General features: G+C 36.4%; 5 protein-coding genes across 6 annotated transcripts; 2 read left to right on the top strand and 3 right to left on the bottom strand.

The window, feature by feature from the left end:
- Positions 1–1,829: 1,829 nt before the first annotated feature.
- On the bottom strand, positions 1,830–5,049 carry LOC129241755 (transcriptional repressor CTCF). The gene is made up of 6 exons (XM_054878254.1): positions 4,969–5,049; positions 4,342–4,850; positions 3,348–4,287; positions 2,590–3,284; positions 2,462–2,508; positions 1,830–2,389 (listed from the first exon to the last, which is right to left on the bottom strand). The coding sequence occupies exons 2-6, from the start codon at positions 4,640–4,642 to the stop codon at positions 2,327–2,329; spliced, it is 2,046 nt and encodes a 681-aa protein (XP_054734229.1). The 5' UTR covers positions 4,643–4,850; positions 4,969–5,049; the 3' UTR covers positions 1,830–2,326.
- Positions 5,050–7,040: 1,991 nt separating this feature from the next.
- LOC129240073 (regulator of chromosome condensation) lies at positions 7,041–9,444 on the top strand. Of its 2 annotated transcripts, none has more exons than XM_054875544.1 (3): positions 7,041–7,323; positions 7,437–8,197; positions 8,265–9,444. In XM_054875544.1, exons 2-3 carry the CDS (start codon positions 7,510–7,512, stop codon positions 9,122–9,124), a joined length of 1,548 nt encoding a protein of 515 aa, XP_054731519.1. In that variant the 5' UTR covers positions 7,041–7,323; positions 7,437–7,509; the 3' UTR covers positions 9,125–9,444. The 2 variants fall into 2 exon arrangements, with proteins under 2 accessions (XP_054731519.1, XP_054731518.1); XM_054875543.1 differs by having other exon boundaries at positions 7,432–8,197.
- A 688-nt stretch (positions 9,445–10,132) lies between these two features.
- Positions 10,133–10,613, bottom strand: LOC129240072 (uncharacterized). Its single transcript, XM_054875542.1, has one exon. It carries the CDS (start codon positions 10,606–10,608, stop codon positions 10,327–10,329), a length of 282 nt encoding a protein of 93 aa, XP_054731517.1. The 5' UTR covers positions 10,609–10,613; the 3' UTR covers positions 10,133–10,326.
- A 127-nt stretch (positions 10,614–10,740) lies between these two features.
- LOC129240071 (motile sperm domain-containing protein 2-like) lies at positions 10,741–59,933 on the bottom strand. The gene is made up of 7 exons (XM_054875541.1): positions 59,661–59,933; positions 34,703–35,191; positions 34,377–34,627; positions 18,283–18,367; positions 15,323–15,432; positions 14,861–15,235; positions 10,741–10,941 (listed from the first exon to the last, which is right to left on the bottom strand). The coding sequence occupies exons 1-7, from the start codon at positions 59,749–59,751 to the stop codon at positions 10,741–10,743; spliced, it is 1,602 nt and encodes a 533-aa protein (XP_054731516.1). The 5' UTR covers positions 59,752–59,933.
- Positions 59,934–67,627: 7,694 nt separating this feature from the next.
- Positions 67,628–90,368, top strand: LOC129242840 (xenotropic and polytropic retrovirus receptor 1). The gene is made up of 6 exons (XM_054879707.1): positions 67,628–67,868; positions 68,420–69,608; positions 69,678–69,872; positions 89,195–89,364; positions 89,593–89,835; positions 89,974–90,368. The coding sequence occupies exons 1-6, from the start codon at positions 67,800–67,802 to the stop codon at positions 90,109–90,111; spliced, it is 2,004 nt and encodes a 667-aa protein (XP_054735682.1). The 5' UTR covers positions 67,628–67,799; the 3' UTR covers positions 90,112–90,368.
- The last annotated feature ends 17,282 nt before the right edge of the window (positions 90,369–107,650 follow it).

The following is a 107,650-nucleotide window of genomic DNA, read 5'->3' as shown; positions in this document are numbered from 1 at the left end:
TAGATAATTTTTTCTCAGCTGATACAGCAAATCAAAATAAAAGAAAAATCGATTGTGTTGAGATTCTTTGCCAACAACATTTTTAAAAGTTAAAAAAAGTATTTTTTGTGAAAATGAGTACAACGGAGTTGTGGTTCGACGATTTATCGGACGATGAAAGATTAGCGGAACTAGCTAGAAGTAGAAAACAGTTGAGGGGCGCATCCAACCCCCTAGAAATGGCTTCCACTGAGTACGTTTAGAATTTTCAAAATGTGTTGACGTACTTAATATTACAGAAATTTCCTTACAGATTTTTAAAGAACTTTAGATGATCTAAAGAGGCGTTTATGAACCTTCTGTCCAGTACAGAAAACCAGTTGCAGCAGTGCACCCGAGCCAAATCCATTCAAAATATTTTAAAGCTAGCCACAGTTCTGCGATTTTATGATCAGGGATCGTACCAATTGAGTATTGGTAATGAAGGTATGCTAGGACTTGCTGATCTACAACAAAGAAAAGCACATTTTTATAGCAAATACAGCATAAGAGATGAAATCTCTTGAACATTATAGAAAAATCTAAAAAGTATTAAGAAGAAACCTTTACGCCACAGTTTCTGTTTTATTTTTGTTATAAATTTTCTTTATTCAATTATTCGTCATTCGAAAAAAATATGTATTTCAGTACCTCTACGTATTTCAGCCCATACCTGCCAAGGGAAAATAAAAATGTATTTCTATAAACATCACAAAAAAAACCATTATTAACCTTAATCCATTTTGCTGTCGTTCTAACTGGTGGTCCCAAGCAATTCAGCTCCGTTGTAAATTCCTCCCATTTTTTTGCTGCATGAACTTTGGTGCAAATCCCTTTTGCGAATTGTGGATTCTCTTCCATTAATGAAACTAGCCTTTCTAATTGCTGTTTGGTGCTCACGACTTTCGACCTGCATAAAATTAACAAAATTAGTATATATTTATTATTTTGTTACTATAAAACCATAAATAATCGAAAACAACTTACATTTTAACAAATTTACCCACAATACGCAACACAATCGAAAGCAAAATTGCATTCGACTCTAAATTCGGTATTCAACGAAAATTTCGACAGGGCTGCACCGCTCATAATACCAAATTGACATTCGATTTTCGATCTTCGACAACCAACGAATATCGAAGATCGAATCTAACTCATAATAGGGGCCCAAGGTGGATTTATTACAGGTGACAGCATTCACCCAGCTGAATTTTTCACCGTAGGTATGGCCTACGTCAAAATGATATGCTTTGTTTGTATGTATTGATATGTTTACATTCGTATGTTTACATTTGCTTGCTGATTTTGACGTGATGCTTGGACCAAACGCAACAACAAATACATGTAGGGTTTTACTTATATGTGTTTGCTGTCACCTGTAATAAATTCGCCTTGTAGGGGCCTAAATTTTGTGAAACACAAAACGAATGACGTAGAATCTAAAGTTCCCATCAAACATTTTTTTCACCATACCCAACGAGCAATCGGATTGTTGTTGTTCCCCGACAGTCGGTTCTACGTTACCGGCACGACTCGGATTTATTATATATCCGGCTAAGGACTGCCACTCCAGCAGCACTCCCCGTACATGTATGTATGGGGAATGTTTTTGTTGCTACAACAATAACAGCAAACCTGGTATCTATCATCCTTGAGTATAATCCCACCAAAGGCAAATCCATTGATTCACCTTGATGACACAAGCACATACATCACAGTCACATGTTAGTGTGGCGCACAAGCCCATAACTTACAACTGCAAGAACACCTACACATTCATGAACCAATTAAACAAATGCTTGTAAATCAATTTTGCTGTGCGGAATATTTATTTGTCGTTGCATAGTCGTACGCATGCTTTTGCGGTTTAGTACAAGAAAGAATTTATATTATATATTATTACAATAATTAATGTAGATACATACAGGTATGTACATATATTTTTAAACATAAAAAATAGTAATAGAATGCAAGAAAAATAATACATACATATATTTGTACATGTATTATACTTATATTTATTTATATAGATCTACAATGGCGCACACCTCATTTGCTAGGTTTTGGCCCGAGCTTCTCTAAAAAAGATGTGCGCCTTGATACTGCTCCACAGGTTCTATAGTTTTATGTCGTCTCCAAATGGTAGCTGATTGGATATAAGCTTTTTTTTTTCAAAAATACACACAGAACCTCGCCGAGGGCTACCATTATTAGAGAAACTTTCTCTAATTACAATTAAGCACAAACCCATTTTGCTGAGGCGGATCATAAACTTATACTTTGAAGCAATTAGAAATCAAGGATATTAGTTATCCTCGACGATATCGAGCAAAACTGTCCTTTCGTCAGCATCATTACCATCTTCCATCTAATTTTATATATAAAAAGAAAAAAGATTATATTAATATGTATTTGTATGCAGTACCCATTAATTACTTACTTTAAAACCAAAACAGTTGTCCAGATCCACTTTAAGCTCACTGTTATCTGTCGATACAAAAAAATAAAAACACGATATATTTTGAGCTTATTACTTATTCTCGCATATTCTGAAGCTGCATATCTTACCTATTGCCCTCACATTGTCAAAATTTGTTAAAATAACACAATCGTCGCCCTCCTCCTCCAACTCATCGTCACTTTGCAGAACTTTTACTACCATATACTCAGGCAAATCGGTCTCGTCGTCCTCAACTATTGACTCATACACATTTTCCATTTTAATTCCATACTTATTCTCTTTTCTTATTGTTTTTGTCATTTCCGGCTGTACCTTTAAACTATTTCTAACGCTGCGTGCTTTACTACTGGTTGGCTCAACTTGTTCTATGGTTAAGTTTTCCTCAGTTTCATCCGCTTCCTCAATTACCTCGTATTCTTCAAAATGTTCCGCACTAACGGATTCATCGTCGATCATATATGGATCCTCGAAATCGAATAGTGTATCCGAGTCCGTTTTCTCATCATCAATTTTCAAATCTTTCCCATTGCCCACAGCAGCATCGTGTAATTGCATGTGCCGCACCATATTACCCTTATGAGCAAATGTCCGAGTACAATACGGACATTTATGTGTTCTTTCTAGCTTCGGAGGTGGTACATAATTATCATTGTGATATAAGTTTGTATGGCGCCCAAGCAGCTGCTTCTGCCGAAAACTTTGACCACATTTATCACACCCAAATGGTTTTTCATCGCTGTGAATTTGTTTATGAATATCCAGATTACGAATAGAAATCGATTTGTAATTACACTGGTCGCAGCTATTGGGCATCGAAAACAAATTACATTATTACAATAAAGTTGTGAAAGTTATAACTACCCACCTGTAGCAGCGTTCGCCTTCGTGAGTTTTTGCATGTATTTTATAGCTGTACCGATCGGGCAATTCCTTACCGCACCTTCTACAGGGAATCGGCTTTTCGGAATAGTGAAGTTTTTGCACATGTATACGCAAGTCAGATTTACGACTGCAAGTCGTTGGACATAACGCACATTGGAATACGGGTTTATCATCCACACTGTGTATAAGTTTATGAGATTTAAGCGAGTTTGATTGCGTAAAACGAGACTGACAGATGTCACATTCGTATGGTTTTTCGCCAGTATGTATGCGCAAATGTCGCTTCAATTTGAAGCTATCCGGTGAAGCGTAGGTGCAATGAGGACACTGATAGGGGCGTTCGCCAGTATGGGCACGCATATGACGGCGTAACTTACTCATTTCTACGGTGGCATAGTCACACTCCGTACACTTGTGTCGCTTTTCGTGGGTGTGCTTATACCGAACGTGTCTGGCCAAGTCACCAGCTGTAGTAAAACGGCTTTCACAAGATAAGCAACCATGGGGCTTCCTTCCGAGATGCACATTAACATGGTTTTGTAAAGAATGATTTGTCTTGAAGCCCCGATCGCACACTGAGCAAATGTACGGGCGATCGTCCGAATGGGTTTTCATATGACGGGATAACATATATCGCTTATTTGTTAGATAATTACAATGTGGACAAGAATGCAACAATGCACCAGAAGAATCCGTATTGTTCGACGGCCTCACTTTCAATAACGACATTTGTTCACCTTCAACCGGTGTTCCACTCTGCTCTTCCAACTCATCGAACTCGTAGATTTCTTCGTTCATTTCAATGGGAGCTGGATCATCGACATTTTGTTCCACTTCGGATTTAACTTTTGAAGAATTAATGTAAATCATATAGTTTTCTTCTCCAGAATTTACAGAAATTTTACCAGATCTAGAGTTTTTAGCTGCAAGCAGATGAAATTAGGTTACCAGTTTAGTAGCAGTATAAAACAACTCACCCTTTTGTTTTTCTTGGCTCTCTAAGACAGGCTTTATTGTTTTCCGACTGCTCCCAGTTTTTTCTGGTTTTTCTGAACTCAAGGTTAGATATAAGTTCCCACCTTCATCCAAGTAATATTGTCTATCTTCATTTTCTGTGTTACTAATATCTTCATCTTCTATAAGTTTTGTAGACCCTTCATCATCGCAATCTAAATCATCAGTTAGGCAAAGTGTCACTTCCTCAATTTCTTTGTTTATCGAGTGTATAATGGTATCCAAATCCCGAGCTTCAGAATCGCCCTCAATTTGCGCAGACATTCTGGCCCTTTAAACTTATGCGATCTTACTTGTTTTCGAATTACTTTTTCACAGAGGTCGCCAATAATTTGGCGCAACGTTAATTGGTAGCCGGGCTTTGAGCCGATTTTTTTGGCGACACACAGCGGCTAGCAGCACAGGTACACACAGCGACTCTAGACGACGAATGGTAGACGGGTACAGTGTAAAATGTACCAAATATTGATTACTGTTGAAAGCATAATTTGTTAGTGAAATGTTAAAGATAACTCAAATTTGTTTATGAAAAATTGTACTCTCATTATTATTAAGCATTTGTATAAAACCTAAGTTAATTCAATACACACCTTGGATTTTTGCCGTCAGAGGAGAAATGAGTATTCAATTGCTGTTGACAGCTGTTGTAGGATTTCATTGAAAGATGGCGTATGAATAGCGCAGGGTTGCACATACAAATTACTTTCCTTGCAGAGATTTTACATCACATAATTAAATTTACCCCAACTACATTTGTAAAATAAGTATTACATATGTGCCAAATGTAGGAGGGCTGGAGTTATATTTTGAAATTTTTAGGTGCGACCAACGTGTATTAAATAAGGGGTGATTGACAACGCAGTGCGGCTTTCCAAGGCATTATATATATATATACTATATATTATTATATATTTATATCATACATATATAATTGGCGCGTACACCCTTTTTGGGTGTTTGGCCGAGCTCCTCCTCCAATTTGTAGTGTACGTCTTGATGTTGCTCTACAAATGGAGGGACCTACAGTTTCAAGCCGACTCCAAACGGCAGATATTTTTATGAGGAGAGAAATACACTCGGAAGTTTGCCATTGACAGCCGAGGGGCGACCGCTATTAGAAAAATGTTTTTCTTAAATTTGGTGTTTCACCAAGATTCGAACCAACGTTCGCTCTGTGAATTCCGAATGGTAATCACGCACCAACCCATTCGGCTACGGCGGCCGCCAAGGCATTACAATGTTAAAATATCGAATTAAATGAATTAAACACTTTTTTTCAGTTTGTCATTAAGGTAAGTTTGTTAAATATGTTTTGGTCGCGAAAACATGTGAAAAAGTGAAAAATCCAATCAAGACAAATCCAAACAAAGTGATTAGGGTATAGGAACTGTTTTTTTCACGATTTAGTGATTTGAATGTCAAAATGTCGTGCTTCTTTGTTATAATGCGTTCACATGTAAGTAGATGATTTCCTTTTTCCTAATCCGTAATTAAAAAGCGAGATTTCCCGTACAAAATATCTCTCCCAAAATCTGAAATTTTACAATAATCTTAGATAATAACCACACTTTTTGTCATACAACCCTGTGTTTTCTGTGTAATAGATCATTATTTTTACGAGTGTAAAAAACACGTCAAAGGAAAAACTAAATAAAATGGATGCCGACAAAAAAATAGGTTTGAAGACATAATTCTAATAAAATGTTTGTTAAGTATTATTAACTATGCATTCATATAACAGGAAAACAGCGTGTCTCCATAAACGTGTGTTCTCAGTAAACGTCGTTTGCGGATCTCCTCCAACTGTTTATTATTAACAGCCAAATGCGATATTAAATTAGCTATTTCTTCTGCTTGTCTTTTCTTTATATCGTTAGTAATAAATAAACAAACCAAAAACACCAAAATAATATCTATGAAGAAAAACCTGTCACAACAGTACTGACAGGTGATTATCAACTTTGCAGGTAATCTGCCATATGCGAACGGGTAGATCAATTTTGTGGATTTATCGGTAATTAATGTATATGTGAACGTATTTTTACCTTATTTTGTAGACTCATTATTAATTCATAGTTTTCATTGAAACTTTGACATTCAAAACCTAAACGGTATACAGAATTTTATTTATCGCTAATCTATTTTTCGCTATTTTGAAAGCCGGCGACGTAATCATTTTAAATTACTTTAAGCTGAAGGCCGTAGGAGCCATAGCTTTTGTTTTTTTTGTTTGTAAATATTCAGTGACAGGCTTGATAATATTGTCATTATAAGTTTTGTGGTTTTTAAATTAAAGAAATTAATAAGAATTAAGTTCCGTGTGTTAAATAGTGAGAAGACGAATTATAAAAATACCCAAAACACAGTTTTTGTTTTGCCAGTGACGCCATGACAAGAAATTGCATGTGTGTGTGTTCAATTTCTTGTATTTGGCAGTTTCCATTGGTTTGTTTCATTTAAAAATGGCAAATCTTACAATCACAGTATTATCAAGCCATTCACTGAATATTTTATTCTTTTTCTTTATTTATTTAAAGTGATCCCATCAGCCAGTAGTCAAAATCGCGAAAGTAACGGTTTTCGGAAAACGGCACCTTTAGTTTTCTGTTAGCGGTGATGGCAACCCTGATTCGCAATGGCAACCGATGGCAATATCTGCCAATGAAAAACAAAAGCAGTCGGCGAGGCAAATTTTTTGCAACACCGGGCCATTATCGTTTTCGTTTTCCATTTTTCCCGCGCGTGCAGACATAACGTTGAAATTTTAGAATAGCTCAGTGTGGTTTACTAGAATTGCCGGGAGAAGCTGTTTTTAATCAGGATACTTAAGAAAGAAAGGCAAAAGACTCGAATATTAACATCACGGAGCAAAAATAATATATTAATTGAACCGAATTCACTAGCGGTTCACCGGAGTCAAATTTATAAGAAAGGCGAAGAGAAAAGTAAGTGGTTGAGTCTTATCGAGGCTATATTTCACAAGGTGGTTTATATGTCGCCGGTGAGGATTCTGTGATCGTGTCTAACCTTTAATGTCAATATCTCTGTTTTAGTAAAGTTTACACCGTACACAATCCACGAACATTGCGAGCACTTAAAAACGTATCGTCCTTTAAAAATTGAAAGTAGATATGCCGCGAATGGCCGTGCGCAGAAAGGCGTCAACACCTTCAAACAATACCAATAATAACAATGAAGAAGTCGATGCACCGAAACGGAAATTGCTGCGCGTGGCCTTCCAACTGCCATTGCCGGAGCGGCCAAACGTGGTGGGGCGTGCTTTAGTGTGTGGGCAAGGAGATATGGGCCAATTGGGCCTTGGTGACGATGAGTCGAAATTTGAACGCAAAAGACCCGCTCTGGTGGATTCTATAGAGAATGTAGTTGATGTGCGCGCTGGTGGTATGCACAATCTTGTATTGACGCATGAAGGCATTGTTTACTCCTTTGGGTGTAATGATGAAGGTGCTTTGGGACGTGATAGCAGCGAAGATGGCTCAGAATTTGAACCACACCCAGTAGAGCTTCCTGGAAAAGTGCTAAAGATTTCCGCAGGCGACTCTCATTCGGCTAGTTTGCTGGAAGATGGTCGCGTTTTTGCATGGGGATCCTTCCGCGATTCGCATGGAAATATGGGTTTGACATTAGAGGGAAATAAGCGACTTCCAATCGATGTTCTGCCGGACACTAAATGCTGTGACATTGCTTCCGGTGCCGACCACTTAGTCATACTTACATGCGGTGGAAAAGTATACACCGTGGGGTGTGGTGAACAAGGGCAATTGGGACGTGTATCATTGCGGTCAGCAACTGGTGAAAGTAAGTACTGAAATATTGAATTTCTCGTATCATCAAACTAAATTCTAACGTTTTGCATATTCTACAGGTCGACGTGGTAAGACCGAGTTGCTTCGTCCGGGAGAAGTCGCCATCAAACGTGGCAAACCAGTTGATGCTATTTGGGCCACTAACTACTGCACTTTTCTGCGGGAGTCTCAAACGGGCAAAATTTGGGCGTTCGGGCTAAACAATTACAAACAGTTAGCATACGCCAAGGAGCTAGCAACAATTATTAACCCAGTCGACACGAAATTCCAAAACGTTAAACAAATTGCTGGCGGACAGCATCATACATTAGTACTTAAGAATGATGGATCTTGTTATTCCATTGGACGCAGTGACTATGGACGACTTGGACTAGGAACTGTGAATGGCGATGTCAAGGAGCTGCAGTCTATAAAAGGATTGAAAGGACTATTCGTCGTAGGTGTGTCATGTGGTGAAGCACAATCATTTGCATTAACCGATGATGGTAAATTATACTCGTGGGGCATGGGCTCAAATTACCAACTAGGTACTGGATCAGATGACGATGCACTGGAGCCCATTCAAATTATCAGCAAACAAACCGAGGGCAAACGAATCATACGAGTATCTAGCGGAGGACAACACAGTATATTCCTGGTACAAAGTGAAGTGCAGCCAAAACCGCAATCTAAAACAGAACTAGGAAAATCAGCGCAAGTAAAAAAAGCATCGGTGACAGCTGTCAAAGAAAAGGAAACAAAACCAAAACCCATAGATGAGAAGCAGAAATCCACGGAGGCTAAGGATACGCCAAAGACGAATGGCGATTCTAATCTAGAGGAAATGGACGATGATGATTCTAAAAAACTGGAAAAGCAACCTGCCGAAAACAATGAGACTGGGAAAGACGCTGCTAAACGTGGACGCAAAAAGAAATAAGAATAGATATACCCAGTACAAAAATTGTTCAATTTGTTTTTTTTTTTTTTTGTATACTTTTTGTTTAAAAATTCCGTCTGTTGACTGTTAATAAAATAGAACGTAAATTACTTAGTTACTGACTAGAGCTCACACACAAGATAGAGTTGGTGTGTTGCTCTCTACATTATTGTTTTTAATCAATTTGTAAATTGATTGCTTATTACAATTATGCAATTTGAACATAACAAACAGGTATGTATGCAGAACAAGAAATACTTTTTGTACTAGTCGTACATTTCATATGTAATTCATTCTTAATAAAGTATAAAATAAATGAATGACTAACGCATTTTTTTTTTTAAACTTTCTCATTTGTAAAATGTTTCTGAACAGTTACGTGTAGTTTTTTGTTGTAACAACAAAAATGTTTGCCATAAATATTTGGGGAATACTGCTGAAGTGACAGTCCTTGGCTGGATATAAATCCGGTTTGCGCCGGTAAGTTAGAGCTCACTATCGTTAAAACGATGCACATTTTAGTTGTTGTTGTAACAACATGTATGGCGGCTGTACATTTTAGTTCACTAGACAGGGCTAATTACATTTTAGACTTATCCCCCTGTTATTTACTGTGTGTTTTTGGCCTCAACTGCAAGATTAACTTAGCTGGGGAGTTTTTCGGCGTACACTTCTTGTGGTAGGAATGCAACACATGGCACGACCAGATCGTTTTTATGCAAAATAGTCATTTGTATTTTTTAATTTGTAAGTATGTATATTTTGGCTTCATGTATGTATGTACAATGTTTTGTTTCGATATCGAGTAGCGCATAAGTTAAATGACTCTTGGGGTTTTTGTATTAAATTAGGCAAATATTTGTTTCTTTTGTTATTTGATTCGTAATTGCAAGTCTATACATACGTTTTGAAATGTAAATGCGCTCAGGGACACCTTAAGCATACAAATATATAAATGTAATCTTAACGATTTTACAAACTTTAATGTTGTATAATTGTTCATAAATGTAATTTTGTGCATGGTTTGCTCCAGTTTACTGTATTAATATGCAATTGGCTTGACCGTTAATTTATTTGTATAAATTATTTAGGCGTACGTAGATGTTTTCTATATATAATTTTTAATGCCGTGTTCGATTTTTTATAGTTAGTGCATACATATTAAAACATAGTATTATATATTATTCTAAATTAGAAACTCATCAATTTGATGGCCAACTTCTGTGTGTCTGCGCATGCGTCCGCAAATGCACCTCAATAGATGTTGGCGGAGGTGTAATTGGTGGCGCCAGAGCGGTAATTGTTGCTCTCGGTTCGGAACAACAGTAGAACGAGATAAATATTATACAAAAGAGCATCGAAATCGTTATTATAATGCGTGCGAATTTACGTGCAAATGCGATTAGACCAAGCAGATAACCACCTCCTGCTACGCCGCCCTTATCAAGAGTAGATTCGTCATAATCGAAGCCATCTCCATCCATTGCATCTTCATCGAGTCCCGCAATAAAATCAATACAGTCAACGTCGTTGTCATGACCTCGTCTACGCAGCCTATCAGAGGCGGGGGGTACCGGTAGGTGCTGTTTGGTCAAATTGCATTTTGCAAGTAAATATTATAGATTCCGCCCAGGGCAATTGCTTCCAAGCGCAGCGCTGCATTCCTCTTCACCGCCACAAACGGGTAAGCGATTTAATTGCGTCTTCAGAAGATATACAACGGCTACAGAGAGTGCCAATAAAAAGACGAGGGTGACACATTGGAGAATTTGTGTAAACCGCAACTGACTTTCCAGGAGTTTGGCGTGCGATGACAGCTGAGTAGGAAAGAAATAAAAACAAAAATTTATGAGTAATGCATGAAAAGTCGGAAAACAATATATTTTAATGGCGAAATATTCATTTTAGGATATACAATTTTCAATTAAAACCTAATTTGAACTGAGTTACGTAAATGCCACAAAAGCAATTCTTATTTTGCGATAAAAATAATAATAAATTTTAAATAAAATTTCGGTAAAGTTCGTTAAGGGGGTCCGGTCCTCTAGTTTCTTGGGTCGAAAATATTGAATTTTTTTTTTTTCATAAATCACATTTACAACATGTGTTAAAAGTATGTGCTGAAGGATTTTTCGATATTCGAAGTGGCTCACAAGTTACGGCGGAGCAGGTATACTTAGCGCGCTCAACGCTGCGCGAACTTTGAAACGCGTTTTTCTCGAAACACTATTTTTCAAAATAGTGACCACGATATTTCAAAAACTACTGAACCGATCTTGTTCAAATATATACCTCATCTTTAATATATTATAAGCCAGCGATTGAACTAGGATTATCATGATTGCTTCGATAGTTTTTTTCCTATGAGCGAAAAAATTAAGAAAAAATAAGTAAAAAATAGAATTTAATTTTCAAAAGTGTATACAAAAATTAATTTTTGTAATTAAGAATTCGTTCTAGTTCAATCGCTAGTCTTAAATATGAAGATTAAAATGTCGTTTGGTTTTTCGATTTCAGATAAGCCAAACAGCCGCAATCTTGGTCACCGTCAAGCACCTCTTTTACTTTATGTCTTCTTGTCGGAAACTATAACTTTTATTCTATTATATATTTTGTGTTCAAAACAATTGTAAAGCTCATTTAAATGTTACTAAAGATTATGTGAACACAATGAGATTTATTATTTTGATCGTTTGCCCGTTAAAAATTATTGAAAAACCCGAAAAAAACAGACGAGAAACTAGAGGACGCCCTTAAGGTTTTATATACAGATAGAATTAAAAAAAAAATCGATTTTTTTTTTCTCAATTTACATATATTTAATAATACCCAAATTAAGGGGTTATACGCAGTTATGAAGCAAATAAAAGACGGGTTGTCAAGGATTTATCCTGAAGAAACTTCAGAATATTTTAATTTGAAAATTTTTTTCGGTTATAAAAGCATCCTTCAAGAACGTAACAAAATTTTTTATTTATGAAAATGTTGATTATAGAGCGCGCTGCAGGCGATTTCTGGAACCTCCTTTAAAAAAAGACGATTTACGGTGTACATCGTAACTCAGGATTGGATTATCTGAAATCAAAAAACCAAACAAATTTTGTTAATATATTAGATTATCTAGTAATTAATCGTTCGGCTAATCAAAATAGTGAATTTTCACAAAATGGCAGCTTTTAAAAGAAATGATTTCGATTTTTACGTTAAAATTTGGCCGTAAATTGATTATAAAATGGAAAATAAGTATCAGATTTACAAAAGGAACGATTAATTACTAGAAAATGTATCTTTAAAGATTGAGTTAAAACGGTTGACCGATCAAACAAGCCGTTTTCGAGATATCGTGTACACCGACTTGAAAAATGCCGTTTTGAAAAAAACACGTTTAAAGTTTCAATACCTACCTTAAAACGTGCCGAGGCATCTCTACATATTTAGGTATAACTCCGAAAGTATTGCTTAGATCTACTTCAAATTTCGTGCGTATACTTTTGAATATATGGACATTACAAAAATGCAATACAAAAAAAATCGATTTTTTTGAAAGTCATAATTGCGTATAACCCCTTAAATATCGTTCCGATGAATATTTTCGAAGTTGCACGCAAATTTGAAAAGGCCTTTGCTTGAAAGTACAAGGCCGGAGCGGCAGTGCAGTGCTTTTCAAACTTTAAACGCGTTTTTCTCAAAATGGTGCTTTCAAACTCGGTGACTAACATTACTCGCAAACGGCTAAACCGATTAGTCTCAAATTTAACACGAGCTTCTGAAATATATTTTTTAGTAATTAATCGAAGATTTTTTCTAACCGATAAATATTTTTTTTTTCTATAAACAATTTAAGACCGAAATTTTGGTTAAAAATCGATTTTGTTTTTTGAGAAACCGCCATTTTGTCAAAAACAAAAAAAAAAATATTTTACTTATTCCTTCGATTATTTACTAGATTTAACATTACTTTAACGAAATCTGTTTGGTTTTTTTTAATTTCAGAGGATCCAGTTCAGAGATATAGTGGTCACCGCAAAACGCCTTTTTTGAGAGGAGATCAGCTGTAGCTCCTTTCAAAATAAATACTTTTACTGATAGTCTTAAAATACAGTTAAAAGATAACATAATATGTGTACAAATTTTTAGATTAATAAATTTAAAAAAGTTTTCTCAGAAAAAAATCTGGAAAATTCGCTTTTTTCGGCCTTCTAACTATATATAACCCCTTAAAGCCAATGTATTTTTTATATACTTGACCGGTAAGACTTAACAATTTCTATTTTGTGTCATTAGTTTATTACATAAAATATAAAGAATTGGTGCGCCCACTTATGTTAGGTGTTTGCCCGAGCTCCTCGTTATATTTGGCGCTTACGTCTTGGTGTTGTTTGTTCCACAAATGGAATGATCTACAGTTTTAAGCCGATTCCGAACGGCAGATATTTTTTATGAGAAGCTCTCTCATGGCAGAAATACACTCGGAGATTTCCCATTGCCTGCCAGGGGCGGCCACTATTAGAGAAACACTTTTTCTATAATTTTGTTGTTGCATGCACGGAGGGTCGAACCTAGACACCACTCCTGAATGGTATCCACACACCAACTCATTCGGCTACGGTGGCCGACATAACATTTACTGTATAACATTTTAAAATGCTGAGACCAAGCTTTTTTTGCTTCAATACGAAGAAAAAAGAGCACAATTTATTATAATGCGGAATTTAATGTAAATATGTACCCCAAACAAGCAGGAATGAAAATTAAGCTCGGATCGTTCCCACGACAGTCGGTTCTACGTTACCGGATTTATATCCGGCCAAGGACTGTCACTTCAGCAGCATTTCCCAACAACAACATTAAGCTCGGGTTACGTTCTGGATATTGTAGCAGGTTAAACTCGTACTTAACCAGAATTGACCCGTCATACCAAACTTATGTCCGGCATGTGAAGGCACCGCGCATGACACTAACCACCTTTTCACATGCGCTTTAAAACCCACTCATCTAACACCCCTCTCCCTCTGGACCCAACTTGTCGAAACAGCATGTTTCCTGGGCCTATCTTTAGATGAGCCAGACGAAGATGACCGGTGATATACAGTACACTGACGGGGATGTTGTTGTTGTTGTTGTTGTTGTAGCAGCATAAACATTCCCCATACTTACATACGGGGAACGCTGCTGGAGTGGCAGTCCTTGGCCGGATATAAATCCGGGTCGTTTCGGTAACGTGGATCCGATTGTCGTGGAAAGGTCGGGGATATATGAATCTACCCAAAATTTCATTAAAATTGTATAGAAATTCTATACTTAGCAATGGGCGCCATTGTTTTTTTTTTTTTTGTTCTTTTTTTCAGAAAATCATCTCCCTGGTATATGCAAATTTCGCTTATACTTTTAATTCATACGAGTACAGTGGGGTTTTGAAAGTAGCATGCCCCAACTATGGCCAGAATTTCTAGACTTTGGACGTGCATTCAACATATTTCTATTATAGCTAATGACTTGAGTTTCCAGTTAGCTTCCGAAAATTTAATTTTCTCTCGAATTATGGATATAAGCTTTTAAAAAGGATCGGTAAAAAGGACAAAAAAAAAAAAATGCCAGAACCGTGTGCCCAACCGCAGGTTTGCTATCCGACGATGGGTTAATTTTCAACTTCACTAAGCTCAACATGGATTTAAGAATTTCTAAACCTGATTTAAATATGAAAATGGTATGCATTCGATTCGCATTGCTACTCACATCCGAAACAGTATTGACACTCTTCGCCGAAGCAATCCCTTCGTCCGGGCCACCACTACGCGCTCCACCCTGCCCACAGACGCAGTGACCGGGTGTACTCGCACCACTTGCGTTGCCTCTGTAATTACAGGTGAGACGATGTTGTTCCACATCACTGCCATTTGGAGGCTTTAGCTTCCACGTCTCACTCATGCTCTGTTGTGATGGATCAATACCCGCGGGAGCTGTCATGCACATAACGAGAAATTTATCTTTCGGCGATTCACCCAAATGATAGTCCTGTTTCAACATAAGGCTCACTGACACCGTCTCGGATGGCGCCAAATAGCCGCAACGTGGACGCACTCTAAATTTTTCCGGCGCTGTAGTTTGAATCTGTAAGAGAGATATTAAGTTAATGGGAACCATTTCCATAGGTGCATACATTTAATTCTACGTTAATTTTCTTTATAAAGGACTTACTTTGTAGATGATTGCCTCTTTTCCGATGCAAGTGAGTTCAATTATGCTCTCGCTGTTCTCGCCTCGATTGAAGTAAATGTTATCGTTTGGTGAAATCCGCAACATTGTGCCTAATTGTGGAGAATTTGTGTTTAATTTTAATTAGCAGTGAAATTTTAAATTTTTTGTATTCAATTTTGACAAAATTTTTATAAGTTTTGATTGAAGTTCTAAGCAGGAGTAACTTTTTTTTTAAAGAAATTTTTTTCTTAAAATATTTATATATAACAAGCGGCTTCTTGTACAAATATTTGTGTATATTTTAGTGTTCTTCTCAAATCAAATAGAGCTACAAACTTTTCTAAACTTTCATTTTGAGATTTTTTGTAAGAAGAATTTATACAAATACATACAGTGAACCAAAAAGAAACTTGTGCGCACCAAAAGGTTTTGTCTTTGGCTTGTATTTTCCCTAAATCCATGTAAACTTTACTTTGAAAAATTAATTGTGTTACCTAAAATTTCATTAAACAAAAACAGCTTTTTTTCGAGCACAAAAGAAAACTGCTGGCCAAATTCTGAAGTTTAACGAAATAATTTTTTCATAACTTTTATTAGATGAGAAACGTTTTTTTCCATTGCCGATAAGAATAATTTCGCCATGTTTATTTTTTTAGCTGGTAACTAATTTGGCAGGTTGAAGTGGTTGCTGACCAATTTTACCCATTTTCAACACCAAACTAGATACCTTGCTCGAGTTATCGCGTGCACGGACGGACAGACATGGCTTAATCAACTGCGCTTATTATCCTCAAAATTGAGGTATGTACGTGTGCGTGAATATGTAAAACTGACGAGCATATGGTAAGTGATTTTTTTTAAATAGGTATATGCAATGCTTTACGAGTTAAATTTTTTTATTTTTTTATACTGTTCATACCAATACAGTAAAGAATAAAGCATGCTGCGGGAGCTGCCGCGCGCGGCTACTAGGCCGAGTCATGCAGTGTAAAATTCAAAAATTTATTTCTCGAGAACAAAAAAAAAACCCATCTCTATAATTTGCAGTATCTTTTAAGAAGGGTTCAAACTTTGATAAAATTTTTTTTTTATAAAATTCCACAGTGTACTTCGAGTAAAAAAACAACAACAAAAAATTATTGTTTAAACAAATTAGCTAAAAATTATTTTTTTTATTTTTTAAAAAATATATTATGAAAATTCAACTTTTTCCCTATAATTTTTATAAACAACTTTTTTTTGTGTCACTAATATATTTCAAGATAAAAATTATCGAAAAAAATTTAGCATAAAAATTCAATAAACTATAACTTGCAAAATAATTGAAATTTTGCAAAACCCTTTGGCATGCTTCCAAAGAGTCACAAACACAACAAAATTCCAAAGTATAAAGAAAATTGAAGGACCAACTGGTACTACTTTCATGGAATGCCCCAGCTGTCAAAAAGACCATCTACGAAAAAAGTAGTGCCAACTTGAAAACCTAACCTCTAAAAAAAACACCCTTTAGAAATTTAGAAAACATCAACACATTATTATTTATATTTTAAACTTTTCCATCTGAATTTTTAGAAAATTTTTGGGTATCTAGTAAATGGCTCATGAAATTTTAGTAAAATAACTGCATGCTTAAGCGGCTGCAAGTCGCGATAATTTTTAATTTTTTGCTGACTTAGGCGATTTTGTTCTATACCAATTTTTATGCAATTTATAAAAACCAGTGTTGCTTTTTTTTATTTCTTTTGCAAAGCTGTATTGAGCATTTCCTTTCACAAGAAATTCACATTTGCATTGAGAACTGCTTCGAGGATTGGAAATAAACGATGCACAAGGGTATTATAACTGAGGGGACTACTTTGAAGGAGGTAAATTAGAAATTGATGAACAAATAAATATTTTTCGAGAAAAATGAAAATTCACATTATTCTTTGAACACATCTCTTATGTCAAGAAAATTCAATTTTTCGACTTCAATAGCAAAAAATAGTACCCTCCTATGTACAATATCTTTGCCTTCTTTTTTGCACTAATTAATGATTACTGTAATTCACAGCTTTTAGAGGGAATTAATAAAAAAAACTGCAAATTCTTCGGAAAAACAACAACTAAAGCAACAAAAACAAATAACACTACATTGATACGGTCAATAAATTGTTTTTATAAACTTTAAAACAGGCTTTTGTATTAAATACTTAATGTGAATACGTAATTTTTGGATTAATTTAATATTTTGTATGATAACCGTTGACTTCAATAACATTTTGCAAGCGCTTTTTCACGGAATAGACCAATTTGTTTGCGTCGTATACGTTCGGTATTCGGCCATTCGTTCGTTATTGCAATTTTTAATGCGGCTGAGTTCTTTGGATGTATTTTAGCGACTTTTTTTCTTCAAAACTCATTCTAGACATATTGTATGTATATAGTCCATTAAATTTTGGTACAATATTGTGACACCTTAAAGTGGCTCAAAATAGGGCATTTTAATAAATTTTTTGTTAAGGATTGTTCCAAATTTCTCTTATATAGGGAAGATGCACAAGACCGCCAACAAAAAAAAGTTGTCAAATTTTCAAAAATCAAAGCAATTTTTGAGCTACTTCAAACTTGCACTTTATTATATAAAAATTGTTATGGTTTTCTAATTAAAAGGTTTAATATTTTGATCAAAAATTGTTGAACTTGTTTTTTTTTTAATTTGTGCATAGTTTGAAAACAAAATGGTGCGGAAGCGCTTGTTGGATTCTGGATGAATCATCACTCTAACCAACATAGTTTGATACCTTAAATCTGGTTTTCGTTCTAGTATACAAAAAATAAATAAAAAGAATCAAAACTTCGCAATATGTATGTATATAGTCTTGTTATTATTGTGAACACCAGTATATCCACGTAAATATGCTGCTGTTAAAACCTTCCGGAATGTGTTGTGCGCTGAGTTGGTTAAAATTGCTACTTACTCGTTGGGTCCAGGGTTTGATAACCGCGCTCGCATTCTGGCATTTCGGATCCCGCGTACATTCGGTTATTGTTGGCAAAATGCACCTGAAAATAGGTATAAAATTACAAAAAAAAAGAAACTGTTATTAGAATTAGTTGCGACCAAATCTACAAATGTATTTTAAAACAAATGTGTTCTCCTGTTAATTGATCGGAGGCTGATTGAGTATCTGAATTACTCTGCAATTACCCACCACGGCTGCTGTCGAACTAAGAATGCTAACATATTGCATTTGGAACATTTAAGAGAATAATTACGTACTGTGCGCGTAAATATGTGGAAGCCATTCAAGGATTAAAGCGGCTGAGGGACATGAAAGTATTAAGCTTTTATGTTTTTATCTATAATTTTATGCCTTTCCTTCAGTTTTTCTTATTTGATGCTTACTAGTCTTTTTAGTTCAATTATGAACAATGAACTCTTCTCGTTCTGCCTTAAGAGCTCTCGAGTATTTCGATTAAACGCTCACATTATCTATTTTTGCTTTAGGTAGGTACTAACATACATACATATAGTGCTTTGCGGCCGTCGTAGCCGAATGTGTTTAAGCATTAGCACAATTTGGAAGGGCTCGAATTCGAAACTCACTGTAGCAGTCAAATATCAAATAACAGAAAAGGTGTAATAGTGGTCCCCCTTCGGCAGGCAGGCAGTGGCATGTGCCATGAAAAGGCTACTCCGTCATTCGAAGGTTGTTTAAAATTATAGGTCCTCCCATTTATTGAATATGAAGAAGCACCCACATCTTGGATGAGGAGGTCGGCCAAACACCTAACAAAGGGTGTACGTGTCAATTACATATATATATATATATATGTACAGGGTTGGCCATATTAAACTGACCCATTGAGTAATCCTATAACTTTTTACTGTAATTTTAGATCAGCTAATGACATACCGCGTTGGAAGAGTCAGTCGAAGGAGATTTATACCATGAAACAGTACACCCCAATAGAACGCGCTGAAATTGTTCAGCTGTACATTCAAAATTCCTTCTCGATTGTAAAAACGCAACGTGCGTGGAGAAAAAAAAAAATAAAGTGAAAAGTGCGCCGTCAAAGAACGCAATCAAGCAAATGCACAAAAGATTTTTGTCTTCCGGCACTGTGGCTAATACCCGACGTCCAAATAAAAAGCGGCCAAGACGATCTAACGAAAATATCGCGGCCGTACGAGCCAGTATCGAGTCATCGCCGCGAACGTCAGGTAATCGTCGTTCTGCTCAGTTGGACATCCCTCGGACCACTCTACGACGTATCATTCGTTTGGATTTGGGGATATTCCCGTACAAAATACAACTAAATCAACAACTGTTGCCGGCCGATAAGCCTCGTCGCTTGGAATATGCCAATTTTGTCGTCCGAATGGCCCAAACTGATGAGGATTTTTGGCATCAAATCATTATGAGTGATGAGGCCCATTTCTCCTTGAACGGAACCGTAAATAAGCAAAATTGCCGTTTCTACGCCACTGAAAACCCTCAAATTATTGAAGAGGTACCTCTCCACGACCAAAAAGTTACAGTCTGGTGTGGCATTTGCGCTGATATGGTCATTGGGCCGTTCTTCTTTGAAAATGGTCAACACCAACCATTGACCGTCAATCAAGAGCGTTATCGGGCCATGATAACCGATTTTGTGATGCCGATTGTTCGTGAAAATGGTATGGAGCACTTCTGGTTTCAGCAAGATGGCGCACCACCACACACAGCACGAGCCACCGTCAACTTATTGAAGACTTTGTTCCCTGGCCGTTTGATATCAAAAAGCGGCGATTTTGACTGGCCGCCACGATCACCGGATTTGACACCACCGGACTTTTTTCTTTGGGGCTATTTGAAATCTAAGGTTTACGTCAACAAGCCAAAGACACTAGGCGCACTTAAGGCCAATATCCGACGGGAAATAGCCGCCATATCGGCCGAGACGCTGGCCAAAACTATGGAAAACGCCGAAAAACGGGCACATTACGCTATACGAGCTAAGGGCGACCACTTGCGCGATATCATATTCAAAAAGTGATGTAAACGAATCTCCTTGAACTAAATTAAATGTTTTTCACAATGAAACACAAAAAAATGTTTCTTTTTCCATATTTTTTTAATAATCACATAGGTCAGTTTAATATGGCCAACCCTGTATATATATTTATATATACTTATATAAATAGGTATAGTGCATTTGTTATTTTTGTTAAGTTAGAAGCACTTGTATGAACAAATACACTTTCGTATATACCATATGATGTATGAGCATATACACCGCTGCCGAGAAAACATTAGCTATGCTTAGTTCTCTATTTAGAAGCGGGATAAAGGGTGTCACGTTTTGAAAATCAAGTTATTCTAAAATTTTATGGCAGAAATTAATGTTTAAGAAAAAGTTACGATTTACTGGTTTTTTTGAATTTTTTCCTGATTTAAATCAGCGCAACTATGTTGCAGAACTGATCAGGTAAATTCTGAATTGAATCTGTCGGGCGACTTTCTTGGCTCCGTTAACGTATCGATCCGAAAATTCCCCCAAAAATGTACGAGCAATGTTTTATGTACACTATTTCTATGAATAGCATACAGTAAGTCAGTCAGCCAACAATCGAGTGCAAAATACCAATGTACCTATGTAAAAACTTTTATTGGCACGCATATAGAAATTTGCGCCTTTGAACTATCCGCCTATTAAAAATTCATCCGTTAATCATAATTTTTGGCATATCTGATGGAATACACATACGAGGTGATGGACGTCACCGCCAATTTGCATGAGATTTTTTAGTTTTATTGAATTAATAACTTGGTACCGTTAAAGGTGGTGGCACTAGGCCAACAACAATACTTTGCACGTTTGATTGTCAAAGAAAAGAATGGGCAAAGTAAAAAAAAACAAAAATTAATTCGTCTTGTTTCACTCTGGGCTGACAGCCACATGGACACGACGAAAGAAAAAAAATACCGATACCACCTTTAATAGATTCGCCTTGGTACCGTTGCCATTCATTCACTACCAATTATCCAACAAGGGTCACAATGGTTTGATTCTATGATATATTTTTATATTTCTTTTCCTTATTTTTGCTATTAGTTAAATTTAAATTTGAAATATCACAGCGCGTAATTTCCAAACGTTTAAGGGAAATCATTATTCTAATAGCTGACTTTAGCTCTCGTAACTTATTAATTTTGTTTTTTAATTTCCTGTGCTTATTAAATTTTGATTTTGCGTGGTGCGCTAAATGCTGTATTATTTATTTCATTTTAGTAAATTTTACAAAAAAAAAATTGAAATTTTCGGAAACTGCTGAATGCTCTACAATAAGGAAGTATCATATTTAAACGTCTTTTCAATGGCAATGTTCAGTTAGTTAATAGCCAAGGAGTTGTGTTTACTTTTAAATTCACTGACACATCTGCATATGGTCACCTCATTAAATTTTCGGCGAGCCTTGCTCTAATTTATTTTCCAACAATTATACAAACTAACATATTTAAAGCCGAAATTACACACAAATATATGCATTATAATGGTTTTAAGCATTAATTTAATTGCTTCAAATTTGCATAGTTAAAAAATACAGCAATAATAAATTTACCGTTCTTTAGTAAATCCTCTGGACAAGACTTTGAAATCAGCAACGCAAACGCAACTAAATGCAATTTGTTTCTTAACCTTTGCTTTTCTTAACTTGGTGAAAGATTTTGATTGTCGTGAGCTTATTTTAACTTTTTATTACAAACAATTTGGCATAGAATAATTTTGGTCAACAAATTGCAAAAATATACTAAAAGCTACATACAAATCCTTGCAGAAAAAAAAGATTCACTTTAATAGTTTTCATCTTAATGGTCGGTGGTGGATAAGTACCAGCTGTTCGCACTTCGAAACCGCAGTGTAATGCCAGATGTTTGAAATTCAGTGCCAAGGGAAAATGCAATTGAATTAATTCATTTTGGTTTTTAAGAACTGTTGGTTAAAATTCAGCGCACTCAATCAAGTTTTTTTGATAAAATTTGCGCTATTATTAAAACAAATTACGGGTTGGCTTTGCATTGTTACCATGAAATGTTTTCTTATAATGTCTAAGAAAGTTACTTACAAACATTTATGCCAATGTTTATAATGTTTTAGTTACCATGTAAAAAGTTAAGAATAATTTTTTAATTTAAAATAATACACTTTTTAAGTAATAATCAAAAATGTGTTTATCTAATGCAAACTTCATTGAAATCCATATGTGTGCATACAATACTTAGTTTTAATAATGAATAACAGAATTTATTTAAATCATGTGCCTATATCTCTACCTGCAAATATATTTCCGCATAAATAAGTCTTAATAAACACGAGTGTAGGTATGGTTTCATGATAAAATGTATTTATGTGTATGGATGTACATACAAAGAATTTTGCCTGCACATTCAAGGTCAGCAATTGTAAATTAAAGCCTTACTTATTAATATTCTAAAGATTTTTGCTTTGGAGCAAAGCCATGATCACATACCCTGGGCATCTTGTGTAGAATATTAATGCTTTAAATGATGCTTCGCTCTCCACGCTCTTGTATTCTAGTCAGCGATTCAGTGTATTTGGCTTTTTCGCACAACAGTTGGTTGAATGCAAGAATTACTTGTGCTCCCAGAAAGGTATATCTTTGTTTTTGTATTTATACGGAGAAAACATATGTGTATGTACGTACATACACACATATAAATGTTGATGAACACTTTGTTTATAACTTAATCAAAAAAATTACGATTAAAGGGGAGCTTTTCATCAATTGAAAATAAATCGTCGACCGCGTTACGAAGGAGCTATTGATTCATATGTTCTTTTGTTCTCTTATTGAAAATATTTTTTATATCATTTTCTGTAAGCATTCACTGATGAGCCCATTTGTTAAACACACTACTATTTTAATTGATAAACACAAAAATTAGTCCGAAATGATTTATACAAGTAAATTAAAAAAAATGTTCCCTATTTATCAACATATGCATGTAGATATGTACGAGTAAATCACAAACAACTAATGGAACAACGCGGCAACCGAAAATCAACTGAAAACGACAATCGACAATCGACATTCAAAGCGGCGGCAGTGAAGTCGCCAGTGGCCAACAAAGTGAGCACCTAATACGAGTACACATATACATACATACAAAATGTATACAATGACTACACACAGCGTCGAAAGAAATAAAACAAGAGACAAGAAGCTACAAATGCCAAAACAACAATAACAATAGCTCAGGCAGCACTAGTAACACCAACACTGCAACACTTTAGTGGAATTATTGCAACAACAATAGTGATAGAAATTTCATATATCAATATATACATATGTATGCACGCACAGAAGCAGCATAACCCAACAGAGAAACTAGTGACTCGGATTATGAGTAGTTCGTATTGTTACTGTTAAATTTATTTCAATATTTCGGCCGCCTTAGCCGATTGGGTTGATGCGTGACTACCATTCGGAATTCGCAGAGAGAACGTAGGTTCGAATCTCGGTGAAACACCAAAATTAAGAAAAACATTTTTCGAATAGCGGTCGCCCCTTGGCAGGCAATGGCAAACCTCCGAGTGTATTTCTGCCATGAAAAAGCTCCTCATAAAAATATCTGTCGTTCGGAGTCGGCTTGAAACTGTAGGTCCCTCCATTTGTGGAACAACATCAAGACGCACACCACAAATAGGAGGAGGAGCTCGGCCAAACACCCAAAAAAGGGTGTTCGCGCCAATTATATGTATATATCTATATTAGGCCGGGTCGATTTGTGGGGAGGCAAAAAAATCGCCCATTGCTCTGTGAAAATCATATTCTAGGGATCAAAATAAGAAACTTTGCCGAAGGAACCATACCTCTAAAACGAATTCTGATGTCCCCCAATTTGGGTCGAACTTTTTAGTTTCTTTTCTATAACTCACTCAAATTAATTTTTTCATTTACATATGTTCTGACTAAATAAATTTCTTAAGAGAAAAAATAGATATTATTATAAATAAATAATAAATATTATTATAAATAAATAAAAATAAAGAAAAAACATAGCAATTTAGCTGATTTTTTCATGTAAAGGCCAAAAATGGTGATATTTTGAAATTGGGGGACATCAGAATTCGTTTTAGAGGTATGGTTCCTTCGGCAAAGTTTCTTATTTCGATCCCTAGAATACGATTTTCACAGAGCAATGAGCGATTTTTAAATCGACACGCCCTAATCTATATATGTAATATATATACTTCTATGTATGCACAAATGTGTATATTGTTCTTTGTAGAACAGTTTTGACAGTTGACGTGAAAATCTATTATTTACATATCGTCCCCTTAGTATAACAATAGCCTATGTGCTCATAGGCTATTATTTTTTTTTTTGAATTTTTGGATTCTCCATCGTCGATTTTATATGTGGTAAAAATTTTGTCAAATTCTAGTTCCACAAAGTGGGTCAAAACGTCAGTCAAAAAATAATAAATATTTACAGACATAACGAGATTTGAGTGAGAGCTACTTTCGACAAAAAGTTTGAAATTCATTTTCTCAAAACATCAAAAAATGTATAGGTTATTTTAATACTAAGGGGACGATATATTCTTGTTAAAAATTGCCAATTAACAAAATTTTGTCACAAAAAAGTGCAAAAAATTCTTTTACGAGTCATTCAAATTTATGCAATTACAAGCATTTTGAAAGAACCAAATTTGTGGTAATAACCTCGCTTTATTCTATATGACATGCAGAGGCGCAGTTAACAGCGTTCATTAAACATTCAAGGGGTAAACTGTTATTCTAGAATTTTCGGAAAATCTGTAAGAGCTCGAATTTAACAGAGCACGGCCCGTTATATTACTTTATATATGATAAGAGCCACAAGATCGACTTGCAAGGTGCACAGATCCTTGCTCGATGCCGCGGAAGAGTTGAGATATTATCTATTCCAGTTGTTACATATAACTATTTTGCATATTAAAGGTATGTCGAGTTAATCTATATTTTTTTCAGCACTTAAAAATATATTTTATCTCAAAACCAGACATTTTAAGATGGGGAAAAATACCATTCAAGCGAAGCAATGGCTGGAAAAGTGTTATGGGAACTCCGCTCCATCAGAAACAACAGTAAAACGATGGTAGAAAACCGTAGAAACACCGATGATACACAACGCAGTAGACGTCCAAATGAGAAAACATCAAAAAATCCACAAAATGGGAGTTAGCTGACATCGTAAAGATATCAAAATAACGTTTTGGCTTTATATTGTAGAAGCATTTAACTATGCGAAAGCTCTGCTCAAAGTGGGTGCCGCGTTTGCTCACTTTTAAGACAACGCACCGTATTCAAGCCAATCAAAACAATGGCAAAACTACATTAATTGTACCTCGAATTCCTCCCACATCCATCGTATTCGCCAGATGTGGCTCCCAGCGACTACTGGCTGTTAGCAGATCTAAAAAATGCTCGCTGGTAAGAAATTCCGCTCGAATGAAAAGGTTATCCGTGAACCTATTTTGAACTATTTTGTGGCAAAAGATAAATAGTTCTACAAAAGTGGTATTGAAATGTTAGAGCGGTGCTGGAACGATTGCGTTGTTCTTGATGGAAACTACGTTGATGAACAAAGCTAATTGCGAACATAAAAAAACGGGACTTTTCAGCCCATGTGTTAGTTAGAGAGAGAGCGCGTTACTTTATATGAGTTATGTATAGTCACTTACCGATTGCGACTTCAAAATGATTTCGTATAGTTTTGCGCTTGGCTTGCACAGCATAATTTACGGCTGGGTATACACATATACATATAAGCCACAAAACCAGAAATTCAACGCAATTTAACACAAACGGCGATCAAAAGATATAAAAACAAAATATTAAAGACTCGCATAGAGTGAAAAGCTCAGAAAATTCCTTACATAAATAAGTAAGCAAGCACAGAAAAAGGCATACGCACTGGCATACATGCCGTTCCATCGTTTCCAATAAACTTAAGAGGGCCAGAAATTGGCGCGCTATACACTTGGATGTGTTCACTACATACAGTGCGACTCGGGCAGTGCATATATGTGTGTATGTATGTATGTATGTATGTATGCATGTGTGTACATATGAATGGTTTCCAGCTGTTTAGTTTACATTTTGCAACAGTTAGTGGACGGGATAATAGGTGATAAAGTTGTGTACAAAACAGAGAATGAGTAAAATAGCTACGTACATGCATTCAAGTGGAGCGCTGAATTACTTATGTACATACATATGTTTAATTTTATTAACAGGCGTATTATCTGCTGTTTGTCAACTGCTAGGCGACTCGACTTCAACACAATTGATTCGAATGGAAGTTAGAACTGGATAATGTTTATGGCGAGTATCAAATATGATATGTATGCATGTGTACATATGTTTATGACATGCATATAAATGGGTTTGCATATCATTTACATGCTTGACCGTGTAACACATACACATACATGGGCACATATGTATGTACATACATAAGCACAATTTTATGAAATTTCGAAATTAATTTCCTCTTATTTATTTCTGCATGCAATGATTCAAAATAATCATATTCATTGACGCATGTGCACATATGTACGTACATATATATGCATGTAAGTGCATATATAGAGAAACTGCAAGTATACATAATTAGTGCTACACCAATAGTTGTGACATGAAACAAAGCCTTGCCCCTAAACAAATCTTGGCATGATTACAATGAATTAACGTTTTGACGTGATAACGTCTTATAATTCGATTTAACAGGCTGCACGCACGAAAAAATGTGTCGTTACCTTGCTCATTAGTGTTACCTTGCTCATTTGTCGTTACCTTGCTCATTAGTGTTACCTTGCTCATTTGTCGTTACCTTGCTCATTGCGGTTACCTTGAATGAACTGCAAGCGAAAGCGCGGAACGAACAAAGCAAACGAACGGCAACGTTCGACATCTTGCTCTCTCCTACTTAAGTGAGCGTATATTATATATTATATGTATGTATATGCGCATATGTATATTACATATATAAATTCACGTATTTGTATTTGCATATGCCTTCTTATGGATTATTATTAATTTGATTTACTTGAAGAATTTAAAATAAAACCAATTTTGTTAATAATACCTGTTGTTTTAATGTTATTATTATTTTTTGACGTGATAACGTCTTATAATTCTATGTAGCCGGCTGCACGCACCAAAAAATGCGTCGTTATCTTGCTCATGCGTCGTTACCTTGCTTGAACAGCATGTTATGTTATGTTATGATATGTTATGTTATGTTATGTTATGTTATCTTCTGTTCTGTTATGTTATGTTATGTTATTTTATGTTATGTTATGTTATGTTATGTTATGTTATGTTATGTTATGTTACGTTATGTTATGTTATGTTATGTTATGTTATGTTATGTTATGTTATGTTATGTTATGTTATGTTATGTTATGTTATGTTATGTTATGTTATGTTATGTTATGTTATGTTATGTTATGTTATGTTATGTTATGTTATGTTATGTTATGTTATGTTATGTTATGTTATGTTATGTTATGTTATGTTATGTTATGTTATGTTATGTTATGTTATGTTATGTTATGTTATGTTATGTTATGTTATGTTATGTTATGTTATGTTATGTTATGTTATGTTATGTTATGTTATGTTATGTTATGTTATGTTATGTTATGTTATGTTATGTTATGTTATGTTATGTTATGTTATGTTATGTTATGTTATGTTATGTTATGTTATGTTATGTTATGTTATGTTATGTTATGTTATGTTATGTTATGTTATGTTATGTTATGTTATGTTATGTTATGTTATGTTATGTTATGTTATGTTATGTTATGTTATGTTATGTTATGTTATGTTATGTTATGTTATATTATGTTATGTTATGTTATGTTATGTTATGTTATATTATGTTATGTTATGTTATGTTATGTTATGTTATGTTATGTTATGTTATGTTATGTTATGTTATGTTATGTTATGTTATGTTATGTTATGTTATGTTATGTTATGTTATGTTATGTTATGTTATGTTAAAGTATATTATGTTATGTTAATGTTACCTCATTCTCTATATCCATACAAAATATCTATCAAACAAATAAAATTAAAATTTTCTTTTGAAAAATGCAACCATTCAATCAGTATTTTCTTATGACGTTATCACGTTAAACTATCGTCAGTAAACCGACTTTACGGACAACCTCTTTTTTAAGTAATGAAGTAAATAACCCAGAAGAGGTTAGGTTAGGTTGCTTGTGTAAGACAAGACACTCCATTGTGATACCTGCATTTGATTTCCATCCCCTAACTAACTTGCTTAAACCACTTAGATCTTCTTAAGAAGGTAACTATTCCCTTCAGTGAGACGTTTTGCAAATTTCCCAGGTCCGCAAAGAAATAATCGCCAAGATTTTTGGCACGGCTTCTTTGAAGTGCAGGACATTCACAGAGGAAGTGTTGTACCGACTCAATTTCTTCTTAATTTCCACAGCTCCTCCAGAAGTCATGGTGAGGCACACCCATTCCACTAGCTAGGGTGCCAATAGTGCAGTGACCCCTTATAACACTTGTGAGGACGCTGGTAGTTGATCTGTTGAATCCAGGCATACATTTTTAAGATTTAGTTTTGGCCAGAGCGCTTTGGAGACCCTGCAGTTGGTAGTCAGAGACCACCTCCTATTGGTTTCAGCGTTTACGCTCAAGTCAATGGCAGTGAACAGATCGTTTAGAGGAATGTTTATGTCCTCTACCACTCGCTGAAGGTCAAGTTCAGAAGCTTTCCTTGCACACTCATCCGCTCTTAACAAAAATTTTGAAAAAAAGAAAATTAAAATCGGTTCGTTAGTTTTCGAGAAATCGTTGCCACCGTATCAAAAAAAGTCGTTTCGAGAAAAACGCGTTTGAAATAAAGCATCGTATCGTAAGCGCTACGGGGCCGAACCGACGGGCGTTCACTTAAGTGCACATAGAATTGGGAATAAAGCGAATCTCGTTTTAAAATTTTTACCACATTTTCTTGACTAGTTATACTAACAATTTATGCAGAAAAAAAAAAGATTTTTTTGAATTTTCACAGTGGCGTTCCCCTTTGACACAAGTCCCGATTTAGAGAAGTGGCGTATAGAGAGGCCTATCAAAAAAGAATTTCCAGTACCTCCCTGCCAGATATCTCTGTGTGTAAATCGGGTATAAGGTGAGGTTACTAGAGCAACTGATTTTTTTTTTTTTTCTTTTCTTTTGATTTCCTTTTTTTCTCCTTTTTCCTTCTGGTGGATTTTTTCTTCTTTCTGATGGAAGTTCCTGGAATTTGTGCATTGCATGGAAGTAATCATTGAAACCATCAAACCATCAACTACATACTCACTGTGACGATGGAGCTCAGTACCTGCTACCTGTATGCCTGGCACACGCACATTAGGTCAGTTACGTTTCTTAATTTTTACCTCAACTTAATTCTATTAAATGTTGTATACTCGTATTTCAATGATAAAAATCCATTTGAAAAGGACTCCATCGTTCGTGTTAAAAACAGTTAAACTAATGCGCCAACAATAAAAACAATAATAGAGAATTTAGTTTATGCTGCCTTTAATAGCTAAGCAGCGTGTGTAAGTTAAGCGTGTCTGGTTGCTGATGTCATTCGCTTTATCCATCCTCTTCGAAATGGTTATTTTGAAGTTAATAGCTTAGTAACCGATCATCTATTTATATTCATTCACCTTTGCGCTCCATACGGGGGCTAAACCAACAACAAGCAATAGCACACGCTTATTTGACGTTGAAACGAGCATTCCAATATACACACACGCGCACACACACCCATAAAAAATATTTATGTAGTTTTCCTTTCTTGTTTTGTAAATGTGAGTTGTAGTTCGGGCGAAGTGTTTTTTGTTTATTGTCAATACGTCGCACATTTCAGTAGTTTCCCTTTAACGCTTTGCGTTGATAGCTTTTAGGCGCGACCGGTGTAAGCGAATAAATATCCACGTAGGAAAAGTCAAGAAACAACGATGGCTCAGAGTAGTCCAGTGTCATGAATATGAAACAACAAATTATAGATAATGTTTTTTTCTAATAGTGGCCGTCCCTCGGCGGCAATGACAAATCGCAGAGCACAATTCTGCCATGAAAAAGCTTCTTATATTCAATTTGTATGCCTATGCATACATATATGAGGTATGTTCAGAATATTGGACCAGCTGGCTGAAATTGAAATATACATATATAAATTGCAGCACTTTTTCAATCCTAATCCATTTACCTGTTTTCTCAATACGTTGTTTTTTGAATACATTCGCTTTAAGTGAAAGTCTCTTAAAATGAACAATTTTCTCGGCCCCTCGGAGTACGGTTTAATGTGAAAGTACCGTATTTTGTTCTGAGTTTTTTTTTTTTTAGAAAATAATCGAATTAGCCTTTTTCAACTCTTAAATAAACGTCAATTATATAAGGGTTTTCCAATAACAGGTGTTACACGTGAATGGATTGTGCTATCGGGAGATGATTAACGATTTTTTATGGCCGGAATTGGATGGTATTGATCTGGACAACGTTTATTTTCAACAAGGCGGCGCTACGTGCCACACAAGCAACGAAACCATTGATCTTTTACGAGAAAAGTTTCCGGCGCATGTTATCTCTCGAAGAGGTGACCACAATTGGCCACCGAGATCTTGTGATTTAACACTTTGTGACTTTTTTATTTGGGGCCACGTGAAAGAAAAGGTCTACACCAACAGCCCAGAGTCGATTCAAGACCTCAAAGATGGAATTCGTGAGGCTATCGAGGACATAGGCAGCCACTTTGCAATTCGGTTATGGAAAATTTCATGAAAAGAATATTGTACTGTAATCGCGGTCGTGGTGGTCATTTGCCTGATGTTATTTTCCTCTATTAACGGCATACCTTCCTCTTTATAATGAAATAAACATCCGATCATTTAAATTAAAAAAATAGCATTTTTCTTTGAATATCAAATTAACACCTCTGCTTGGAAAACCCTATATATGTATATTTTGTTTTGAAGAGAGACGCGTAGGATGCAACTGGCTACGACTCATTTCTCTATTTGCCACTTTTGAAATCGAGAAGCACGATTACTCAAAGAATATTAAAGACATCTTTTTGGGAAAATCATTAAAGTCGATATGTTTCTAAAGAATTTTTTAAAATATAAAATTGTTTTAAATTTTGTCTAGCTGCCATTATATTTTAAATCCTTCGGTTATACGACGATCCAGTTCATAGTAATATTGGTTACCGAAAATTCCATTTTTTTTACATCTCAGCACTATTATTACAAAACTTTAAATATAATATATTTTAATAAAAGTTCGCCAAATTATATTCAGCCTCATGATTTCACACGGTTAAGATTCACACAATTCGACCCCAAATTTTTAAATATCATTGAAGTGCTATCGCAACAGAGGCTCGTACGTTGAGCTTCCCCCATGGATTTCTATCCGATAGTGTACGGTTAAGAACCATACCATTCCCAGCACTCGCTTAGCTGTCTGGAGCACTGCTATGTCCCTATGCCCTTATACCAAACCTATTTGAAACCGGGGGAAATGAGACCTTTTCCGACTAACTATCACGTACTATATCAGTGAGCGTAGAATTTTTATTTCCGAAAGAATATCAGGTATAATTGTTTTCCCTTTGAAGTGTGTTACACTTTTCAGAAGCCCATTAACTGTTTATTTGAAGAAGGCTCCTCCACCTACTTATGAACCACGCCTTTTAAAAAAATCGCAGCAAGACAGTGTAAACTTTACTGCAATGTGTTCAGGTACAACATTTATAGCATTGTGTTAAGCGGTAAAGTAGGGATGGTGGGAAGAGTAACTGGTTTTATTCTCTTCAGCTGATTAATCCGCGAATTCTTTTCTAGCGAATTTCACCAGACATGGGCTTCAAACAAGAATGCGCCCATCAGAGAGGTCACGCACTCTTTCACATTGGCCGAATTGTGCAGTGTTGCCAACCATTTGCTCTTCGCGATAAATTTAGTTTAAAGCGACCGAAACTAGAAGTTAAAAAAAAAATATTATTGTATTAAGCAAAATAATGTTAAAAAAGGTCACTCTGAGAAGATTTTAGTGTTAATGAAAATTTGTTGTTGTATAAAATTTGATATTTTGAAAGTGTAAATATAATTTTTTGCTCCTTTTAAGGTTATGCAAAAATATTGAATCTTCTTCTCTCAACTCTTCTTAACATTGAAAAATTTTTTACACATTTTAAAAAGCGTTTGAATTTACTGAATGCGAATTAAAACTATAGTGGTTTAATGGTTTCTTCTGGTCCTCAATCCTTAGTGGGACATAGGGCATCAAGAGGTGTATTTATAGTAAAAATAAGCAATAAAATACCAGAAAATACTGACGAAACCAGAACCACGTTTTTACAAAAAGAGTACTTTATCTAGTTACATAACCTCAAATTTAGCAAATAAGTCGTTCTATTAACTAAGAACTCATAAATTGAATTGTACATAACCCTAACACATTTATTTAAAAAAACGCACATTTTAAAGAGAATTTGTCACGCATACAAAGTTCTTTAAGTTATTCGATAAAAATTTGGTGTTTTACTTTCTTTAAATGGGCATTTTAGTGCTTTTTTATATCCAAAACTGGGCAGTAGCGAGAGAGAGATTTGACTGCTGAAAGCAGAAGAACACCAACAACAACTGCAATCGCGGGCAATGCGATCAGATGTTAAAAAAAAGTAAGGCTTAATAAAACTGAGTGAATTATTGAACTAATTTAAAAAAATATATACATATTTTACAGAATTATAAACATTGCATTTTAATTAGAGCAGACTAGAAAAATGTTATGAAGAAAGAACTAAAACTCCGAAACTAAGTAACAAAAAAAAAAAGTTAAATCAAGTTACGAAAATGGTAATCTGGTCATACTGATGCTAATAGGACGTAAATCATTGTCAAATTCGCTGAGAGCAAAGTAACGGTACCACGATAGGCGCCATATTATTAGCATTTCCATCATGGGCTTCACACATAATATAAGGCCTATTCCCTTCGCCATTTCTCTGCTCGCTATCTCACTGTTCGGCTCACTCGACGCAAAATTTGCATGCCAAAGCAACAACAAAGTTATCGAGCAAGATTCGCCGCTAGCGATGACAGTTAGTATACCTCATAAAACTGCTATAACTCACTATTTTACAAACAAATGTAATTTTAAGCAGTTCTATTCCAGCCCTGCCAAGATATATTTATTTATAGCAGTCACTTGCTAACGCTTGGCGAAAAGAAGAGGCCTATTATTGACCTTATAGCTTTTTAATTTTACAGTCATAGTCGGGTCATGCCGTCCGAATGTATTCAAACGCTCCGGCTCTGAAAGTATTCGATGCGGTACCACCTGGTGGTAGTAGAGGAAGAGGAAGGCCTCCTCTACGTTGGAAAGATCAGGTGGAGAAGGACTTGGCTTCACTTGGTGTGTCCAATTGGCGCCGGCTAGCACGAGACTGAAACGACTGGCGCTCTGTGTTGAACTCGGCCTAAATCGCGTAAGCGGCTATCGCCCCAATCAAGAATAAGAAGAGAAGGAAGAAAATTAAAAATTATAAATTTTGCACAAGTCTTTTCTACACTCAACCGTATTTCCAATAGCGGGAAGATGAAGTAAGTATGTACATCGCTTCTATCGTTAGTTTTTAGGTTATAAAAAAATAGGTATGCATTTCTTTTCCTACAGGTTGTTCAATAATTCATTTGCCGGTTCACACCTGCCGTAAAAGCAAGCCAGCAAAGAAGTAAACTACGAAATATTTAGTTCCTAAAAGTATGCCTCCTTTTTCTACACTGCTCGCTTTATTATATACCTACATAAATAAAAATATATTTATATACATACATACGTACATGACCACGAATGAAAGTGCCTAATGGGCCCTGCATGTAGCTATATTAATTTTATTGGCTTGGTCCCATTTACAATCGTATTTTCATACATACATACGTACATAAATATTATTAATTAAAAACCCTCCACTCACCTTCTTTTCATTTCCGTTCTGTGTGTCTGGTGAACTTGGTGCTGCTGACGCGCCTCCATTAACTATCACAGTCAGTGTAGTCGGTCTTTGCAATTTTTCCGGCACAAACTGGAATTCGTATAGGTCATTGCCACCCCAGCTGGCGAGAGAATTATTTTTATCGATGTACTGATTAATATCTTTCTTCGATATCATTTTGAGTATTTCCAATGCCTTGGCTGGTAGAAAACCCTTTATCATTTTAAATGCAGCTGGAAGAATAAGATTCATATAACACTGTCGTTTAAAATGAAAGGGATAAAGGGATAATAAATATATGTACTCACCGTTCAGCATCCAGGCCATTTCGAAAATGAGTATATAATTCAGCGCATTGGGATAGTAAAGTTTGAATGTCTCTATAATTCGTTTCACAAAGTCTACATCCATGCCGGCCACACCTGTGCCAGCCATATCGAAAAAAATCGTCATTTGATCCATATTCGTTTCGCGATGTATGCGCTCGATCCAATAGACCACCACGCGAATCACTTCATCCATATTCTTTGCGCCCTTAACATGCAGCTTTGTTCGAAAGATAAGCAACGTTTTTCCATCCAAATCTTTGTTGCGCGCAAATACGACGCCATCGTGTAGGTATTCCTTGACCAAATTATTTTCGTTCAAATCATTCGTTCCATACTCCTGCCGCCATATACAAGTGTCCCAGAGTTTGCCTAAGGAGATTTGCATATCCAAATCGGACACTTCGAGAAAGCGCGTACACCAAATATCTGATTTGCGAATTCGGTCGAGATCGACCGGATGAAAAGGCACTGAAACGAAGAAAAAGTGATTTCAACATTTTGTTTTTGATGTAAAAAATTAAAAATTAGATGTATGAAAACTCGTCACCATAGCCAAATGGGTTGCCCGGTAGTACTCGGGTTCGAAACTTCGGGCATGAAACACCAAGAAATACAAAGTTTTTCTATTAGCGATCGCCCCTCGACAGCCCATGACAAATCTTCCAGTGTATTTCTGCCATGAAAAAATTTCTCATAAAAAACCATTTGCCGTTCGGAGTGGGCGTGAAGAACTGTAGGTACTTTAATTTGTGGCAAAATCTCAAGACGCACACCACAAATTGGAGGAGGGGCTCGCCCAGACACCAAATGTATACTTACTAGGGCGGGTCGATTTAAAAATCGCTCATTGCTCTGTGAAAATCGTATTCTACGGAACAAAATAAGAAACTTTGCCGAAGGAACCATACCTCTAAAACGAATTCTGATGTCCCCCAATTTGGGTCGAACGAAAAATCCCACTTTGATCCATTTAGAGCGCTCCAATCGAGTCCAAATGTATGACCGACCCCCACTAACTTTGGACGGCCGATCCACCCATGCCAGTGGCACACCCCCTGGAACTCCCCGGGAGGGTTCCCCATACAATCATTTCAAAATATCACCATTTTTGGCCTTTACATGAGAAAAGAAACTAAAAAGTTCGACCCAAATTGGGGGACATCAGAATTCGTTTTAGAGGTATGGTTCCTTTGGCAAAGTTTCTTATTTTGATCCCTAGAATATGATTTTCACAGAGCAATGGGCGATTTTTTTGCCTCCCCACAAATCGGCCCGGCCTAATACTTACATATGTATGAAAATACATGCAGAAGCTCGGGGTTAAAAACGACTTATGCAGGCGCCATTCGTTTTCGCTGAAGGCCGTGTGTTTTTTTTAAACAAGCTGAACCAAAAAGCAGAGAACACTTTTCCAAAGGTTTTTGATGAACTAATTTGAAACTGAACTCGGCATCGCTCCATCATGACAGGCTTTCGAAATATTCCGGTTTAAATGTGCAACATTACTGTTTATGGGTAAAATTTCAGATTATAGAGATAGCATCATGAGATATTTTTGGAATGGGCTCCCTTCTAAGCCCTCTTTGATATTTTGAAAATCTAGGTTTGTCTCTGAGATTCGTATAAAGTGGCCCACAAAAAACCCAAGTAACAGTAAATAAGTCAATTAAGTACATCGGCCTGCAACACGACTTTTCACCCGTTCTCACAGCAATCAGCTCTACGTTACCGGAATGATCAAGTCATGTGTAGAACTAATGACAAAAAACTGACTCAATTCGTACTTACGCTCTCGCAAAAGGACTGCAGATCATAGGTATGCTAAAAGGTCATAATCTATTGGCTGCACATGCGTACAAGATAGGGATTGCTAACACGGACATATGCAGGAAATGCAGAGAGGATGTTGAGGAAACTTTAGAACACCTTCTGTGCGTTTGTCCGGCATTATTAAAAACGCGTTTAAAATGCCTGAGAGCCCCATTGTTTGAGGGTCTGGAGGACGTCTCAAAAGCGGATCTCCCAGCTCTGTTTAGATTCGCCAAAAGCGCTGATATCCTACATGATGTTTACTTTCGGTATTCATAGAGGTCTGTCTCCATCTGGTATCGCTAGGGACCAAAAGGTCTATGCGTGGCTTATTGCCAACCAGGCTAACCTAACCTAACCTACCGGAATGATCCGGACTTATATTCGACCAAGGACTGTCATTCATTCGCTCCCGCCCTATCTTCCTACTAGCGATGATGTTTTTCTTAAATAGTTTTTTATTTTCAATTGAGAATGTCATCCATATATAATTTATATAATTTATCTTCATCTTTACTTGCAAATTCTTAATACAGAATGTAAGCGATCACAGTAATAAATTGTTCATTACTTTTAATACAAATGTGATAAATAATTCTGTCTTCTTTTTTACATTGAACAAAACTATAAAATTTCATATATAATATTATGATTGTTGTTGTTGCAGCAGCATAAATATTCCCCGTGCATATACGAGGAATGCTGTTGAAGTGACAGTCCTTGGTCGGATATAAATCTGGGTCGTTCCGGTTACGTAGAACCGACTGTCGTGGGAACGTCATAGTAATTGTCTCTGCTTCGGGCTGCTTCAACCAACTGCCCAATAGTCCTTAATCCTGTCCACTCTCTTATGTTACGTAGCCAAGACATTTGCTTCTTCCAATTCCAGTCGGGATTTGGCAACCCTGGTGTTGCAATCTGGCAACTGACAGCTGGATCGCAAAGTTAGATATTTTTTGGCTTTTACGTACTCAGAACGTTTTGAAATACCAGCGCTATTTGTGTTGTTTACAGTAACTTAAAAGATTCATCTCGGTCCAAAAATGGAATTAATATAAATCGTGAACATTTTCCTGCGATTATTTTTTACAACTTTCGACGTGGATTAACTCAGCAACATTGCATGGATGAACTTAATTCATTTTTTGGCGATGAAGCTCCATCAAGGACCAATGTTTATCGATGGTATGGTGAATTCAATCGTGGTCGTAGTTCACTCCAAGACGAATTTCGTGAAGGTCGTCCAAAATCAGTTGTTGTTCCGGAAACCATTGATGCTGTGCGCGAACTGATATTGCAAGATCGTCATGTGACCTATCGTGAGATTGAGACAATCTTAGGCATTAGTGGGACCAGCATACATTCAATATTGCATAAACATTTGACTGCCAAAAAAATTTGTTCGCGTTGGATCCCACACAATTTGTCAATCGCTCAAAAAAGGCTCGTGTCGATTGGTCGAAGGAAATGCTCAAAAAATACGATCGCGGGGCTTCGAAACACGTCTATGACATCGTGACAGGTGATGAATCATGGATTTACGCGTATGAGCCCGAAAGTAAACAGCAGTCGACTGTATGGGTGTTTCAAGATGAGCCAAATCCAACAAAAGTTGTTCGCGCACGAAGCACTTCCAAGCAAATGGTCACCTGTTTTTTCGGAAAAACTGGACATGTCGCAACCGTACCACTAGAACAACGCAGAACAGTAAATTCTGAGTGGTATACAACCATTTGTTTGCCAGTTGTCTTCCAAGAAATTAGGAAAACCAATCGCCAAAGGCGGATCACTCTTCACCAGGACAATGCGAGCTCTCACACATCGGCTCAAACAACTGCATTCTTGAGCACCCAAAACATCGAATTAATGGGTCATCCGCCGTATAGTCCTGACTTGGCACCGAATGACTTCTTTTTATTCCCGTACGTAAAAAACAAACTGAGAGGTCAACGTTTTTCGACACCTGAAGAAGCGGTTGCGGCATTCAGAATGCATGTTTTGGAGGTACCTCATTCAGAGTGGCAAAAGTGCTTCGACAATTGGTTCAAACGCATGCAAAAGTGTATAGATCTTCATGGAAAATATTTTGAGAAACAATAAAGTGATTTTGGATGATTAAAATTTGTTTTTGTTCTCTAATCCCGACATATAAAAGGCACCCCTCGTATCTATGCCTCCAAACCGTACAACAAAACATACAAAACGTAACATTTAAGGTACCGAAGACGTAATTTCAAGTACAAGCTTTTATTGAAAAGAACTTTCCTGCAATTGAAGAAAGCTTCCCTCGCTGCAAATTTCTATGTCATTTGTCATGTTTCGCTAGCCAACATCCTAGGTACTTAAATCGGGATACTCTTTGGATCGGATTGTCATATACATACATATATGTTTGAATTGGTGATTTGTTAGCAGTTTTTTGAAAAAACCATGAATTTGGTTTTATGGGTGTTAATACTTAGGCAGTATTGCAGACTTTTTCCGCTGACTTCTTTAAGGGGACAGATATCTGTAAGCGGCCACATTTTCCCTGATTTTCATTAAAATTATTTAAAATGAAGAAGTCAATATATTTTTTTCAAAATTGGCATACTGTTTATTTATACATTAAGGGGGGAAACCAGTTTAGACTTATCAAAAAATCGACTTTATTGTTATTGCATAAATTGTTAGTATAACTACTCAAGAATATGTGGTAAAAATTTTAAAGCGAAATTCGCATTATTCCCGATTCTATGAGCACTTAAGTGACTGCCCGTCGATTCCGCACCGTAACGCGCGTTAGTTAGAACGACGTTTTTCTCGAAACTACTTTTTTTCAACTGGTGGGCACTCTAGCTCAAAAAGTTATCGACCAATCGTTATAAATTTTTCGGAGTATTCTTTATTCAATCCTAATTCATATGAACCTAATTCTGGGATTATATTACCTTTAAAAATATTTTTTTTAAGCAAAATAGGTGAAAAAATATAGTATGAAAAAATTGCATTGTGTTCAAGCGCCACAAAGATATGCAATTTTAATATTATTTTATCACTATTAGGTTCATATTCTTAGGAAGCATGTTGTTAACGAAAAAAAAAATTGTTGATTACGGAGAAAAATGGCCACTTCAAGAATGCCCACCAGCAAGGTCCTCGGATGGCGATCGTCCATGGACAAGACGCTCTAATGCCACTATTTCCGGGGGAAATGGCTTGAAAATAGCCTCCAAGTTTAAACAATTTCTGATTATTCCTTTCTTGTTCAAAAAATTCACGAAGTACACCAAAATTTCGCCCTCCTAAACCGGGTTTCCCCCTTAAAATAATATAATTTTTTTTTTATTTTAATCATTTAAAATGGCGGATGTACACTCAATTCTTCCAGGAAGGTAGCAGCGGGGCTTCTCAATCGGCGGACATTGTAGCATCGGCGTCAGTGACCTCAATACAAAAAACCAAAAAAATGGAAAAAAATTCGCGGAATAAAATGTTAAAAAAAAAATTAATTTTGGGGCAAATTTTCCTACTATTTTTGCTTCGAAAAAAATATTTTTTCGAAAAATTTTCGAAAACTTAATGTCACATAGAAAGTAATATCATAAAAAAATGTGCGCGAAATTTCAGGGAGATCGGTCAATAACTTTTTGAGTTATCGTGTACGCCAATTCGAAAAATATAGTTTTGAAAAGAGCGCGTCTAAAGTCGGTAACGTAACTATACCTCTCCCAGCGCTCGAACGCAAAGAATAGAGTCGTCGCGGTTGACGATCTATAATATAAAAAATACTTAAATTTACATTTTAAATTTTTTTGGACATATTCTTAAAGGATTATATTAACATTTTATGAAAAAAAAAATTTTTTTCGAAAATTTACAGGTATCTGCCCCCTTAAGGAGGTATTTCTGACTGCCATTGTTAGAAAATTCTCTTCTCTTCTTCTTTGCGGAGTCTTTCTTGGTTTTGTACCTTTGTCACTTTCAATTCCATGTGCGTCACGTGCCCTGCCCTTTGGGACTTAATGCATTTCACTTTGCTCTTTTCTGATATTTGAACATTAATTCCGTTATTGGCTCTTACTCTTCACTCGCCTTTTTTCTTCACGGGCCCATGTATTTTGCTTAAAATTTTCCTCTACAGTCTTCTCAGTGCTTTCTCTTTTCATTTGTCGTCTTGTACATGTTTCCGCGCCGTAGCATAAAACTGGTAACACCGCTGGTTGGTATATTGTCGTTTTGTATTTTTTGTTGATTAGCTGTGATTTGAATGATTTTATTAATAGAATATAAAATAATATGCCTTGTTTGTCTCCGTAGTCTTTTTCCCATAGTCGGTTGCATTACATTGCTTTTGCACCGTAAGTAAGTAAACCTTATAAATTCAAAAGGTTTTTTAGGAATAAAAATAAGCTTGAAGGGTGCACTTTGAGATTTTCCTGAGATGACCTTACAAATAAAAAAAAACACAATATCTCATGATTTTGCATAACTTCATAAATATAGCCAAAAATCATGTTTTTTGCACTTTTAAGCCGAAAGTTTTTGAAAGTGTGACGGGTTCAGAGAGGTAGAACTTCAAGAACCTTAAAAAATTCTGAAATCTAAAAGTTAATATAATATATAACTCAATTAAACATTTACAAATTTTACCACAAAGGCTTTCTCTCGGAATAAACCTGTTAAAATAGGCGCCGTTTCCCAGTATGCCTCTCTTTGTCTAATGGCAAGTGTCTAGTGTGCAAAATTACACAAAAATCAAGAATCATTATAAGGCTTTCATTTTATAGACTCTCTCTTTCTAATACTCGCTATAATATTTTTATTTTATTTGATTTATGCAGCACAGTCTAACAGATTTTCATAACAGGCACTTAAGAGGTTAATTCATAACTGCAATACAAGTGCCTAAGAATATAAAATCTTGGCATATGAAATTAATATAGCAAACTTTTTCGAATTAGTTTGATTTGTTACCGGCCCTCGGCGCCACGAAGAGATCAGGACAGCAATAAGTAAATTTAATTTGTTACACAGAAAATAATTTTTTAATTGCATTTGAACTGTTTGATCCCAGAAAGGTACAAATCCAAAAAGTTTGAAAGATAATTAAGTCAGACAACGTTCTAACGAGTGACGCGTGAGCCAACGCGAAATATCGATAAACGTCGAAAATTTCGACAAGGAACATTAAACTGTATTGCTTCTAGAAGAGCTGGGCAATCAATTTTGCTATTAACGAGCTCAAAGATAACTGATACAGCCTGAGGAGTACCACCACTGTCACTTAATGGGAAAAGACTAATCAATCTACAGCGAGATTTATATGATAGATTCGGGTTTGAGAAATTGAGTGAATTTAGTGCAAAACGCACAAAAATAATATGACTACATAGATTACATTAGGTTAAAGCGGTTGTCCTGTGGACACATTCATACTTTTAAAATTTTTTAGAAGGTCAATGATTTGCGCATAACTGAGATATTCCAAATCATAAAAAGGGGAACTTGTCCTTATCTCTCCTAAAACCAGTATGTACTTTTAAAATTTTTTAGAAGATCAATGATTTGCGCAGAACTGAGGTTTCCAAATCATTAAAAAATTGTCTATCTAAAAGGGTCAATCTACGTTTGGATAGAGCAGGACAATGGCACAGAAGGTGCGAGATCGTCTCTTTCTTATCCTCATCTAGACAGCTTTTGCAGAAGTCATGTGTTTTCACACCCATTCTCTGGGTGTGCCTGTTATATGAATAAGTCTCCCGTAATAATTGGAATCAGTGTGCTAAAACTGTGTTTATTTTGGTCTACCAGAGATTCCGTGCGTTCAGTATTGAGAGTTGGCCACAATTGTCGAACGATTCTGCAGGTGGTTTTCTTACGCCAGCTTCCATTCCATGTCCTCACGATTTCCCTAAAGATAAGTAGCTTAAATGTTTGTAAGGGTATGCCTATGTCATTGTCTGTGTTCTAATTGGTCAATTTGGTGCCGAGTCTAGCTAATTCATTGGCTCTACAGTTACCCTCAATGTTACAATGTCCAGGAACTCATGTTGTTTTTAGGCGAAATGACTCAGCCATCTCGTTAAGAGATGTGAGGCATTTCATGGCTACCTTGGAGGTTGTTAACTGCTTTGCGAGGGATTTATCGCCACCTAGCTATCATTGAAAATGTAGACACTACAGTAGTAGGGGAGTCGAAAACTGAAAATACATACATTGCGCAAATCCCTAACTAAAAGCGCTCTCAGCTGATTGTCAAAACATGCCTACAGCTGAGATCACTTGATTCCGAAACTCTCTTTTATGTAAAATGCATAAGAAATGATTGAATTTTATAGAGAATTGTATAAAAAAATCTAAAATATTTCGTACAAATTTAGCGCTGTTAGTTCTGCCTTTTGCAAACTGGACAAAATGAACAAACAAACAGTCGGCGTACTCCCGTATCGGCACCCACGTCACTGTTGACAGTTATGATTTCGAGGTTGTAAGAGACGTCGTTTATTTAGGAACCAACATTAACACCAATAATAGTGTCAACCTTGAATTCCAACGTAGAATCTCTGTTGCGAACAAGTGCTTCTTTGAACGAAATAGGTAATTGGGTACTAAAGGCCTCTCTCGACGAACAAAACTATAACCCTATAAGGCTCTCATCATGCACGTCCCAACGTATGGTGTAGAAGCGTGGCACCGTCCACAATATCCGATGAGGTGTACCTTGGAGTGCGAGAAAGATTCTGCGTAAGGATTTTGGACCTTTGCACGTTAGCGACGGCGAGTATCGCAGGTAATAGAACAATGAGCTGTATACGCTTTACGACGACATAGACATAGTGCAGTGAATAAAGATTCAGCGGCTACGTTAGCTGGGTCATGTCGTCCGAACGGATACAAGAACCCCGGCTCTGAAGGACTTGGCTTCACTTGGTTAGGACGAGAAAGCAACGACTGGCGCCACGCTTTGTTAAACTCGGTCATAATGCGTAAGCGGTTATCGCGCCAATCAAGAAGAAGAAGCATTTAGATACTTCTCAATAAAAAAGCTTTATTACATCATAGTTAAGAAATATATTGAAAATATTTGTTATTGTAAATTTTCCAAGCTAAAGATATTATTTTGGTTTTTTTTGTCGACATATTTTTTTTTATGTTACCATAAAAACTCTAATTTGGCACAAATAAAGAGTTTTTAATAGATTACCTTTAGAGCCGTATTTTATAAAACAAGGCCATAGCTTTCGTTTAATTACTGAAGTAAATTTATTGTTTTAGAAATTTACTTGGCAACCCTAGATTGATATCTTACCAATGTAATCTATAAACTTGAATACGTATATGTGTATATATGTATGTATGAATAAGAAAGCTCTGTATTACCGAAAAAATGACTTTATTGTTAGTAACAAATCTCAATTCACGCATTGTGAAGACTTTAATAAAGGTTGCCCACTTATGTTTTTCTTTCACAGCTATAGAAATTTTTTGTAAGAAAATGCAAACAAATTTTTTAAATGATTAGAGAACGACGAACTTCGGCCACAAAATTTCAGTTAGGTTTCGGTTTGGCTTCTGATTAAAAAGAGCCAAACTTCGGCCGAACATTTCTTTTTTGTTAAGCAATTTTATCAACTTTTTGCAAAATTTTTTGAATACCGGTACCAAAGCCCACATTTTTTTACATTTTCTTAATACGATATCTACCTGCACTTCCGTAGAGTGTGGCTGGTGAGCAAATTTTCAGTGCTGGAAGTCAGCTCTATAGCAGTGGGACGGTGCCGCTAAGGAGGTGAAAATGCCGATAAGCTAATGTTTTTGCATTGCGATAAAAAATGATTGAACTGTAAGTAATAAACAATTACAAATGTGAAAGTCTTCTTTCATTTCTCATGGAAAACACTCAATGAAATTCACTACTAATCAAAATTAAATTTTATTCATTTCATACATAGAGCACGGGTAGCTATTATGATTAAAAATTAATTAATTAAAATTAATGTAGTACTAGTAATCACCCGAATCCAACAAAACCAAATATAATTACTTTACTCATCGCAAGTTAATCATAATTTTCATATAAATTAAAATTAACCGATGCCCTAAGGGTGTGGCACCTTGCATGCATATAAAAACTTATTTCTGCTAATCAGTGAATTCACACACAAACACATTGAATACACGCCTATAAATATGTACATATATTTTCTTGAAAATGCCATTAAGGTAAAATGTTAGAGATCATAGAAACGTTTATAGGGTCAGTTGACTTGCAAGCAAATTAATAGCGATTTACTCATTAGGGAGGCGCTGAATGTAACGAGTATGCGTTCAATACTGGAGTATCTGACATAGAGGTGGGTTAATTAAATTATTGAAAAAATGAAAATGCTTATAAATTAACTTTGGTTTTATTGGCTTCATAATCTTTGGTACTTTGGTCGGCTGGCCTATCATGAGTCCAAAAATTCAGTTGGCGATTGCTCTTTAATTTAGCGGCGATATGCGCTTTTACTGTGTATGTGTGTATGTGTACTTGACCGGAGCATGGTTAGGGCTATCTGTACTTCTATACTTGTATAGATAAAGAGGGGCCCGGTGGGTTTTAACTTTTTGATAACATAGAAAATGCTGGTATTTGGGAAAGCTTCTTTTCAGAAATACATTTAAATAGGGTTGCCAGCTATCTAAAAAACCACCAATTCAGGAAAAATATTGCATTATGGTATCGAGCGAAGGGAGTTTGAGACAGTTTAAATTGAGGAATATATTTGCATAGGGTTGCCACCTATACAAAAATGAATGTTGATTAAATAAATAAAGTAAAGTGTTGTAATCTTGGTATAAAATGAAAGGTATTTGAGAACGTACCATATTTTTTTGAGACTGTTTAAATTTAGGAAAATATTTTACTAGGATTGCCAACAATCCAAAAAAAATATTGATCAAATAAATAAAGTAGAGTGTTGCAATATTGGTATGAAATGAAAGGGACTTGAGAAATATTTAAGTCAGAAGTATTTTAAAACAGGGTCTCCACCTTACTCAATAATTAAAATTGGTTAAAAAAAATAAAGTAAAATATTGCAGTATTGGGATTAAGTGAAGGAAGTTTAAAATAGCGTAAAGCTAGAAATATTCTTGCAAACGGCTGTTGCAATTGTAAATTGATTCTTTCTTCTTGAAAGCGTTGTTTCAGAAATAAATTTAAATAGGGCTGCCAGCTATCTAAAAAACTAAAAATTGAAGAAAAATATTGCATTATGGTATCGAGCGAAGGGAATTTGAGACAGTTTAAATTTAGGAATATATTTGCATAGGGTCACCACCTATTCAAATAAGTATTACACTTTTTTTTATTAACGGATCAATTATTAATTCATTGGGGGCGCAAATAGTTGATTTCATGTACAATAATATTATAATTGAAATAAACAAAAAAAATAGACGATTGTGGATAATCCGGGCGACCCTAGTAAAAAGCTACAAGCAAACGAAATTAAATTAACACACCGCAAGTATTAACTGCTTAAATTACACTCTGCTAGCTACAGCCGCACTGTGGTGACAAAAGTCTCTGTGGAAAAAATCCTATATTTAATGAGTCGTGAGTAGTTAGAAGTAATTTCTAAGCAAATAAGAAAAAAATCAAAAAGTGCAATAATAATTCGATTATATCGGATAGGTAGCTTCTTTATTCAAAGTTGCTCTGAGGAAATAGCCCTTCCTCTTGTATCCTCCGCTTGTACTATCTATTATTTATTTGATGTGTCACACGAAAGTGACTGATGAAATTAAGAAAATCCATAATTCCCTATTTGAGTTTATATAGTCCAACGTAAAAGTGTATTTCGACATGGAACTGTACTTGTCTGTACCGTTACTACGTTAGCTACTATACTTATTTGTCTTTTTGTTGTTATTTTTTACATTGAGTTAAATTATTTTTATTTCAAATCTCTCTCTCTCTCTCTTAGCTTCATCAACAATCCTCCTCCAATTCAGTCTCTCTCTTGCCTCATTTCTGAAATTACGAACGTTCATCGCTTTTAAGTCTGCTTCTACGTCATCAAGCCATCTCTTTCTAGGTCGGCCTCTCTTTCTTCCTCCAATTGGACGCAAAGTAAACACCGTTTTTTGGATTCTTTCGTTGGGCATTCTAATGATGTGGCCAATTCATCTTATCCACTGCGCTTTAATAAAATGAATTACATTTTCACCACCAATAAGGTTTTCAATTTCGTTGTTATAACGGATGCGATATATGCCGTTTTCAAGCCGAATAGGACCGTAAATTTTTTTCTTGTTATGGTTCTTTCAAATCGCAAATATAAACCAGATATATCATTAGCTTTCAGTGTCCAGATTTCAAATCACTGGTTTGATATTTATTTCAAATCACTGGTTTGATATTTCTTTTAGTGCATTTCGTTTTCATTGATTAATTGAAATTTCTTTTGCCTTTTCAGGTTATTTTATCTTGTCTGAGCACGGCTTGGAAATTAATAAATTTCGACAAATATTTTCTTTTATTATTTTTTTGTTATTAATTAGGCTTTCTTTAGGCATGATTTGGATTTTAAGTTGAATATTCAATATATGCTTATATATATTTGGCGAATTTTTTTAATACATTTCAGTTTCTAAAAATACTGGGTGTACCACAAAAATACATAAATTCGATCAATATGACTCGTATACACTCAAAATCTAAAGTAATAATAAATGGCGAAATATCGAAAATCGAAATATCTAAAGTAATGATGAATGACGAATCCGAAATGAAATCCGGCGCGAAGCAGGGTGACTCACTGTCGCTTCACGCTTTTGTTTAATTTAACACTGCATTCAGAAATAAGCGAAATATGTAGATTAAGCTGGCACAATATTTTATAAACCGACACAAATATGCGCATACGCTGACGACATTGTGATTCTTGCGAGAAATACCTGTAGGGGGGCTCTTCAGAACGTTTTCATGCGGCTAGTGCAAGCTACAAGACCAGCGGGTCTCAAGATAAATAAAGAAAAGACGAAATACATGGCACGATATTTTCATGATTGTCACATCAAAATTGGAAGCTATATTTTCGAGCTCATGCAAGAGTTTACATACTTAGGCGTAGTACGCAGCATAAATAAGGATCCGTCCCTACCAATACAACACCGTATTCAGGCAGGTAACAGAGAATACTTTGGCCATATCAAACTTATGAAGACTTTATTGACGTCAAAGGAACAAAAGAGACAAATGTACACTACGAGGGGTGCCTTTTATATGTCGGGATTAGTGAACAAAAACAAATTTTAATCATCAAAAATCACTTTATTGTTTTTCAAAATATTCTTCATGAAGATCTATACACTTTTGCATGCGTTTGAACCAATTGTCGAGGCACTTTTGCCCCTCTGAATGAGGTACCTCCAAAACATGCATTCTGAATGCCGCAACCGCTTCTTCAGGTGTCGAAAAACGTTGACCTCTCAGTTTGTTTTTGTACGTAGGGGAATAAAAAGAAGTCATTTGGTGCCAAGTCAGGACTATACGGCGGATGACCCATTAATTCGATGTTTTGGGTGCTCAAAACTGCAGTTGTTTGAGCCGATATGTGAGAGCTCGTATTGTCCTGGTGAAGAGTGATCCGTCTTTGGCGATTGGTTTTCCTAATTTCTTGGAAGACAACTGGCAGACAACTGGCAAACAAATGGTTGTGTACCACTCAGAATTTACTGTTCTGCGTTGTTCTAGTGGTACAGTTGTGACATGTCCAGATTTTCCGAAAAAACAGGCGACCATTTGCTTGGAAGTGCTTCGTGCGCGAACAACTTTTGTTGGATTTGGCTCATCTTGAAACACCCATACAGTCACTGCTGTTTACTTTCGGGCTCATACGCGTAAATCCATGATTCATCACCTGTCACGATGTCATAGACGTGTTTCGAAACCCCGCGATCGTATTTTTTAAGCATTTCCTTCGACCAATCGGCACGAGCTTTTTTTGAGCGATTGACAAATTGTGTGGGATCCAACGCGAATAAATTTTTTTGACAGTCAAATGTTTATGCAATATTGAATGTATGCTGGTCCCACTAATGCCTAAGATCGTCTCAATCTCACGATAGGTCACACGACGATCTTGCAATATCAGTTCGCGCACAGCATCAATGGTTTTCAGAACAACAACTGATTTTAGACGACCTTCACGAAATTCGTCTTGGAGTGAACTACAACCACCATTGAATTCACCATACCATCGATAAACACTGGTCCTTGATGGAGCTTCATCGCCAAAAAATGAATTAATTTCATCCATGCAATGTTGCTGAGTGAATCCACGTCGAAAGTTGTAAAAAATAATCGCACGAAAATGCTCACGATTTAATTCCATTTTTGGACCGAGATGAATCTTTTAAGTTACTGTAAACAACACAAATAGCGCTGGTATTTCAAAACGTTCTGAGTACGTAAAAGCCAAAAAATGTCAAACTTTGCGATACAGCTGTCAGTTGCCAGATTCCAACACCAGGGTTGCCAAATCCCGAAATATAAAAGGCACCACTCGTATACTATAATAAGACCGATTCTCACCTACGGCTGTCAAACATGGGTCCTCAAAGTTAATAATGTGAGTTTACCAATGCAATTTGATAAACAAAAATTTCAGAAAAATATTCGGCCCTCTACGATTAGAAGACGGTACTTACCGTATACGGTAGAACAACGAGCTCAGTGTTTTAATCGCGGGACGAAATGTAATGCGACTTATAGGGTCGCAAAGATTACTGCGGCTTGCGCACGTCCTAAGAATGAGCAGCGAAAGAGTGACCAAACAAGTTTTTGAAGCAAATACTAAAGAAGCAAGAAAGGGATGTCGGCCCCCTGAGGTTGGTTGCAAAATGTAGAAGCCGACACACGTAAGATGCGAATCCCACAACATAGATTAAAAGTGGTCTGTAGAGAAGAATAGAGACGTATTGTAGAGGAGGCAATGGTCCACCTCCAATTGTAATGCCAATATGATGATGATTTTTCGTTTGACATTTGATTTGTCAATGCGATCTTCTTATCGAGAAGCCATTTTGCGCACGCGTAACTGAATTTTTGTTTCCGCAAATTAATCAGCTAAATATCGACGACATCTGTGGCCAACAAGACGACTCAACCACTTGCCATAGAGCGCGCTGAAAATCGATTTTTTGCAATATTCAAGCCACCATTAAATAGTAAAAAATTGGACTGCTCCAATGAACCATGTAACTCGTTGCCGCGGCGGACATATGCCAGATATCATAATGCCATGACATTACTACCAGACGGACCCATTCCGTGGTCTAAGTGGCATCGTTGTCTCTATGTGCGATGCGGCTGCCAAACCTACCTACTACCAGATTATAATAATCAAAATCATTCCAACAAAATTTCTGTTTTGTATTATCATTTTAATTTATCAAGCTCTTAAAAATCACCCGATACACTCATGCACACATTTAGTTTTAAACTATGGAATTTCACAAGGTTTTTCTCAGCACCAAATCACTGTGCAGTTAAACAATTTGCTGCTCTGTGGATACGAGCATTTTTTTCTACTATTAGTTTATTGTGTATTTGTATTACAAAGTTCAATATATAAGTGCTTATACATATGTATATGTACATACATGCATACATACATAGTAGGCAATTAGAGGCGGTAAATATTTTGTCAAAGGCCATAAACAAGTAATTTTGTAGAAATAAATGCACTTGAACTTCGTTTCGATTGGATAAGAAATTTTGCAATTTGTTTCGAAGGTAAAATAATGTAAAAATAATTTCCGGAAGGCTTTAGTGTAAAGCCTAAAGCCTATGTTTTGAAAGTATGTAGTAAATTAGATTGATTATGTTATTGTGTTTATAATAATGCTTTTTTCTATATTCTTTTCACACGCAAAATATGCGGATTATTTGCTAAACAAAAAAAAAAATTATTAAATATACTATAAATGTTTTTCAAATAACGAAAACTAAAACCCAGAAAGAAATTGATTAAAGCAATCGATTGCAAAGCTACATCGTCATCAACTTCTAAAGTTCCAGGTTGGAGCATAGAGCAGAGCAATATGGGTTTACTCCTGTTCCTTGATCTGCTGCTTTGCTTTTACAGTGAACAGTTTACAGTGAATATTTCAGCATTTGAATTTTCGAAATTCAGAATTAGTCATAATAAGAAACTGACGTATGTATGTATATATGAATGAGCAATTGCATTTAGAAATAACGAATTAATATTCATTAGCGAAGTGATTATTGAAGTTCATGGAAAGCTAAGTTGTTGAAAATAATTTAAATAAATTATCAACGAAAGGGAAGCGGCTTAATTTTATTACATAGAGTGGTTAAGTTTCAAGGGCCGGTGTTGATTTTGAATAAAATACAATTTTTTTACGAAATTATTATCATTTCTCTTTATTATGATAATATTTGTATGGCTCAATTACGCATGGAATAGAATATCGGTCAAATAGCCGCCGCGGCCTTGGCGGCACACCTCCAAAGACCACCAATTGCAAATAGTTCCTTATCTAAAGGGGGGTTAAGTTTCAAGGGCCAGTGTTGATTTGGAATATAATACAATTTTTTTAAGAAATTATTATCATTTCTCTTTATTATGATAATATCGGTATGGTTCAATTACGTATAAAACAAAATATTGGCCAAATGGCCGCCGCGGCCTCGGTGGCATACCTCCGATGGTCCAAATTTTCGATGACGCTGAGGCATAATTGAGGTTATATGCCGTAAATGTGCCGAATTATCTCATCCTTTAGCTCTTGAATTGTTGCTTGCTTATCGACGTAGACCTTTTCTTTCAAATAACCCCAAAGAAAGAAGTCCAACGGTGTCGTTGACGTTTAGGTGTAGTTCACATTCAACATTGGCCCTTGAAATTTAACCACCCTTTACATCAGTGTGAACAGTTTTTACCCAAGCTCCTTTTTGCAACTCGCAAGGAAGTAGGTTTTTTGTGAGAAGCTTTTTAATTGAGGAAATACGCTCGGAGGTTTTTCATTGTCTGCTAAGCGTGACCTACGACCAACTATCGAGACAACTACTATGGCAACGTTCCCCCGACAGTCAATTCTACCCAACCGGAACGAGCTGGATTTATATCCGGTCAGGGACTGTCACTTCAGCAGCATTCCCCGTATACAGGGTCCGGCACTCGAAGTATAATCAAATAAAAAGGTCATAAATTTAATGTGGAAATTTACTTTTATTCAATACAAAGTAAAAACTGTGTGAAAATAATACAAAATTAAGAATTAATTTACTTTTGCTCGATATGACTACCTTTTGCTTGGCTATGGCCTTGAGATGGTCCAGAATGAATCGCAAGCTGCCCGAATGTAATTTGCAGGTATTTTGGCCCACTCGCGGACAATGGCTTTTTTCAGCGCCTCAAGACTGGTGAATCTTTTAGTTCGGTGCTTGCTCTCCAAAATGGCCCAAAGAGAATAATCCCTCGGACTCGCGTCTGGGGAATTTGAGAGCTATTTTGTGGGCGTTATGAAGTTCGGAAGGTTGTTTTTAAGCCATTCTTGCTTCACGCGAGCTTTGTGGCAGTGTGCCGAGTCCTTTTGAAACGTCCATGGTCTGCCACCGAAATGTTTGTGTGCACGCGGATTCAAAACAACTTCCAGAACACTTTCCCGATAATATTTCGCATTTACCTTGACGCCAAGCTCGAGGCAAACGATTGGAGAGCGCCCATCTCCTGTTGCAGCGGCCCAAACCATTACCTGTGGTGGGTGGAGCCTCCTGGTGGCCAATCGATGACTCAAATTCTCGTATGAACAGTCGATCAAATAAACGCTATCGTTTTGGGAGTTACCGTATTGCTCAATTTGAAATATTTTCTCGTCAGAAAACACAATGTTCGGAAATTGACCGCTTTCGTCCAAGCGAAGCAACTCCTGCGTTCTCTCCAGTCTGACTTGTTGCTGCTTTGGTGTGAGATCATGCGCCTTTTGAATCTTTTGGATCCTGTAAGGCTTGTTTTTAAGATAATTTTTTAGTATGCGGCGGATGCTATGGTCAGATATTTTCAGTTCTTTCGCAATTTGATTGGCACTTTGTCGGGGATTTCGCTCAAGTCGCTTCTTCACTTTTCAAACCATTTGACGTGACGTCTTTTCAAACCATCTGACGTAACTTTATTTACTTTAATGTGCTCGAGCTCATGAACCATCGCTGGTTGTGATTTACCAGCCAAATAGAATGCAATCACACGATTACGTTTGAAATCCATTATTGATTTTCTTTTTTCGCCTTTGCTCTCGGCAAAATGCTTCCGCGCGCTTATAAACATTTTTCTGGACTGTAATTTAGCCAACTAACAGACAGCTGATATCCGTGCATCAGCTGCGTGAGCGGTCTGAATTTAGTTACAGTTCGAGTGCCGGACCCTGTATGTATGGGGAATGTTTATGCTGTTGCAATACATCTCACTCGAACTCTCAGCTATGGCGGATGCGATATGCGTAAAATTTTTAATAAATGTAATAAATTATTTAATTTTCATAATTTAATTTAAAATTTAATTCAATAAATTAATTTCCAACAAAAAAACCCTGATGTTTATTTTACAATCTCTTTCTTGCGATAGTTTTACGAGCGTTGCTATTTATATTTCTGGTCTTGGGCCTCTCAGGCGCCATCTGACATTTGTATTGGAAAGTTTGACAAATTTTATCACAAACGCAATTAAAATTAATTAAAAAACCTTAAAAATGTATCTCCTTAAAAAAATTAATTTAAGCCGTGAATATTTTTGTCAGATTATTTTCGACAATTTCGACATTTCTCGTGGCCACTGTTCGCTCACCGCTGAATCCCAGGAACGTCGTCCAAGCACATTTCCTGTGCCGATGCTGTGGGCGAAATGATTGAGCAGAACCGTGAAATTCAGGCTGCCTTGCGCTTTAGTATGACAAGAATCGATAAGATTTTGTTGACCCTCTTGTGGTAAAAAAGGTATATTCGTTAAAATTTCATCTCTTAAAAAAAATTGGAGTCAAATAGTGAATATTTTTTTTTCGTTACTGAAGATTTTCAATAAGAGGTGTTATTTTGATATTCAAAGAAAAATGTTATTTTTTAATATAAATGATCGGATGTTTATTTTATTATAAAGAGGAAGGTATGCCGTTAATAGTGGAAAATAACATCAGGCAAATGACCACCAACATCACGCTTACAGGACAATATTCTTTTTATGAAATTTTCCATAACCGACTTGCAAAGAGACTGCCCTATGTCCTCGATAGCCTCACGAATTCCATCTTTGAGGCCTTGAATCGACCTTTTCTTTCTCGTCGCCCCAAAAAAAATAGTCACAAGGTGTTAAACCACAAGATCTCGGTGGACAATTGTGATCACCTCTTCGAGAGATAACACGGTCCGGAAATTTTTTCCCGTAAAAGATCAATAATTTCGTTGCTTGTGTGGCACGTAGCGCCGTTTTGTTGAAAATAAACGTTGTCCAGATTAATACCATCCAATTCCGGTCATAAAAAATTGTTAATCATCTCTCCTGTTTAACACCTAACACCTGTTATTGGAAAGCCCTTTTAGTTTTCACAACTTGGGTTTTAGTATGATGAGCATCGATAAGATGTTGCATGATCATCTTGTGGTGAAAAGGGTGTAAACGCCTTGGAAACGCAATTGGTTAAAGTGTTTCAAAAGTCGCAAATGGAAAACAATAAAACCGTTTTCAAGCACCAATGTCCATTTTTGCATTGTTAAACCACAAATTTCAACTGCAACGCTCGTACATTTGAAACACACAATTAAAATAAAGCTATTGTTAATATGCATAAATAAGCATTGAGTCTATCGTAAAATTGCAATTTCCTGGGTACTAAAGTTTACCTTTTCAATTTATACAGTCTCTTGAAACGTACAGACATACATATGTACAATTCCGTCATCTATCATAAATCCAATAAATAAATACAGGGTGCATACGGTAGTTGGGTACATGCATATGTGTGGCTACAACTTCCCGAAACCTTTATTCTTCTTTTTGCATTCTTTATCTTTTCGCACTATTTTTCTTTTTCAGAAAAGCCATAGAGGACTACAACTTAACTCAAGAAATGAAGAGACATGCCGTTATCGTGGCTATATAAGCAAATCTCTCCAATTTAGAAACCTCTAATTTTCTTAAGTGTGCCGGTTCATTCGTTCATAAGGTGCGCCGTTAATTGGAAGCGTCAGGCGGCGATGCAGAATCTATTGCAAAACGCAAAAAGCGTGCGGAATGTTCTGACACTGTCCGATCTGCAGAATTTATTCAACGATTGCAAACGACGATTGACGAGGATCATTCAAAATCAATGAGGTTCCTGTTGTCATACAAGATTTCCAGCCACTGTTATGGTGTAAGGGAACAATAAAGGACATGCCATACCATCACACTTATTTACTTATACTCAAAGACTTCGAGTAAGTGCTGCTGCATATACCGAGGTTCTAGAACCTGTAGTGAAACCCTGGATTGATAGTTTGCACAGTGACATCCCATACATCTTTTAGCAAGACTCTGCTCCTTCACACAAAGCCATGGCTACACAAGATTGGATGGCTGAAAATTTCCATGATCACATAACACTGACCTTATGGCCCTCCAATTCCCCAGACCCATTTGTTGGCGTCCATTGTTAACACCCTGAACACAACTGAATGGAATAAACAAAGAACAACAAATGAATGACAACGAGCATAAACTTTAAATTGTTTGATCGACATTTTACGATCGATTTTTATCGATCACTACAACCCTCGACCGAGAAAATAATGGATTTCTTTTTTCCCAAACTAATATTTGATTTGCTTCATGGCATAAGTGGCTTCTTATTTCGAGGAGGGAATTATTGCAGCTAATGGAAATTTTATTGAATGATTTTATGTACATATATTCGAATAATAAGTTAATGATGTGTAAAAACTGCGTCAAGTTTCATTAACTTTTGTTCAAAATAAAAGCTTATTAGTTTTACTCACAAGTTGTCCTCAAATACCGTGGGCACCCTGTATATATGTGAACAGTATTAGGAGGTTGAATTAGTTTTAAAGGTGACACACAGAGGGCGCTATTTATCACTTTATCGCGTTGGCAATACTAAATATATATTCATGACAAAGCCTCATCCCTAGGCTTTATTTATCAGTATCTGTCATTTCGCTGAAGTATAAACAACGCAGTGTTTTCGTGCTCCGAGTATGTCAACTTTCGTGCCGTCGAAACGCAATTTGCGGGAAGCTTTGCTTTTCTGCTTCAATTTGAAAAAAAATGCAGCCCAAGCCCGTGAATTGCTGCAGGAGGCCTATCCAGACCATACTCCGTCGATTTCAACATGTGAGTACTGGTTTCGACGATTCAAAAGTGGTGATTTTCACACCGAAGACAAGGAGCGTCTTGGCCAGCCCAAAAAGTTCGAGGACGCGGAATTGGGGGAATTGGTAAACGAGGACTCGTGCCAAACCCAAGAAGAGCTTGCTGAATCATTGGGCGTTGATAAATCAACCGTTTGCAAGCGTCTAAAAGCGATGGGAATGATCCAATGCGCGACGTCGAACGGCGATTTTTTACGTGCGAATTGCTGATCGAGCGACAAAATCGGAAGGGTTTTTTGCATCGGGTGGTGACTGGCGACGAAAAATGGATCCACTACGATAACCCAAAACGCAAAAAATCATGGGGTTTGGTGGGAGGTCGGCGTCGTATATTTTGAGCTGCTCCAACCGGGCGAAACAATCACGGGGGATCGTTACCGACTGCAATTGATGCGTTTAAGCCGGGCATTGAAAGAAAAACGGCCGGAAACGGTAAAAAGGCACGACAGGGTTATTTTGCAACATGACAACGCTCGGCCGCATGTTGCTCAACCTGTCAAAAAATACCTTAAAACGCTTGGCTGGGAAGTGTTACCCCACCCGCCGTATAGTCCAGACATAGCTCCCTCCGATAATCATTTGTTCCGGCATATGAGTCTCGATTTGGCGGACCAGCGGTTCTCCTCGTACGAGGCTACCAAAATATGGGTTGAGTCATGGATAGCCAAGCAGCGGCCAGAATTTTGGAGAAACGGCATCCGGAAATTGCCCGAAAGATGGGCGAAAGTTGTAGCTAGCGATGGCCAATACTTCGAATAAAATATTTTGTACCGTTTTTTCACAATAAAGCCCCAAATCTTCGAAAAAAACCTTTAAAACTAATTCAACCTCCCAATAGTATTTAACAAGGTGTAACAAAAGAAGGTGTTGCCAGTAGAGCGGTGTTTATTGCCATTTCGATGCCTATTTAAAATGATGCCTATTGTAATTATTCTCCTACGAGTGATTGTTACATAGTGTATGTCTTTTATAGCCCTCGCATGAAAAATTCACACTACCATAGTCAATTTCCAGAAAATCACCTTTGTTATTCTCGTAAACATTCTTTAAAACCAACTTCATTTAACACATGGGCTGAAGAGTCCAGAGCCCAATACATAGATGGCAGTAGATTTATTACATTCACCTTTTTTTCAGTTAGTACTAATCTTAAAATACAGCTGTTCAAGTTTCATGATATTCTATTGATTAGTTCGTGGGTTATTGTGATACTTTTGTTATTTTTAAAACAACGAATTAAAAAAGAATCAAAAAGAATTTCATCTTTTAATTTTACACTGGTTATTTCCCTCCTAATCAATCGATTTACGCAACAGATTTCAACAACTTAATTCCTTCGTCTACCCACCCTGTTGCGAAATTCGTTCATAATTTTGCATTCACGCTTGTTGCGAAATTCATTCATTTAAAAATTTACATTCACGCTTGTTGCGAAAAGTGCGATGGCAACCCATCGCACTCATCTGTTTGTCATTTCCAAATGTCAAATTCATTCTTTTTGATTTCTACATTGTTCGAGCGCACAGGCGCCGCAAGCGAACAAAATGTAAGTTTTTATATATTTTTTTTATAATTAAACTTGAACTAATTGTAAAAATAAAGATTTCAGCCTACAACTACCAGGACTCGAATATTGTTTAATTTGCGGGCCGCCAATTGACCGAACAACACACCCCTTTATTGTAACTGGTGATTTTAATGCTTGGAGGCCTCTCTGGGGGTCCGTTCCCTTCAACTCAAAAGGTCGAACAGTTGAAGATGGATCTCCCACCCACTTTTCCACTCATTCATCCTTTAAACATATTGACCTTACCCTTTGTTCTGCATCCCTCTCTTCCATAGTATCATGGGTCTGCATTGACGATCTTCATGGTAGTAATCATTTGCCTATCTTCTCCAAAATCCTATTATACCGCCCCCAAACCCTTTTCAAACCCAGAATCTATTTCAAAACTAACCGAACGGACTGGTTCAAACTTGAGTCTGCTTGCGAAACTCTCTCTTGTTCTTTCCCTATATCATCTAAAATCAACCAAGAAACTTCTAACATCCAAAAAATAATCCATTCCTCAGCAAATCAATCCATCTCACTTTCCACAACAAAGCCGATCAAGCCTGCTCCTTTGTGGTGGAACAGCGATCTTTCAACATTAAGAACTAAGAAGCAGAACGCCTGGCATGATTTCAAGCGCAGTCGGGTACAATCAAATATTTTCTTGTACAAAAAATGCAATGCACTTTTTAGGCGCCGGGCCTAAAAGTCTAAAATCCGCTGCTTCCAAAAACTTACCAGAAGTATTTCTTCTTCATCCGACTCAAAAAGGATTTGGGCTGACATAAAAAAAATCGTTTGAAATGATCGAAAAGGGAAGTTGCGTGAGTTAGCTGACATTGAAAAAGTATCAAAAGAATGAGTTGGGTTTACATTGCACGGGCATTTGACTATGAGAAAGCTCTGTTTAAAGTGGATGCCGTATTTGCATACTGTTAATCAAGCACAAGAACGTGTTGATGGTTCTGAGCAGTGATTGGTCGTGTTTGACGTAATAAAATGGAATTTTTCCATGGAATTTTTCCGTCGATATGTGACAATGGATGAAACATGAATCCATCATTTCATCCCGGAATCAAAACAATCGTCATCTGAGTGGACCACAACTGGTGAACCACGTCCAAAGCGCCCGAAAGCTCAATAATGGGCAGTTATGGTGGGAAAAGTTATGGTATTTTGGGATGTGATTGGCATAAATGTCATCGACTATCTTGAGAAGGAAAATACCATCAACAGTGAATATTATTATGTAGCGTTATTGGAACCTTTGAAGGTCGAAATTGCAAAGACACGTCCGTAAATGGTAAAGAAACAATGTTTTTTCATTAAGACAACGACCTGGTTCACAAGTCAAGCAAAAAAAAGAAAACCGTGTTTTCTTTGTTAGGCTCGGGACTTTTCAGCCCATGTGTTATGCATATAGAATTATTTTTCCACTTTGACTTTCCAAACACAATAATAAGCGAAATATCGGCATATTCTAGGGCAATGTAAAGCCTGGTAACACTTTTTTAACTTAAATCAGGTGAAAAACAAACACTCCGAATTGCAAACTATTACACAGGCCTGCGAAATTTAACTTTTTTCAATTTCTAGAATGGCTGTACTTGTTTCTTGTAGTTGTAGTACGCTGAAAACGAATCTGACCTTCAAAATGCTCCATCACGTCAGGATTTTTGGTAAATGAAGCCTAAAAGGTAAAAAAATGGCCATTTTAGCCATTTTTGATAATTTTTTTTGGGATAGAAATTTTTTTTTAATTATCGACGAAAAGGTCGCATAGTACAACTCTTTAGCTTTAAAACCCATTTTTTTAAATTATTGTACGATTTTTAAAAAAAAAGTTATGACATTTTGAAATTAACAGTTTCAGTTACGTATACGTTGGGTATAACGTCTCATTTACCAAAAATCCTGACGTGATGGAGCATTTTGAAGGTCAGATTCGTTTTCAGCGCATAAAACTACAAGAAACAAGTACAGCCATTCTAGAAACTCACCCTCGCAGGACTGTGTTATTGATACAACTTTTTAATACCTTTAAACGCATGACCTGCAAAGACCTGCCGCAAAAGTAAGGTTAAGTTATCGATATCACCTTATTATCGTTACACCTTGCCAGTATTTAAAATACCTACATTTTTGTAGTTGCTTACCATTTGGTGGGTTTTGTTCATACTTCTCGTTGAATAAAGTTCGTAGCTCGTCAACTTGCGCTTGTGTGGGTGATGGCACTTTGATTGGCATTTTTAAATATTTCGTGTCTAATTATCGTTTAATTACAAATAAAAAAAAACTGAAAAACAAAAATCACTTTGGTTTTCTAGGTTACCGGCCGAATCAGGTAGTTTAGCGAAAACACTGAAACACTAGAAAAATCTTCACTGCACTTCCGTTGGCGGTATCCGTAACGTTTCAACGCCAAAAATATACTGTGGACTCGGAGCAAAACATTTGTCACAACTCAATTGTATTCTCAATTCTTTTCAATTGTATAAAATGTTTACAGTGAAAATGTCTCATATGCCTTATTTGTACAACAACGTAAATGAATTCATACAACCGAAACCATTGCGATTCACTCAAATGTTCGACTTTAGGTGACGGAAAGTGTTCGCTTATCAAAGCGCGGCGATAGCGTTGAAATCTAATCTAATAAAAAATTGCTCAGCAGAACTTCGATGCATGCTTGTATATTCCATATATTAATAATTATAATTTGTCATTCTAATTCAAAAACGAAACCGCTTTTCGATAAGACCACGCGTCTGATTGAGCGTTAAATACAATGGCAGGCGATCGCGAGCTCGATTCACTCGATTTTAATTAATGCAATGCAAATATGTATGTATTGTAGATTTGATTGAATGAAATCAATAAAATGTATGTAGGTAAATATGTCCATGCATGCATACGAATTATCCGCACAAAAACAAAAACAGAAGCCAAAGCCAAAATCAAATTCAATTCCGAGGTCGCCGACATCGGCAGACGCGCCACAATACAATACACGCAATCAATAGTCAGAAGCCAAAAATATTAAAAAAAAAAATAAAAAACGAAAACAAATTCTGTAAAGGCAGTTGCATAAAAAAAATACCAAAAAAAAATAAATGGTAAAACAATGCACATCGATCGACGACCTACAAAAAAATCTATGCTAAGTGTGTTCATACATACCTACATATGTAGGCACCGACGACTATTCGAAAATAGATCAAACGGCAAAATGAGTAAAACATGTTTTGAATTTTCAATTAGAATCGGTACACCGACCCGCTTCCGAGCGATGAGCACACTTTACGGTTTTCTGTGTGTAAGTGAGTACGTGTACAAGTAATCCGCTCACACTGAGACGGGTTGAGCATTTGAAGGTGCTCAATGATGTTTGCTCTCCGAATCACTTGTTCGCCTTCGCTGTTGCTGTCGTCATTTGCCGAGTTCGTAGGAGATTTCGATGTTGCAGCAGTAAATTTTGGAGCGCCGCGTTCGATAACAGATATTTTTTTTTGGTGTTACAAAAAAAAAAACGGCCCATTTTACTAAGGGGCGGTCATAGAAGCACTGCAGCCGATTGACGTTCAGTGAGCGCCCACCCGTTGCAGTTATGAATACACTTATTTGCGGTGCTCGCTTTGCTGATTGTGTGTCTCATTAGTCACAGAACGCGTTCATAATATAATAACTACAATAATAACATGCCTATGGCGGAGTGAAGTTCGTTGCGAAGGTTTTTTTGTATGTATTTGTTATGTTTGTTTATATTTTTAATGATATGCAATCAAAGCGATAAATTATTGAGTCTCATTTACATGTTGAGTGACTCGAAATGGATGATGTGATTACCATAATTAAATGTTGATACGAGTAAATGATGACGAAAGTCAAGGTCAACCTTTCAAAGATGTTATGCTAATGCATTAGGCATTCATTGCTTTTCATGCATTGTCGTATACAGGTAAAATTGCCGTTGTAAAGAGGCACTGATTTAGGAAAAATATTTGTTAAGTCTTGCACATACGAGGTGTGGCTATTGAGTAACGATACTGCCACTGTAAAAATTTTTATTTTAATTTATTAAGTGTAGCCTACATTCGAACACCCACTCCTAGCATAAAGAGAAGCAAAAAAATTATGCTTAAAGAAAGAAAGAAGTAGGGGAGTCGCCTTTTGGTCTTTCGAAATTAGCTTCTCGCTGACAGTGATACCTAGATATTGACCTTATATGCCAATCTGTATTAAATGTATTTTATAGGGATATTGCTACTAATATTAAGAAGTAAAACTGTCGCATCTTGGGATAGAAAAGCTCACACATGATCGTCGCGAAGCCAAGGGATCCTCAAAGAATGATAGATTGATATTGATTTACTGTTGGAAACATCATTGCAGTCAATGGTGATGTTTTCCAGAGGCATAATAAATGATTTTTTCTCGCCGGGAATGGAGCACATCAGCTCGGACGATCGATTTTTTTGCATAACAAGTTCGATTGACGAGCTATCTGCCGTCTCGGCGATGCCGATTAGCTCCCTTGGAGATTCATTAACGATATAGGCTACTGTTACGTCAGTAAATCAGCAGATTCTTTCAAAATCGCTGAGAGCCCGACGTTGGCCACACCTGTTGAAGTCTCTTCACTGTGATATCTATACTAACATATTTACAGTAGAGAGAGGCACTGCATTCACGCTAAACAACGAGTGATACTTTTTCTACAAGATTGCGCCGTCCCAGGTCATGACGTCAATACTGAATCAAAACAAACGAACAGAGAAGAAGAAAACTCATTCTAACTATCACAAATCAACATGTCGTTGCTTCAGTTTTTATTATTTTCTTTAATTTAAAAATCAAACTATGCCCTAATGATGATGATGAAGTTAAATATTTATCTAGGAGTAATCTTGGATAAGAAGCTGACTAGGGAGACACACGTTTCACTGAAGGTGAATCGCGCATTAAGGATTTTTCAGCAATGCCGCAGAGCCTTTGGTAACAGCTGGGGTCTGAAACCTGCTGTGGGCCCTATGGATATACTCGTACACAGCACTTATCAGACCAATCATCACTTACGCCTTACCACAATCTAGTGGCATGTGGAGCATGGCTAAGTCCACAATCCGGGAACTATACAGGCTGCAAAGAAACGTAAATGCTATGCTTGATTTGCTCCCCTTGGATCTTAAGATACAACAGGAAGCAATAAAAGCAATGTGTAGACTCCATTAATATGGTTTCTGGCAGACGGAACTTCGGGACACAGAGAAATCTTTGAGTTGTTATCTGCGCAGTATCCACTGTTTTGGCACCTAAAGACGACCTTATACTCTTAGTTTCATTTGGCAGGAAATTTGATGTCAGATGTGCGTGAGTAATGGAACAATCCAGAATACATTGAGGGAGGTTTGATGGATAGTTTCTTTACCGATGAATCCAAGAATGATATAGGGTCTGGAGCCGGATGGTACTTAAACAATAGTAAAAAGTATCACTGTGCTATGGGGAAATAGCAACTGTCTTCCAAATGGAAATAATTGCCATCTTGAAAGTAGCCGAATGGATAATCGAAAGGAGATGGACCAGGAAACAGATTGGAGTTTTCAGTGACAGTCAGGCTGCACTGAGGACCCTGAATAACGTGAATTAAACCTCAAAGATTGTTCGAGAATGTAAGAAGAAGCCTAATTCTGTCGCAAGACAGAACAGGCTTGTACTTATATGGGCTATAGGACACTCCGGAGTTTAAGGAAACGAAATTGCCGATGAATTGGCCAACCGTGGATCAGCGGTTCCCCCATAAGGAACAGAGCCAATAATCGGAATCAGTTCCGCAGGAATCATGAATTGGATCAGCGATTATTCATGCAATTTACATAAAGAGGGATGGTCCAGTCTAGAACGTTGCAGAACTGCAAAGTGTTTTGTGACAAGCTCGCACAATAAACTGTCGGGCTTTTTACTATGATAAAACTTGGAAGGAAAGACGTTCGGTTGATGGTCGGTATTGTTACAGGACACAACCTATGGGGTCAGCAAATTACCATCATAGGAATCATTGAGGAACCAATGAGCCTGTCTTGTTTGGAGCTCTAAATACAATGGGCTTTTTAGCCTGAGTGTTTAAGGAACCACCAAATTTCCTGGTGCTCCTTGGCTCGACCTTTTCATGCGCTAATTAATTCACAAATAGGTAACTTACATTCAAAGGGTTGTTTATTTTCTGTGAGGAGGTCACTTCTTCTGTCAAATTTGCCACAAAAAAAATAGCAAATAACAAATTTATGGTACAATATTCTGTGTTCAAAATTTATGAAATTATGTAGTTCAAAATTTTTTAAAATAATGTACGAATAATGAAAAGAAGTGCACTCAGAAGTATATGTGTATGTATTAAGACAGTATTATTAAAATAACTACTGATAAGTTCAAAAACGGTTCAAATCACTAAATATTGAATTGTATATTAATTTTTTTTGCATCTTAAGTCATATATCTTTATTATGAGAAATATTAGTTGTGTTCGATAAGCTGGAAATTCGAGCGTAGGTGAAAATTCTTTCCCAAAAAGCAGAAAAAGTTAACGGACGGAAAATTTACCATCACTTGCAAAAACTGGTAGAAGAAGGCATATCACCTGCGATTGTTTAAACTTTTTTGTGTAGTCCAACTAAAAGTCGATACTAAAGCTTTTTGTTGCTAAATTTTTAATTTTATCGTATCTGACTATGAACAGCAAATTTCAAATCGGTGCAAGAGACAGAAAGACAAAAAAAAAAATTAATTAAAAAATAATTTGTTTCTTTATAAAAACTTTGTAATTTTGCTAGCTAACATTTCTCGTGCACAAAATGAGCGGCACTCATGCATCAAACAATCACTTTGATTTCTCAATTTTTGAGTGATGAATAAACTTTTGGCGTTAATGAACGGCTACTTGCAAAAATTAGGGATAGCTATGTATTACAAATTTGTATGTCGTCGAACACGATTATTTACATATCGTTGTATTATTGTTTAACCAATTATTTCACTTTTTTCAGTTTTTAATTTTTATTGGTACTATATTTTTTTTATTTCTTTACAGTATTTTACAAAATACAGAACTATGACTCAAAATCTGTATACCGAAATTTAATAGCCACAATATTAATTTAATATTTTATTTATTTATGATGTTTTTACAGAATTATGACCCAAGGCTGACATACGTAACCGGATATCGAAAGCTCGCGTAGTGTTTGGCATGCTTGATAAAGTTTGGAGAGCAACGCATATAACGAGGCGCACGAAACTGAGAATCTTCGAGTCCAATGTGAAATCTGTCCTCTTGTATGCATGCGAAACGTGGAACGCGTCAACACGTGACATACAAGCAATGCAAGTATTCATCAACCGCAGCCTTCGCAAGATCACGCGCATTTTTTGGCCTAACGTCATATCAAACTCCGATCTGTGGACTATAACGAAACAGATACCAGTCTATCTCGAAATTCGACGCCGCAAATGGAAATGGATCGGTCACACACTTCGAAAGCCATATGGTGATATCACTAGAGCAGCCCTGGATTGGAACCCCCAAGGCAGCCGCAGACCTGGCAGACCATCTAACACGTGGAGGCGACTAGTAGAAACAGAAGTGCAACAAGCAGGCCGCTCCTGGCGGCAAATAAAATTCCTAGCTTCTAATAGATTTAACTTTAACTTGTTCATTGAGGCCCTTTGTTCCACCTAGGAACCACGGGAAAATATATATATATATGACCCAATGGACTGTTTGGAATTTGTTTTACATTTTTTCCACAATTTTTACGCAAAGAATATAGCAATCCCTTCTTTACATATAGCAGTATTAATCTCTTTACATACATCTCCATACATAACAGTGAATGAAATAGATTCTTGGCAGTGAACGGTATGAAGTTTACAACACATACACATAGTGCAGAGAAGAGAAATCAACGGGTTCCGCTGTAAAGTCATGTCGTACGCATGGATGCAAACATACACAAACCCATTGTGAAAGCGTACGTATCATGCGGTATATGCTGGTGATAGCAGAGGAGAGAGGAGACCTTCTTTATGCTAGGAAGACAAAGAGGAGACTTGACTTCACTTGGCGTCAAATTGTCTGTGAAAGAAAAAACGGCTGAGCCAATTTTTTAAAGTTGCCAAAATTGCCAAAATCGCTGAAATGGTAAAGCAGCATTCGACATAGAGAATAATGCGTATTTATTTATGTTGAGCCTTTCAACTACATTAAAGTGATGGTGAGCAAATTATTTCAGTGATAAAATTTCGTTAGTCACATTTCTAGTTCGAGCCTTAAAGCTCGGAAAAACTTTGCTTAAGCTCATTTATAAGCCGGAACTCTTCTGAAACTTTATATGAGGATATTCGCTGCATAATGAATGGGAGCTTTCACATGATTCAAGAGGCATGATAACATACATACCTTCGCAACGTAGAAGCATTTTGTTTTTAAGTAATGTTAACAAGGAAAGGAGTGTCTATGTAGGGTCGGGCGAAACTGAACATCATATCGCCGGTTCCTGTTTTGCAAAGTTTTGAAATAACTTTGTGCAGTTTTTCCTTTTTGGTTAGTGAAATTTAACATAATAATGGCCGTTACTTACATTACATGTCCCACGGATGCATTGGGTGTGCTCCTGAACATACCACCGCTTCCAATTCTAATTGAAAGGGAAGCTCGCTCGAGTGCCTAACTCTATCACTTTCAAACCTGGCTCCCAGCTATGGTTTACTGATGGGTCCGAATTGGAAAATGGTAGAACAGGGGCAGGAATCAATGGGCCCAAATTCAAAAAATCGATTCCGATGGGATCCTACCCAACAATATTCCAGGCAGAAATACATGCCATTGAAATATGTGTGAGAGAATGTCTTAGAAGGAAAATGAGAGGTACTCACATCTACATACTTTCAGATAGCCAAGCGGCTCTAAAAGCCCTTCTATCAACAACTATCACCTCTAAATTGGTAAATGATTGCCTAAACCTTCTAAACACGTTAGGAAACCTCAACATAGTAACACTATGCTGGATTCCGGGACATGAAGGACATGAGGGAAATGAAATGGCTGATGACCTTGCAAAACAAGGAGCAAATATGCAACTTACTGGTCCTGAGCCTTTCTGTGGACTGACAAAAGGCCACATTAAAGAATTCCTTAGCAAATGGGAAGAAAGAAAACTTGCCGCACAATGGCTAAATTGTGCCGGTCAGCGTCAAGCGAAACTATTCCTAAGTCCCAACAAAGGAATATCTGACAAACTTCTCTCACTAAACAGAGTAGATCTGCGCCTTTTAACAGGATACCTTACAGGTCATTGCAGGCTGAGCTACCATCTAAATAATATTGGTCTATCCGAGACCAATGTCTGCCGCTTTTGCGAAACGGACATAGAAAGCTCAGAACATGTGTTTTGTGAATGTCCTGCGTTGGGCAGACAGAGACTTCACCACCTTGGTGGTATCGTAGTATCTCCATGCAATATTTGGAACAACAAACCCAAAACTGTGCTAAAATTTTTAAAAGGCCTAAAACTCTAGGGTTACAAAATAGGCCTTTCACAATAGATAAGCTCTGGTCGCAGTGCGTAATGGCCTTCTAATAATAATAATAAATACATTACATATGTAACATATGTAAATTTAACATAGTAATGGTCGTTACTTACATATGTATGTATGTATGTATGTAAGTAGGGGAGTCACTTAACAGCCCAGCTCATGTTAGGGCTTAAATTTGTGCCAAAGTTCTTTAAGGTATTTCACTTACATTTTGCGAATGGATATTCCAAACAATACATTCACAACTTCTAGTAAATTTAAAATTATTTCTGGCCTATTCAACTATTTTTCTCAATTGATTACCGTAACGGCCATTTTCTCTCACTTGATCGTATTCACTAAGCAAAAAGTTCATAAGATACAAACATTTTAGTTAAATTTACATTCATGCGGCTTTAATTGTCCTTAATATGTATGCAAATACTTGACGTTCACATTTAGAAGTAAAATTAAATTTGGCCCAAAAGCTCTACAGAACTGAAAAGCTTTACAAGTTTCTCATGCGAAGCACAAAAGCTGCCTCCGACCATATGGTTCCCAACAAAATTTCACTTTTCATCCATATATGTAAGTATACTCGTGTATGTGTGTGTCAGTGCGCATCGGTATTGACTGTGCCCGTGAAAATGATGCGAGTGAAACGAGTGCTGTCCAATTATTTTATTAAAATTGTAGTGAATTAGTATATTTTGATTGTTAAAATGAAATTTGCCGAACACTTAGGCGCGCATATAACACCGGAATGGCGAAAACAGTATATAAACTACGAGGTATGAACCGCATTTGAGACGTGTCTTATTTACGTTTTCGGATGTTGGCCAGTGAAAAGTGAAAATATTGTAGATACTGGTGCAGCGGGTGGGTGATCAATGGCAGCAACTGTCATTGGGCGGCATGACGTCATAAAAGCTTAGAGGCAGCTGTCAAAGTGCAGAGCTTTTATTTTAGCGGAAAAATGTGTTTGAAGTGCGCATGGCCGAAAATAGACACCTGTTGCTGAGTGTTTAGAATATTGTGATGTAAACAAAATGAAAATTTCATTTTTTAGGGCATTTGTTTACAAACAATTCATGTAAACAAAACGAGCTTTCAAGTTTTAGGAGGTTAAAGTGCTGAGTTTAGTAACACCCATGCGGCGAGAGTGTACCTATGTACGTACGCATATTTGTATGTATACTCGTATATGTAGATGCTAAGCTTTATGGGCTTGTAAACGAGTTTATGCTACAAAAAACACTACAGTCCTGTGCAAAATATAAGCACCATTCTTTATCTATGATATTTATTGCTTATTTAATCTTATTTTTCACTACGACACCAGGAAATGAAGGCAATGCTGTATGCGGCCGTAGAGCAGGCGCCCTCTGCAGAGCTCGTCGATCCGGAGGTGCTGTCACGCTACTTTGCCAAATTCGATGAGCAATTCTTCCATTACTGTGACAAAGAGTTGGCCAAAATTAATACCTTCTACTCCGAAAAGATGGCTGAGGCTACACGCAAATATGGCAATCTTCGTAGTGAACTCAGCGAAACGCTGGAGATGGGCGCGGTGAAGAAGCAACCCGCTTGGAAGTACAAGACACCATTGGGCAAGAAGAATGTACCTGCGCGCAAGATACAGGATCTCAAATTAGCATTTAGCGAGTTTTACTTAGGTTTGATTTTGCTACAAAACTACCAGAATCTGAATTTTACGGGTTTTCGCAAGATACTCAAGAAACACGACAAGCTCTTGAATGTGTGCGATGGTGTCAAGTGGCGTGAGGAGTACGTGGAAGCCGCGCATTTCTATGTTAACAAGGATATCGATCGACTCATTCAGGAAACGGAACGCGCCTTCACCAATGACATCGAGGGCGGCGACCGCCAGAAGGCAATGAAACGTTTGCGCGTGCCACCGTTAGGTGAACAGCAAAGCCCGTGGACCACCTTTAAAGTGGGTCTCTTCTCGGGCGCTTTTGTGGTGCTCTTCCTCACAGTCATATTGTCGGCTATATTTCATGGCTTCGGCGAAGATTGGCGCGTAGGTTTGCGCATGTTTCGCGGTCCCTTGCTAATCATTGAGTTTCTCTTTCTATGGGGCGTCAACGTGTATGGTTGGCGTTCATCGGGCGTAAACCATGTACTCATCTTTGAGCTGGATCCACGCAATCATCTCTCCGAACAGAATATTATGGAAGTGGCCTCGGTTTTCGGTGTGATTTGGGCAATTTGTGTGCTGTGCTATATTTATTGTGATTCGCTTGCGATACCACAATATTCGGCAGCAATTTTTCTTTACACAACAATGTTTGCATTTCTACTCAACCCAACGAAGACGTTTCATCATGAGGCGCGTTACTGGGCAGTGCGCGTGCTGAGTCGCGTTGTAATGGCGCCATTTTTCTTTGTAACCTTCGCCGATTTTTGGCTCGCCGACCAGCTGAACAGCATTGTACCCGCCTTTCTGGATATACCCTTCATTATTTGTTTCTTTGGTGAATATTCCAGCTGGCACACAACGGGCTATGGTAAGTGACCTTTTCGCTAATTATAATTTAATTGTTATTCCATTTAGGCTCACAACTCAAATATTGTAGATGGTAGCAGATGTGTCCAAGACATCTCAATCGTGCGTCCGGTTGTGGCCATTTTGCCGGCTTATTGGCGATTCGCTCAGTGTATTCGGCGCTATCGTGACACGCGTGAAGCTTTTCCGCATCTGGTGAATGCTGCCAAGTACGCGACATCCTTTTTTGTTGTAATATTCTCATACAAATTCCAAACAACTGAAGGTGAGTGAACAAGCATCGTTTAATGGCTGATGTTATCAGGCATCTAAAGCCGGAGAATCAAGGTGGTGGCCCAACGGAGGATTGCTTTACTGGCTTTGCTCGCTTTGAACTGCTTTGCTTAACATTGAAAATTTCTATGGACAAATGGTAGCTTTGAGTGATTTCAAAGAAATACGAAAATAAAATGAAATGCCAAGGACCAAAAAAGTGCTGTCAAATAAAAAATTGCGCTATTTGAAATTTCAAAGCACTTCAAGCGCTTGAGGCAAAATTGCTTTTTGGCCAACTTTCATAAATTACGGTATTTTTCTGTTCTTTTTTGACAGTTTTTCGTAGCCAACCAGCCGTGCGTTGGGTCAGCATCTTTAGCTATTAGTAACGAATTTATTAAGGGGACATTTACCTGTAAAATTTCGAGAATTTTTTTTTTTGTTTCTCATAAAATGTTAATATAATCCTTTAAGAATATGTCAAAAAATTTTTAAAACGTAAATTTAAGACTTTTTTATCAACCGTGACGACTCTATTCTTTGCGTTCGAGCACTGGCGTGCACGATAACTCGAAATGTTATTGACCGATCTTCCTAAAATTTTGCACACATCTTTTTTATGAGATTACTTTCTATGTGAATTTACAATTTTTCGAAAATTTATCGAAAAATAATTTTTTCAAAGCAAAAATAGTAGGAAAATTCGAGAAGCCCCGCTGCGACCTTCCAGGAAGAATTGAGTGTACATCCGCTATTTTAAATGATTAAAAAAAAATTTATATTATTGTATTTTATTGTATAAATAAACTGTGTGCCAATTTTGAAAAATTTCTTCGTTTTAAATAATTTTAATGAAAATCAGGGAAAATATGGCCGTTTACTGATATCTGTCCCCTTAAATGCGTATCTATTTTTCTGCTTATATTTATTTATTTTTAAATTATTTACTGCAATATATCTCAATTTATCTTTATACTAAAATACTTAAAGTGGTATTTTCATATGTTAGCTATTCATATTATTATTTTTTTTTTCTTCAAAATAAATTTCCGGTAGCCACACTTGAAACTTTTCCACTCAAAAGTACAGAAAAGCCTACAAGGCAGACATAAAACGTTCATATTCAGGCACATAATTACGTAGGCATATACATATACTAGGTTGTTCAATAAGTTTTGCGACTCGATAAGAAAAAAACAATTTTATGGTTCGAAATTCACTTTATTATTCAGTACTATGAGCCGTAAGCCCTGGCAGCTAGTGCTCCTTTTTATTGTAAAATAATAATTTATTGTTATTTTCCATATATTAAATAAATAAATAAAATATTCAGTACTAGCTTTAACCCGCGACCCCGCTCGCGTAGGAGTAGTTTTGAGGGATTTAGGATATGTATATAAAAGAATTACAAACAATAATTTCATAGAAAATAATTTTTTATTAATAACCACAATATTATAATACAATACCCGGCATCCGGTGCTATGCCTCGTTGAATAAAATCAAAACAACCAATCAGAAAAATATCAAGCAAAATTATTTTTATTAATTTTCTATCTCAAACCGTTTTTGAACTTTGCATTTGGCTCATAGTTGAACAGCTTATGCGGATTATGAAGTGTAGAGTGTGCTATAAATAGTGGGAAATAGGAAAAACTAAGATTTTTTAGATTAAATTTAAGCAAATATTCGATTATTAGTGACGAATGAGAGTGGTGGCGCGGCCGGGGGGCTGTGGGAAGGGAGTTCCATCATAAAAACATGCCTATAACCATCATTGGTTGAAAATATGAATGTATAAAAAATTTTATGTCATTTGGTGTTGTCGTTTCGTAGTGATGCGCGGACAACGCACAGACCTTCACCATTCACCTTTATAGTACGAGTATAGATAGTTTCCCTCAACATCTATACACTTGTTCCAACGGGAAACCAATTTATAAGTTTTATCCTTGAAGTGGGAATCTGCAAGGGCTGCAAAATACACGTCCACAGCTGTTATGATCTCATCATTTGATGAAAAACGCTTTCCACGCACACATTTTTGTAGGTCTGGAAACTGATAGAAATCGCTAAGGGCCAAATCTGGTGAATACAGTGGAATCTCCAACAATTCGAACTTTAATTCATGGATTTTAGCCATTGTCAAAATGCTCTTGTGACAAAGAATTTTTTTTTTCATACTGGTTCTTTTTCCACGAATTTTTTCTTTAAGTTGGTCTAAAAGGTTACAATAATATTCAGAATTTATTCTTCTCCTAGTTTGCAAGTAATCCACACACAAAATTCCTTTCGCATCCCAAAAAAACTGATGCTATCACCTTTTTGGCCGATTTCTGGACACGAACTCAATTCGCAGCCGAAGAGCCAGGTCCAAACCACTCTTTAACTTCTTATTTTGATCTGGGATCATACTGATAAGCCCAAGTGGCATCCATAGCGATGAGTCGACGCACAAACTCAACTTTATCTTTTCAAAAACGCTCTAAATTTCGCTAGGAAAGTCGCATTCGATTGTGGTTTTGTTCCATTGTTTGCAAATGCGACACCCAATGCGCACACAGCTTTCTGAAGCCCAATACTTCACTCAAAATATTGCTCACACTGCCCAATAAGATGCCTAGGGTCTCTACTAAATCTCTTGAAGTCACTCGATGGTTTTCCAATACGATTTCCTTTATTTTTTCTACGATTTCTGGTGTTCTTGCTGCTTTTAGACGTCCTTGACTTGGATCTCTTCAAGGCTTGTACGATCACGTTTAGATTTAGAAACCCATCTTTTTACTGTACTAATAGATGGCGAAAAGTTCTTCTACACTTTCAACATTCGTTCATAAATTTCCTCTGCTTTAAAACTTCCAAAAATAAAAGCTCAAGCACTGCACGATACTTTATTTTTTTCATTGTGAAAATACTGTGACAATTCGATACTAAATGGATTTTAAACAAAGAATGCATTGACAAATTGAAATTTAACTTCTCATACATACGTTTATATATACTCTTCATAACGAAAAACAGGAACATAACGAAAAACAAAAAAAAAAAAAATAAATAAATAAAAAGTAGGCTAGTAGCAACGCCTTCTCTTATCAAACCGCAAAGCTTATTGAACAACCTAGTATGTACTTTTATGCAATAGATATATGTAGTATGTATATGCTTCCAACAAGCTTTTTATCCAACTAACGATACTGAAAATTTATACGAACATCAGTTTTTTGTTCTATGTTCGTATGTGTGCGTATTTCATCAATACAGCAGTAGCTATGTACGTCCCTGTAGGGGATTTGGCTCACTTTACATTAACATTAAGTAGAGTTGCTATGCCTCAATTTACAAATAGAAGACAACAATCGAAAAAGCCCGAATATTTTGGTGAAAAGTTAGGGCTCAAGACTTACAATAAACCATTTTAACCATTTTAAATGCATTTTATTGTCAATAAAATCTTACTCTAATGAATTAAATTACATCGCAAATACATTTTGTGAGTACATAGGTACATACAGGGTGGCTGATGAAAGCCGCTAAAAAAAAAGAATTGAATAACTTTTTTTCTTTTTAAGTTATCTGTTCCATTTTTGTTTTAATTTGCAGATTGATCTTTAAAATTTATTAAAATGGATAACTGGGACACGCAAACAAGAATTTGGATAGTCCGCCGCTATCACGCACTGGAGTCCGTAGTTTTGGTACAGAGAGAGTACAGGCGGATGTTTGGCGGCGATCCCCCAAGCAGATGGACCATAATGAGACTGGTGAATAATTTTGCTGAGCAAGGAACAGTCGCAAGAAGGCCTTATCATCGAAACCCATCAGTTCGGACGGAGGAAACGATCGCTGCTGTAGCTGCAGCTATACAAAGCAATCCAAGGATTTCAATAAGAAGCTTATCTGCTCAACTTGGTGTCAGCCGACAGTCTTTGCAAACAATAATGCACAAAGATTTAGACTTATTTCCCTACAAAATTCAAATGGTTAACAAACTGAATGCAGCAGACTTGCCGATTCGCTTGGAATTTTGCCAGAAGATCCTGCAAATGGTGGAAGAAGACCAAAACATGTTAAACTGCCTTTTCATGTCTGATGAGGCCCATTTCGATTTAAACGGCAATGTGAACAAACAAAATTGTCGAATATGGAGTACTTCTAACCCACAGATACTCCACGAGACGGAATTGCATCCTCTTCGCGTGACAGTGTGGTGTGCGGTTTCTTCACGCTGTATTGTCGGGCCTTATTTTTTTGAAGAAAATGGTCACACCGTTACGGTTACTGGAGACCGTTATTTGAAAATGCTGAAAGAATTTTTCTATCCAGAACTACGCCGAAAGGGAATTCCTTTCAACTCTGTGTGGTTTCAACAAGATGGGGCAACGTCTCACATAGCCCAGACTGTTATGACAGAGTTGCGACGAAAATTTCCCAATAAACTGATTTCAAGAAACTCCGAATTTCGTTGGCCCCCCAGGTCGCCTGACCTTACTGCACCTGACTTTTTCTTGTGGGGTTTATGTAAACAAGAAGTTTATAAAACAAAGCCAACAAATTTGGATGAACTAAAACAATCCATTCGGGCAACAATTGCGGCTATTCCAGTCGCAACTCTCAAAGCAGCAATGAACAACTTTTTACTAAGATGCCGCACTTGTGTCAACGAGCATGGGGGCATTTAAATTCAATTATTTTTAAAACTAGTTAAGCTACATTTAATAAAATTTAATGACCTTCAACTTGAAAAAAAAAAAAATAAATGAATTCCATACACTAAAAAAAAGTTATTTGAGGTTCTTAATGTAGCAAAATTCATCAGCCACCCTGTATATATTTTACAAATCTCAGTACATAAATTTATTCTTACGTCATAGATTTATATTTCTCGACACTGGTGTCATTTGAAGTTTTTAAAGTGCAAATGTAATATTTGTAATAATTGTAAAATTCTTGTCGCTCCATATCGAAGACATTTAATTGTATCGGATATAGTGTGTTAACCTGCTTCTTTCAAGTGTCCACTGCGAAGGTAAATTCAATTACTCGATTAAGCTACTGCGTTCGCTTACTTTTTGCTGCTGTTGTTGTTGTAGCAGCATTAAGATTTTCTTTACATGTACGGGGAGTACTCCTGAAATGACAGTCCTTGGCCGGATATACAGTCTGTGTCAGAAAACAAAGAACCGGTATTTTTCTTGTAACTTCAAGATATATTTCGTTCTGCCTTTTGCTGCGCAATAGTCCAAGGGCTACGATACCGGTACTAACTCAGGTTGGTGTCGTTCGAAACTTTTCCGTAAACGCAACCAAACAAAAATGAGTGAGAAGTACGCGAAGCGTTTTGAGGCGGTATTTTTATGTACGCATTCGAAAGGGCCGAAATTATCTTACGCCGCGGCTGCAAAAGTAATTAAAAAATCAAAAAAATTTGTTGTGATGTGGAATCAGCGGTATAAGGTGTACAAAAATGTTGATGACTTTTCCGAGCGTGGCTTGAAGCGAGTGACGACAAAAAAGCAGGATAAGGTCATCGTCCAACTTTTTAGGCGGGACCCTTCTTTGTGACTACGCTAAGCACGATCAGTTCTTGTTAAAAAGGGAATAAGTATAAGTATTAATACCATCGAACATCGACTGAAGGAGAGGAACAAATCCTACCGTCCCTCATCATCAAAACCACTGCTCTCAGAAAAACACATTGAGAAACAACAAAACAAGAAAATGACGTCACAGTATTGGACTGGCCTTCCAAGTCCCCAGACGCCAACCCCTTTGAAAATATGTGGGGAACTATGAAAACGCATCTAGCCGGAAAGCCAGTCCATAATTCTAATTTATGCCTAAGTGAGACACTGCCACAGATTTTCGTGACCACAACAAAATTTGGTATTGTTCTGGCATGCCAATCTTTGCCTTGCTTAACGTGGGCCTGGTAAGGTAATAGTGAGGCGTGCCTCAGTAAGGCCTGCCTAATTCGGACCTAACTGGTTCTTCGGCATGCCTTACTGTAATTCTAGTCGGGTTGCGACTCGTAGTTTTGTACATACTTTCATGTAAAAAAAATGTAAAAAAAAATTTAAATATATAACTTTTATACTTCATGAATAATCGCGGTTTCTGTTTTCTGACACAGACGGTTACTCCGGGTCGTTCGGATTAAGTAGAAAGGACTGTTTTTTGCTGCATTAACTTTCGCCAAGTGACACTCCCGTTCGGTATTGCTTCGAACAGTGCCTTATAACAAACTGAAGGTGATTGTGTGCATAATTTGTATTATTAGGCGCGCAACTAAGTTCCCAATAGATGCCGCCAGCAGTGTGTTCCAGTCGATTCTAACATAACCTAAACGTTATAAACCAAGCTTAGATATATGGTAAACAAACTGTTTCGACACATTAGTGATTGTGTTTTGATTTTGTGAAAATGTTTGATTTTGTGCCGAATAATCGTCATTTGCGGGAAGTGTTTATTTTCCTCTGTCACTCGAATAAAAAGCGGCTGAAGCGCAGCGAGAGCTACAAAAAGTTTATGAAGATGCTGCTTTAAGTGAAATAACGTGCCGAGATTGGTTGCGTCGCTTCAAAGACGATGATTTTAATGTTGACGGCCGTCCGCGTGAAGGAAGCTTACTTCAGTATTAGGAGTTACCCGCCAATCCATTTCCAAGCGATTGCATGCTTTGGGAACGATTCAGAAACAGGGGACTTGGGTTCCTTATGAGTTAAAAGCAAGGAATGTTGAACGTTGTTTTTTCGCCTGCAAACAACTGCTCCAGCGGCAAAAAAGGAATAGTTTTCTACATCGCATCGTGGATTCATTACAGCAATCCAAAAAAAAGAAAGTCATGGGGACTGCCGGGTCATGCTTCTACGTCGTCGCCTCGCCCGCATATTCACGCTGCGAAGGTTATACTATGTATTTGGTGGAATAAAGTTGGTGTTATTTATTATGAACTGTTAAAACCAAGCGAAACCATCACTGGGGATCGGTATCGACTTCAATTGATGCGATTGAGCCGAGCACTGTGCGAGAAGCGTCTGCCGTACGCGGAGGGACATGAAATAGTGATTCTACAGCATGACCACGATCGGCTTCGCGTGGTCAAACCCGTTAAAACCTACCTGGAAACACTGAAATGAGAAATCCTATCCCACCCACCATATTCTCCAGATATTGCGCCGTCCGATTATCACCTGTTCCATCGTAGTTCCATTCATATGAAGACATCAAAAAATGGCTTGATCCGTGGATAGTCTCAAAAGATGAACAGTTTTATTGCGACGGTATACGAGATCTACCAGAAAGATGGGAAAAAGTAGTAGCCAGCGATGGGCAATACTTTCAATGTAATCATTTTTTCAGAATAAAGTTGTATTTTTATCAAAAAAAAGCGAGAACTTAGCGCGCCTAATATATTTATATCTTTTATACTTCCTGAATAATCGCGGTTTCTTTTTTCTGACACAGACTATTAATCCGTTGGATTAGGTAGAACCGCTGCTTTTTGCTGTATTAAGGGGTTGGTAGGGTTTAGCGCTAAAAAAAACACTTTTTTTTGAGAAATATGGCTTAAGATACTTTAATAAAATCAGTTGCATGTTATTGTACATCTTCTCAATAAGTTTTTAAAAAATATTAATAATAAAATATTGACAAATAAGCCCATTACAGAGTTTTTTTGGAGATATGTTTTTCGAGAGGTGCTCTGCGGTGCCAATCGGCATTCGTCGTAGAATCATCTGAAACTAAAAAAGTCGAATTTTTCAGTTAAAGTATGACGTAATGCCCCCCCATTAATAAAATTTTTTTTTTTCATTCTTGTAGTTTTGGTGGCAAAAAAACGTAAAACGAGCATTTTTGGCGAAAAATTTCGCCATATTTGTAAGTGAAAAACAACCTTAAAAAAAAAATAAAAAAAAAACAGTGGGGGGGGGGGCGTGGGGTTTAGGTATTTTTGATTTAGAAAACTGTGCCAAATTTGAAAAGAATCGGTTGATTAGTTTCGGAGTTGTGATTGGCACCGACTTTTAAGAAGTCGTTTCGGGAAAAACGCGTTTGAAAAAATGACTCTGAAAAATTATCGATGCTCCGCATTCGAGGTAGAGTGCCTACAAAGGCTATAACTTTGAGAGTTCTGCTCCGATCCACTTAAAATTTTGACACAACATTCTTGAAATGATTTACTATAAGATGAGTGAAGAAAAAAAATTTCGATTTTGTGACCCTACCCCCCCCTTAACTTTCGCCAAGTGAGACTTCCGTTCGGTATTGCTTCGGACAGTGCCTTGACACAAACCAATAAAAAAGCCATAAAGTATAGGCTCGCCAATAGTTACAAAACCACACATTTCTTTACACTAATAATACAATAAGATAATTTCTCTTAGAAGATTTAATTATATTCATCACCAGCAGTGCTATGAAGATGGACTGCCAAATTGCGCAAACACTCGGATAATTAAGTTCCCCATGTTTATCCATGATGAAAAGAAGTGACAGTAACAGATGATTATTCGGCTCTCAATTTGATAGAATCAGCTGAACGTCTGACCTAGCCCGGGTCCATGAATAATTTAAGGAAAAAACTAAGCTTGTGTAGGGGATATACGAAAAAATCAACACAGTTCTTGCTCATATTGCTTCGTTGCCGTCTAAACAACGACTGGACGAGTTTGTGAAATGAGCGGACAGAATTCCGCTCCCGGGCAGAAGCTGCAGTTGCTGGCTCAATTTCCATTTTCACCATAGCTGAAAGCCAAACCTATCTATCGTCTTTGATTTGTGGTCTGATAGTGGAGCGTCTGGAGCGTTAAAAACATTAAAACCTAGGATGTCTTAGGGACTAAATGAAATTAAATTATCTTTGCGAAAATGTGTTGTGAATAACATAAATAATAATCTCTACCTATTTAAAAGTTGTGCATTTGATTTTTAAATAGCAAAAATTTATGATTGCAATAACTTATGTGCTATAATGCAAATAACGTTGTAGAATTTATTTTTTTTGTAACAGAAGTGGAAGCAACTGAAAAAATAAATAGATTATGGATAATTAAATGTTAAAAAAAAAATATTATGTAAACTATTTGTTTATTTAAATAATTAGCATACAAAAAAAAATTGTTTTCTGTTATTATAGCATAAAAGTAGAATCGAATTAATTATTAAAAACAAAAAAATTATGACTATTTAAAAGAAAAAAATTAATTAACAAAAAAATTTGTCTATTGAAAAATTTAAATTTTTTCAAACATCATCTTCAATTTCACTGATGTTAATCATAAGCGCTACATTTAGGCAGCTGTCGTCGTTGCACTGTAGGCATGCTACACTGCAGTATAATCCACTTTTTCGGCATCCGCATGCAGCTCCACATCCTTTTTTGCATTTTTAATAAATTTTCCGGAGCAGGTAATTGATTCGTAAATATTGGATGATAGGTATTATTGGAATAGTGCCATCCCCAATTTTCGATGATTAAATCATTCCCTAACCACATCTGGATTTGTAGGTAAACCCGTTTTAAGTGTTCAAATGCTCAGATGTGGGAGGTAACGAAGATAAAAGAACACTTGTGTCTTTGGCAGTTGCTTTGATGAAATAATTGAACCTGAATGTATTCAAATCTGTAATTTTTGCCAAAGCACCATACACTCCCAAAATACATGTAATACCAGCTTGAAATATATTATTTGCATCTTCATGTACATTTTTAAATACTGCTGCTGAATCATGTAGATCATTCCGCTTCTCAAAATTTGTGATAAACTTAATTTTTCCTTTATTGTAAAACGCAGAAGTAGTATCACAGCCTGTGAAAGCATGTAAAATAGAACATGTTATTTACATGCTGGTAGAGATTTTCCTAAACTTTTCGATGAAAATATTTGTTGGTTAACTTTGTCTCGGGATGGTTTTAAAAAATATATTTCACGATCAGTAGGCGCCAATGCCGTTAACACAACCAAGACGTCAATGTCTTCAGAAATTACAACAATATTTTGAGATTCTAAACTAATTGCTGTATCAACAATTAATTTATCTGCATCGCTTTCCGCTTGGCATGTAAAAATATTGTTATCAGCTAATTTTATTCTTAACATTTCGATTAGGCGAGATTTATTTTTTTTATTCGTTAGAAATTTATTTTGAGCGATTTTTAACGGCATATTTTCATCAAATTCAATATCTGTACTTACATTTTTTAGTGCGCGACGATTCCTTTCAGCAGATTTAATACCGTCCTTCTTATATCCATCAAATACCACGCATGCGTTATTATAATTATTCCTCAAATATCTTACGTAAAGTTCGCATATCATTTTGAATGTTTCATTTAATTGCCATTTGCAACGATATAACAACATGCCTCCATCAACAACATAATGAACATTTTCTAAGCTTTTCAAATTAATCTGAATTTCTGGGAATAATTCGTAGAAAGTTGATTTTTTTGTCTTTCGCAGTTGGCCATCTTCAAACAGAGCAAGTGGATATGGTGCCAGTTCATAATTCATATAAGTTTTTAGTTTAGCATCTGTTTTTTTCAACACACAAATACGTTGAAACAGCAACAATGGATCAACGGGAATAACATTGTCATGAATTTTTATTTTATTATTTTTAGCCAATAGAGAATTTATTTTATCTTTGCTTAATAACTTCAATTCGCGTACATTTTTCCCTTCGATTTTCTTCATAACTTTTAAACCTTCTTCAAAAGCATTGCAACAATTTATACTTTTATCACCGGTAATTCCAGTGGCAATTGACATAATTGCATCTGTATCAGGAAAAAGACTGTGTTCTTCGAAAAAGTCTACCAATCTTTTTACATCGTTACCATCCCTTTCTATTCTAGCATCTGTAGACTGATGACTTTTATTGAAAGATATGTCACAAACATTTTCTATGCTTTCAATAATATCTTTTCTATAAATAACTCCTCTGATCCATTTATAAACTACACTTTCAGTGGCACCTCGCTTAAAAGGACCCCCTTCGACGCTCATTCCTTTCATTAAAGTCTGATCACTTGCAATACCAGAAAAAAAAATATCTGATCGCCTAGATGTGAAATATCCTGTTGTATATTTTTCGAACTCTGCTGGATCCATTTTACACTGTAATTCCTTCATATCTTGCAGATAAATTTGTACAGCCTTCGCATAGGGAAAATGCCCTGATGCGTCGAATAGTGGAATCATCAGCTCAATATGTAGATTTAAATTCCAATCCCCCATAAGGTCGGCAGCAATGAAGTCTTTCAATATTGTTACCATTCGAAGATACGTAATCCATAGTTTTGATGTTTTATTTTTATTTTCAAGCTCAACTAACTTATCTTCAAAAATTCTACTCAGCATTTGAAATCCTTGATTTTCTGTAATTTCATTGTAATTGAACATTTCAAAAATCATCGATATTTGTTCGTCATTCAATACATTTAAAAAATCCGCATTATTCTCCTTAAGATCTTCAAAAATTAATTGTGATAAAGCCTGCTGCAATACGGTATGAGCACGTACTGCTCTAGCATATGCACGTCCTGACGTTATGTGATCAATCGTATTTTCTGGATAAATGGTAGAAAGAACTTGTTTTATCCCACTTCCAGCCATAATATAACCAATAATATATAACGTTGGGAAGATGTTTGTCTTTATCTATTTAAGTAAAATTTAACGTAGAACTAAAAAAAAATTATTTCCAACTAAATATTATGCTCCAATATATTAATTTTTCATATTTTTTTGTTTAAACAATGAAAAAATTAATTGCACAATATAATATTGGTAGAAGTTACAATTTAGAGCATACAAAAGAAAATCCTGTTGGTTACATGGCAATTCATTCAGTCCCTATGAGATCCGAGGTCAAAACCCCCGGGCGCTCCACTATGAACAAAGACCATGAGCGGGCAGGCTTCTGCTGCCAAAAACGCTATGATGTGGCAATTGAAGTTCATCTATCATTCTTGATTCGAAAGTATACAACATTAAGTGTGTAGTAATTTACTGTGAAATATATAAGGAAAAGAGTGTTTCTGAAAGCAATGTTTGTTTGCTAGCTATGCACTTACAGTTTTGCACCATTGAGAAAATAAAACGATCAGTATTATCTAAAAAAATTATTTTATTCCACGAATTTTAATAGGCAGTTTATGATTTCATATTTAAATACAGGAAATGTAAGGTACATTTACAACTATGCCCCAAAGTGTATATATTTATATGCAGTATTATTTTCACAGACTTGGTGGTAATAAATTAAAAAATCTAAACCAGTATCATAGTCCTCCTTTAAAATGCTAAAATAATTATGTAAATTAGCTGAAAACTTCTGGTCACAAATGCCGGAAACATGCCATAAATGTAAGTTCTATAAGCCTCTCACAATGGAAACAAAGGAACCTTAAGTGAAATGGCTCACTACGATTATGAAATAATTTACATTGAATCGCATAAAAAGGACAAAGTATTGTGTGACCCGTCGCATTGCCTTTGCCCCAACAAACAACAAATGCCCTTACCATTTCTATGGTTTCTGACTCTACTGCACAGAGAAGTGTGTATTCGCATGAGTTAGGTAAGACAACTTTATTGAAATATGTACATTAATGCTTGCTTATAAGTACTACATAAGTGCGGCAAATATGAAATTACATGGAAAGCCATGCAAAACCATGACAACATTTGGCTTTTCAGTCTGTGTTAAATTTCTAAGTAGTTTCTTTTTTAAAATACACCGTAAAGCCAAAATTTGGAAATTATACTGCATATACAATACATATATGTGTATAACAAAGGGTTACCCAAAATATTCTATAACAAATTACGGGTTATTATACCTCATCGCATCTTTAGTCACAGCTTATTTGTATTTACATGTAAGAGAAAATTTGTAATATTCGGTTTCCTGATTGTAAGGACAGGAGTAATAGGGCGCAGGCTGCCGCAGAATGCCTGATTTTAAAGTTGAGTCTTGCTCTAGTCGCCCAATCACTGAGAAGATAATAAAATAAAACTAAGGGCATAAAGTTGACGTATTAAGAATTTAGGCAGTGATAGGTAACTAAGCATCTACCACCAAAGAGATTTGAACCTTTTGAAAAAGCTGGATAAGGAAGAACGGAACAAATAGAAGCAATTTGTGCCATGGTAGATAATGCTGTATGTATGTTGGGACTAGCGGGGAATAATACAGTAACAAATGTTAAAAATGGGAGCGTGTCATTATTCTGTTTTATAAAATTCTGGATGACAAAATTCTATAAATTGCAAACAAATTCTGCTTTTTAAAATTCTGCTTTCTAAAATTCTGTTTTTTAAAATTCTGCTTTCTAAAATTCTGCTTTTTCAAAATTCTGCATGTTTAATGCGAAAAATTCTGCTTTATTCAAGTTTTGTGATTTTCGTCATACAAGAAGTAACAAAATAAACATTTAATTCATAAATATACGTATAGGTTTGTTTAAGCGATAATAATATTTTAGTTTAACCAATTCCAATATTTTTTGCAATTCTTTTTAAATATGTAGTGTGACTTAATGCATTTCTTTTTTTAATAATTCTTCGCAGCTGTTCGTTTTTTTTTAGAAGGGTTCTACGCAAAAATACGGTGGATTGCGTAGCCGGAGTTGGACTGATGAGGGTTATTTTTTTAAAGCGTGGCCGAAGGCCGCCCACGCGAAAAGAAGTTCTACGCTAAAATACTGTGGATTCTATCGAAACTGAAGAAAAAATTATTATTATTATTTTTTATTTAATATCTCGAATAATAATCAAAAAAAAATAATAATAATAAATTAAATAATTACATTACCTCTTTAACATTGTTAACATTGTATTTTAATACAGAATTTTGTAATACAGAATTTTGTAATACAGAATTTTGAAAGCAGAATTTTAGAAAGCAGAATTTTAAAAAAGCAGAATTTTAAAAAAGCAGAATTTTAAAAAGCAGAATTTTAAAAAGCAGAATTTTGTTTTTAGAATTTTGTACAGACAGAATTTCGACACCAACCCGTTAAAAATGCTTGAAAAAGTATGGTCAATAATGGACCTTTATCCGGCTTTTAGCGAATTTGACAATATCAGCTGATAGGCTGACGTAAATGGGGTCACTGAGTGGTTTGTTTAAGGAAAAAAATAAAGATTCTGTTAGTGATATAAAATTAGCACAATGTCACGTCATTGCTGTCTGAACAACGACTGATCAGATCGTGCAGAATTCGGCTGCCGAATCCTCGTGACGTAATAACTCATGGTGAAAAGAGTTTTAAAGGCGTTCTACATAGCAGACCTTTATTAGGCTCTGAGCGTATTTGCTGAATGTGCTGATATCACTTGAGATGTGTTTCATAGAATTTTGCTTATGGTAGTCATAAAAGTCAACAACGCACGGGCCCAGTGACGTGGAATCCAAAGTTCCCCTCAAACTTATTTTTTCACCATACCTAACCAGCAAACCTGTTAATCTATCATCCTTGGTAGTAAGTGAAGTTACATGCACAATTCTCATTTTCTCCATAGTTATTAGGAAAACCTTTTAAATCTATCATGCTTGAGAATAATACATTTTGAGCTGGTCAATCAACGGATTTTGAACTCAACTATCAACAATCAATTATCAAAAAAAGAAAGTTCCAAGTTTTTGCGTTCGTATTCTCTGTTATTTTAGATATTTTATTATTTGAGAACAAATAGTTAATTATTCTTCGTAGAATTGTTGCTGTAAACGAATCTCATTAAATGTATGCTGCAATCCCGAGACTAAATTTTATTACTGATATAAAGCGATTCTATGTCAAAAGGTCCAAATTAAATCGTCAACAATGCTTCTAGCAATTGTTTTATTTGTAAACTTGTGTATAATTAAAAGTAAACTGAAAAAATTAAAAAAAATCATCATTTTCAGATTTATTCAATGTTGAAAATTTTGGTACAGAGTTTTTAAAGTGAAACATCTTCGTCCCTTTTTAACATTTCTATAAAAATACATTTTTTTTATTTTTTAGTATAAGATACACACTAAAAAAAAAATATTTTGAAAAAATTATTACTTATTTTGATCAGCATTTTAAGGGGTTAGTCTACTTTGGAGACTCGAAAAAAAGGCTATATTCGTGATTTTTTTTTTTGAGAAAACTATAAATGATAGTAATATAAAATTTGTTTGATTTATTAAATAAAGTCTTAAAATTCAGAAATAAATTTTTTTTTATTCAATTTTATAGTATTTTTAGTAAAAAAATAGCAGTGAAGCGTAACGTCTCAAACATGGGTTGGTGAGGCAGCTCCATCAGAACTCAAGAACGGCTTGTCTGAAACAAAAAAATCAAAATGTTTCAGATTCAGTAAGATACTGGCTACAAAATGACCCTCGGATATTAGGTTTTAATGAAGACAAAAAAAATGGCTGATAAAAATGGAAAATTTTTGATAGAACGGTTTTTTTTTTCGCATATTTAAAAAAAATATATGGTAAAAATTTAAAATTTCAAAACCCCCGAGCGTCAATTTGGTGCAAATTATGTCTAGAATAGGTGATCCAAATTTTATGAAAATCGGTTGATTAGTTTTTGAGATACAGTGGAGCTAGATTTTGAAAACGTTGTTTTGAGAAAAACGCGTTTAAAGTTTTTAATGCACGCTATACGCGCAGGTAGACGAAATGATGTTCAGGTAAAAAAAAAATAGTTAGAGTGCTCGGATTTTCTTAAAATTTTTACACAATATTTCTGGATATATATACTTTCAAATTATGCAAAAAAAAAAAATTGAAAAATTTTAAAGTGACAAAGTAGACTAACCCCTTAAGCGAAACTATTTTTTTTCGAGATAAAGACTTCCTCGAATTTTTTATTGATTTTATTAATAGCTTATGTTATCTGCTTTAAGTGTTAGAGTGGTGGAGAATACCGAACTATGTATAAAAAAAAAATAAATATATATTTTTCCTCACTCCTTCTTCACTCTGCTCAAGTTTAACTACTCAGCCTTAGCAGCCAGTACCCTTGAAAAGCTGTAATGAAATAATTATTTATAATAATTACTCTTACAAAATAATTCAATATAAGTATTTTTTTGATTTAATGCATCTTTTGAGAATACGAATGGGAATGATGATCTCAGTATTCTAGAGCGAATGAGAACGCCAGTGCGTATGCGGCTGTGAATTCGAATAAGGCAAAGAATACGAAATCGGTAATGTACGAGTATACAAATACGAATACAAATACGAGTACGAATACGATCACGTATGAGTGCCAAATAAATAAAATAAGATAAGCGTTTCTTTATGGTTAAGACTCCATTGGCGAACCTGCTCTGGTCAGACGTTTTCGACTTTGGAGTGAATTTAACGTATTTCTATTATAGCTAACAACTTGAGCTTTCTAAACCAGGTAGCTGTCTCTATCGATTTATGAATATAACTTTTTAAACAGAATCCTCAAAGAGGATGAAAAAAGCTAGACCCGGGTGCTCAAATTCAGGTTTTAACAAACATGTTCAACGGAGGGTCAAAGCAGGGCAAAAGTAGCTCTTGAATTATTTAACTCTACCTTTATGGAAACTTCTGAGTTTTTTTCACATTTCTGAGTATTTGTTTGCTTTCCTGCTCCTGAAAATTTTTACGTACCAAACATAAGCGCCTCTACTTCAACTGATTGAAATTAAATTATTTTTTTTTTAATTTAGTTTGATTCTCTGCTTTTGTTTTTAATATCTATAAACCCTTATCGTCAAGTACCACAAGTCTTATGCATCTATTATTCATAAGCACTTAATTTGAATTTCTAAAAATTTTGTGCTCAAAAATCAAAAGTCTTACCCTACCGCTCATGGATTACACCATTATCAACGCATTCTTCTTATAGCTTATTTGAAGAAAATATTTTTGTCCAGCAACAAGTACAACACAAGTTGTATGTAGTGGGTGTTCTTGTAGCTTCATGAGAACTATCGATATCGATAACTACGATTTGACAACTAAGAATGGAAAACTGTGTTGACATTTATGTTCAGTAAGGTTCCGCAAGGTTCAAAATGGAGAAACGGTTTCAAATTGAGAAAACTACTTTGAGAAAAAAAAAATCCGCTCGCGAAGTTCATAGAGCACTGGCGGCATTATCAGTTCTTATTTCTTTTGAAATGAAGAAGGAGCTGCCGTTACTGTGAATGTCGAGCGCTATCGAGCTATGAGGACTGAATTTTTTTCCAAAAATTAGTCAGCTAAATAGCGACGACATTTGCTTCCAACGAGACGGCGAAACACCATTTATACAATGCGGCCAGAATTTTTGGAAGAAGTAGCTAAAAATTGGGCTTATCGAAGGCACCATGCATGGTTTTGGTGATGGATGTGTAGCAGTTGTCTAAGTGACACATCCCAAAACCAAGTAGCACAAAAATGCCATTTTGATATATAGCTGCTTTTTATTAGTCGAACCATCTTAATTTGACTATGAATCTGCTTACGTTGTCTATTTTCTTTTCTGCAATATATTTCAAGTTCACGATTGACAATTCCCCCAGCATACCATGTCGTAGAGAACCCACAGCACCTTCTGCATCTATCGTTGTACGGTCACCCCATATTCCTGGTATAGACTCCTAAAGTCCAGTGGTCGGTTATTGCTGACGTAACTCTGAATATGTCTGCCCGTGGCTTTCTTAACAACTCGTCAGTTCTGGACTTGTTGAAGTTGGGCTAAGTTTGTTTAGTTATTTTGCAGGTATCCATGTTAGTCCATTTGTCAACGACCTGCTTCTAGAATAGCGAGAAGATATGCCTTTTGCGCATTCCTTGGAGACAGCACATTTCTACTGCTTGGATTCATTATAAGATGCCCCCTATCTTGCCAGTTTATTAGCTTTCTTATTTCTTTATAAGCCCCTATGGCCAGGTACCCAGATGAAAGTGATATCTGTGGTAGGTGCTAATGCATTAAGTTTTTTTTTTTGCATTGTCTGACGACTTTCCAATTTGTTGTACGTGACTTAAAAGCTGCGATGACTGCATGGCTATCTGAAAAAATGCATACTTCCGATAGTTCTTGTGGGTCACGTGAAATGGTTCAAAAAGAAAAAAACAACTTGAGCGAAATCCTCGACGAAGTGCCAATCAAATGGCGAAAAAACTAAAAAATTTCTGACGTAGCAGCCGCCACATATTGAAAAATGATCTCAAAGTCAATCTTTACAAGATCCAAAAGGCGCATGAACTCACACCTAAGCAGCAACAAGTCAGACTTGAGAAAGCGAGGAGTTGCTTCGCTTGGACGAAAGCGGTAAATTTCCGAACATTGTGTTTTCTGACGGGACATTATTTCAAATTGAGCAATTCGTAAACTCCCAAAACGATAGGATTTAGTTGACTAACCATTCATACCAGAATTTGAGGCAGCACTCGCCACAGGATATAGTTTGGACCGCTGTAACCGCAGATGGGCGCTCTCCAATCGTTTTCATTGACCTGGCGTTAAGGTAAATGCGAAATATTATCGGGAAAGTATTCTGGAGGTTACTTTGAAGCAGACAAATCGTGGGCAGACAAATATTTCGGTGGCAGACCATGGACGTTTCAACAGGACTCGGGACCTTCTCAAAAAGCTCAAGTCCACCAAGAACGGCTAGAAAACAACGTTCCGAACTTCATAACGTCCACACAATGGCTCTCAAATTCACCAGACGCGAATCCGATGGATTATTCTCTTTGGGACATTGTGGAGAGCAAGCACCGAGCTCAAAGATTCACCAGTCTTGAAGCGCTGAAAAAAGCCATTGTCTGCGAGTGGGCCAAAATACCTGAATGTCACATTCGGGCAGCTTCCGACTCATTTCTGGACCGTCTCAAGGCTATAGTCAAGCAAAAGGTGGTCATATCGCGCAAAAGTAAATTTGTTCTTAATTTTATATTATTTTCACACATTTTTTACTTTGAATTGAATAAAAGTAATTTTCCAAACTAAATTTATGGCCTTTGTAATTGGTTATACTTCGAGTGCCGGACCCTGTAATAAAAATAATTTATTCCAGCAATATTTCTGTTTTGTGTTATCGTATTAAATTCTCAAGTTCTTAAAAAACACCCAGCATTCATATTGACTTCTGCCCATTATGTAGCTTGCCTTGGTTCATTTGTCTGACCTGGCTGACTGCTTATGTTGACACACAAAAAATTTAGCAAACGTAATTGGCATCTTGTCAAATAAGTTAAATTGACTGTTAATAACTTTTTCCCAGTAACGTATCCTAGTTCATTTGTCTATAATTATGTATTGTGCAGATAATTTACTTATGTTTTTTTTACCTCTCCCTTCTGTCACAGCCACTTACGTTACATCGAAGAATAATCCGTGGTTCTACTGCTGGATTGTGGCGGCCATTGTCTCCTCCTGTTATGCGTACACGTGGGACATTAAAATGGATTGGGGCTTATTTGACGCCAAGGCTGGTGATAATCGCTTTTTGCGTGAAGAAATTGTCTACTCTACGACGGTGAGTGCACACAAACACTAACGCACAGTTCAAGTCTTCGCAGTCAATTATCTGGCCGGCAACAGCTTTTTGGCTACTCCCCAAATACCTTGCTGCTGTTAGTTATATTTTCACTGTTTTTTCGCCCAATTAGGCGCATATTTAGTTATCGTTATATGCTCATTTATAAGTAGATATATACATAGTATAATAAAATTACTTTACTGTTTATCGCTTTTCGCTACGAAGTGGTTCTACTACTTTGGCATTGTGGAGGATTTGGTGCTGCGCTTTGGTTGGACGGTGTCAATGAGTCTGATTGAGGCTGGCTACATGGAAGGTGATGTTATGATGACCATACTCAGCCCATTGGAAGTGTTTCGGCGTTTTATTTGGAACTATTTCCGTTTGGAAAACGAGCATTTGAATAATTGTGGCAAATTTCGTGCTGTACGTGACATTTCTGTGGCACCAATGGATTGTTCGGACCAGGTACGAATTAATTGAAAAATACGTATATCGCAAAAGTCTGAGCCAAATAGCCTTACGTTAATGACTTTCTTATTGGCCGGTTTATTTTTTCTGTTGTGTCTCTTTTCCAATGCACCCGACATACTATATCTTTGGCAGACAACAATTTTACGCATGATGGACGACGAAGACGGCGTGTGCAATCGGCGTGGAAAAACCAAAGGTCTGTCGAAGAAGAAAGAGCAACAACGCCTGTTGCTGCTACAAGGCGAATCTATCGAAGATTTATGCTCTTAAATGATCAAAGACTTTAGTCTTTGTATTTCGATTTTCGTGGGTGGACAAAATTCTAAAGAACATTTGTTACAAAGCGCACAAATACAGCAATGGACAAGCGAAGAAGTAATGCAATACTGGATGTCATTAAACTCAATGTAGGTGTGGCAATAGGACATATACAGTGTCAAGTAGCGGTAATTGAAAGCTTAATAGTGTGATTTATACACACATTTGTATGTGTAGTTGTGTGTGTGTGTACGTATTTATCTACTTAACACTTATTACTTAATACTTAAGTACAGGGTGGCGCACGAATCGTGCTACAAAAACAAAACGTAATAACTTTTTTTCTAATCAATGTATTTAACTTTTTGTTTTTTTATTGTATAGATAATTCAATTTTATTTTATGTAACTAATTAGTTTTGAACATAATAGAACGTAAATGACCTCCATGCTCATTCACGCATATGCGACACCTGATGAGAAAATTGTTCATTGCGCACTGAAGGGTTGAAGTCGGGATCGCCTCAATTATTGTTGTGATGGACTGCTTCAATTCAGTCAAATTACTTGGTTTTGTTTTACACACCTCTTGTTTGAGATAACCCCATAAAAAAAATCTGGTGCAGTGAGGTCAGGTGACCTTGGGGGCCAGCGGAAAGTGGAATTTCTGGATATCAATTTATTTCTAAATTTTCGTTGGAACTCCTCCATAACCGGTCTGGCTATATGTGCAGTTGCTCCATCTTGCTGGAACCAAATGCTGTTAAAAGGGATACGTCTTCGCCGCAGTTCTGGATAAAAAAACTCCTTCAACATGTTTAAATAACGGTCCCCATTTACAGTCGCTGTTACACCGTTTTCTTCGAAGAAGTATGGCCCGACAATGCACCTTGATGAAACTGCGCACCACACTGTGACTCGTTCTGGGTGCAGTTCCATCTCATGGAGTGTTTGCGGATTTGATTGACTCCATATACGGCAATTTTGCTTGTTTACATTGCCGTTTAGATCAAAATGGGCCTCATCAGACATAAACAAGCAATTTATGAAGTTGTTGTCTTCTTCGGCCATTTCAATAATTTTTTGGCAAAATTCCAGGCGAATAGGCAAATCCAGAGGGTTTAATTTGCCTGTGATTTGAACTTTGTACGGAAACAAGTTTAAGTCATCATGAACTATCCGCTGCAATGACCGTCTGCTAACTCCAATTTGCGCCGACAAGATACAAGTCGAAACTCTTGGATTTGCCTGAATTAACGATGCTACAGCCGCGATTGTGGCTTCGACCCGAACATGGGGATCTCGATGGTACGGTCTGCGTGCGATGCTTCCAGATTCAGCAAACATGTTCACCAGCCTCATAATGGTCCATCTGCTCGGGGGAGTGCCGCCAAACTCCCGCCTAAATTCCCTTTGGACGGAAATGATGGACTGCAAAGCATGGTACCGCTGCACTATCCAAATCCTCTTTTCGGTATCCCAAGCCTCCATTTTTTGTAAATCTAAATACTAATCTGCAAAATAAAAAAAAAAAAGAAGCCGATTACTCACACAGAAAAAAAGTTATTACGTTTTGTTTTTGTAGCACGATTCGTGCGCCACCCTGTATATCCATGTAGGCCAACTTATAAAAAACGTACTTAAGAGCTGCTTTATGCCGTTGACTGTTAACAAGAAAGAATTGTAGAAACAAGTAAGCCATATTTACGCAGCATTTATATGTATGTATGTATGTGTATATACTCACATGCAAGGTAGCGCAAAATTAATCATCCTATCGGAACATTCATAATTTTTGCATCATATTTGACACTTGTAAAGTAGACAGCCGCCGTATAGAAACAAACAAGCAGCGGAGTACGTACAGGTGCTGACCCAATACAGGCTGACTTTACTTGCTTGGCTTCGATAACTGGCAAAAATTAATGTAACAATACTGTCTTGTTCTTCTTCTCCTTTATTATAGGACTAAATGTTTTTATCAACAATTTTATACAAGAAACACAATTTGCTTGATTATAAATAAAATACAAGTAGAAATAAGTAAATAAATATCAATTATCGATAGAGCTAGATGTCCAATACTCATTCCAGCCTTCGGGAGAGCGTCCAGGTGGTCTCGTAATCGTCAGTTTTCCCGTCATTGCAGGTTAAGCCAACTTATTGCCAGGCATGCATAGCACGTGAGTTTTCCTCTCCCTTATTCGTCTTCGGCTCCACCTGATAATGGCTTCCGTATCACATATCTCTCTAATATCTTCGTTTCACATACGAACTCTCATAATTGATCGCAATGTTGCCATCTCAACCTTGGCCATTGCTTTTTGGTTTGCAGTTGTATCTACTCGGGTCTCAACTCCATAGGTGAGTACTGGTCGAACGCATGTTTTATAAATTCGGACTTTGCCTTTTAATCTTAAAAAATTCGCATGAAGAAATTCGTGCCGCTTTATTCATGTGGTTCTTTACTTCGGCCCTTTACCGAATTTCATAATTAGCTCCATACTCTGTCCATATACTGCCTGCTTACATCTGAGCGGTTGTTTAGCTATTGTCAAGCTCTTCGTCTTGGCCACTAATATCTGCATGTTAAATGTAGAAATAACATTCTCGAAGGCATGCTTCTGACCCGCTAAATGCCCTCTTCGTTGCTCGACATTATAACTGCGTCATCGGCGTAGCACGTTATCTAGATTTCCTTTCCCAGCAAATAGCCTCTTGCCTTTGTAGATTTTACAGCAGATATTATTCCATCCATAATCAGAATGATAGTATAGGACTTAAGCAATTATCCTAACGGAAGTGGTGTTTTCGGTGTTGAGATTCCTAACTACCGTCAAGGCATTGTTGTCAATGTTGCGTTTCCCGCGAATTTTAATTACATCTTTAAGCAAAAACCTATCAAAAGCTTTTGTCAGGTCGATAAAACATGAAAAATGTGTTTTTTTCATTCAAGAGCCTTTTCGACGAGCTACCGCAAGATAAAAAAGAGGTTGTCTGTAAAGTCGGTTTACTGACGACAGTTTAACGTGATAACGTCATAAGAAAATACTGATTGAATGGTTGCATTTTTCAAAAGAAAATTTTAATTTTATTTGTTTGATAGATATTTTGTATGGATATAGAGAATGAGTTAACATTAACATAACATAATATAACATAACATAACACAACACAACACAACACAACACAACACAACACAACACAACATAACACAACATAACATAACATAACATAACATAACATAACATAGCATAACATAACATAACATAACATAACATAACATAACATAACATAACATAACATAACATAACATAACATAACATAACATAACATAACATAACATAACATAACATAACATAACATAACATAACATAACATAACATAACATAACATAACATAACATAACATAACATAACATAACATAACATAACATAACATAACATAACATAACATAACATAACATAACATAACATAACATAACATAACATAACATAACATAACATAACATAACATAACATAACATAACATAACATAACATAACATAACATAACATAACATAACATAACATAACATAACATAACATAACATAACATAACATAACATAACATAACATAACATAACATAACATAACATAACATAACATAACATAACATAACATAACATAACATAACATAACATAACATAACATAACATAACATAACATAACATAAAAATACTCTCGACTAAAGCATTCACCAACAGCTTCCATTTTATACCCATATTGTACATACACATCCGAAGGTTACCCGGGTCCACGTTTTGACCTATATCTCGAGCCCTATTTCCAAAATAAAATATAATCCATGTTACTCGTGGAGGATGCAGCTATCGAATGGTGATAGAATTTTTAAAATCGGTCCAGTAGTTTTTGAGCCTCTTCATTACAAACAAACAAAGTTTTCCTCTTTATAATATTAGTATAGACAACATATCTTATAAGGTATATGGTAAATATTATATTACCATACATTTTTTCCTTCATATATAATAAAAAAATTAATAATAATAACATTAAAACAACAGGTATTATTAACAAACTTGGTTTTATTTTAAATTCTTCAAGTGAATCAAATTAATAATAATCAATAAGAAGGCATATGCAAATACAAATACGTGAATTTATATATGTACATATGCGCATATACATACATATATACGCTCACTTAAGTAGGAGAGAGCAAGATGTCGAACGTTGCTGTTCGTTTGCTTTGTCGTTCGTTCCGTGCTTTCGCTTGCAGTTCATTCAATGCAATGAGCAAGGTAACTACATATGAGCAAGGTAACACTAATGAGCAAGGTAACACTAAAGAGCAAGGTAACACTAATGAGCAAGGTAACACTAAAGAGCAAGGTAACACTAATGAGCAAGGTAACACTAAAGAGCAAGGTAACACTAATGAGCAAGGTAACACTAATGAGCAAGGTAACACTAATGAGCAAGGTAACTACATATGAGCAAGGTAACACTAATGAGCAAGGTAACACTAAAGAGCAAGGTAACACTAATGAGCAAGGTAACACTAAAGAGCAAGGTAACACTAATGAGCAAGGTAACACTAAAGAGCAAGGTAACACTAATGAGCAAGGTAACACTAATGAGCAAGGTAACACTAAAGAGCAAGGTAACACTAATATGAGCAAGGTAACACTAATGAGCAAGGTAACGACACATTTTTTCGTGCGTGCAGCCTGTTAAATCCAATTATAAGACGTTATCACGTCAAACACTGTCGATCTGTTCTTTCAGAATCCTTGTTGCTCTTCTGTAATGCCAATTTCCTCAATATGTCAGCTAACATTTTAGTAAAAAGTTTTAGCTCGGAGTTAAACAATGTAATTCCCCTAATAGTACTGAAATATATTAAATGAGACCAAAGACAGCTTTGCTTGAATCGCTTGAAGTACGGCGTGGTTTCAAAAAACTCAATGCCGACTCCTGTCTTTAATGATTCATCCCTTCCTGCAAGCGCTGTTTCCCGGCACAAATGTATGTAGACATTTTTGACGACAGATAAAAAAAGGATATTTACGCTTCAAACGAATGTCAACTACTGCGATCGAGACCTCACATATACACCTTCAAATCACCAGTACTTACTAGAGCGAATACAAAAATGGTATCAGCAGCGATACATCTTTTACGAGGTCGGGAACTTATTCCCATACCCAATAATTTGATTTGGTATACTCGTAGCTTCATTTGTGAATTTTATTTTATGTTGCAGACAGAGAAAACTGTGATTTATTTACAATTGTGTTATACATAAATATTCTGCATTGAGAAGATGCTGAAGCCCTAATTAAATACTTTTTTAAAGAATTCTTCAGCAATTCGTGCGAAACGTTGAACAAAGAAAGAGGAATTCGCAGATGTTCTTGTCGATTTAAATGTAGCTCGCGCACTCAAAACTATCATCGTTGACGTGATTGTCATCTTATCTTGAACTTCTCTTCTTTACTGTTATAAGAAAAAAATCGGAATATCAGATTATTATGACCGCGTTCAAAGCCTTCATTTGTCTATATAAGTTTCCAAAGACAAGCAAAACAAGTGCAGCAACCAAAGCAGGTTTGCATTGGGCCAGCACCTTAATCAATTGACAAACGACGGCTTTAATGCGGATTACCGGGGCAGTTAATACTAATTAAAATTCTAGTGTGACAGACGATTGATACTCGGAGTAGTGAAGAGCAGATTTGTTTATTGGATAGTTTTGTCCGTAAAAGATGGATCACGGGGAGCAAATATGCCAAAAAATAATAAATAATTTAAAAATATCTTAAATTACTTTTTCCCAAACTACTCCGAAATAGCAAAACAATGAATGTAATTTCAAACGTTTTAATGCAAACTAACTAATCTCAGGGAATAGAACGAGAAATCTGCTCGTCCCTCTCCGTCCAGGTGGACAGTTTCTTTCTGCTTGCCGTCTGAAATTGAAAAAACGCATTTTTGACCTTAAAAATAAAACGAAAATCCTATAGAATATGGTACTTACTTCCGTTGTGCTCTTCATATTGTTCCAGGATTTTTAATACATCAATGATTGTTTTCAGTTTTTCTTGTTCTTCTCCTTAAAAGTTTCTTTATTTTTCATTCACAGCAGATATTAACTGCCATTTTTTGGCAATGCTGCCATCAAAAATTCCCCTCAATCCGCTCAAATTATGGGACTTATGTAAGTCTAGTTATCAATCCGCATTCTTCTTCTTCTTGATTGGCGCGATAACCGCTTACGCGATTTTAACCGAGTTTAAAAATTCGCAATAGTTTAAGCACTTAATTCAGGAGATAATTTTGAATTAAGTCGCTAATCCCGATTAGCGGCACCGTCTGTCTATGTTTTAAGGGTCAAAATAAAGATTTCTATCGCTCAAAATAATTTTGTTTTGTACTTATTAAAAAAGTTATTCCGAAACTAAATTGGATGATTAATTTTGCCTACTGTAAGTAATGAGCTCTGCAGTATAAGTTAATGTAGTAAATAAAATCATGAAAATTAGACCAATTCAAACTGAAATACTCACACAAATAATCACATGTAACTGTACACTGTTAGTATTTCTATGTACATCTGTTTTCGTATATCCTTTTAATTTTTACATCGTGTTTGTCACTAATTTGCATTCGTTTTTATCTATCATTAAAATTTTCCTGCAGAAACACGCAGTTACTATTGTACTTTTTCCATAAGAATACAAATGTTTGTATGTCGAAATTTTCTGTAATATGTAATTAACTTGAAAAATTGAATAAATGTTTGTTAAATATTTTTCGAAATGTTTGTCTCCTGTGAGTGTTAACGTGACGAGGTAATTTATATACAAACATAAAATATTGGGTAGTCGAAAAAGTCTTTTCGTATTTCTAATCAAACTTCAACTAATTTTTTTTTATTTATAGTGAACTTTATTAAACTAAATATGTACCATTTTGGTCGACCGCCTTTTGCCATTTTTCTTCTAGAGACATTATTCCATCAGTGTAAAACTTTTGTGGTTTCTCGGCGAAAAACTGCGACAAGTAATTTTCACAGACTTCACTTGAAGCCAACTTTACTCCATTAAGGGAGTTCTGCATTGACCGAAACAACTGGTAGTCCGATGGTGCAAGGTCAGGGCTATATGGTGGATGCATCAAAACTTCCCAGCCAAGCTCTCCCAGTTTTTGCCGAGTCATCAAAGATGTGTATGGCCTAGCGTTGTCCTGATGGAAGGCGACGCCCTTTTTTTTTCGATTGCTTGCTTCAATCTCATCAGTTGTTGACAGTAAAGTGTAGAATCAATCGTTCAAGCAGGCTGGAGCAGTTCATAGTGGATGATTCCTTTCCAATCCCACCAAACACACAGCATAACCTTTCAAGGCGTCAATCCTGGCTTTACGACCATTTGTTGAGCTTCACCACCCATGCACCATGATCTTTTCGGACATTATTGTCGTATTTGATCCACTTTTCGTCTCCTGTTACCATTCGCTTCAGAAATGGTTTGATTTCATTTCGTTTCAGCAAAGAATGTTAATTCGCAGATGTTAATTCGGTCCATTAAATTTTTCACAGACAGTTCATGTGGTACCCAAACATCGAGCTTCTTTTTGTAACCAGCCTTTTTTAAATGGTTCAAAACCGTTTGATGATGAATGTTTAGTGCCTTGGCGATGTCATGGCAGCTTATGTGACGGTCCTGGTCAATCTTTTGCATAATTTCATCGACTTTTTCAACGATAGGTCGACCGGAGCGAGGTGCATCTTTCACATCGAAATTTCCAGAACGGAAGCGAGCGAACCATTGTTGTGCTACACGAACTGATACAGCATCGTCTCCGTAAACTTCACAAATTTCATTGTTGGCTTGCGTGGCATTCTTCCTTTCTTTATACAAAAATTTCAAAATATAGCGAATTTTTTTATTATTTTCACTCATTTTTGAACAGCTACTCGTATAACTTTTTTTCAATTTCTCCGAATTTAATTTTTTTTTTGGTTAAATGAAGCTTAAAATGTCACCTTTCTAACACCATATGATATGACACAATGTGATTGATAGCACTGGAGATAGATGACTCCAACGACATCTATTGACAAAATACGAAAATACTATTTCGACTACCCAATATATGTAGTTCCATGATTCAATGATTAAAGGTTTGCTTAGTAAGCAGCTTTCTCGTTCTCTCTTGACAAATCGGCTCCCTTAGCAAGACACTGGGTTGCTAGCTCAAGAAATTTTGAGTAAAAGTGTGGGAAAAGTAAAATTTTGTAGAAAAAACATTTCATTTTCAAAATGGTCTGCTTACGAGCAACAACACGCTCAATAGTTTTGATTGGTTGTTGGATGTTCAGGACTATGGTAGTATGACGTGGAATACATACCTCTTAGGTCAGGACATGATAAAGTATTTGACGTAGTCCAAGATCGATGAGTGGAGAATTTACAAAGCTTTATTTCTTGTGATGTGTTGATTTAGAAGGATTTCATGTTTTGCATTTCCCAAAGAGGTACGACAGGGAGAATAATTGGATAGTCCCGACGCGACCGATAACATTGCATACCTCATTATAGAAAAGTTGGGATTGACGGAACTTGTTTCTAATGAGCCCATCTTACTATGGATGGATGAAGTGTTCAGAGGAGGCTTGGCAAAGTACAGTACCAGCATGAAAAAGCTCCTCATAAAAGACCATCTGCCAGAATCGGCTTAGAACTGTAGGACCGTCCATTTGTGGACAACATCATGACACGCGCTACAAAATAGGAGGGGGATCTCGGCCAACTAACAGAACTGTACGTGCCAATTATTTATTTATTTTTAAGAAAATAGTTGCATATTGGCGGAGCTTCGCAACTTCGCGATCGGTTTTAAATTTAATAGTTAATTCACAAAATAAAAACTTGGATTAAGTGAAATAATTTCTTGTTTTAATATTATACTTGGCAATTTCCGCTAATAACTTCTATTTGTACCTTTATTTACATTCCAATATTAATTAAAATTAATTTCTTAAGCCGTTCGGAGTTAGTTTCCATTTAAGTAAGAAAGTACTTTTTTGCTACTATTTTTACCAAAAAGGATTAAATTTGTTCCACTTTATTCCCCTTGTTAAATATAACCTTTTGTAAGGTAGTGTCAAAAATCGAATGCCTCTAATGAGCAAACCGTTAATAATTGAATCATGATATAGTTCTACGAACGATTTATTTCATTTTTAATATGAAATATGAACAACAGACACTACTAATATTGGTTACGCTGGTAAGCTACGCACGTGGCATCAAGTAATTATTGTGTAAGATGGCAAAATTAGCTACCACGTCGTACTTAGTTTTCAGTTTTATTCGCAATATCCACTTAATTTTCGCCCACATGCGTTACATGCGCAGTTCGTTTGCGATAATTAGTTTTTTTTAAGAAAAACACGAGCGCAAGCTTAAAGCAATTCTGAAGGGTTACAAGGCTTCTTAAAAAGGAGCGCAAGCGAATTGCAAACTCTTTCTTACTTTTATTGAAATTAATTAATATTAAACGGCTTCTTGTAGGCGATATAATTAAATCAGTTTTGTTTCGTAACACTCGACCGCCGCACAATGTGGGATTTTACAAATCTAGAAGAACTTAATTCCGTTTAGGTAGATGAGGTAGGTGAAATGGTTGAAGTACCACTCTGGGAGTGTCAGAGTGTCAGTAGCACTAAAGCGCTATTTTGACACCATTATGCGACCTCAAATAGGCAGATATCTACAGCCAGCAAGAGCTGTTGATGTAATGGGGAAGATTGATGGGATTTAGATCCCTAATTTGCATTGCGTCTGATCTCTCCATCTACAATCCGCAATTCGAAGGTATTTTAGGGAAATTGCATTCTTGATTGCACCTAATGGTGTGAATACCGATTCTGCAAGAACGTTATTCATGGCAGATCTCCATCTGCTTGTCAGGTTATCTGTTTTTTCGATACTTTCAATGTTCCGGTGTCCCGGGACCTAGATTAAGGTAACGTTATGGTTTTCACTCGAGGTGGTAAGGCTATTTCTACTTTGTTCCACCACTTTAGAGGTTGTTGTAGCCGAATCCAGTGCCTGGATTGCAGTTTGGCTATCCGAAATAATAGCGATATTGCTCTTAAAAGAGAAAACTGCCACTAGTAACTTACAAGCTTCCCCAATTGCAAGTACATCCGCCTGGAAGACACTTCACGCATTAGAGAGACGAACAGATTTTTCAATTCCAAGTCTATGAGAATATATACCTGCTCCAACAACACACTCCATTTTACTACCTTCTGTATAGACTGTAGTATCGAAGTGGGTTAGTGAGAATCCCTTATTCCATTCCTCCTTAGATGGAAAGAGAGTGGCGAAATTCCGGTTGAAAGTTACCGTTGGGACGATGTAATCAGTTCTCTCCGAGGTTAACTGAGTTTGTCGCCATAATAGACTTGCGTGACCATAAGGTTATTCTTTCCAGAGGCCCGCTTCATTTAACCTAAGCGCACTCATGGTTTCCGTCTTCTTTATATGTAGGTCTATTAGAATAACGTGTGTTAATACATTGAGAGCCACCCTAGGACATGCTCTGATTGCACCGACCATTGTTGCACAGGCTGATCTTTGGCCTATGCCGAGTAATTTGGTATTGTCATCTCTCCCTAGAACTTTCCACCAAACTACCGAACCATACGATAAAATAGGTCGTATAACTGCCTTATACAGCTATAATGTATGCTTTGGTTGAAGACCCCATCTTCATCCAAGCATACGTTTACAGGCATATAAAGGAATCTCTGCTTTCCTTACCCGTTCTTCGACGTTTAATTTGCTCTGGGTGAAAGTAAAAGAGCTTGACCGTTGATATTTGGTAAGGTAAAAGTTGGTACCTTATATCTGGTGATAAAAAGGATACGTTTTGTTTTACGTGGGTTCAAACTTAGGCCACAGTCTGTGGCCTAAGAATTAAGCTCGCCTAACGCCCTTTGGATGATCCCACTGATCGTATTTGGACACAGTCTTGACATCATTACCACCACATCGTCAGCGTACGCCACCGCTTTTACCTCACCTCTATTGAGTTTTGTTAAGATTTTGTAGATCACACATAACCAAAGAAGTGGAGATAATACTCCCCTCTGTGGAGTGCCCTGTGGACCTTCGTGGTTATTTTGATATTACCCATATTAGCTTAGATGATCCTGGTTTTCAGCATGGAGATGACCCAGTTACTAATTCAGTTGTCCACCTCTAAGTCTATCAACGCCCGTTGGATGGCATCTGTACTAACATTGTTAAAGGCGGCTTCTATATCCAAGAATGCCGCCATGGTATGATGTTTGTTCTCTCGAGAGCCCTCTATTGTTCGGATTACCTCCTGAAGCGCTGTCTACACAACAAAAAAGAAAGACAATTGAAGAAGTGCCATTTTCGAAAGCAGCAAAAAAATTACTCAAACGCGTAAATGTGCATTTTTGGTTCACAGACGTTTGGGAAAATATATGAAAATACAAAATATTTATAAAACATATCTGTATGTATGAGTGTAGGTAGATATAAATAGTATAACGGGAATATTAATAAGTACGTGATCTAAAGTAGATATTAGTATAGAGTATTGGAAAAATAAAATTGCCAATGCCTGATATGGAAGAAGAAGGCACGTTGGCTTTGTATTCGGCATACTTGGCAAAAAGAAAAAAATATATTTACCTACGTTAATGTTAATTCCATGTCGATAATACACCAAATATACAAAGTTATATATTGTCACGCCTTCAAACTACAAGCGGTATGCCATGCTGTAGCACAAACAAAAGTAACATAGCAAAGTCCAAAGCAATGCGGATTAACACCACCGATTGCCGACACGCCGCTTGAAGATGTAGATGAATTTTGCTACCTTGAGAGCATAATTTCAAAAAACGGCGGATCAACAACTGACGCAACCGAATATCTAAGGGGCGCATTGCATTTGGCACGCTGGTCAAGGTATGGAGATCAACCCACATCTCCAGGCACACAACAGTGAAAATATTTGATGCGAACGTGAAGTCACAACAAGCATATTACAATCATTGCAATCCTTCCTAAACCATTGCCTACGAAAAATAATGCGGATATTCTGGCCTGATGTTATAAGCAACGATGATCTTTGGGCGGCTACCGGGCAAACACCAGTTCACATAGAAATTATGCGTCGCAAGTGGAAATGGATCGGACACACATTGCGCAAGCCACGGGATGACATCGCAAGGGCAGCGCTAGACTGGAGTCCCCGAGGAAGCCGTACGTGCGGGAGACCAGCCAACACATGGAGGCGACAAGTAACAGCAGAGGCGGCCAGAGCAGGCTGTTCCTGGAGTTAAATTAAACATCTAACTCTAAACAAACGAAATTATAACTCGTTTATTAAGGCCTTATATTTCATCTAGCACTATGGGAAAATATATATATACGCCTTCAAAGGATGCCCTTTCTGAAATAGTAAGTTTATGTATACGAATAATGCAATCACAAAACATTTTTCAAATGCATTTTCTGGAATCGCCCTCTGTTCTCAAAATTTTAATTTGAGTTTTAGAAAGAGAAAAATCTGCCGGGAAATACGGAAGTTGTTTGATGTATTTGTTGAATTCTTGAACGAAGACTCGTTTCCCATAAGCTGAACAATCCATGACTTTTTTTTTTTGATCTTGCATGGACACTAAGGCATTGATGATTTTATTTTTAGCTTTGAACAGTATTTTGTTAGACTTTCTCAATCTGTTCAATTCGTCTATGGATGCTGTGTTATTGTACATTTGTGGTTTCACCGCTTGATTTTTTCCTTTTACCTTAATTCAGCCGATGCCTAGTGAAACAGATTTCTCTACAAAGTTTTTTTTTCGTACAGGTCACTATAAAACTTATGATTTCATACATGCATTGAGTTCATCAGTAACTTCTAAAGGTGGTATAAAACTAAGTAGGAGCCATTATAAATTTCTCCAAGTTAATCAGAAATTTGTAAACATATTTTTCCGCACGTGACTAATATTGTATAACATACGCACATTCTGTTGAGATATGAGCAATTTTTGCAATACCACTTTAATCAAGGAGTTCCCGGAATATATTTAGAAAATTCAAAATACAAATTTATTCCACAAAGGTGATAAAATCGCCCTCAACGTACTACCCATCAACTGCAAAGCAATTTATGCTAGTGTTTGATTTAGGTCTCGAAACATTTCTGAAACTCTATTTTTCGGTAGCGGCAGGCTAATCACTTACCCTTTCAGAAATCAAAAACCAGATTAACAAACCAACGCAAGACTGGCCCTGTCGAGGTCTTATGCTTCCGAGAGGAGTGAACAAGAAAAACATTTTCGATATAACCATCAGAGCCGTCTTCAATTTTTCCATAAATTTCTTTTGGCTGTCCAAACGCTTTTGCCGTAGCCACCAATCTGACTCGATAAAAAGGGAAAAAATCGTAGAGATGAATTCGAGGCCTGTCGGATGGTATTTAGTTCACTTTTGGTGAAAAATTCGCAGCTGATAACGGCAGTGGGCGACGGTGCGTTATCATAGTGCAACATCCACGAGTTGTATCCCTACAAAATCTTTCTTTTTTGGCGAAATGCTTTACGTAAATTTCCCATAACCTTAAATAATAATCCTTATTTACCGTCTGACCTTCTGGAAAAAATTCATGGTATACTATACTGTTGTAATCCATAAGAACCGTGAGCATGGTTTGGTTTTTTGACCGAAAACGACGTGTTTTTTAGTCTTGGTTCATTCGGAGCTCTCCACTCACTCGCCTGATGTTTGGGTTGCGTGTCGTGCTCATAAACTTACGTCTCGTCTCCAAATGATGCTGTTGAGTCATATTGAATGTTGAGTTGTATTCAGCCTTAGAAACCCTGTCTTTGACAATATTTATTTATCAAGAAATTCAAGTCCCTTGGGATCAACTTTGTAGTAACACGGCGAAAACTCAATCATTAACTATTTTACAAGTATAATATCCAAAACGACTCCAATATCTTGAACGGCAATGTTCAAGTCCTCTGCCAGCTTTCTGATGGTTAATTTGTGGTTCTTGATCAAATTTGCTTTCACTTTATTGATGAGTTTATGAGTTTTAGATGTCGACGGCCTGTCACTACGCTGCCTGTTCGTCATCCTCGATGAACTCACAAACTCTTCTGAAGCGTTCATACCACTCGTAAACGTCTATTTTCCTTAGATTATCATTACTGAAACAGTTTTCCAATATTTCTAAGGTTTTCGCACCATTGAATCCATTTTTAACGCAGAAGTGAATCCATTTCAAACGGTAAAAAATCGAAAACACGTGCAGAGGTAGATTAATTCAAGATGAAGTGACTTTTACATATGTCTGGCAGTGGTGATAAAATTATAGTAGAAATGTTAATCACAGATGTAACAACTAACGGTTGTTCCGGGCACTTTTTGATCAAGGTGCCCAGTGCTACTTCGCAGGATAGGCAAAGAAACACACATACAATTTTTCATATACATATAATTAAATGTATTGCTTTCTAGATTGTCAGTGTAATTGCTGTACAATGCTGTAACTAAAGGGTGTTTTTTTTAGAGGTTAGGTTTTCAAGTTGGCACTACTTTTTTCGTAGGTGGTCTTTTTGACAGTTGTCACTTGATTTATGCTCAGTTTGGTTTGCCATTTCATAATGAATAGACTTACACCTGAACAACGTCGAACAAATCGTGCAAATTTATTACGAAAATAATGGTTCGGTTCGCGCGACGCATCGAAGAAAATTTTGTTTAGCGATGAAGCTCACTTTTGGTTGAATGGGTATGTCAATAAGCAAAATTGTCGCATTTGAAGTGAACATAATCCACAAGCCATTGCTCAGACGCCGTTACATCCTTAAAAAGTCACTGTTTGGTGTGCTCTATGGGCAAAGGGAATCATTGGTCCATATTTCTTTAAAATGAAGCCGGCCATAATGTTACAGTCAATGGAGAGCGCTATAGAGCCATGATTAATGACTTTTTCGTGCCTGAATTGGACGATGTTGATGTGGACGACCTTTGGTTCCAACAAGACGGCGCTACATGCCATACAGCCAACGCAACAATCGATTTATTGAAGGAAACTTTTGGTGAGCGCATTATCTCGCGCCGTGGACCTGTGGCGTGGCCTCCAAGATCGTGCGATATAACACCGCTTGACTATTTCTTGTGGGGCTATGGGAAGTCGCTTGTCTACGCAGATAAGCCCGAGACGATTGACGTCTTGGAAGAGAATATTCGGCGCGTTATTGCTGATATACGGCCCCAATTGCTGCAAAAAGTGGTCGAAAATTGAGCCTCTCGGCTGGAATTTATTCGAGCCAGCCGCAGCGGCCACTTGCCCGAAATCATTTTTAAAACATAATGGCAAACCCTTATCTTTATAATAAAGCTAAATTCTAGGCCATAACATTAAATTATATACGTTTTATTTCATCTTGAAAACCTAACCTCTAAAAAAAACACCCTTTACTTAACCCAATCACAGTGATAAAAAATTTTCAATTGATTTGTACCTTTTTCTTTGCTGAATATTGGGACATTTTGTGCCCAGGCCGCTGTTGAGTAGTAGTGAATTTATAAAAAAAAAAAACAAAGAGCTGAAATTCCTGTGAGAAATCAGGCAGGAAATTTTGGGTAAATCATATGGGTATTTACATATTATATATACATTAGGATGGTCCAAAAATGCATGGGAAAAAATTTATATTAAAATTTTTATGCTGCCGCCCCCCATAATGGTAAAGAATGAAAAATAAAAAGACCCGTATTTTTTTTTTTTTTAATCAGACCATATTTAATGGTGCCGCCGGGGCTTTGAAATATCCCATGTATTTTGCATGGGAAAAAAATACTTTTTCGTAGATTTCATGTAAAAACCTGGAAAATGAATATATTTTAACCGGATAACTCAGTTTCTCTTCATAATTGGTCAGGGAATAACAACCAATTATGAAATAATTAATTTTTTTGTATTAACTATTTTTTATAGAACCCCAAAAAGCCCCCATAAAACGAAAATCTAAGAAAAAATCGAAAAACAATATTTTATATTACTTTTATGATATTTTTTTTACGAAACTTTGTACACATGTTTTTGGAGGTGATAGAAGTAACATAGGGTACCATCAGCGAGGTGGATAGGGTTTGAGATATAGGTCAAAACGTGGACCCGGGCAACCTTTGGTTGTGTATGTACAATATGGGTATCAAATGAAAGCTGTTGATTTTCAATTTATATTTTATATTTACTCAAAAACAAATAGAAAAACAAAATGGGTATCAAATGAAAGCTGTTGATTTTCAATTTATATTTTATATTTACTCAAAAACAAATAAAAAAGCTCGTTCTTTTTCTTTTGCATTCTTCTTTTTACTTGATTTTTGTAAATTCCTCCATTCAGAGTATAATTTTTCAAGCTTCTCTATACAACGGTTTTCTTTTTGAATCGGTATCCGAGCTTCGTCCCAAAACACAGCAACTTCCTTAATAGTTAATGCAGCACTTTCACGTAAACTGAGATTCACTTTGCGAATATTAAAAAAAAGGACTCGCAAAACTTGTTTTTTGGAAGGTAATATATTTCCAATAATTTGATATGTATAATGGCCAATTAGATAAACGGAACTATCCTTTCGTAGATTTCGACACTCACTCATTTTCACATTCAGTAATAGTTAATGCAGCACTTTCACGTAAACTGAGATTCACTTTGCGAATATTGAAAAAAAGGACTCGCAAAACTTGTTTTTTGGAAGGTAATATATTTCCAATAATTTGATATGTATAATGGCCAATTAGATAAACGGAACTATCCTTTCGTAGATTTCGACACTCACTCATTTTCACATTCAGTATGTTGTGTTGCGGATCACTAAAATTGAATATGTTTATTCGTTAACTTATTACCTATTGTCAGTTAATTTATATATGAACTAGCACACCCGGCCCGCTTCGCTGGGCACACTAAAATAGAATAGATATGGTTTAGAACAGAAAAGATATGGTTTTCATATTATTAATTTCTTTACTCTTTATTCAAGCGCTTTGGCATAAACAATATTTTTTGTTTTTCTATTTGTTTTTGAGTAAATATAAAATATAAATTGAAAATCAACAGCTTTCATTTGATACCCATATTGTACATACACAACCAAAGGTTGCCCGGGTCCACGTTTTGACCTATATCTCGAGACCCCAGTCACGGAGCGGCATGAAAAATACTCTGTACTAAAGCATTCACCAACAGCTTCAATTTGATATCCATATTGTACAAACACATTCTAGGGTCCACGTTTTGGTCTTTATCTCGAGACCCTAGTCACGGAGCGGCATGAGGAATACTCTGAACTAAAGCATTCACCAACAGCTTCCATTTGATATCCATATTGTACATACACATCCGAAGGTTACCTGGGTCCACGTTTTGACCTATATCTCAAACCCTATCCACCTCGCTGATGGTACCCTATGT

This window comes from Anastrepha obliqua, chromosome 3 (genome assembly GCF_027943255.1).
Source record: "Anastrepha obliqua isolate idAnaObli1 chromosome 3, idAnaObli1_1.0, whole genome shotgun sequence".
NCBI classification, from domain to species: Eukaryota; Metazoa; Arthropoda; class Insecta; order Diptera; family Tephritidae; genus Anastrepha; species Anastrepha obliqua.
The sequence above is the reverse complement of the archived record's forward strand: the minus strand, read 5'-3'. Positions and strand labels throughout refer to the sequence as shown.

Excerpts from the sequence above, each read along its gene's own strand:
- LOC129240073 (XM_054875544.1), top strand. The coding sequence starts at position 7,510 with ATGCCGCGAATGGCCGTGCGCAGAAAGGCGTCAACACCTTCAAACAAT. Across the intron at positions 8,198-8,264 it reads GCGGTCAGCAACTGGTGAAA|GTCGACGTGGTAAGACCGAG; the intron begins GTAAGTACTGAA and ends CATATTCTACAG.
- LOC129242840 (XM_054879707.1), top strand. The coding sequence starts at position 67,800 with ATGAAATTTGCCGAACACTTAGGCGCGCATATAACACCGGAATGGCGA. Across the intron at positions 67,869-68,419 it reads AACAGTATATAAACTACGAG|GAAATGAAGGCAATGCTGTA; the intron begins GTATGAACCGCA and ends CTACGACACCAG. Across the intron at positions 69,873-89,194 it reads CAAATTCCAAACAACTGAAG|CCACTTACGTTACATCGAAG; the intron begins GTGAGTGAACAA and ends CTTCTGTCACAG.
- LOC129241755 (XM_054878254.1), bottom strand. The coding sequence starts at position 4,642 with ATGTCTGCGCAAATTGAGGGCGATTCTGAAGCTCGGGATTTGGATACC. Across the intron at positions 3,285-3,347 it reads GAAGGCGAACGCTGCTACAG|CTGCGACCAGTGTAATTACA; the intron begins GTGGGTAGTTAT and ends GATGCCCAATAG. Across the intron at positions 2,509-2,589 it reads TGACAATGTGAGGGCAATAG|ATAACAGTGAGCTTAAAGTG; the intron begins GTAAGATATGCA and ends TTGTATCGACAG.
- LOC129240071 (XM_054875541.1), bottom strand. The coding sequence starts at position 59,751 with ATGCCAATCAAAGTGCCATCACCCACACAAGCGCAAGTTGACGAGCTA. Across the intron at positions 34,628-34,702 it reads AATGGCCTGGATGCTGAACG|CTGCATTTAAAATGATAAAG; the intron begins GTGAGTACATAT and ends TTATTCTTCCAG. Across the intron at positions 15,433-18,282 it reads TCAAACCCTGGACCCAACGA|GCACAATGTTGCGGATTTCA; the intron begins GTAAGTAGCAAT and ends CTCCACAATTAG.
- LOC129240072 (XM_054875542.1), bottom strand. The coding sequence starts at position 10,608 with ATGGATGGAGATGGCTTCGATTATGACGAATCTACTCTTGATAAGGGC.